Raw genomic sequence first — 144,179 nt, forward strand, 5'->3', positions numbered from 1 at the left:
AATCATTTCTGTGGAGTTCTGAGAACAGCCAAGCAAGTGTGGGAGTTGTAGTTTTACCACAGCTGGAGTGCCGAAGTCTAGCCATCACAGCTATATAATAATGCCACATAGTGCCCAAATAAATGGTGTCTCCTGATTCCTATTTAATCCACTATATAGTGCCCAAATAAAAGGTGCCAAGCAATTTCTATATAATACCACCATATAATGCCCAAATAAAAGGTAGCATGTGATTCCTATATAATACCACCATATCGTGCCCAAATAGAAGGTGTCACACAGTTCTTACATACAGTGATACCACCATATAGTGCCCAAATAAAAGGTGCCAAGCAATTCCTATATAATACCACCATATAATGCCCAAATACGGTGGATCTTACCCTACGGTGCGGAAGCAGCCGTGTTGTCTATTTCCATGACAATGGGCTGCGCCGGCATTTAAAAGGGAGAACGTGGAAGCACGCAATGACGCACAGCCCGAGGAAGAGCGTGTAGCGCGAAACGGCCGTCGCTGTTTAAGCGTGCTTCAGAATTGTCCGCCCCCTGCTACACTATATTCATGGAATAAACCGCAAATATTTGCAACACACTGGTGAGTGCCGCTGTCTACTTTCTCTTCTACACTGATACCACCATATAGTGCCCAAATAAAAGGTGCCAAGCAATTCCTATATAATACCACCATATAATGCCCAAATAAAAGGTAGCATGTGATTCCTATATAATACCACCATATCGTGCCCAAATAAAAGGTGTTACACAGTTCCTACTTAATACCGCTATACAGTGCCAAAATAAAAGGTGTCAAACAATTCCTACATAATACTACTATATAGTGCCAAAATATTGCCATGTGAATCCTATTTAATACCACCATATAGTGCCTAAATAAAATGTGTCACACAATTCCTACATACTACCACTATATAGTGCTCAAATAAAATGTGTCATGTGAACCTATATAATATAGCGGCCAAATAAAAGATGTCACACAGTTCCTATATAATACCACCATATAGTGCCCAAATATAAGGTGACACATGATTCCTACATAATACCACCATATAGTGCCCAAATATAAGGTGACACATGTTTATCGTATGATCCCACTATACAGTGCTGTGTAGCGTTTTGGCGGCATCTGTTGGGCTCCAAGGGCATTTTTGCTCTTGAACATGCATGGCGATGGGGAGGAGGTCCAATATTTACGATTTAGAATTAAAGGGGTTAACCAGGGTCAGAAAAAAAGTCTATTCTTTTCCAGAAACTGCACCACCCTTGTCCATGGGCTGCGTCTGGAAGTGCAGGTCAGTCCCATACACTTGAATAGAGGTAGGCTGGAATATTATAGCCAGCCTACAGTGTGGCACTGTTTTTGGAAAGGATCAGACCCTTTTTTTTCTAAATCCGGACAGTTACTTTAAAACCATGCCACTTCCTTGCAATACCATGCCTGACCATCGGGTGTGCTGTGAAGAGAATGATGATTTTTGCATGATTTTTAAAGGAGCTCCAAACACTTTCATTCAGGTGCATGATGTAATACAACACATCGCCACCTAGTGGCAGAAATTTTTACATTTTCAGCTACATAAAACATAGACACCCCTCATTATCATGTATATCCATATTAGACTTGGGAAAGAACTGATTATTTATAGCACTGAATGGGTGCCCCAAAACTTCTCAAGAATGCAAAACCTGGAAAAGGGACCACCATTAAGTGCTATTTATAATACTGGTGGCATCCGATGTGCCAGAGGGACCTATGATCTACAACAGCAACCAGGGCCTGTACCTCCTATAGCTCTGCCCACACATAGCAGGTATTATGGAGCAAGCAAGAAGATATAAAGAACTATACCAGAAGTACCATCAGATGCTGCACCTCTTTATTGACACCGTTGGTCTTCCTGATGAATAAGCATTCTTCTCAGGTGGTGGGAACATCTTGCATGTTGTCAGGTTCCCTCGTCATGAACTGACTTGCATGATGTGAGGTTTGTGCTGAGCCTTGGTCCTCACTAGCTGCTTTTTGTTATCAGTGGTCAGAGATATCTCGTACCATGAAGTCCTCAGGGTGTGGTGGAGAACAAAATAACCTCTATCAGCAAAATTGGGTGGAGGCCTCGACATTGTACTATGCGTACAGTGTAGAACCTGCCAGTGTCCCAAGTATGTTCCTGTGACATCTGTAGCAATGGGTGCTTAGTTGTTTCACTAAAGGGTGACTTCAGTGCGAGTACCTATGGGCCAATCCATAAAACACCTAATTTTACTTTTTGTATGAATGGTCTTCTTCAATCTATTCAAAAGAGGAATGAGTAGGTGGCAAGAGTCCGTTCCAGGTCTGGAGAAGGTTTTTGCAAACTTTTAAAGATCCAGGAATGTCTTGAGATGTTTTGGATGTTGTCAACATGGACTAAATGTTGGTTTCTTCAATAGTTCATGAGTTGAAGCCCCTCATGGATGATGTTCTATAAAGTATTTAAAAGAGTAATGAGTAGGAGTCGAGGGACGATTCCAGGTCTGGAGAAGGACTTTTAAAGATCTGGGAATGTTGTGTGTTGTCTTGGATGAAACAGACATGGGCTACATGGTAGTCTCTTCAACAGGCTCATGGGTTGGAGACACAACAGTCTCTCTTGTAGTGGATTGGTGGACACAATCAGGATGGTTCTCATGCCCCTCAAAACCAGAAGCATGAGTACTTGATTGTTTCCCCTAATCTACTGCATATGACCCTTGGATTCATTTCATTTCAGGTGTGTTTGTAGACTCTGAAGATACCTGGGGCACTGGTAGACATACATACAGTTTATTATATGGTGATAATTGGAACCAAGAGACCAGGTGCCCTTTGTGCCAATAGTTAGCAGTGCCTCTGATTAATTTCCTACACCCTAGTTTGCTTGCTCTTCACACCACTCTTTAAAGTATGGGATGCAGCCAGTGTGAGTTGTTCTGTCCATTTATGGGCTCCATATAATCCTAATGGGCATCCTCCATGGTATGTATGCCACTGGGTACTATGTTTATTCCATTTACCCCAGTAAATGGAATCAGTGGAGGTCCATAACAAGGTCCATGGTACTGCTTCCAGAGCACTGCTAGATGGCCATCTCAATTTTAGGTCTTAGACGGGAGTCCCTAATGCAATTAAAAAAAATTAGTTGTTGTGGACCAGACAATGGCTTTAATATCCATCTTCAATGGTCCAATCTTTAATTCAAATAAGACAAATATGGAATTCAAAAGTACGAGGGGGTGATATCGATAATGCAAAGGTTATGAAACCCCTCAAATTATACAGTGATAGAATAGAATATGTCCTTGCTGAAGTCAGATAACATCCTGGTACCATAGCTTGAGGGACCTGAATCCTAGTCAGTCCTTTGACGTGTACATATTGTGCCATGTTAACAAAACGAACGGGTTCAGCCTTGAAGGCAAACTGTCAAGTGTACATGGTTTAGGGTGTTTGTCTGAAAGCATAAGACACATCAGGCACCAAGCTGGAAAACAAGAACGCCTGACTTGCTGAATTCAGTAGCAACAACAAGTACAGTAAACAGATATATCAGTAAGTAACCGGTGGGTGTCCACAGAACCCAACAAAACTCTTGGCCACTGGTCCAAAATTTCCAGGGCTTTTTCAGAAAAATTCCATTAGCAACCTTACATTGGACCACACCATTGCCAGATAATAAAGTACCATCCAAGTTGAAAGCATTTTTTGGAGTGATTAAAGTATGAGACATGATGAAACTCAAAATCAAGGCAAACTTTTTGGAACTTGAGTTCTGGTCTTGAGTTCTATGTTGACCCAGCGTGTATGTGTACTCCGAACCTGCACTTCACAAACCCCAATCCTGGCCATTACCTCCCCCCTCCCGCCCCCCATAATCTTGATGATTGCTCTGGTTCTCTTCTTGATGGTGATGGCTATGGTTATTGTGGGCCTGTGTAGTACTTTTGGTCGCTATCTACACATGTATGGGGCAGGCATACACTCTGACTAATGTCGTCATATGGGCATCAGGGTTCAGGTTACAGGTTTTCGCCGCTAGTTACACCGGAATCCTGACTTTCTTGTAAGTCCTTACTCAAGATGTTTTTTTTCTACTTTGTTTTTGTTGCATTGAATAACTTGATGAGACTGATGGGCGTTCAGGAATTAAGACTGAGGACAATGAGCACAATGCTAACACAAGTCTTAACCATAATACAACTACAGAGGTGTCATTTTGTAAGACAACCTTTCGTTGAGTTAAAACCACCCAATGCTTTAATTGTACACAAAACCCCCTTGCCTCTGTCTGTAATGCAATCAACAAAATACAATGGGCATTGTCTTTGATGCAATCAACAAAATGCAATTACCAAAACACATTGGGCTCTGTCTGTGATACAATTACCAAACCTAATGGGCTAACTTATTCACTCACAGGCAGAAAACACACATTTTTCCAAAAACACAGAAAACACCTCAAAACCCCACATATCCCCATAATTTATACATCCTTGGATAGCTCTGATCTGGGTGAACAACATAACCAAAAATCACCCAGATCCGAGCAGGGGTTCCCGAATTCCATGGAAGTCACATTTGGCCGACCGCAAGCATGGCTTTCCTGCCCAAAACAGTTCCACAGATTTAAGCTGTCTGTCTTCTCCTTCAAAGTGAGTATATGGGCCATAATCCTGAGGCAAGAGGCTGGCAAACAGGCCTCTCCAAAACCCAGTGGCGAGGTTATTTTCGCAACACATCTCCCCCTCCCAGGAAAGACTAACCAGATACCTGACCTCACGCCGGTCGGTACCTGAGTTAGTCTGGCAGTCCACCCACAACCAAATACTGGACCTGTTAAATTTGGTAGCCTGTCTCTGTCCAGTGAGTCCACCAAGGTTATGTTGGTAACTGGTACTGCCGGGCTCTGTGTTGCTACCTGGCTTGGAGTGGAGGTTGCTTTGTGGGCAGGGATCAGCGGTACTCTGCCCTGGCTAGTCTGTGGGGAGTCAGGCTCTGGACAAGAGGATAGGGAAGGGCAGAGGCAGACTGCGCTCTGCCCAGATGCCAGCTCATCCGCTGGGATGGGGTCAGGGAATCCTACCCCCAGGACCTTGTTGCAGATCGGCTGTGGAGAGGAGGAATCGCTTACCTCCTCCTCCTGGCATTCCTGCGGGGTTGGTGGGGGATCTGTACCGGCTGTCCAGCATCCCGGTAGGCCTGGTGCAGAGACCGCGGTCCCATCTGCACCATCGGAGTTAGGGGTGCTGTCCCCCTGTGGTTGGGGAGAAAGACCAATTGTCTCTTCTCCCTTTACAACACACTGCTGCTGGGGAGTCAGACCAACTGTCTCGACTCTCGGTAACACTTCCTGGTGCTGGGTAGTGGGTACAACCATCTCCACTCCTAGTAATGCTGGTTTGCTGCAGGAACGGGGGACCGACAATCTCCTCTCCCTGTGATCCTGTCTGCCGCTGGGGAGAGAGACCGGTTGTCATCTCTCCCTGTAAGGTAAGCTGCCGATGGGGAGTCAGACTGACTGTCTGGACTCCGGGTAACACTGGCTGTAGTTGGGGATCTGGGCCAGCTGCCCGGCATCCCTGTAGGGCCGGTGGAGAGACTTCGGTCCCATCTCTACCTGCCGTCGGGAGGTCTTCCCAGAACCAGTCGATGAAGTTCCCTACTTTGGGCGTTGGTAGGGAAGCAGGGGGTATCGCCGCCCAGTCTTCCCAATTATAGGGGGGCAGATCTGGCTCTGCTTGTCGGGTAGGTTGGGGATAAACAGAGCTGAGCAGGTGTTGGTAGGTCTGCTCCAGCTCCCACTCCCTTGTTACCAGGTGGGTCATGTCTTTGCTCACCTCCCATCCGTCAGCATAAACATGCATGCCCATCCGGTAGTCATAGATGTCCCAAAACCTAGACTCCTCCGTGTTGCTGAGATCAATGTCCTCTTCCAAGGCCTCCCATAGTAACCCAGATCCATTATAATCCTTCCCTTCAGGTAAGTCGTGCTCGGCCGTCCAGGGGGAATGTCGAATGACATGCCACCTTAGGGCCCGGTAAGCGTCCTCTAGCCAAAGCTCCTTACATACCAGGCTCTGGAGCTCTGTTACCCACTCGTCCAGGGGCTGCTCTCCCAAGAGACCCACGCTTCTGTAGCCACTGCTCATAACTGGGGAGACTCTCACCTCGTCGCCGCTGGGCATTTTCCAGGGCATTATACCAGACTTACTTTCTGTCTGCATCCCTGTAGTCCGCGGCTGCCTCCTCCTCCTCATCATGGAACGCTGTCCGAAGACTAGTTGATTCAATCCTGCTGTATCCCGGGGAGCTGTACGGTGTCTCCGAGCTGCTTCTCCTAACACTAGGACGCCATCCCACTGCTGCCACCACTGTAACGGATCTCCTGGCACCCCAACTGGGTACCTCCATTGATGGATGCTCCTAGTGCTTCCCGAGGACTCCAAGTACTCCGCTCGACGCGGTAACCACCACAGGAACAAGGAACAGGAACAGCTCTTACAAGAGCTAGGGCTTATAGCCAGGGGAGTATACAGCGTATAGCAATCTCCACACACATGAGGCGAGGCTCTATGTTGATGTTAAACAGGAACCTTTTTAATGGGTTATTTTTCAGCCTTTCATGCAGGTCTCCTAGCAAGCCAATCACATGCATTTACAGTATTGAAACCTTCCCAGCAATTGTACACAAAACCCCCTTCCCTCTGTCTGAGACACAATCAACAAAATACAATGGGCATTGTCTTTGATGCAATCAACAAAATACAATTACCAAAACACATTGGGCTCTGCCTTTGATACAATTACCAAACATAATGGGCTAACTTAATCACTCACAGGCAGAAAACACACATTTTTCCCAAAACACAGAAAACCCCACAAAACCCCACATATCCCATAATTTATACATACATGGATAGCTCTGATCTGGGTGAACAACATATCCAAAAATCACCCAGATCTGAGCAGGGGTTCCCGAATTCCATGGAAGTCACATTTGGCCGACCGCAAGCATGGCTTTCCTGCCCAAAACAGTTCCACAGATTTAAGCTGTGCGGCCGGTCTGTCTTCTCCTTCAAAGTTAGTACATGGGCTATAATCCTGAGGCAAGAGGCTGGCAAACAGGCCCCTCCAAAACCCAGTGGCAAGGTTATTTTCGCCACAGAACTTATGAGAGGTGGCCATGGAGTAGCAGTCATAGCAGTGGGGGCTACTGGGCTCAGCTGTCAGATAATGCCAAAATGACACCTGAAGAAGCACAGATTTGGAGATTCTCGATTACGAAATTCCCCTTAAAGCCCCATGCATTTTAAGTTAATTCCACTTTATTATGTGAGAGTCTCTTTGAACCCTTAGACAAGATCCCAAACTCACTATAACAAGATAGCTTCAGTTAGCTTCATAGAAAAGTTCTTTAAAAACATTTCCAAAAATAGTTGGACATTCACGTTACCTTTTGTGATATTTGGGTTGTATGGAAACTATTGATCAAAAAGAGGGAAGTAGGTAACAATTTTATTGGTCAACACCTCAAGAGGTTACCCAAGTCTGTTTTGGGGATCTTAAGTATTATGGAAGAGTTAAAAAGAGAGGGACTTCTGTACAAACTTTAAGATGGAACCCTTCTCAGATTCCACCTTTCTAGACCTTCATGGGCTATCTGATCGTCATCGATAAAAATGCTAAAAGTTCATATACTCTTGCAATACACTTACCCTGGACCTTACTCATTCCTACATGAGAGGCCACCTTCCCAGAGACCCAACTGTATTATGACTCTCAGGAACATAAAATGTTATTCTGAAAAGTCATCATGCTTGCTCCCCCATCAGGTGTTCTTCTGGCGGTCCATTATTGGGACTAATTTTTCCTAATGCCAGACTATAAAGAAGTTTTTGATTTTGAAGACCACGTTTTTGGTTCTCTGATATAAACCTCTCATTAATAGAACAATAGGGCATGATGTGGACGCAGTGAGGAAATAAACCAGAAAGACCATACAAGATTGTCCACAGATCAGGCTCATTTATTCGGCAATACAGATTTCATTGCACTTCAGTCCAGTCTGGCTACAGATACATATAGATTCATTATCTACAGGAGTGACAGTAGTACAGTATTTAAAAAAAAATGACACAGACCCTCTACTATCCCCGCACCCTTCCCCCACCCCATGTTCTAGGTCATAACATTGCTCCTCATTATAACATTCATGTGTAAGACAATAACAAATAAAATCCAGTGTGGGAGAAAAAAAAATTAGGCGTTCAATATACAAAAAAATGTGAAAAGACACAAGAAGCAAAACCAGAGAGATAAAGCATTTAGGGAAGAGAGGCGATGAGACTTTGATTACCCACCACCATCTTAAACACTTAGCCACCATGATCATCAGTTTTGGCTTGCAGAATCCAGTAAGGCAAGTGATCTCTCTTTGAGATGCTCAGTGCCTCATGTGTCAAGATATATATATATCCTACAAGGAAGAACTAAGTCAGAATGCTCGGAAATGCTTCTCTGAACCCCTAACCTCTCCTATTAACACTACTGTAAACGCAGCTCTATGAAAGCTAGAACTCATTGAGGACCAGGCAATTCAAGATCAAAGAGACCCAACGGACATCCAGTCTTGTGTCCGATGGACTCCATGCTCCACATATGATGTCTTGATTCTTGTGACCCAAGAAGCATAGGTGGCCAGAATAAAACTGTGGTTCTAAGAAACTCAAGGTAAAGTTGGGAAAATATTTGGGGTGTATTATTGATGGAGGGAGATGCTAGGAACGTATTGGTACCAGGTCTCACTCATTCTAGATCTAGTTCTAGACTAATCATGGCCATAAACAAGATGTTGGTGGAGTCCACCATTTTCAGCAGGAACCATCAACCATCTAAGGCCACTGGTGACAAGGGTCCCACTGTATGGGGTTTTCTTTGGTTTACCCCAGAGATAAGTAGCACTAGATGCATCTGGCATCCGCTTATCCAATGTGACAACCATCTCTGGTTCATTCTATGGAATATTCCTGTACACCATAGATCCTATAGTGCAAATGAGATATAACCAAACGTGCAGTGGCCACATAGCAAATTGCTCTATTCTTAGGGATGTGTGACTAAAGACACCTGCTGTTGGTGGTCCAGGGTACCTCTGCCATTGACCATCCATCCAAGTCTGACAACTTCCCTTCTTGGTTGCCCTTTAACCATTTATTGTAAACCAATATTCTGACGTCCCTCAGTATGGTGGCAATGCCGAGCCTCAGCGCAATATTACTTTGGGTTGGTGTTTTTGTAGTAGTACCAGAGGCCTAGCTATGGGGGTACACATATGCCCTGTTGGTTGAGGGAGTTATATGCCCTTATGCCACATAAGGATACACCAGTATTATAAATGGCATATGGTAGGTGGGGCCCTTGTTACAGATTTTGCATTAGAGCCCAGAAGCTTCAAGCTAAGCCAGCCACAAGTTGCTTTCAGCCTCCACAAGCCATGTTGCGCCATCCATTCCATAGTGCTTAGTGGTATAGTCGTCTATGGTACCTTCTGGTCTTTGATGGAGATCCACAGATATATCCAGATTTACGAGGGTGTGCATATGTGTGTATGAGTGAACCCGACCGTGAACTAGGGCCAGTCAGAGCTTAACTTGTGGCTAAGAAACAATGTAACAAACCGGTTCATTAACAGACCTCATTACTCATGATCAAACAGGCGGTACCACATTTTTGGGACAATGTCCAACCCTCTAAATCTCCAAATGGAAAGTCCTCCAAATAGACGTTAAAACGTACGTCTACACATACTTACGTCTGATGCATATTGCCATGTGCCCATTTTACAGATTCACCTGGATCATTGCCAGGGCTACGATGTACGATCCCATGTACAATCCCAAAAATGCAGAAATTTAACCATCCCAGCTATTGTGGGATTATAATGGGATTGGTTGCCAAGATGTTCTTGTTTGCACATGAATGCAATAGTTCAGGGAGGGATAAAGGTTAATTGATGCAGAGCTTACCCAGACCACACTTAGGATTACTTTGCTAGACAAGCCCAGATTTCAATAGGGAGATGTTCTTCACTTGTATTGACCGACATGGTGATGCTTCAACTTGACCTTTAAAAACTCCCATAAAGAAGATATAATATGGCACCTGATGGTCTCTTGAGCCAGTATCACCACCATAGTCAAATGGGCATGTCTTAGTAAAGGTTGGAAGATGGTAACCATACCATCTGTGACCTTTTGGGTTGGAAATCCCATCATCTTTCTACTACACAGATAGGTCATGGGTATGGTATGGAGTGGAAATACCAATTGACACATGATTGAAAGGCTCTATGGTTCCAAACAGGTCATCCATTAGACCATTCACTCAACTGTAGGTGCTGTCTCGAGACTGGCTTCTGGAATCCCCTGGCCCTACAAGGATTATTCCATGTCGGCCACTGAAGTAAGTGACCGGCCATGGATGGGCCACACCGGGGGCCCTCTGCTATGGCTATTAGAGAGATTTCAATCCAAGTTCTTCAACCTGGTTGGTCAACCAAGAATCAGATCATGACAGGCAAAGCAACAGTTACAACCAAAGTGATTTAAAAAGAAGTTCCAGTTAATATCGATATTGGCATCAATGGAAGAGTAAAAACTTTCCAACTTAAATAGTACAAAAACTATAGCACAGATTTCATATTCTCATTGACCTGGGAGGATCTTTCTCCTGTTGCTCTTTGTCTCCCCCCTGCTGAGCAATGCATGAGAAGAGCCATTTTAGGTCACATTGGTAGGGGAGGATTTAAATCTGAGAGCAAGATACAATTTTAATTAGTGGAGTTATAATAATTACAAAAATGATGGAATTATAAAAAAATGTAATAACTGATCGACCCACAGAAAACTCTATACCCAGCCATCCCACCTGCTCAGTTAAAACACAAATTTTGCAGTCTGTCGCATATCTATCCCGTACAATGTTTCACAAAACCAAACAAAGAAAGGACTAAGCTACATTTTTTACAAAAATTGTCACGACTGTTTAAGAAACGCATTGACATACAGCCAAAAATCCGATATTGGCTTCATCAGCAGTCTGCTAAGTGCACGTTAGTACCACCCAGGCTGGTTACAAGGGGATGTAATTACCTACAGACTGACTGGAATGGCTGCTCCGAATAGAAATTTTGGGATTTGAGAGACCTCAGTTTGGAAAACAGGGCCATCTAAGCTTTAGGCCTCAAGTCAAAAGAGGAGGGCAGCATGAACGTCAAGATAATTCCTCCTCACCCATTTTATGAATAGGAGAAGACATCTGCAGTCTTACAATACCCATTAGGACAGTCAATGGGGTCAATCTGAGTTTAGGCCCTCTCTCCATTAGTTTCTACTATGGTACATATAGCCTTGAATGAATTTATAACCAGATCTGTACAATTACAACACATTCAGTCCATAAGGACAAAAGTGTCACACTATAGCCATGAAAAGGGACATTCTCTTCCCCAACGGAGAGGGTTGTGCCACCACCATCTCTGCTTCTTCTTGAACTGGTCTCAAGACCCTCACTGCTTAGTTGTCCACTGACATAGGTAGCAATACATATTACAAATCCAAATGAATAAGGAGAGCTCAAGGGTGAGTTAAAATGAGGGGGTAGGCAAAACATACAAGGATTAGTCTAGGGAATGGTTAGATGAGCCATAAACTGAACATCAACATCGAAGACAGTCAAACAAGTCCTGTCATGTGACTATATTTATAAATTTATCTTTCTATATTTACATTCATTTAAAAAAATCCCTAAAAAGTGGGGACATGGCATCTAGAGCAGACGGAGCACTCCCAAACGCACCATATATCTTTTGGGTGGTGGCATCTAAGGTGGCTTCCAAAACTCAACTGCCTTAGTTGGTCCCATCACACAAAACCTCTTTGTTCAATTAGTCTCTAAACTACTTCCACCTCAAGATAGCAAGGTTTTGGATCTGTGTCATGGCAATATGATCACCCAATAGATGGACACACACCCCATACACATATATATATAGATATATACACACAGAATGTAGTGGTACTTTTTTCAGTGGGAAACTGTCCTACTTCTCACATCTTATTTCCAGTCCTCAATCCCAGCTGGTTTCTCCCCTTCTGGGGAAGTGCAATGTTACATCTTCTACCCCCTCTGGAGTCAATTGTCTTGACATCTCAAGGGGCTTGGAACTTTTTTAGAGACTGAGGGTTCCGGTGGGGTCCCAGGAAGTCTACCAGCGCCTCAGGATAACATTATCTCTTGGTCCTTCTACAATCTACATCTAGATAACTAAAGGCCACGTCCAGTATAGCTCCAGATGAGTCGGTTACGACAAGAGCTTGCCTCTTCAGGGTCAAGTGTTTCTCGGAGTGTTCCTTGTACACAGATTACACAATGGAGTCCAGTTGTTCTATCAGGAATTGGTGGATGGTCTCAAACGTGGGTCGATCTTTGATGTCTCTGCTCCAGCATTTCATCATCAGGTCGAAGATAGGACTTGGGCAGAGAGGTGTCTGAGAGAGATAGATCTAAAAAAAACAGAGACAACAAATATCAACATGGAGACATCTCGGCCTAAGAGCTAATGATATTCATAGGTATAAATTATGGTGATATGGACCATGCTGGTATAACCTGGGTATCTCCTATATATAATTCTATATATACAGCTGGTATAAGTTATACATCTTCTGTATATAGTGATATGGACCATGCTGGTATAACCTGGGTATCTCCTGTATATAACTATATATGTACAGCTGGTATATGTTATACATCTTCTTGAATATAGTGATATGGACCATGTTGGTATAACCTGGGTATCTCCTTATCTAATTATATACCTATAGCTGGTATAAGTTAATCAGTTTAATATGGGTCATGTCATTACCTGACGTCCTTGGTCCCTGAAGAACTCCCCAGTATTTTCGATCACCTGCTCATCTGACAGGACGCTGTACGGTTGCTCCTTACAGAGGGTGAAGATCTCCCATAAGGTGATCCCGAACGCCCACACGTCACTGGAAGTGGTGAACTTTCCCTAAAAACACAACACAGATCAGGATTCAGAATGGAGGGCTCCCTCAGCGTATAAGACCTCAGTCCTGTGTCAGTCACTTACTAATAGGATACTCTCCCAGGCCATCCACCGGATCGGCAGCACCGCGCGCCCCTGGATACGGTAATAATCTCCGCTGTATAAATTCCGGCTCATTCCGAAATCTGCTATCTTAATCGTGTGACTGTTCCCCACCAGGCAGTTTCTCGTGGCCAAATCTCTGTGTACAAAGTTCAGGGAGGCCAAGTACTTCATTCCGGCAGCGATCTGCGTGCTCATGTACAGGAGGTTGTGGAGGCTGCGGGTGGAAGACACAGGGGGGCATTTACTCATGACCTGATTGGGGCAGTAGAAGTCCAATGCAAGACCCCAGTGCTGCAATGCAGGAGGCCTAACAGCTGAGCCCCTATGGCTGTAGCCCATTCTGATTCTTGCTTTGGGGCCCCTTGTAGGACCTTGCAGTTGGGCACCTACAGACGTGGACAAAATTGTTGGTACCCTTTGGTCAATGAAAGAAAAAGTCACAATGGTCACAGAAATAACTTTAATCTGACAAAAGTAATAATAAATTAAAATTCTATAAATGTTAACCAATGAAAGTCAGACATTGTTTTTCAACCATGCTTCAACAGAATTATGTAAAAAAATAAACTCATGAAACAGGCATGGACAAAAATGATGGTACCCCTAGAAAACACAGAACATAATGTGACCAAAGGGACATGTTAATTCAAGGTGTGTCCACTAATTAGCATCACAGGTGTCTACAACCTTGTAATCAGCCATTGGGCCTATATATATGGCTCCAGGTAATCACTGTGTTGTTTGGTGATATGGTGTGTACCACACTCGACATGGACCAGAGGAAGCAAAGGAAAGAGCTGTCTCAAGAGATCAGAAAGAAAATTATAGACAAGCATGTTAAAGGTAAAGGCTATAAGACCATCTCCAAGCAACTAGATGTTCCTGTGAGTACAGTTGCACATATTATTCATAAGTTTAAGATCCATGGGACTGTAGCCAACCTCCCTGGACGTGGCCGCAGGAGGAAAATTGATGACAAATCTAAGAGACGGATAATCCGAATGGTAACAAAAGAGCCTAGAAAGACTTCTAAAGAGATTCAAGGTGAACTTCATGCTCAAGGAACATCAGTGTCAGATCGCACCATCCGTCGTTGTTTGAGCCAAAGTGGACTACATGGGAGACGACCAAGGAGGACACCATTGTTGAAAACGAATCATAAAAAAGCAAGACTGGAATATGCCAAACTACATGTTGACAAGCCACAAAGCTTCTGGGAGAATGTCCTGTGGACAGATGAGACAAAAATCGAAGTTTTTGCCAAGGCACATCAGCTGTATGTTCACAGACGAAAAAATGAAGCATATCAAGAAAAGAACACTGTCCCTACTGTGAAACATGGAGGAGGCTCTGTTATGTTCTGGGGCTGCTTTGCTGCGTCTGGCACAGGGTGTCTTGAATCTGTGCAGGGTACAATGAAATCTCAAGACTATCAAGGAATTCTAGAGAGAAATGTACTAGCCAGTGTCAGAAAGCTTGGTCTCAGTCGCAGGTCATGGGTCTTGCAACAGGACAATGACCCAAAACACACCGCTAAAAACACCCAAGAATGGCTAAGAGGAAAAAATTGGACTATTCTAAAGTGGCCTTCTATGAGCCCTGACCTCAATCCTATTGAGCATCTTTGGAAGGAGCTGAAACATGCAGTCTGGAAAAGGCACCCTTCAAACCGGACACAACTGGAGCAGTTTGCTCATGAGGAGTGGGCCAAAATACCTGCTGAGAGGTGCAGATGTCTCATTGACAGTTACAGGAAGCGTTTGATTGCAGTGATTGCCTCAAAAGGTTGCGCAACAAAATATTAAGTTAGGGGTACCATCATTTTTGTCCATGCCTGTTTCATGAGTTTATTTTTTTACATAATTCTGTTGAAGCATGGTTGAAAAACAATGTCTGACTTTCATTGGTTAACATTTATAGAATTTTAATTTATTATTACTTTTGTCAGATTAAAGTTATTTCTGTGACCATTGTGACTTTTTCTTTCATTGACCAAAGGGTACCAACAATTTTGTCCACGTCTGTATAATGCAAATTTAGGACAGACAGAGGCCGGACATTTCCGTCCATGCCCATTCCTATGGACAGGCATCGCCATATTCATAAGCCCATCAACAAGCCAGGGGGAAATTACCAAAAGGTCACGATGCCCATTTCTGCAACACAAGGCGGGAAGCAGTGCAGGGATGGGCAATAATACATGGCATGAACCAACCAGGGGGGCCCCAGATAGGGCCCCTCCTTGCTGTACGTCTGCCCCTTGTCCCTTACCTTACAGACGGAATATTATTGGCAGTGGTGAACTGGCTGCGGATCTCCCTCTGGGACAGGAACTGGTTAAGATCTCCATTCTCCATGTATTCCGTTATCATACAGAGGGGGTCGTCCCGGACGCAGACGCCCAGCAGGCGGATGATATTCGGGTGCTTGAGCCTGGAGATGATCTTTATCTCTTTCAGAAAATCATTTCTGTTAAAGAAAAAACACAACAATTGGATTATTTTTTTACATCAAACCTGATTTTAAATATTTTAAAAATCCAGTTCTCTGGATGTAGCCTGCAGTGTAAAGTATGGTGTTTTTATTTTGATTGCCAAAGCTACATCCAGGGTCATGTCAAAAAACATACCGGTGTGACATGCCATTTGTAAAGCTGGCCATATAAATGAAACCTTCCAATGTCGGCGGGTTCAGACAACCTTCCAATGTGTATGGAGTCCTCCCAACTATAGTCCGACAGCTGATGTTGGGTGAGATTCATTCGTTCTCAAAGTGTCTTTCTTCCCGCTTCCTAATCACTACATATGCATGCTCGGCCTAGCCAATCATGCATATGTATGGGAGGATCGGGAGTGATAGCTGACAGTTATCTCATGTGTATGGTCATATCTCAGGATCTCATGGATGTTCTGCATAGTGCAGGGCCTAAGGTGAGGAGCATAACACACCAAAGAGATCATCCCTGTGTCATGCTCTGCCCCCGCAGAACCTGCAGAACCCACTGTATCCTTCTGCAGTGCTCCTTTAATGATGTACCTGGCGGTTTTGGTGACGTTGGCTCTCAGCATCTTCACCGCCACTAGAACTGGTTGGTTGCTGCAGTCACTTGAGGACATCTCCAGGAAGTCTTGAAGCCCTTCCACCTCACACAGATGAACCTGGAAGATGAGAGAATACAGCCCATATGTGGCATAAAGTTCATCAAGAACCACAACAACATCTTGTGACATGTGACAATCAGTTGGTTATCTCCCGATATGAACCAACAAAAAAAGTACATCATATCGCACATATCGGCTATAAATTATAAACGGTCTATATCTGCTTCCTGAAGCATTTCCTCCTCTGTCGTCAATAATATCTCAAAATCAAACTCCCCCCTCCCTCCGATGAAGCTAAACGGCAGTGTAAATGTCAATTAAATGTGAGGCAAGTATGGTATATAGCACTGATTTAGACTGCATTAGGCTCACAGACACACTATGATATATTTCTCTATTTCACCTACATTAACCTGGTTCTTCTAGTACAAGGAAGGTGTCCTGTACTCTCAGCAGCATAGGTGATTCTCCTGCAAAGGCTGCTAGAGAGAACTACACTGCAAATGCAGTTATATATTTCTCAAAAAGTGATCCTTAGAAGTGTGGGGAGTTTCATTGTTTTATAACTCAAGAAAACCTTCATCAGGGACACAATACACCTTAGCTCCAACAGTGCCATCTGTCGGCCAAACAATGCATTACACATCATTACAATGAAATAGTGTATTGTTGAATTCCACATGGAGTATGTATATAAGGGGGTCCTCTACCTCTCCAAACTGTCCTTCTCCCAGTTTTTCCTTGAGCCGTAGTTGGTTGCGTGGAAACTCTCCTACGCTGATGTCCTTCTTCGTGAGTGAGTCCACAGTAAGGGCTGGCACAGCGTACATATTATTCCCGGTCACTCCCTGAAGGTTAACGATGTCAGTTTCTGCATAATGAGGGACACTGTTCTGGAAGCCTTGATGTGGGGTGGACTTGGTCAGATCAGGTTCTGCATAGTCACCACTGCAGACTGCAAATAAATGTGACATCTCAATATTTAATGCTGAATCTACACAATTGTATACTTTATACCACTGATACTATTATAATAGTCATATTGTACATAGTAGCAGTATTATAGTAGTTATATTCCTGTACATAGGAGGCAGTATTATAGTAGTTATATTCTTGTACATAGGAGGCAGTATTATAGTAGTTATATTCCTGTACATAGGAGGCAGTATTATAGTAGTTATATTCTTGTACATAGGAGCAGTATTATAGTAGTTATTTTCTTGTACATAGGAGCAGTATTATAGTAGTTATATTCTTGTACCTAGGAGCAGTATTATAGTAGTTATATTCTTGTACATAGGAGGCAGTATTATAGTAGTTATATTCCTGTACATAGGAGGCAGTATTATAGTAGTTATATTCTTGTACATGGGAGGCAGTATTATAGTAGTTATATTCTTGTAGATAGGAGCAGTATTATAGTAGTTACACTCTTGTACATAGGAGCAGTATTATAGTAGTTATATTCTTGTATATAGGGGCAGTATTATAGTAGTTATATTCTTGTACATAGGAGGCAGTATTATAGTAGTTATATTCTTGTACATAGGGGCAGTATTATAGTAGTTATATACCTGTACATAGGAGGAGTATTATAGTAGTTATATTCTTGTACATAGGAGCAGTATTATAGTAGTTATATTCTTGTACATAGGGGCAGTATTATAGTAGATATATTCTTCTACATATGAGGCAGTATTATAGTAGTTATATTCTTGTACATAGGGGCAGTATTATAGTAGTTATATTCTTGTACATAGGAGGCAGTATTATAGTAGTTATATTCTTGTACATAGGGGCAGTATTATAGTAGTTATATACCTGTACATAGGAGGAGTATTATAGTAGTTATATTCTTGTACATAGGAGCAGTATTATAGTAGTTATATTCTTGTACATAGGGGCAGTATTATAGTAGATATATTCTTCTACATATGAGGCAGTATTATAGTAGTTATATTCTTGTATATAGGAGCAGTATTATATTAGTTATATTCTTGTACATAGGAGCAGTATTATAGTAGTTATATTCTTGTACATAGGAGCAGTATTATAGTAGTTATATTCTTTTACATGGGAGCAGTATTATAGTAGTTATATACCTGTACATAGGAGGAGTATTATAATAGTTATATTCTTGGACATAGGAGCAGTATTATAGTAGTTATATTCTTGTACATAGGAGCAGTATTATAGTAGTTATATTCTTGTACATAGGAGCAGTATTATAGTAGTTATATTCTTGTACATAGGAGCAGTATTATAGTAGTTATATTCTTTTACATGGGAGCAGTATTATAGTAGTTATATTCCTGGACAGTATTATAGTAGTTATATTCTGGTAGATAGGGGCAGTATTATAATAGTTACAGTACTGTACATAGAGGCAGTATTAGAGTTGTAGTTGGTACAGTCCTTTCCATCATTCTTTTGTTTATAAATAAACCACCATTGGTGTCCTGAAGATATATTCTACAGGAGGGAATCTCATGTTGTATATTACGCACCTGAATCCTCGGCACTCTGGGACAGTTCAGGTAGTTTGCGTAGTGGTTTGGTTGGCTGTTGATAGTCAAGATCAAGAGGGAAGATTCTCTCATAAGTGGGGTTGGACTGATGGATCTGTGTCTGGTTGTTGCCAATAGTATAACTGTAGAAGGACAATCGTACAGTGGCGTCTTCTTCCAAGATTCGACGTGGAGCCTAAAAAGTATGAACAGTATCATGTTATAATTAGAAAGAAATTCAGGAGCTCAAGGATCTTCTGATACTACTGTGGACCCCAAGGACTTTACCTTCTCTAGTCTCTTTTGTATATATTGTTTCCACAGGATTAGGACTATGATAATGAGCAGTAGAAGGATTATGGCCACCAAACAGCCAATCAGAACAGAGGTTTTTGGCTCGTTCGGTTTGTCCAGTGGTCTGCTGATGGTGAATGGGAAAGTAGTTTCTGGAAAAGGAAATGGACAGTTTGTGGTTAGTGGTGGTCATAGTCTGGTAGGTGGACTTTCCTAGGTCAAATTGCCTTGGTCAAATGCCTAGAATGTTAGTGTTGGTCATTCGCATTTATAAGTGGGCATGTTAACGTAATGTTGACGTCTTAATTAGATTACTGAAGGTTGGCCATGACGGAGGTTTGTGTTGATGGCTGAACAGCTAGTGGTTGGCATTGATAGAGGTTTGTGCTCATGGTTGGACAAGTTATTATTGGTCATGATGGAGGTTTATACTCATGGTTGTGCAACTAGTGGTTGGCCATGATAGAGGTTTGTGTTATGTTTGGACAAGTTGTAGCTGGCCATGATAGAGGTTTGTGCTCTTGGTTGGGTAAGTGGTAATTGGTCACAATGGAGGTTTTTGCTCATGGTTGGCCATGTTGGAGGTTTGTGTTAAAGGATGAACAACTGGTGGTTGGCTATGATAGAGGTTTGTGCTCATGACTGGATAACTGGTGGTTAGCTGTGGTAGAGGTTGGACAAGTGGCTGTTGGTCATGATGGGGATTTGTGTTCAGGGTTGGACAAGTGGTGGTTGGCCATGAGAAAGGTTTGTTCTTATGGTTGGAAAAGTGATGGTTGGTCATGATAGAGGTTTGTGCTCATGATTATATAAGTCATGGTTGACCATGAGAGAGGGTTGTTCTCATGGTTGGAAGAGTGGTGGTTGGTCATGACGGAGACTTGTATTCAAGGCTGTACAAGTGGCCATTGGCCATGAAGATTTGTGTTCATAGTTGGATATGTGGTCGTTGGCATACATAGGTTGGCAGGTAGAGTGCTTGAGTTCAGAGTTTCTAGTCAGAAAGTTTTCAGCGCACATAGTAAGCTAGCAATGAGTACGCAATGGAGGACAGTAAAGGTGGGAGCGGGTGCTAGAAAATTGTGGAAGTCATAATATGTGCTCAGTTATCAAGTACATATCACCCACCAGAGTTCCTCTCAGTAGCGTTCAGCATAGGGATCTCAGTGGTAGCAGCCTTGACAGTAGTTGGAGGAAGCGTAACAATGGCAGGCACTTCAAAATGCATGTCTGATGGGGAGAAGAATACGACAAGAATTAACATGTGAAATGTGAGCTCTTATACAAGAAGACATTTCATGACTATGTCCCCAAGACAACACTTCCTGCCCCTGTTCTCTGGCGGCTCAGTGCTATCATAGAAACACTGGTCCTCATGGCAACCAATCAGAATCCAGCTTTCATTTTTTCCAATGGACAGAGAAATAAAACGAGAAGAGGGCTGACTAGTTGTGAGGCCCAATATCTCTATGATAAGACTGTGCTGCTGGGAGAGAAGAGGGGTCGGAACACACTGCTGCATGGACACGTATGAAGAGATTTAAGTATAGTGATGAGGAAGTTTTCAAATGTAGCAGAGCTGAGTTTGGTCTTAACTTTTAGCTCTGCTACATCTGTATATCAGCACAGCTGCACTCAAAAAGACACAAGACACGGAACATGAAATGTCTCACTTGACTGGAAGGAGATTTCACTGAACATCATCCACGTGTCCGCAAAGTAGAACTTGCAGAGGATAAAGCTCCCGACTCTCTGTTGTAAAGGGATCATGACAAATCTAGAACTGGGGTTCTTGTCATCTAGAACAGTCACCACCCCCACTGAGTCCGGCTCCCAGTCAGACTGTTGTCGAGATTTAAAGAAGCACTCGGCCCTCTGGAAAATCTTCACCCCCTTGGTGAACATATTATTACAGTGGACCTGGAAAAGCAAGAGAAAACATACTGGTTCAGGAATGGAATACCAGAAGTGCAGTGAAGACTGACACTTACAGTTCCATGTTTTAACCTTTGTGTGCCATGGCTACCTGCTCTATAGTAAATCACCATGGCTTTTTCTCCCTACGTCCCTGCACTGCACTGTGCAAAGGAAACCTTACTTCCGAAAGACAGTCTGCAGAAATTAGGATAACCATAAGAGATAGTTTACAACTATGAGAGTGACCTGAGGAGACAGAGTACAGTACTGAGAATGACCACGGCATACAGTGTACAGTACTAAGATTGACTGAAGGAGGTGGTATAACGTAATGTGCATGACCTGAGGAGTAAGTTTACAGCAATACGAATAACTTCAAGAGACAGTTTACAGCATGCTCATGCTCTCAGTAGAGGGTTTACAGTATGAGAATGACCTTAGGAGACAGTTTACTTCTCTAAGTATGACCTGAGAAGTTCACAGTACTGCAGATTATTTCTTGAAACAGTTTCCAGCATGAGAATGAGTTTGGGAGACCTAGTTTAAAGTAATGAGAATGATCTGAGGAGACATGGCAGTGTATGGCAGTTGAAAAGACCCACAAGAGACACTTCACTCTAATATGACTGACAAGAGGAGACAGTCTACAGTAGTGAGGCAATGTACAACTATGCAAATGACCTTAGAAGAAGATTTCTAATTTTTACAATAACCTCATATGATAGTTTACAGCAAGTAAGTTACCCAAGTTTGAAGTAATAAGAGGAACATAAAGAGACAGTTCACTGTAGTAAGAATGACATTTTACAATAATGAGAATAACCTCTCATTCTGAGAATGACCCAAGGAGACTGTTTATACAGTATTGAGAATGACTTGAGAAGACAGGTTATACAATAGTAAGAAGAGACAGTTTACAGAATGTGGAATGACTTGAGGAGACAGTTTCTACACTAGTGAGAATGACCTGTCAAGATAGTTTACAGTAGTGAGAATGACCTCAAGAGACTGGTTATGTTAATAAGAATGTCCCCCACGGTTATTCTCATGATAGCAATGTACCAGTTAGTAGCAGCACATACATGAAGGTGTCTCATTTACCTTCATAAATGTAAAGTTTCTGGGTCCATCAAACTGGAACTCTATCTCCACATAACCGTCGCGTGTGCTTTCATTTTTCCAGCCAACGTAATCGTAACCAGGCCAAACACGATACTGGTGGCTCTGAGTAAAGTCGTCCAATCCAAGCACTCCATCTGTCAGTTGACCCAAACCATCAAACAGCCTCCTGCAGGTAGAGGGCAGAATTATATGAATGCAGGATAGTCTACATATCAGTGCACATGGGTGGCGGGAGAAGAAGATGCAGAGGAGTTCATTTAACAAAGTGAGGTTGTTTCCCCACAATTAGAGATGGCCTTGCGGTTTGCCCGGCGGTGGTTTCGCTGCGAACTTTGCTCGTTTGCGTTTCGCCGAACATGCAAACATATGGCAATATTCGCACGCGCCATATTTTTTTGCATAGCAGCAAACTTTGACCCATGACACATCCATCAGGTGGGACAGGACAGCCAATTGAGAAGTTTCAGCACATGGACTCACCTCCAACCCTATAACAGAACCCGATCTGGCAGCCATTTTACATTATGTGTTTTTGGAGCAGGGACAGTTAGGGACACCAAACACTAGCTAATAGGGCCACAAAAGTCCTTTTAAGGACTGGTATAGGTGTGCTATCGATAGGTGTGAAATACAGAGGGGTGTGATATTGTGCAGCAGTTGTGTGCGGTTCTGCTGCAATACCACTAGATAGAGGGACAAACGCTATTGGAGTAACTAATTGCAACAGGTGTGATATATCTGTTGCCCCCAAAAAACTGCTTGAGGGCTGAGATATACCTTCTTCCACAAAATCCTGATTGAGGGGTGCTATATACCTGTTTCTGCCAAATACTCATTGAGGGGTGCCATATACCTTCTTCCACAAAATACTGATTGAGGGCTGCGATACACCTGCTTCCACCAAATACTGATTGAGGGGTGCCATATGCCTCTTTTCGCCAAATACTGATTGAGGGGTGCTATATACCTTCTTCCACAAAATCCTGATTGAAGGGTGCTATATACCTGTTTACGCCAAACACTGATTGAGGGGTGCCATATACCTGTTTCCGCCAAATACTGATTGAGGGGTGCCATATACCTTCTTCCACAAAATACTGATTGAGGGGTGCCATATATCTTCTTCCACAAAATACTGATTGAGGGGTGCTATTGCTATATACCTTCTTCCACAAAATACTGATTGAGGGGTGCCATATATCTTCTTCCACAAAATACTGATTGAGGGGTGCTATTGCTATATACCTTCTTCCACAAAATACTGATTGAGGGGTGCCATATGCCTGTTTCTGCCAAATACTGATTGAGGGGTGCTATATACCTTCTTCCACAAAATTCTGATTGAAGGGTGCTATATACCTGTTTCCGCCAAATACTGATTGAGGGGTGCTATATACCTGTTTCCACCAAATACTGATTGAGGGGTGCCATATACCTGTTTCCGCCAAATACTGATTGAGGGGTGCTATATACCTTCTTCCACAAAATCTTGATTGAGGGGTGCTATATAGCTGTTTCCACCAAATCCTGATTGAGGGGTGCCATATACCTGCCATATACCTTCTTCCACAAAATACTGATTGAGGGGTGCTATTGCTATATACCTTCTTCCACAAAATACTGATTGAGGGCTGCGATACACCTGTTTCCACAAAATACTGATTGAGGGGTGCATTATGCCTGTTACTGCCAAATACTGATTGAGGGGTACTATATACCTTCTTCCACAAAAACCATGATTGAAGGGTGCTATATACCTGTTTCCGCCAAATACTGATTGAGGGGTGCATTATGCCTGTTACTGCCAAATACTGATTGAGGGGTACTATATACCTTCTTCCACAAAAACCATGATTGAAGGGTGCTATATACCTGTTTCCGCCAAATACTGATTGAGGGGTGCCATATACCTGTTTCCGCCAAATACTGATTGAGGGGTGCTATATACCTGTTTCTGCCAAATACTGATTGAGGGGTGCCATATACCTGTTTCTGCCAAATACTGATTGAGGGGTGCCATATACCTGTTTCCGCCAAATACTGATTGAGGGGTGCTATATACCTTCTTCCACAAAATCCTGATTGAGGGATGCTATATAGCTGTTTCCGCCAAATACTGATTAGGGGGTGCCATATACCTGTTTCTGCCAAATACTGATTGAGGGGTGCCATATACCTTCTTCCACAAAATACTGATTGAGGGGTGCTATTGCTATATACCTTCTTCCACAAAATCCTGATTGAGGGGTGCCATATACCTTCTTCCACAAAATCCTGATTGAGGGGTGCTATATACCTGTTTCTGCCAAATACTGATTGAGGGGTGCCATATACCTGTTTCTGCCAAATACTGATTGAGGGGTGCCATATACCTGTTTCCGCCAAATACTGATTGAGGGGTGCTATATACCTTCTTCCACAAAATCCTGATTGAGAGATGCTATATAGCTGTTTCCGCTAAATACTGATTGGGGGTGCTATATACCTGTTTCTGCCAAATACTGATTGAGGGGTGCCATATACCTTCTTCCACAAAATACTGATTGAGGGGTGCCATATATCTTCTTCCACAAAATACTGATATAGGGGTGCTATTGCTATATACCTTCTTCCACAAAATACTGATTGAGGGGTGCCATATGCCTGTTTCTGCCAAATACTGATTGAGGGGTGCTATGTACCTTCTTCCACAAAATTCTGATTGAAGGGTGCTATATACCTGTTTCCGCCAAATACTGATTGAGGGGTGCTATATACCTGTTCCCACCAAATACTGATTGAGGGGTGCCATATACCTGTTTCCGCCAAATACTGATTGAGGGGTGCCATATACTTGTTTCTGCCAAATACTGATTGAGGGGTGCCATATACCTGTTTCCGCCAAATACTGATTGAGGGGTGCTATATACCTTCTTCCACAAAATCCTGATTGAGGGGTGCTATATAGCTGTTTCCACCAAATCCTGATTGAGGGGTGCCATATACTTTCTTCCACAAAATCCTGATTGAGGGGTGCTATATACCTGTTTCCACCAAATACTGATTGAGGGGTGCCATATACCTGTTTCCACCAAATACTGATTGAGGGGTGCTATTGCTATATACCTTCTTCCCCGAAATACTGATTAAGGGCTACGATATACCTGCTTCCACTAAATACTGATTGAGGGGTGCTTTATACCTGTTTCCACCAAATAATGATTGAGGGGTGCCATATGCCTGTTTCTGCCAAATACTGATTGAGGGGTGCTATATACCTTCTTCCACAAAATTCTGATTGAAGGGTGCTATATACCTGTTTCCGCCAAATACTGATTGAGGGGTGCTATATACCTGTTTCCACCAAATACTGATTGAGGGGTGCCATATACCTGTTTCCGCCAAATACTGATTGAGGGGTGCTATATACCTTCTTCCACAAAATCCTGATTGAGGGGTGCAATATAGCTGTTTCCACCAAATCCTGATTGAGGGGTGCAATATAGCTGTTTCCACCAAATCCTGATTGAGGGGTGCCATATACCTTCTTCCACAAAATCCTAATTGAGGGGTGCTATATACCTGTTTCTGCCAAAGAGGAATTATTTTACCATCCATTCCCAGACCCTACCGATGCGCAGCCATTCTTGGCATCGGATGAGAAAGAGGAGGTAGCAACGGCTGCCACCCAGCGGTCTGACGACAGTACCTAGATCAGCTCAAGGAGGGTGGTCCCCACTGTTTCTGCCTACTCGGAGATCTCTAATGTCAGTAGTGGTGAAGGTGACTATGATGACTTGTCGATGGAAGTCAAGTGGGTGCCCACAAGAGAGAAAGAGGAGGGGAGTTTAGAGGGAGAGACGGAGCAGCAGAGAGGGAGGAGAAGGAGGAGAAGCAGGCAGAACTCGCAGTGGACAGGAGGCAAAAAGCAGACTGCTAATGTATCTGGAGCGAGCCATCCACCAGGCACGGTCACATCTTGCGCTCCCAGGACGCTGATTAAAATACATATTTTTTGTGTGAATTTTTGCCAATGATCCCCCTCTGTTATGTCCCGGTCCATGTTGTGGGACTATTTGTGCACTTCTAGTAAGTATTTGATGGCTGCAAATATGACCTGAAGGTTTTTCAGGTTCGCCTGCCATTAAAGTGAATCGGGCCCGCCGCAAACACGCAGTTCGCGAATCGTCCCGGCCGATGTTTGTCCATCACTACCCACAATATTGTTCTTTGTATCCTTACTTTTTCTTTTTTCTTTCTGTTTACGTTATACTTTTATAGACAATTCAGAGGAGCTCACCAGCAACCTACTGGAGCCCAGTCTTTCAGATACCAGCTGAAAGCCAAAAAATACTGAAACACAATTAGACTGGCTCACAGTATTTTTGCATTTATTACACTTAATAAAAAACACAATTATTTACTGTTGTAATTGTACAATGATAAAATTAATTGCCCACTAAATGTAAAACATATCCTAGTAATATATCAAAATAGCATAAATATGTGGGTATTTTGAATGCGGAGCTCACGCATATACCCAACTAACAGGAGTACTCCAAAGGGATAATAGGACCACTTGATTATACTGCGTGGTGTCAGTCAATAGCGCATTGAATCCGTACTTTGACAATGTTCAGATGGTTATAAAATAACTTGCCAAATGTTCAACATACCAATCGGTAAGAAGATATCCACCCTGCGGTCCACGGTATGTCTTTATAATGTCCGGAGGATACTTTGTACTTATTCTCGTAGCGGTATCTGCTAACTACCTCCTGCCACGAGGTAGTATCACCGCTTCTCCTTCTCGGCGTCTCACGTGACCTGACCTGTAGGTGGTTCACTTGGTTGGTGATGACATCCACCTGCGCCAGGTGATACTACCTCGTGGCAGGAGGTAGTTAGCAGATACCGCTACGAGAATAAGTACAAAGTATCCTCCGGACATTATAAAGACATACCGTGGACCGCAGGGTGGATATCTTCTTACCGATTGGTATGTTGAACATTTGGCAAGTTATTTTATAACCATCTGAACATTGTCAAAGTACGGATTCAATGCGCTATTGACTGACACCACGCAGTATAATCAAGTGGTCCTATTATCCCTTTGGAGTACTCCTGTTAGTTGGGTATATGCGTGAGCTCCGCATTCAAAATACCCACATATTTATGCTATTTTGATATATTACTAGGATATGTTTTACATTTAGTGGGCAATTAATTTTATTAATTTTATCATTGTACAATTACAACAGTAAATAATTGTGTTTTTTATTAAGTGTAATAAATGCAAAAATACTGTGAGCCAGTCTAATTGTGTTTCAGTACGTTATACTTTTGCTTTCTTTTTAGTCTTTCTTTTGTTCCTTTTTTCCCTCTTTACTTTTTCTTCCTCTTTCTTTCTTTCTTTCTTTCTTTTTTGCTTTCTTTAAGTTTTTATATACCTTTTTAGCTTTTCTTTTGTTCCATTTTTCCTTTCTTTAATGCTTTCTTTTTCTTCTTTCTCTTTCTTTAACTTTTTTCCTCTCTTTACTTCTCTTTCTATCTTTCATTTAACTTTTTTCTTTTGTGCTTTTCTTTTTAGTCTTTCTTTTGTTCCATATTTCTTTCTTTTTGTTTTTGGTTTTATTTTTCTTTCTCTTTCTTTCTTTTTTTCTTTTCTTTATGTTTAGCTTTTTCTTTCTCTGTCCTTTTGCTTTTTCTTTCTCTTTACTTTAACTTTTTTTTCTCTTTCCTTATTTGTTGGTTTCTTTTTTGCTCTTCCTTTCTCTTTTTTTATATTTTAATTTATTTATTTTTTCATTTAGATTATTGTTTCTTCCAATTTTTTTCTCTGTCTGTCTCTTAATTATTTTCTTTAATTTCTCCTTTTGTTTGTTTTGTTCCTTTCCTGATCTTTCTTTTCAACCACCTAATAGAAATGTGCTGAGAACCCCCAAAAACATTTACCTAGAGGTGCGTGACTGATATACTAAAGTAAGATACCTCTTCTCTAGGTAGCCGTCATAGGTGGAGTCATTCAGGTATGCGACGGGATGTCCGGGAGCCATAAAGGTCTCTCCTTCTGGAATGCTGTAGGATTTCAGACCATCTGGGACACAGATAATACAGGTTACTAAGGCTTCCCAACATGTTGTAAAACTACAACTCCCAATATGCACTACTGGAATAGAGCATCGGGTCATCAATGTTCTTACCTAGCCATGCACAGCCGTACAGCTCCACTCTCATACACACCGTCATGGGGACCTTAGTGACGGGGATGACTCGGATATGACTTGCAATAATTGGAGGTCTCAGGTCGGTCAGGACCACGTCAAACTCATCTATATTGCCTTTAATAACCTAAATATATAAAAATCAGAAACAGTATGATCAATCATTGAGCAAATATCTATCTATATCATATCTACCTATTTCTATCTACACTAACTATCGACCCATCCATCTAGCTTTCCTAGCCACCATTATTGTAGTATGGATTTAGTTGCTTTTATCTGTTTTTGTCTCTCCAGTCAATATGGAAAAGGGACAGGACCATGTGTGCAGTTAATCCACTCATCTGGTTCCTCGTGAATTTGCAAGGTCAGCGTTCGGGTATTTGTCAGGCTGGGTATTATCAGAAGTTATGTCAAGGATAGGCGGCCAGTCACTCGCCATTTCACCAGGCTGACGACGACTCAGGGCCAGTCTGCGGTTATACAGCCCCCGTGGGTGTCGTAGTTTGGGAGACATTATGTTGAATGAAGGGCTGCAAATTGTTTCTATTTTTTGTTGTTGACTTACGTGGTAGAGCAACTGACCGCGTCCTGGATTTCTCAGGGCAGGATGCGGTGTACCCACGGGAAGAAGACATCATGTCTGCACCGCTACTCCGGAAACCACATAGATGTCATGGATCTTGCTCAACTGGTAGGTCAAGCTTGACCTGCTTGTCCTGAGACAACCAATATGGCCACCACTGGGGGATAAACCTAGTTTTTTCTAGATAGGGAAGTATCGATCCCCAATAAATCACTTTGTTCTCCATTCATTTTCAAAGCAAAAGTAAGATAATACATCCAGGATACAAAATGACGAATAACCCATATGTGGTAGAGGGTTTCCTATAGATTACTTACCTGTTGCCCTTGGTGGTCCTTCCATGAAAGCCACCGCTCTCCGTTGCGGCTGTAGTCCACCCGGTAAGATCTGGCGAACTCCTTCCCCGTAGCTCGGGCATGACGACCTTGAGTTCCAATCAAGGTGATGAAGAAGAGTTTGTGTAGATGTATCTGTAAGTACTGCACGTCCTCAGGCTGCAGGAGCCCCGCCGGGCACCAGGCTCCGTCACCTTCTTCTCTTTGTAGTCTGGGAGAAGAGGTACAGAATATCACGACAACGTGCCTTTAAATTTACCATAGATCTGTGCATCCCTTTTATAATTTGCTATCCCCCCCCCCCCCTTCCACCAGCGAGGTCCTAACCTTGACAACCAGGGTGGATGCAGTGACCACTGACTACTAACATGGGTGTATATGGAAGATTATGTACAGTAAACAGTGTAGGGCACAGAAGGTCCTAACCACCCCCACCCAAAATCACTGACTCTATCTGCACCCCGGCACAGACTGATCCAGAGTATGCAGGAAAACGGAGAACTTTCAGAGCAGTGACATCATGCAGCCCCTTCCAAGGATTCACCGTTACATCATTGCTGGCAGCGCAGTCAGCATTGGCATGGTTAACCAGAATTAAAGGGAACCCCTCGCCAGGATTCCTAGAAAAAATGCCCCGTCAGAGAGCACTGAGCACTAGAGTGCAGACATAAAGAAACAGAGTGCTTTATACTGTATAGAGAGTGCTCCTGAGAGAATACAGAGTGCTAGAGACAGAATACAGAGTGCTAGAGACAGAATATAGAGTGCTAGAGAAAGACTATAGAGTGCTACAAACAGAATAGAGATTGTTATAGACAGAATGCTGCCTATAGTATATAGAGTGACAGATTAAATATAGAGTGCTACGCTCTTTCACACTTGCGTTGTCCGGATCCGTCGTGTACTCCACTTGCCGGAATTACACGCCGGATCCGGAAAAACGCAAGTGAACTGAAAGCATTTGAAGACGGATCCGTCTTCAAAATGCGTTCAGTGTTACTATGGCAGCCAGGACGCTATTAAAGTCCTGGTTGCCATAGTAGTAGTGGGGAGCGGGGGAGCGGTATACTTACAGTCTGCGCGGCTCCCGGGGCGCTCCAGAATGACATCAGAGGGCCCCAGGCACATGGATGACGTGTCCATGCGATCACGTCATCCATGCGCTTGGGGCGTCCTGACGTCACTCTGGAGCGCCCCGGGAGCCGCGCGGACGGTAAGTATGCTGCTCCCCCGCTCCCCACTGCACTTTACCATGGCAGACAGGACTTTAGCGTCCCGGCAGCCATGGTAACCATTCAGAAAAAGCTAAACGTCGGACCCGGTAATGCGCCGAAACGACGTTTAGCTTAAGGCCGGATCCGGATCAATGCCTTTCAATGGGCATTCATTCCGGATCCGGCCTTGCGGCAAGTCTTCAGGATTTTTGGCCGGAGCAAAAAGCGCAGCATGCTGCGGTATTCTCTCCGGCCAAAAAACGTTCCGGTCCGGAACTGAAGACATCCTGATGCATCCTGAACGGATTTCTCTCCATTCAGAATGCATTAGGATAAAACTGATCAGGATTCTTCCGGCATAGAGCCCCGACGACGGAACTCTATGCCGGAAGAAAAGAACGCAAGTGTGAAAGAGCCCTAAATGTAGAGGGCTATAGAGAGAATACAGAGTGCCACATATAGAAACAGAATGCTGCATGTAGTATATAGAGTGCTACAGACAGAATATAGAGTCTACACAGAATATACAGGGCCACATATAGAAACAAAATGCTGTGTGTATAGAGTGCTAGAGACAGAATATGGAGTGCCACATGCAGAATATAGGGTGGTCCAGATACAAAGGTTCTGCATGCAGAGAACAGTGCTACATCCAGAACATAGAGTGCAGCACACAGACTACAGAGAGCCCATAGGGCCGCGCACATAGTGCTGCATATACTGCACAGTAAAGCAGTGGCACAAGTAAACAGAATGCTACAAACAGAAAATGGAGCGCTATTTCTATAGTGTCACTTATAGACACGTCTTCACCACATAGAAAATGTGTGACATACAGAAAATGGAGTGCTTGATATAGAAATTAGAGTGCTGCACATAGAAAAGAGTGCTCTGTATCTGGCCAATTTAGCAGTGCTCCTATTGGCTAAAAAGTGATCTCGTCCTCCAAGGGTTCTGATTGGCTATAGCTCAGCCTATCTCTGTGCAAACACTGAAAGGTGATGATGATATACTTAGTCCATACCTTGCAAACTGGGGCCCCGTTGACTGATACCATTGGCTAGAAGCAGTGATGTCCTCATCACGTATCGTTCGGTCATGCATGCCCAGAGCATACCGACATATGGCTGCCAGGAGAACAAAAGAGACATAAATGGAGAGGGGGGTTCATTGAGGATTGTGTAAAATGGATACAATGGTAGCAAACCCTCCGTGTGAGCGATACAGTATTAGATCTGTACTGGTTTTCAGCCTCTGGATGTAATCAAGAATTTGTCTATTCAGTGACAGCAACCAGAGATGAGGCAAATAGCGAAGAATTGAGACACTAAATATATTGGAAAGATGCAGATGATGTCCTCACCAGGTATAACTTCTGAGGTGCAGCGTCCAGTCAGAAAAGCCAGCAGAAGAATACGGAGATACATTCTGCGGAGCGGAGACGCGTGCTGACCCCCGCTGGCTTTCCAGTTCTCTTGTCGACCGCCGACTTCACTCAGCTACATTTCTGTAAGAAGAGACGTAATCACACAAAGGGACTTGTGAGGGGATCCTCTGGATCAGGCATGCTCAACCTGCGGCCCTCCAGCTTTTGCAAAACTACAACTCCCAGCATGTATAAACAGCCTACAGCAGGGCATGGTGGGAGTTGTAGTTTTACAACAGCTGGAGGGTCGCAGGTTGAGCATCCCTGCTCTAGATGTAAGGAGGAGGGGGTGGCTTTAGAGGCCCCAATATTCAGGAGCACATAGAAAGCCGGTGAGGGGAATTTATGATGTTGCTCTTTCTTGAGTCTGTTTTTCCGTAATTTGCGCCAAAGTTTGTGAAAAGCAGACCAAGTTAAAGGGAATCTGACACCACAATTCTGGACTGTTATCTGCAGGGCTACATGAGTCCGGACTGCTGTGGTTACATAATGGAGAGGACTCCTATGCGCATGCACAGCGGTCCAGACAATGCACTTCAGCACAGCTCTGTGATCTGGACTGTTATCTGCAGGGCTACATGAGACCAGATCTCCACTGTAAGCTCTCAAAGCTGCACAGAAATCCGGACTGCTGTGGTTACATAATGGAGAGGACTCCTGTGCGCATGCGCAGCGGTCCTGACAATGCACTTCAGCGCAGCTCTGTGATCTGGACTGTTATCTGCAGGGCTACATGAGACCAGATCTCCACTGTCAGCTCTCAAAGCTGCACAGAAATCTGGACTGCTGTGGTTACATAATGGAGAGGACTCCTGTGCGCATGCGCAGCGGTCCTGACAATGCACTTCAGCACAGCTCTGTGATCTGGACTGTTATCTGCAGGGCTACATGAGACCAGATCTCCACTGTCCGCTCTCAAAGCTGCACAGAAATCCGGACTGCTGTGGTTACATAATGGAGAGGACTCCTGTGCGCATGCGCAGTGGTCCTGACAATGCACTTCAGCACAGCTCTGTGATCTGGACTGTTATCTGCAGAGCTACATGAGTCCAGATCTCCACTGTCAGCTCTCAAAGCTGCACAGAAATCCGGACTGCTGTGGTTACATAATGGAGAGGACTCCTACGCGCATGCGCAGCGGTCCTGACAATGCACTTTAGTGCAGCTCTGTGATCTGGACTGTTATCTGCAGGGCTACATGAGTCCAGATCTCCACTGTCAGCTCTCAAAGCTGCACAGAAATCCGGACTGCTGTGGTTACATAATGGAGAGGACTCCTACGCGCATGCGCAGCGGTCCTGACAATGCACTTTAGTGCAGCTCTGTGATCTGGACTGTTATCTGCAGGGCTACATGAGACCAGATCTCCACTGTCCGCTCTCAAAGCTGCACAGAAATCCGGACTGCTGTGGTTACATAATGGAGAGGACTCCTGTGCGCATGCGCAGCGGTCCTGACAATGCATTTCAGCACAGCTCTGAGCGCCGGCAGCGCTACGGGGAATATGAAGTAGTGATCTGGACTTCCTTATTACTACTCATGTAGCCCTGCAGGTAGTAGTCCAAGATTCCGGTGACAGGAAGGCGACATGGCCAACGACTATGCTACAGACTGATCACTGGCAAAAACACTGCAAATTGTAGAGCAAATCCGTAAATACATTTCATTTTCAGTTTGTTGTAATTTGACAAACTTCAGCCTTATTGGCTGTTCACACTGCAGGCTTCACCGAGAAATTTTGGCGCGGACAGCCCTTCCAAAATTTGGCCGAAAACCCACCAGCGGCCACGTCCTTTCTGCCTCCCACTTATCTCAATGGGAGGCAGCTCTGAAGACGGACATGTTCCTTCTCGGTGCGGCCGCAGCTCCGCGATCCTCATCGCTTCCTCCCACTGAAATGAATGGGATGCAGAAAGGAGCGGCCGCCGGTGGGTGTTCGGAGCAAACAAACCTGCAGTGTGAACAGCCCCTTAGGGTAACACTTAGGCTACTTTCACACTAGCGTTTTTGCTGTATCCGGCAGGGTTCACCAAAAGAAAACGGATCCGTCCCCATTGACTTGCATTGTGGGTCATGATGGATGCATCTTGCTCCGCATCCCAGGAAGGAAAGAAAACCGCGGTTTGCTCTCCGGTATGAGAACGGAACAGAATGCATTTTGGAGCGCTCCGTTCTGTTCAGTTACGTTTTGTCCACATTGACAATGAATGGGGACAAAACGGAAGCGGTTTTATCCAGTATTGAGACCCTATGACGGATCTCAATACCGGAAACTAGAAACGCTAGTGTGAAAGCAGCCTTAATTGCTGGGAAAAAAAACTGTTTTTATGTGTTTTTTCATCCTGCCAGTTTTGCTGGGAATTTTGGACATGGATTCCAAGAACAGACAGGTCACTTTTTTTCCCCGCGGTGCCGTTTTTTTAAGTGTACAGCCACACGGTCGGTATACCACGCAGTATTGGAAGCCGAAATCTGCAGAGGAAAGTACAAAGGACGATATCATCTCTTTTCTGAATTCACTCCTTGTTTTGGCCTCCAAAACTGTGTGTAGAAACCTGAACACGTGGCCATACCCTAAAACCACAAGCAGGAAGAAAAGCCCTGTATCAGTTCTCATGCAGATTCCCCTTTGAAATCAATGGATCTGCTCGCATTTGTGGCGTGTTTTTCCAGCACAGAATCGGCACCAAAATCTGCAACAACTAAAAAAATGTGTGAACAGATTACACAATAGATTATTATTCAGGATGTTTTACCAGTAGTTTTCCTTTGTGTGTGATTTTATCCTGTAATACCACTTCTGACCAGTAGATGGAAGCATTTATCTACATAGTTCTTGTTCATGCTCATCTGGATTATGGATTTTCTAGCAGCACAAAGTATTTCAGGGCAGAAGTAGGAGGAGGCAGTGACCAGTCCACTCCTATGAGGACAGGACTGCGGGTGATGGGGTATTAGTGTCATGGTGGGAGGAAGAGAGTAAGGACAAGTGGGTTGTGTAACAGTCATTGGAAGGAGCAGTGTTCTCAGCAGCACAGAGTATTTTAGAAGAGGAGTTCTCGACTCCTGCAGATCTTGACTACTGGGGCTAAACTTATTGCTCCATCAGGGGCGGTCAACTCAATGCAGTTTTCCAAGTTGCCTGAATGGCAAACGCCCAGCTCTGCCGAGATATAAGGGGGGGGGGGGGGTATAAGAACATCACTAAGAAGAGCTGTCAGGGGTCTGGGAAAGCTGGGTGTCAAGCCACCCCAAAAACAGAGCTAAATATGAAGTGGGAGATCGTGCTGAAAATGAGCTCCTCTTCAACTATTAAGAAACTACAACTCCCAGTATGACTGCAACTTGGGAGTGGTAGTTTCATGACAGCTGGCGAGTCTCTATACTAAGAAAGATGCTATACATCAGGCATCCTCAAACTGCGGCCCTCCAGCTGTTGCAAAACTACAACTCCCAGCATGCCCGAACAGCCTACAGGTATCAGCCTACAGCAGGGCATGGTGGGAGTTGTAGTTTTACAACAGCTGGAGGGCCGCAGTTTGAGGATGCCTGCTATACATAAAATGAATCATCCCATAGTGAGAAGTTCTGCAGCTTTCTAATAGACATTGCGTTTCATGTTCCGGAACCTTGCTTGCTGTCAGTGAATAATGGGAACATTTTTGTTGTCAAAATCCATCCTGACCTATTGCTTCTCAAAGCTGAGGGTTTGCTACAGTCGCGTCCAGTCTAGACGATCCTCTGTGAGGCGAACAACCTGGATTCTGGGCTGATACATTGTCACAAACCATCAGAGCAGGAGAGAGATAGGGCTGTATCCAGTCTAGACAATCCTCTGTGAGGGGAACTTCCGGGATGATACATTGTCACAAACCGTCAGCGCAGCAGAGACAAAGGCTTGTATCCAGTCTATTTTGTGACAATGTATCAGTCTGGAGTCCAGGATAAATGGACTAGATACAATTGTAGCAAACCCTCAGCTGTGAGAAGTATTGAGTCTACAAAGCTGATCAGGATGTAAACATGACTGCCCCCATTGACAGGCAGCAAGCAGAGGTCTTGAAAATAGTGAGACCTTGGAAAATGAAGTCTATTAGAAAGCTGCAGTCTATTGATGAGGCTTCGGTTCTGGAGACCCTCATTACCTGGTCCTGGACTTGCAGGTAACCCTCCTACCACGGTGCCTGGAGATGTCCCCTGTGCCCCTCTGTCCCTGTCATCGAGGAATCTGCGTCCTCTCCGCCTCCTTGTTTTTCTGCTTTTCTGGATGTTTTTTAGGGTTACAATTCCTGGAATCATCTCGTGAGTGGCCATAATTGATGCCATATGTCATTATCTGCACACAGGCCCACTGCCCGCTGCCCCTCCTCATGCTACCGCCATGTCCTCCCGTCTCTGCTCCTCGCCACCCATTTCCATACAGTCTGCAAAGTCTTCTTAGCGTTTTCCGTTCCTAGGAAAGCTGGGTGACAGCGGACATCACCCCCACAGTTATCACAGGGTTTGTCACCTTTCCTAGACTCCGTCCTGATATATAAAGTGCTACCTCCCCACGCCTGTACTGCTTAGGAGCTAGGCAAATGTGCCATCAGGAGTCTGGGAAGCCATACGTGTGAAGTGATGGGGCGGCATTATAAAACTAATATAAATATTTCTATGCAGATGTAGCAGAGCTGAGATTGTCAGGGCAGCATAGCAGATACAACTTTCCTATACCCATACCATACAGCATGGGGCGTATGAGAGCCACTTACATACAGTGCACAACAATGCTATACAGTGCCGCCACCATACACTGCAAAAATAATATGTGCCGCCACCATACACTGCAGTACAGTGCCACACAATGGGAACACTGTTGTACTCACATAATACCATTATAAAGTGCATACCTAATACTGACATATAGTATGCACATACCACCATACAGTGCATACATGATACTGACATACAGTACTTACTAATAGTGACATACAGCATTGACATAATACCACCATACAGTGCATACATGATACCGACATACAGCATTGACATAATACCACCATACAGTGCATACATGATACCGACATACAGCATTGACATAATACCAGCATACTTTCTCACATAATACTGCCACACAGTGCTCACCTAATGCGTGCATAGAGTGCATACGTAACACCACAATACAGTGCTTGCTTAATACCGCCATACAATGCTCATAAAATACCGCCATATGGTGCTCACTTAAAACCCCCATACGGCGCTCTGCTCACTTAATACAGGCATACTTCATTCACATAATACCACAATACTGTGCCCACAATAACACCCTGGAATAGTGAACTAATAGTTTTATACAAAGGATAAATAATACTGCTATACAGGTAATATAACATCGTGGTGTCAGGCCATTGGTGTGCCCTATGCAACTGCCCAGGTTGCACACTCCTCATCTAATTAACCATAGAGATGCCGATAACCCTAACATATCTTCTCACTGCAGAAAGCCATCACAAGAGGAAGTGGTAAAATCAGAGTTGCTACGTCTTTATATAGAGAGATGTAGCAGAGTTGAGTTTGTTACTTAAAGGGAATGTGTCATTGAAAAAAAAAGAAATTCTGCCAGATTAATACCAGATAGCAACATATTTTTTTTTTCTAATCTGTTTTTATTTTCTGATTGAAGATTTTTTTTTTTTGTATGTTATTTCCTGGACATGATTATGGGGGCGGCCATCTTGCCTGAGCCGTTCTTAGATGGCATTTAGAGAGTTGCTTTACGGCAGCCACATGGTCCATTGACATAAACTGGCCCGGGATAGAAGGGGTTAAATATAGATATTTACATGAAAAATTTAAACATTAATAACCTTTTAAAAATATGTTAAAGATAAAACCGTGATGTGAACAGCAGATGTCATGTTCTGATGACACGTTCCCTCCGGAGCAGATGTCATGGCAGGGCCTCTTCTCCAGGGACGTTATTAGGGAGGTGGCGGGGTCAGCGCAGGACGATAATCCAATAAGGATGTATAATTACATGTCTCGCTCCCCACCATCTCCTAAGAAAGTGAAAGTCCTTTAATCCACCATCTGATAATCCGGAAAATTCAGTAATCCGCTACTGCAATATAAGGTGGAATTGCCCAAGATGCTCTCGACCCTTACAAGTGAGTTTATCATACTTCCTATGACTGTTGATCTGATAATCCGGCAGACATGGATGGCAAAGTAAATGCTACTGTAAAAATATGTACCTTGAAGGGGTTGTCCTTTACTATTGATGGCCTTTTGTCAGGATAAGTCATTAATATTTGATCGACGGGGATCCGACACCCGGCACCCCCGCCTGTCTGTCGTTTCAGAGTTGCTCTGGCGAGGAACTACACAGCGCCTTCTGTTGCGCAGTGGACGGAGCTTGTAACTGCAGCACCAAGGCGGTGGCAGAGCCACTCTGAAACTGCTGATCGGCAGGGGTGTTGGACCTCGGCCGATCAAATATTGATGGATAGGCTATGAATAGTAGAGGAGTGGACAACCCCTTTAAGGCTGCTTGAAGTCATGCGACTGATGGAGATGACATTGCTATACATAAGTCGCTGTGACGTAAGCACTTAAATAATATACATATAATGCTCAAATAATACCAACATAAAACTCCCAAAAAACATCATATGCTTTCCAAATAATACCACAATACAGTGCCCAAATAATGCTATTATACAGTGCTCACCACCACACAGTGACTAAATAAATCCACCGTACGGTACTCAAATAATGCTATCATGCAATGCTCAAATAGGAACACCCCACAGTACCGAAATAAAACCACAATACAGTGTCTAAATAATTCCACCGTATAAGGCTCAATAATGCTATTATGCAATGTTCAAATAAGACCATCACACAGTACCTAAATAATTCCACCGTAAAGGGCTCAATAATGCTATCAGTACCTAAATAAAACCATAATACAGTGCCAAAATAAAGCTATAATGTAATGATTAACTAAGACTACCGCACAGGGCCTAAATAAATCCACCGTACGGTACTCAAATAATGCTATTATGCAATGTTCAAATAAGACCACCACACAGTACTTAAATAAAACCATAATACAGTGCTAAAATAAAGCTATAATGTAATGATTAACTAAGACCACCGCACAGGGCCTAAATAAATCCATCATAAAGAGCTTAAATAATGCTAGCATGCAACGCTCAAATAAGACCACCACACAGTACCCAAATAAAACCATTATGCAATACCTGAATAAAATCAGTATACAGTGACTAAATAAAACTACAATACAGAGCCCAAATAATGCTGTCATACAGAGGTCAGATAAGACCACTATTCAGTGCCTACATAAAACCATGATACAGTGCAGTAATAAATCTACCATACAGTGCTCAATTAATACTATCATAGAATGATCAACTAAGACCACCATACAGTGACTAAATAAACTTCTATCCAGTGCCTAAATAAATCCACCATAGAGTGCTCAAATAATACAATCATGCAATGCTCATATAATACCACCACACATACGCTTTCCAGATAAAACGACCACACCACATAATGCTTCCATACCGTGCCTAAATAAAAGCATTATATAGTGACTGAATAAAACCACAATACAGCATCCACATAATGCAATCCTACACTTTCTATATCATACCCCCATACGGTGCCAAAATAATGCTATAGTACAGTGCTCACATAAAACCGCCATACAGAACCCAAAGAAATCATCATAAGCATAAATTCCATATAGCTCGTGTAGTCACCCACAATGCTTCCCTCATAGCGTACCCACTGACTGGTGGTTCTTGGGAGTCCCTGTGCCCAGTTATATATGGCGGGCAGACACATGGACTTACCCAGGACTATTGGCATTGGGGGAACGAGCGGTTACACGCACAGGTTGTGCTTTGGCTCATGTCCCTCTCTTCCTCCTCCTATCACATGTAATTCATTAGGACGGGCCTGCACATGACGCAGATTGTTCCAGCGCGGTGCCATCTTGCATTTGGCATAAAGAAGAGGAAAATGACTGATCGGGAATGTGCCATAAACATGGGTGCGGGCAGAGATGATGTAAACCGCAACTGCAGAGCACAGCGTGACAATCAGGCGTCAGACATGCTGCACTGAAAGTGTTGCCAAATGTATACTGCAACCCCACTACATACAGAGTAAACCAGAGCGCCCCCAGTTATCCCAGGGCAAGTGTAACGGATTAGAGACATGGTACAGGGATACGCTTACAGTAGGGTTAGAAGAAAGTACAACAAACGCTATAGGATTAGCGGTTACTGTACAGTATACGGTATAGGATAAAGGGTTATAGGTATACGGTATAGGATTACAGTACAGTATACAGTATAAATTTAGGTGTTAGGGTACAGTATACCGTATAGAATTATGGTTCAGTTTGCAGTATACGGTATAGGAAAAGGGGTTAATGTACAGTGTACGGTCTAGCATTATAGGTTAGAGTACAGTAAATTGTATAGAATTTAGGGTACAGTATACGGTATAGGATTAGGGGGTTAGGGTATGGTATACGATTAGGGTTAACTATACAGTATTGGATTAGGGTTTGAGGTACAGTATACGGTATAGAATTACAGGTTAGGGTATAGTATTCGGTATAGGATTAGGGGAGGGTAAATTATACTGTATAGGATTACAGGTTAGGGTACAGTATACGGTATACGATTACAGGTTAGGGTACAGTATTCGGTATAGGATTAGGGGTATGGTACAGTATATGGTATAGGATTACAGGTTAGGGTACAGTATACGGTATAGGATTAGGGTAGGGTACATTATACAGTATAGGATTACAGGTTAGGGTACAGTATATGGTATAGGATTAGTGGTAGGGTACATTATACGGTATAGGATTACAGGTTAGGGTACATTATACGGTATAGGATTACAGGTTAGGGTACAGTATATGGTATAGGATTAGGGGTAGGGTACATTATACGGTATAGGATTACAGGTTGGAGTACAGTATATGGTATAGGATTAGGGGTAGGGTACATTATACGGTATAGGATTACAGGTTAGGATACAGTATTCGGTATAGGATTAGGGGTATGGTACAGTATATGGTATAGGATTACAGGTTAGGGTACATTATACGGTATAGGATTAGGGTAGGGTACATTATACAGTATAGGATTACAGGTTAGGGTACAGTATATGGTATAGGATTAGTGGTAGGGTACATTATACGGTATAGGATTACAGGTTAGGGTACATTATACGGTATAGGATTACAGGTTAGGGTACAGTATATGGTATAGGATTAGGGGTAGGGTACATTATACGGTATAGGATTACAGGTTAGAGTACAGTATACGTACGGTATAGGATTAGGGGTAGGGTACAATATATGGTATAGGATTACAGGTTAGAGTACAGTACATGGTATAGGATTAGGGGTAGGGTACATTATACAGTATAGGATTACAGGTTAGCATACAGTATTCGGTATAGGATTACAGGTTAGGGTACAGTATACGTACGTTATAGGATTAGGGGTAGGGTACAATATATGGTATAGGATTACAGGTTAGAGTACAGTATATGGCATAGGATTACAGGTTAGGGTACATTATACGGTATAGGATTACAGGTTAGGGTACAGTATATGGCATAGGATTAGGGGTAGGGTACATTATACGGTATAGGATTACAGGTTAGGGTACATTATACGGTATAGGATTAGGGGTAGGGTACATTATACGGTATAGGATTACAGGTTAGGGTACAGTATACGTACGGTATAGGATTAGGGGTAGGGTACATTATACGGTATAGGATTACAGGTTAGGGTATAGTATTCGGTATAGGATTAGGGGAGGGTAAATTATACGGTATAGGATTACAGGTTAGGGTACAGTATACGGTATAGGATTAGGGGTAGGTTACATTATACGGTATAGGATTAGGGGTAGGGTACATTATACGGTATAGGATTACAGGTTAGGGTACAGTATACGGTATAGGATTACAGGTTAGGGTATAGTACTTGGTATAGGATTAGGGTAGGGTAAATTATACGGTATAGGATTACAGGTTAGGGTACAGTATACGGTATAGAATTACAGGTTAGGGTACAGTATTCGGTATAGGATTAGGGGTATGGTACAGTATATGGTATAGGATTACAGGTTAGGGTACATTATACAGTATAGGATTACAGGTTAGGGTACAGTATATGGTATAGGATTAGTGGTAGGGTACATTATACGGTATAGGATTACAGGTTAGGGTACATTATACGGTATAGGATTACAGGTTAGGGTACAGTATATGGTATAGGATTAGGGGTAGGGTACATTATACGGTATAGGATTACAGGTTAGAGTACAGTTTATGGTATAGGATTAGGGGTAGGGTACATTAGTACGGTATAGGATTACAGGTTAGGGTACAGTATACGTACGGTATAGGATTAGGGGTAGGGTACATTATACGGTATAGGATTACAGGTTAGGGTACATTATACGGTATAGGATTAGGGGTAGGGTACAATATATGGTATAGGATTACAGGTTAGGGTACAGTATATGGCATAGGATTAGGGGTAGGGTACATTATACGGTATAGGATTACAGGTTAGGGTACATTATACGGTATACGATTAGGGGTAGGGTACATTATACGGTATAGGATTACAGGTTAGGGTACAGTATACGTACGGTATAGGATTAGGGGTAGGGTACATTATACGGTATAGGATTACAGGTTAGGGTACAGTATATGGTATAGGATTAGGGGTAGGGTACAGTATACGGTATAGGAATACAGGTTAGGGTACATTATACGGTATAGGATTACAGGTTAGGGTACATTATACGGTATAAGATTAGGGGTAGGGTACATTATACGGTATAGGATCACAGGTTAGGGTACAGTATACGGTATAGGATTACAGGTTAGGGTACAGTATACGTACCGTATAGGATTAGGGGTAGGGTACATTATACGGTATAGGATCACAGGTTAGGGTGCATTATACGGTATAGGATTACAGGTTAGGGTACAGTATACGGTATAGGATTACAGGTTAGGGTACGGTATAGGATTACAGGTTACGGTACATTATACGGTATAGGATTACCGGTTATGGTACATTATACGGTATAGGAATACAGGTTAGGGTACAGTATACGGTATAGGATTACAGGTTAGGGTACAGTATACGTACGGTATAGGATTAGGGGTAGGGTACATTATACGGTATAGGATTACAGGTTAGGGTACAGTATACGGTATAGGATTACAGGTTAGAGTACATTATACGGTATAGGATTACAGGTTAGGGTACAGTATACGGTATAGGATTACAGGTTAGAGTACATTATACGGTATAGGATTACAGGTTAGGGTACAGTATACGGTATAGGATCACAGGTTAAGGTACAGTATACGGTATAGGATTACAGGTTAGGGTACAGTATAGGATTACAGGTTAGAGTACATTATACGGTATAGGATTACAGGTTAGGGTACAGTATACGGTATAGGATTACAGGTTAGGGTACAGTATACGGTATAGGATTACAGGTTAGGGTACAGTATACCGTATAGGATTACAGGTTAGAGTACATTATACGGTATAGGATTACAGGTTAGGGTACAGTATACGGTATAGGATTACAGGTTAAGGTACAGTATACGGTATAGGATTACAGGTTAGGGTACAGTATAGGATTACAGGTTAGAGTACATTATACGGTATAGGATTACAGGTTAGGGTACAGTATACGGTATAGGATTACAGGTTAGGGTACAGTATACGTACGGTATAGGATTAGGGGTAGGGTACATTATACGGTTATTGTAAGGCTATAGGTTTACAGTATAAAGTATGGGATTACAGTTTCTCTATAGGATTAGAGGTTATGGCAAGGTATCAGGTTACGGTTCTCCCATCTGATAAGATTATGGTAATTGTTTGCGGTTATAAATATGGTGAACATAACGACCGCCATTTCCCCCCCATTTGCCCCATTGTTTCCACACTCGGGGGAGATGAACGTCTCTGACAAACGATAAAATAAAGTTTCTGCTGAGAAAACATCTGTTGTGTAACCCGACTCCTCAGCGGCTTCGGTTGCATAATCATGTGACAATCCTCGCCGCTCGCATTCTTCAGCCCCGAGTGCATTAAGAAAACATGGCTGCCAGGCGCTCAGAGATCTGCTGTGTGAACACTGGCGGTACATTTATGGGTGCAATATTCGCACCGGGATGATATTTAAAGGGCCGCATACACCTTAAACTTGCCGAAACGTGCACTTGGATTGGATTAGGATTGGTCCTCTACCCCCAGATGGAAGAGAGGAAAGCAAGCAGAGATCTTGAAAATTTAGCGGGGCAGATTTACGGCTAAAAACGCGTCAGAATTCTTGCGTTGATTCCTTGGATCACATTTATTGCCTTGTCCAAGGGGGCGTGGTTTAGCGGGAAGTTTCCTGGGGGGCGTGATGTGTGTTTGTCCAGCTTTATAACAACTTGGCCAGCACGGCACCGTGCTATACTTACCAACAGAGACAAATAAACCCTGCCCTCAGACCAGGTGGACCCTACTGTTTATGGGAGGGGCTTAAATAAACCACGCCCCTCAACGCCGAATGTGGCCCTCAGGGAAAGAAGGGTAGGGATCACTTGTCAAACTAATAAATCTTCCCCAATATATTTTGTGGAAATTTTTTATATACGTTGAAAAAAATGTTTTTTGCATTAAAATGGACAATCCCTTTAAGGTGTAGACCACGCCTTCCAATGGTCTGGCGAAACCAGGCCTTAAAGGGGGTTGAGCTTATGTAAATATTCCCCTAAAGTGCCTGGTCGACGGCCTATGCCATATAGATTTCCAAAGACAGTCGTGGAAAATGTATGCGGAAATGGGCAGAGCTTGTGTAGGCCCCACTCAGAATCGGGCGTGTCCTCGATTTAGTATCATGAATGTCGGTAACGATGCGTATTCAGCGCCCAGCGTTCTGCGGTCTGTGCAGTGAAGGGTTACCGTAGATGGCGGAACGCCTGCAGATTAGTACCAGCTGTCTACAGCAGACTCCACGAGGGGAATGTACACACAGAGCGTGAGAGAAAGTGCCGGGAAACAGTGTCAGGGGACGCAACGCATGAGAGCGCCATGATGCCATGTAGAACAATGATAGATGGATAGATAGATAGATAGATAGACAGATGGATAGATAATAGATAGATAGGAGCTCGATAGATAGATAGATAATAGATAGATGATTAGATCAACAATTGATAATGTTTAATAGATGATTGGTGAATAGCTAAATAGACAACAGATAAATACATTTATGATAGATAATAGATAGATAGATAGATAGATAGATAGATAGATAGATAGATAATAGATAGATAATAGATAGATAGATAGATAATAGATAATAGATAGATAGATAATAGATAGATAATAGATAGATAATAGATAGATAGATAGATAATAGATAATAGATAGATAGATAATAGATAGATAAGATAGATAGATAGATAATAGATAGATAATAGATAGATAGATAGATAATAGATAATAGATAGATAATAGATAGATAATAGATAGATAGATAATAGATAGATAGATAATAGATAGATAATAGATAGATAGATAGATAGATAGATAATAGATAGATAATAGATAATAGATAGATAGATAATAGATAGATAGATAGATAGATAGATAATAGATAGATAATAGATGATAGATAGATAGATAATAGATGATAGATAGATAGATAATAGATGATAGATAGATAGATAATAGATGATAGATAGATAATAGATAGATAATAGATGATAGATAGATAGATAATAGATGATAGATAGATAATAGATAGATAATAGATGATAGATGGATAATAGATAATAGATAGATAATAGCTCCTGCCATCTGCACTTGTTTCTGTGGGGAGTTCAGTGCAGGTGTCCTGTATGTGACCGGTGGAGACAGGACATGGAGGTGGTCGGTCACTCCACCCTCCATCAGAAGACCTCTATGTGGACAGCACAAAAATCTATGCACACAGGGGAGCATAGCTCTCATCAAATATTTAAAAAAAATGGAGCAGAATTTCCACAAAGGTATTTTTCATTATCAACCCTTGGTTTTCAATAATTTACTTCAGTTCAGTAGATCAAACAATCTTGTAAATTCCAGTAATTACACATCTGCCATCAATAATCCCCCACATCCACCAAAGTACATGATGTGATAGGGACTGTCTCAACTACTTATTAACTACCATGCTGGTACAACCTGGGTATACAATTATATATGTACAGCTGGTATAAGTTATACATCTCCTGCATATAGTGATATGGAGCATGCTGGTATAACCTGGGCATCTCCTGTATATAATTATATATGTACAGCTGGTATAACCTGGGCATCTCCTGTATATAATTATATATGTACAGCTGGTATAACCTGGGCATCTCCTGTATATAATTATATATGTACGGCTGATATAACCTGGGTATCTCCTGTATATAATTATATATGTACAGCTGGTATAAGTTATACATCTTCTTGTATATAGTGATATGGAGCATGCTGGTATAACCTGGGTATCTCCTGTATATAATTATATATGTACAGCTGGTATAACCTGGGCATCTCCTGTATATAATTATATATGTACGGCTGATATAACCTGGGTATCTCCTGTATATAATTATATATGTGCAGCTGGTATAACCTGGGCATCTCCTGTATATAATTATATATGTACAGCTGGTATAACCTGGGCATCTCCTGTATATAATTATATATGTACGGCTGATATAACCTGGGTATCTCCTGTATATAATTATATATGTGCAGCTGGTATAACCTGGGCATCTCCTGTATATAATTATATATGTACAGCTGGTATAACCTGGGAATCTCCTGTATATAATTATATATGTACGGCTGATATAACCTGGGTATCTCCTGTATATAATTATATATGTACAGCTGGTATAACCTGGGCATCTCCTGTATATAATTATATATGTACAGCTGGTATAAGTTATACATCTCCTGTATATAGTGATATGGACCATGCTGGTATAACCTGGGCATCTCCTGTATATAATTATATATGTACAGCTGGTATAACCTGGGCATCTCCTGTATATAATTATATATGTACAGCTGGTATAACCTGGGCATCTCCTGTATATAATTATATACGTACAGCTGGTATAACCTGGGCATCTCCTGTATATAATTATATATGTACAGCTGGTATAACCTGGGCATCTCCTGTATATAATTATATATGTACAGCTGGTATAACCTGGGCATCTTTATGTATATAACCACATATGTAATGATGGGATTATATTCTACCCCATTGCACCTGTCCTGCTTAACAGTTTAACAAGAGGTTATCCAATACTGGACAGCGCATATGTCATTCTATATTTAGGACCAGCTCCATGTGTCTGGCAATACTGAGCTGGTCCTAAACATCTAAGAGTAACATAACCTTCATGTGCACGCAGGGAAAGATGTACACACTGCTCCAGCAGAATAGTGAGTGCAGCTCTGGAGGATAATACAGGATGTAACTCAGGATCAGTACAGGATAAGTAATGTATGTACACAGTGACTGCACCAGCAGAATAGTGAGTGCAGCTCTGGAGTATAATACAGGATGTAACTCAGGATCAGTACAGGATAAGTAATGTATGTACACAGTGACTGCACCAGCAGAATAGTGAGTGCAGCTCTGGAAGTATAATACAGGATGTAACTCAGGATCAGTACAGGATAAGTAATGTATGTACACAGTGACTGCACCAGCAGAATAGTGAGTGCAGCTCTGGAGGATAATACAGGATGTAACTCAGGATCAGTACAGGATAAGTAATGTATGTACACAGTGACTGCACCAGCAGAATAGTGAGTGCAGCTCTGGAGTATAATACAGGATGTAACTCAGGATCAGTACAGGATAAGTAATGTATGTACACAGTGACTGCACCAGCAGAATAGTGAGTGCAGCTCTGGAGGATAATACAGGATGTAACTCAGGATCAGTACAGGATAAGTAATGTATGTACACAGTGACTGCACCAGCAGAATAGTGAGTGCAGCTCTGGAGGATAATACAGGATGTAACTCAGGATCAGTACAGGATAAGTAATGTATGTACACAGTGACTGCACCAGCAGAATAGTGAGTGCAGCTCTGGAGTATTATACAGGATGTAACTCAGGATCAGTACAGGATAAGTAATGTATGTACACAGTGACTGCACTAGCAGAATAGTGAGTGCAGCTCTGGAGTATAATACAGGATGTAACTCAGGATCAATACAGGATAAGTAATGTATATACACAGTGACTGCACCAGCAGAATAGTGAGTGCAGCTCTGGAGTATAATACAGGATGTAACTCAGGATCAGTACAGGATAAGTAATGTAATGTATGTACAGTGACTGCACCAGCAGAATAGTGAGTGCAGCTCTGAAGTATAATACAGGATGTAACTCAGGATTAGTACAGGATAAGTAATGTAATATATGTACACAGTGACTGCACCAGCAGAATAGTGAGTGCAGCTCTGGAGTATAATACAGGATGTAACTCAGGATCAGTACAGGATAAGTAATGTATGTACACAGTGACTGCACCAGCAGAATAGTGAGTGCAGCTCTGGAGTATAATACAGGATGTAACTCAGGATCAGTACAGGATAAGTAATGTATGTACACAGTGACTGCACCAGCAGAATAGTGAGTGCAGCTCTGAGTATAATACAGGATGTAACTCAGGATCAGTACAGGATAAGTAATGTATGTACACAGTGACTGCACCAGCAGAATAGTGAGTGCAGCTCTGGAGTATAATACAGGATGTAACTCAGGATCAGTACAGGATAAGTAATGTATGTACACAGTGACTGCACCAGCAGAATAGTGAGTGCAGCTCTGGAGTATAATACAGGATGTAACTCAGGATCAGTACAGGATAAGTAATGTATGTACACAGTGACTGCACCAGCAGAATAGTGAGTGCAGCTCTGGAGTATAATACAGGATGTAACTCAGGATCAGTACAGGATAAGTAATGTATGTACACAGTGACTGCACCAGCAGAATAGTGAGTGCAGCTCTGGAGTATAATACAGGATGTAACTCAGGATCAGTACAGGATAAGTAATGTATGTACACAGTGACTGCACCAGCAGAATAGTGAGTGCAGCTCTGGAGTATAATACAGGATGTAACTCAGGATCAGTACAGGATAAGTAATGTATGTACACAGTGACTGCACCAGCAGAATAGTGAGTGCAGCTCTGGAGTATAATACAGGATGTAACTCAGGATCAGTACAGGATAAGTAATGTATGTACACAGTGACTGCACCAGCAGAATAGTGAGTGCAGCTCTGGAGTATAATACAGGATGTAACTCAGGATCAGTACAGGATAAGTAATGTATGTACACAGTGACTGCACCAGCAGAATAGTGAGTGCAGCTCTGGAGTATAATACAGGATGTAACTCAGGATCAGTACAGGATAAGTAATGTATGTACACAGTGACTGCACCAGCAGAATAGTGAGTGCAGCTCTGGAGCATAATACAGGATGTAACTCAGTATCAGTACAGGATAAGTAATGGATGTACACAGTGACTCCACCAGCAAAATAGTGAGTACAGCTCTGGAGTATATACAGGATGTAACTCAGGATCAGTACAGGATAAGTAATGTTTGTTCACAGTGACTGCACCAGCAGAATAGTGAGTGCAGCTCTGGAGTATATACAGGATGTAACTCAGGATCAGTACAGGATAAGTAATGTAATGTATGTACACAGTGACTGCACCAGCAGAATAGTGAGTGGAGCTCTGGAGCATAATACAGTATGTAACTCAGGATCAGTACAGGATAAGTAATGTATGTACACAGTGACTGCACCAACAGAATAGTGAGTGCAGCTCTGGAGTATAATACAGGATGTAACTCAGGATCAGTACAGGATAAGTAATGTATGTACACAGTGACTGCACCAGCAGAATAGTGAGTGCAGCTCTGGAGTATAATACACAGACATTATGTAGTATCAGGTTCAGAGTTGGACTGAGTTTTAGCTTGAACTGAAAGATAATTTCCTCTCAGCCGCAATTCAACCTTAGACATTATAATCCTAAGCACATTAGAGGTGCCCGTGAACCCTTTTCTCTCCACTTATGACAACTTGCAGCAGAAAGTAATTTTGTTGCAGTGATGAAACAGCAGAAGACACATCTCATGAGTCCCACCAGTGTGAAAGTAGTCATAGAAGGGCATTTGGGGCAATTTACACCCGCCACACCCTATATTTACAGGCGGAGTAGCCCTTTAAATCTGAAGGTAAAGTTGTGATAGTGTTGGAGAGGTTAAACTCCCTCCTGCGTCACTGTGTTATTCTAACCTCCTCCCCCACTGCACTTAAACTTTTTTTTATTTTTTTCCGGAAACTTCTCTGGGCCAGATGAAATGCATGCTTGGCGGAGATCCCAGCTGGATTCATTCACTGCCAGTGAAAATTCCTGGAGTGGCTGATTACCACGCAACTTGGGGGCAGGGATCGGGGAGAAAGTCTCCTCTGCTCCATCCCTTGGACGCCCCGGGGCCTGGTTTGCGCCTGGATGGAAACTTTTGGGTTTGTCGCTGCTCCCTTAGTGCAGGAGGAGAACCTCCCTCATCCTTTATTCTTCTTCAGCCTCTTTTGTTCCAGTGTGTACAGTATGAGGCAGGAAGCCCATAGATCATGGACTATCACCCCCATTATGCACTGTGTCATGTGAAAAGCATGCAAATTAGCTCTCCTCTAGAAGGAAGAAAAGTGATGTAAAAAGCGACAACGCATCTAACTGCAGGATAGAGCTGCCTAGGCATGCTGGGACTTGTGGTGCAGCAACAATGGTGGTATTATAGCTGCCGTAAAGGGACAGTGCCATCACCAGCTGGTCTGTTAGGGCACCTGGACATCAGAGAAGTGCCAACATGGTGCCCTTTAATACTAGTCATCTTGGGGGGGTACAACCCTTGCAGACTTACCTCTATGACCACCATATGCTCTAGTAGGGCCGAGACTACCCTAGTTAAGGGATCAGCAACCTCCGGCACTCCAGCTGTTCGGAAACTACAACCCCCAGAATCCTCCTTTCACTTCTATGGGAAAAGCCGAATAGGTGTGCATGCTGGGAGTTGTAGTTTCACAGCAACTGGAGTGCCGACGGTTGCTGATCCCTTTAAATGGGTTTTCCAGCAAGGGCACTTCGCCCCCACACACACACTTTCTTAAAGGGGTTCTGTCATCTCATACCCTGGTGGCATATGATGCCAACGATGGCTAGGCCACCAGTGTCAGATGCAGGTCCCACCTATGGAATCTGCTGCTATCTTCACAATGGACTCCCCAAATCGAAGGAGAGTGCACTGTGCAAGCGCGTCCACCCTCCATTCACCTCTATTCACCACTTTGGGGAGTCCATTCCAGGGATAGGAGCAGGTCCCAGAGGTGGGGCCCGCAACGATCTGAAATTGGTAGCATATCGTAGCGATTAGTATGAGATGAGACAACCCCTTTAAAGTAGCTTTTTTGAATTATAATTTTTTTTTCTAATTTTCTTTTTTTCGCAGATAGCGCCACCCTTGTGCGCAGGCTGTGTCTGGTATTGCAGCCCGGCTCCATTCAAGTGTATGGCTTTTTCATTGGTAATAGGGCGGAGGGCGGGTGCTGGACATTCTGCAGACATAGAGCTGGCACCGGGCCCCGTTCCCACAAATATAAGACAATGCGCGGCAGACGTGTATTCATTGTTTAACCCTGATGTAAACATTTCGATGAAATCGCCATGAGCGCACACTTAGTCATCTATTCCCTGCCTGCAATCACTTATGTCTAATCATCGCCAAGTCTATTTCCTTATCAGCTCTAAGGAAAGAGCCAACAATTCAGTTTTCTAGCACTGCTCGTCCAGTTCTTCCTGGTTCATGAGTGGAATGCTGGAAAACAACAGTAATATTCTGACACACAAAAAGTGGTCACAGGAGTCAGGCACCATAAGATATGACTCTGTATAACAATACAAAGCTGGATGACGGCCCGTGTGTCGCAGCTATGGCTGTGTTAAAAATGAAAATCAGACATCATATAGTACATGGCAAAGTCTTTCTAACAAAGCTGGCAGCTCAGGGGGTGCATCCTTTATGTCCTTTCTGCTGCAGCTCTCTCCCTATTACAGCTCAGGGGAATGTTCTTTTTGCTGTAGCTCTCTCCCTATTACAGCTCAGGGGGGCATGTCCTTTCTGCTGCAGCTCTCTCCCTATCACAGCTCAGGGGAATGTTCTTTTTGCTGTAGCTCTCTCCCTATCACAGCTCAGGGGAATGTCCTTTCTGCTGTAGCTCTCTCCCTATCACAGCTCAGGGGAATGTCCTTTCTGCTGCAGCTCTCTCCCTATTCACAGCTCAGGGGAATGTCCTTTCTGCTGCAGCTCTCTCCCTATTCACAGCTCAGGGGAATGTCCTTTCTGCTGCAGCTCTTTCCCTATCACAGCTCAGGGGGCATGTCCTTTCTGCTGCAGCTCTCTCCCTATCACAGCTCAGGGGAATGTCCTTTCTGCTGTAGCTCTCTCCCTATTACAGCTCAGGGGGGCATGTCCTTTCTGCTGCAGCTCTCTCCCTATCACAGCTCAGGAGAATGTCCTTTTTGCTGTAGCTCTCTCCCTATCACAGCTCAGGGGAATGTCCTTTCTGCTGCAGCTCGCTCCCTATCACAGCTCAGGAGAATGTCCTTTTTGCTGTAGCTCTCTCCCTATCACAGCTCATGGGAATGTCCTTTCTGCTGCAGCTCTCTCCCTATCACAGCTCAGGGGAATGTCCTTTCTGCTGTAGCTCTCTCCCTATTACAGCTCAGGGGGCATGTCCTTTCTGCTGCAGCTCTCTCCCTATCACAGTTCAGGGGGCATGTCCTTTCTGCTGTAGCTCTCTCTCTATTACAGCTCAGGGGGGCATGTCCTTTCTGCTGCAGCTCTCTCCCTATCACAGCTCAAGGGGCATGTCCTTTCTGCTGCAGCTCTCTCCCTATCACAGCTCAGGGGAATGTCCTTTCTGCTGTAGCTCTCTCCCTATTACAGCTCAGGGGGGCATGTCCTTTCTGCTGCAGCTCTCTCCCTATCACAGCTCAGGGGGCATGTCCTTTCTGCTGCAGCTCTCTCCCTATCACAGCTCAGGGGAATGTCCTTTCTGCTGCAGCTCTTTCCCTATTACAGCTCAGGGGGCATGCCCTTTCTGCTGCAGCTCTCTCCCTATCACAGCTCAGGGGGCATGCCCTTTCTGCTACAGCTCTCTCCCTATCAAAGCTCGGGGGGGGGGGGGGGGGGGTGACCTTTCTGCTGCAGATATCTCCCTGTAACTGTCACAGCTTCTAATAGTATATATATATATATCTGGTGGTATTTAAAAGATGGAACTGAGCACGTGTGACCACCTCAGTGTTGACAGGTGGACAGAGAAATGAGGAAAATACCTAACAGCAGGTGGTGCTTTACAGATATATTTTACTGAGTTGTTACTCTTACCTAATTACATTTAGTTACAAAAGTATTCAGACCCAGGTGCTGGTCTGACAACTGTAAAGTATTTTAGGACAAGGCATCTCCAGTACATACCTTAAGTCTTGTCAGACCCTCATGTCCAGAATAAGGATGAGACTTCCTGGGTGGCCCTGGTACCGCTGAGACGTTCACTATATATCCGTTAGATGTCGGGATTCCTAATTAGAAAGAAATTAAAATAATATTATCCCAGGTTATAGATCAGCTCAGGACCTACAATATATGTGCCTAATAATAAGACTTTAGGGGTACCGGCCCTTTAAATCTTTGGTCACTGCACAGACCGTTCTAGATTTCCATGAATTCAGGACAGTCCGTATGGGAAGAGGAACTGGCGGAGGGGAATGTGCTGCGTTATCATCGCCCGGGGAGAGGGTGGACATCGGCTGGAGCTCCACATCAGGTCATTGCTGTATCAGGGCCCAGATGTGGGAAGCAGAAAGCAATGAAAGTAATATCAGCCTCCGTTCTTCATCCATTCTGCCCTCTGGACGTCATCATTCTATCAATTGGAATTACATTCTAGATGGCGGTTTTCAAAACGGCAGAGGGGTAGGTCACTATGCCATAGGTACACCCACAGGCGCGACTAAAAAATACCCCAATACCATATTGAAATATGAATCCTAAGGTATCTACGTCCAAATCACTATGGATGGACATAAGGGAATATCCCGGAGTGAGGCATGGACTCTATTGTCAAAAAAGGTCCAATCAAGCATCTTCACAAGCTGGTATTTCCTGAATTGTAGAAAGAAACTGCCGTTGCTACCTGGAGACAGTCAGCAAGATGCTGTTGACAGATCTATCAAAATGCTTCTGTAGCTTTCTTCAGTAAATAACATATTAATGCTAATATAGGTGGTTTCATGCATTAAAGGGGTTCTCCAGGACGTACATATTGAAATGTTTCGATCTCTGAGATCCCCACCAGTGGAACGCAGTCGCAGCTTTACACCTCATATGCCAACTTTTCCCCTCTGTCGTGATGAACAGCAGGTCCCAGAGGACCCCATTCGGGATCTAAAGTACCGTACCTCATGTACATTAAGATCCTGTTACCTGCTTGCTGATGGTTTCCACATTTTTACACATTTTATAGTATCCCTATGGAAAGCGGGCTTCCTAGGGGATTAGGGGGATCAGCTTGCTTTCAATTTAATATTTAGCTCGCTCGCTCTTTTTCAAGGTCGCTCATCTTGGCCCGCCTTCGCAGCACGCATTGAACGAAAATGCAATTGTGAGAGCGACGGCACCAACAAACGTGAAAAATCAGCAGCGACGCCAGAGAGTGACGCAGGTAGAAAGGTATTTCACTACATAACTGAGCACTGTAATCGCGGTCCTTGGTGATCGGACCCGACGAGTAAGCAGTGTCAGTCCAGAAATGTGATTTTAGGACACACAGGTAATCTTTTGGGTGTTTTTGGAGTTCCTCCACTTTTCCCAATAAATCTTTACATACCCGTCCATATACATATGGCGCCATGTGTATCTCAGTGAGTGACCTGACTACCATCCTTGACCCCAGTGGGTCTAGGGCCAATTTCACAAAAAGTTTAGCTGACCTCTCGGTATGATTTTAGCATGTGGGACATCTACAAGCACCATGCTGATGCTGCCCTGCCCTACTCAGATTCGAACCCAGAGCCCCTGGCTTTACATCACAGCAAGAGAATGGAGACACTGTCAAATAGTCCATGATTGGTAAGTGTTGCCCATCGACACCAAGATGGTGGAGGAAACAACAGATCAGGACACGGAAGGGACCACTGGACATCTCAGACTTGCATAGGGCACGTTACGGATAGATTGTCGGAGGCTGATGGATGAGTTAACCTTGGTTGGGTGAGGCTCTTCAGCAGCGGTTAATGAACTATTCGGTGGTCGGGTAGAAGTCCAACTGCTCATGGGGATTAGGCCAATGAGGTTCGGCTACTACAGGGCTTAAGAACTTCAAGGGGTCTAATTAAGGTTTGGTCTGTGGGTCTCGTCTTAGAACTAGACATTTGGGAAGTATAGGGTAGGTTGCCAACTGTCGGGATGAAGGCTGGGCCAACAGCTTTGTCAAACCCATCACTTTATAACATACAGGGTCAGATCCCCATGCAACGTCCTCCATGAGATCTGGAAATTTTTGGATGGGGAATGACGTCAGCCCTTTCAGCTGTCAAAATAGTTCTGAATGGGACAAAGTGTTATATTACAGTATTACATCAGTTTCCACTTAGCCGCAGAGCCGAATTGTAAGTGAAACTTTCGTCAGACTCGTGAATCTCTGAGGGACCTTCAACGAATGCTTCTTGGGTTATGGGATGGAATAAATTTGTGACAACACTTCAGACTAAACCCAATGCCGCCAAACTGTCCGCTAACAGAGTGGAAAATCACAGAGTATTTCACTGGTACCACCAGGCTACAAAACCCAAGAGAAGAAGAGTTTGAAGTTCATCCATAACTAATCCGTACTGATTTTTATAATTGTTTGATGCTGGTTACACCGAGGTGTGAGGTCAAGGTCAAAGCACAGAACAATTGAGTAATATCAGAAGGGCACCCATCATGGAAATCAAATGTGGCCAGTGGTTGATAGCAGGAAACTGGAAGTTATGACTTCAGAACTACTCTAGACCCATCCAAATGACATTTTGCACTGGGCAGCAAAGAGAGAGTCCAGTTCAGGACCATTTATGGATATTCAATTTTCTAAGTTAGATCTTCATGAACCACTGGAACACTTGAACTCTGAAGAAATCAGCTTCCAAAAGTTCAATCACCGGTGGCAACAATGGATTTAGAGGCCCTGGGAGGTGCCCAGACCAGTAGTTAGAAGATATTTTAATGAAGAACTCTTCAGTTCTAGAATATATCTAGAACAGTCAAAGCGTTTCAGGACCGAAGAGGTTGGAGCATTCAATGAATGACTTGATAGCAATAAAGGGTAGGTCACCAGTTGGGTCAGTACTAACATCTGGAGGATAATGTGTTATGTTACACAGATGTGCATCTCTTGATTCCTCCAAACCTATCTGAGAATGACTATGTTCAGTCCATGCATCTGCTGGAGATAATCAGCCCCAGGGAACCAAAACGAAATCTGGACATCACATTTTAATCATCGAGAGCTTTCCTTCATTATAATAAGAGACGTCATGAGAAAACCATCTGTTCTCAACATGCAGAAGTTCACAGCTATGATCTACTGGATATATTCCCAATAATTAGATGTATCTACTGAATATCTCTAAGATGTGTTTCTTCATACAATGGACATTACACGCAACTATAAAACATAATATAACCACAATAATACTGCTCCTATGTACAGGAATATTACTACTATAATACTGCTCCTATGTACAGGAATATAACTACTATAATACTGCTCCTATGTACAAGAATATAACTACTATAATACTGCTCCTATGTACAAGAATATAACTACTATAATACTGCTCCTATGTACAAGAATATAACTACTATAATACTGCTCATATGTACAAGAATATAACTACTATAATACTGCCCCTATGTACAAGAATATAACTACTATAATACTGCTCCTTTGTACAAGAATATAACTACTATAATACTGCTCCTATGTACAAGAATATAACTACTATAATACTGCTCCTATGTACAAGAATATAACTACTATAATACTGCTCCTATGTACAAGAATATAACTACTATAATACTGCTCCTATGTACAAGAATATAACTACTATAATACTGCTCCTATGTACAAGAATATAACGACTATAACACTGCTCCTATGTACAAGAATATAACTACTATAATACCGCTCCTATGTACAAGAATATAACGACTATAACACTGCTCCTATGTACAAGAATATAACTACTATAATACTGCTCCTATGTACAAGAATATAACTACTATAATACTGCTCCTATGTACAAGAATATAACTACTATAATACTGACTCCTATGTACAAGAATATAACTACTATAATACTGCCTCCTATGTACAGGAATATAACTACTATAATACTGCTCCTATGTACAAGAATATAACTACTATAATACTGCCTCCTATGTACAAGAATATAACTACTATAATACTGCCTCCTATGTACAAGAATATAACTACTATAATACTGCTCCTATGTACAAGAATATAACTACTATAATACTGCCTCCTATGTACAAGAATATAACTACTATAATACTGACTCCTATGTACAAGAATATAACTACTATAATACTGCTCCTATGTACAAGAATATAACTACTATAATACTGCTCCTATATACAAGAGTATAACTACTATAATACTGCTCCTATATACAAGAATATAACTACTATAATACTGACTCCTATGTACAAGAATATAACTACTATAATACTGCTCCTATGTACAAGAATATATCTACTATAATACTGCTCCTATGTACAAGAATATAACTACTATAATACTGCTCCTATGTACAAGAATATAACTACTATAATACTGCTCCTATATACAAGAATATAACTACTATAATACTGACTCCTATGTACAAGAATATAACTACTATAATACCGCTCCTATGTACAAGAATATAACTACTATAATACTGCTCCTATATACAAGAATATAACTACTATAATACTGCCTCCTATGTACAAGAATATAACTACTATAATACCGCTCCTATGTACATGAATATAACTACTATGTGGGATTTGCCAGAATGCAGTCTCCTCCCGTGCTGTACGGAGGATATACATGATGTGATGTGTACAGTATAGGAGGAAGTCAGATAGCCCCATAGAGACGTGATAATGCCTTCCAGACTTCATCCTGATCATTCATCAAACTGTAAGCGCATTCCAGAATCAGAGCTATAGCTGACAGGACACCCCCCACAGTCTCTATGGGGGAGGGGTGGGGGCACTTTCCTTGGCTCCTGATAACATATTATTAAGACCAGGGTTAATCACTGCCATCCAGAAGAATTAAATATTGTTTCCTTCAACAAGGTCTTGGGGCATTATACATGTGGAAGATGTTAGCCATACTGTAACTAAAATCCAGTACACCGCCTGAGCTTCCTGGGAATGAATGAAATAAATATCTACATATCTTATAATAAATATTTGACGTCATACTGTCATCAGATATTAGTAACACATGGTCACTGACTAGTGCTCACTAAATGACCATATAGCATGTCAGTGAGACCTCTTCAGAATAATTTGTCATAGTAGTTATATTCTTGTACATAGGAGCAGTATTATAGTAGTTATATACTTGTACACAGGAGGCAGTATTATAGTAGTTATATTCTTGTACATAGGAGCAGTATTATAGTAGTTATATTCTTGTACATAGGAGCAGTATTATAGTAGTTATAGTCTTGTACATAGGGGCAGTATTATAGTAGATATATTCTTGTACATAGGAGGCAGTATTATAGTAGTTATATTCTTGTACATAGGAGCAGTATTATAGTAGTTATATACTTGTACATAGGAGCAGTATTATAGTAGTTATATTCTTGTTCATAGGAGGCAGTATTATAGTAGTTATATACTTGTACATAGGAGCGGTATTATAGCAGTTATATTCTTGTACATAGGAGCAGTATTATAGTAGTTATATTCTTGTACATAGGAGGCAGTATTATAGTAGTTATATTCTTGTACATAGGAGCAGTATTATAGTAGTTATATTCTTGCACATAGGAGCAGTATTATAGTAGTTATATTCTTGTACATAGGAGCAGTATTATAGCAGTTATATTCTTGTACATAGGAGCAGTATTATAGTAGTTATATTCTTGTACATAGGAGCAGTATTATAGTAGTTATATTCTTGTACATAGGAGCAGTATTATAGTAGTTATATTCTTGTACATAGGAGCAGTATTATAGTAGTTGTATTCTTGTACATAGGAGTAGTATTATAGTAGTTATATTCTTGTACATAGGAGCAGTATTATAGTAGTTATATTCTGATACATAGGAGGCAGTATTATAGAACTTATACTCTTGTACATAGGAGCAGTATTATAGTAGGTATATTCTTGTATATAGGAGGCATTATTATAGTAGTTCTATTCTTGTATATAGGAGCAGTATTATAGTAGTTATATTCTTGTTCATAGGAGGCAGTATTATAGTAGTTATATTCTTGTATATAGGAGCAGTATTATAGTAGTTATATTCTTGTTCATAGGAGGCATTATTATAGAACTTATACTCTTGTACATAGGGGCAGTATTATAGTAGTTAAATTCTTGTACATAGGGACAGTATTATAGTAGTTATATTCTTGTACATAGGAGTAGTATTATAGTAGTTATATTCTTGTACATAGGAGCAGTATTATAGTAGTTATATTCTTGTACATAGGGGCAGTATTATAGTAGTTAAATTCTTGTACATAGGGGCAGTATTATAGTAGTTATATTCTTGTACATAGGAGGCAGTATTATAGTAGTTATATTCTTGTACATAGGAGCAGTATTATAGTAGTTATATTCTTGTACATAGGAGCAGTATTATAGTACTTATACTCTTGTACATAGGAGTAGTATTAAAGTAGGTATATTCCTGTACACGGGGATTCGTGCATTTTCTTTGTCCGTATGTATTTTTGTTATTTATTTTTCATGTTTTTTATACAGAGGCTAATCACCTAATGTCAAACAACTGGAGACCATGTGTAATTGATGATGATTGCATCATTGCCTAGAAACATTCCCAGTATGTCTCTGCCTGGATTAATAGCTGAAATACCAGAAGAATGTAGTAAACAAGATTAACCAGAAGCATAGAAACGTAGCTATTGATCACAAGACGTTGTTATCCTTTAAACCAGTATTCTCTAACCTATAGTTTTCTAGCTGTTGCGAAACTGTTACACCAAGCTTTTATTTGGCTGCCAGGACTTGCTAGGTTTTGTAGTTTCACAATAGCTGGAGAACCATAGTGCCTCTAGATGACATTGTGGCCCTTAGGCATCAGTTCAACGTTTATTGGCAGGCCCCCAGGATTTTTCTCATCCATGGTGACTGGCAGAAAATCAAAGATATGGAGATAACCATGGCTAGTGCTCTTAACTCTCATCATCCTTCCCTGGTCTCCATGCTCCGATATCAGGTCTGTGGCTGGAACGAGGCCTGGACTCAGCTGGGAGTCAGTCCATAAAAACAAAGAAAAGTAAGCTTGGATTCGACTGAGGGAAACCACAACATAGCGAAGCTCTTGACTAAAGGAAACGGGACTCTTGTAGGAGAGAAGCAGACGTGGGATGTGTTCCTCATCCGGAATTCATGTTCAGGGCTTTATCAAATGCAGAGGAGCTCTGCATGCCTTCATACATTCGACAAACCTCCAAAACGGTGACGGTTGATGGAGATGTGATGTTACAAGATGTGACCATCACCAAATTTCCATTTACTCGCACTTATGTAGAGAGTCCTGCTTCTCTATCAGTGTCTACAGCTGTCCAGTACACACATTCGTGTGGTCTCCTATCACCCTGGTACAAAGACTTACCATCCAACTGACACTGTTTACACCGTCTATGATGGGCATACGTTTTACCACCACCACTAGACTCATTTCATCACTTAATGGACAGAAGATCCTACAGCAGACATCAATTGACCTCATTGACTTGGTGGTTCTGTTCAGAGGGTTTCAAATGCTAAAAGATACCTCATTTGTCAAAATTGATGGTAAAGACCAGTACCACCCATGTGAACAAATGACCTATGTTGTCTTCCACCTATGTAGTATTTATAAGAACTCTGCTTCATTCCATTAGGTTCCAATGGGAACCTTTAAATTCGACATCCATGATCTGATGCAACCTTTAAGGTCCCTGACAGTTTATAGCACCTATAGGAAGCTTGAAGTTGGACACCCATGATCTGTTGGGATTTCTTGACAGTTCATAATTCCTATAGAAACTTTAAACTCAGTGGGCCATGATCTGATAGTCTGTAAGGTCATACACGGTTCATTGTTCCTATAGGAACCTTGAAGATGGACATCTGTGATTTGATGGGATCTTTCAGGTCCTAGATGTTTTGTGGTCCCTATAGAAACCTTGAAATTCAACATCCATAATATGTTGGTCCCAGACAGTTTGTAGTTCCTATATTAGCCTTGAGGGTGGTAAACCATGATCTGATGCTGTCTTTAAGAGCCCATAAACTTGAAGTCAGAAATCCATAATCTATTAGTCTGTTGAGATCTGTAAGTCCCAGGCAGTTTGCAGCTCCAAAATGAACCTTGAAGTTGGATGGCCATGATCTAAGATACTTCAGATACACCCAGGGCCTGGTTAGCAGGGGCCCCCTGCTTTAGTAGGGACTCCAGAGTGGGGAATTTTCCAGCTTAGGAGTCCCTGCTCTGACTCCATATATTGAGTTAGTGTTATGAACATGAAAGGGGTATTCCCAAGCATTGTCATTATGCTTAGGGACACCCTGTGTATATAAATCTAATTTAGACTCTATTTATGAAATGTCTCCGTGAGGATTTGAACTCACAACCTTCTACATTAAAGGCAAGAACCTTAACCACTGTGCTAAAGAGCTCAATGCTAAGTCAGTGCTGAAAAACCTCATAGAAGTTTCTCTTGTATAATACAAGAGAAACGTATATGCTGTTTTTAACAGAAGAGAAATATCTATGATGTTTTTTAGCACAGACATAGTATTGAGTACTATAGCCCAGTGGTTAATGCTCTTGCTTTTAATGTAGAAGGTTGTGGGTTCAAATCCTTACAGAAACTTTTTAAAAATAGAGGCTAAATAAAACTTATAATACACAGGGTGTTCCTAACAGTGAAAATTTTTATTTTATTGAGAAAAAAATGAAGCAAAACATAAAATGTGACCAAATAACACCCTTATTAGCCTATACCAGTGATGGCGAACCTATGGCACGGGTGCCAGAGGCGGCACTCAGAGCCCTCTCTGTGGGCACCCACACCCTGGAAAAAGTCTATGGTGTACCAATATGCCTTAGACTTTCCTGTCACTCATCAGCGCAGGGCGCACTATGACCAGCACAGGCAGCGCACTGAATGTAGGCAGGATATTGTAAATAAATAATAAAGTACATGGAAGATATTCTATATTGGACTGTAGTATTCAAGGTAAATTGCTGTGTTGGCACTTTGCGATAAATAAGTGGGTTTATGTTGCAGTTTGGGCACCACCACTGGCCTATACCAACCTTTTTAACTTGTGTACCCAGTATTTTTAATTTTTTTCTGTAGGGATTCAAACTCACAACCTTCTACATTACAGGCAAAAGTAACTTAACCACTGGACTATAGAGCTCAATGCTTAGTTACTGCTGAGCAGCCTCATAGAAGTTTCTCTTGTATAATACAAGAAAAACATCTATGTTGTTTTTACCAGAAGAGTAACTTCTATGAGGCTTTTCAGTACTGACTTAGCATTGAGCTCTATAGCCTAGTGGTTAAGGTTCTGGCGTTTAATGTAGAAGGTTGTGAGTTCACATCCCTACAGGAACTTTTTAAATAAAACTTAAATACACAGAGTGTTCCCAACAGTGAACAATTTGATTTTATTGAGAAAAAAATGGAGCAAAACGTAAAATATGATCAAATAACACCCATATTAACTCACACCAACCTTTTTAACTTTTGTAACCAGTATTTTTTGGGGGGAAAGGTGGCAACCCTAACAGCCCCCCCACTCTATAGGCCCGCTCACTGCAGCAAGCTAAGCTTTATCAGGACTCACTTTGTAAAAAAAAATTTTTTTCTTTTCATTGCAATATTCTGAACCATATAACTTTTTATAGTTATGTCCACGGAGATGTGTGGGGACTCATTTTTTGAGGGACAATCTGTCATTTTTGACAATACCCTTTGGGTTCTGTATGACTTGATCACTTTTTATTCAATTTTCTTGGGAGATAAAGTGATGAAAAAAACTCGAAACAGCCTTTAAAAAAAAATTCTTGTTACGCCATTCACCATATGGGCTAACTTTTTAGTATCGGCGCTTTCGCATTTGGCGATGCCCATAATTAAAAAAAAAATTTGTTTCTATTTCTGGGGGGGAATGTGGGTAATTAAAATTTTTATGTTTTTTTATATTTTAAAAACTTTTTTTTACATTTGTTTTAATTTTCGGAAGCCTAGTATAGGGCCGGAATCCACAGAATGTAACTGTGTTGTTAGTACATTATTACAAGATTTGGGGCCCCGCTTTTGATTTTGCCCAGGGCCACATTTTGTCTAAAACCGGCCATGGATACACCACAGTGATGTTCGTGACCATGGTCTTAAAGATTCCTATGTGTACTCATGTAGAACTAGAGATCTTTAGGGACCTAAAATATTTTTCCATACTGATCCCCCAGCCCAGCAGTACATAGCCCCGTTAATTATCTTGCTATTACAGTACAGGACACTGCTGGGCCTCAGAATTTACACAGTGATAATCTCACCGCTAATCCTGCAAGTAAATCTAGTCCGAGCAGATACTTTAAAATTAGACATCCCTCTAAGTCTGTCGTGGCATAGGTCCAGCTTCTTGTTACTGCCGGCTGGAGGGTGGCTGCCGGAGACGCAATTTCATTTTGGTTCGGTTTAGGAGCTAATCAGTGGCGTACATAGAGAAGTAAGGGCCCCATAGCAAGGATCAGACCAGGCCCCCCACACAGGACAGAAGGGTTTCCGCCTAAAACCCTTTCAATGACCCTTGGGCCATTTTTTTCCACTGCCTCGTTGTTTCTTTAAAGGGTAGAGTCCTGACCAAGTTTCCACCCCCAGTAAAAGAGGAGATGATCCCAACTGGGCCCCCTCTTGCCCTAGGCCCCATAGCAGTCGCATGGTCTGCCGCTATGGTAGTTATGCCCCTGGAGCTACGTCCAGTGTGATACTGGTGAGAAAGTAATGCCGGAATAAAGTGCAAACCTATTATAGAGGGGGGCTAAAAGTGAACTGACTGGGGGGGGGAAACATTTAAAGGGCACTGTATATAAAAATAATAAAACACATATATAGTCTAAATACCAGGCTCACATACCCTCATCACCCACATACTGTATACCCTTTGTGGGGTTGATAGGGTAACTCCAAACGTCAGTGTTTATTCACACTTGAGGCAATTGCACAGAACAGCACATACCGGTAACTTTGCAGTCTTGGTGTTAATTTACACAAAATGGAAAGTTCATATAACACAAGTCACCTTGCTGGCAGTTCTGCCTCCAGTAGTCCACAGCAGGCTTTAGGGGGCCCCAGCATGCGGCTCTCAGCCCTCCACCACGGCACAAAACCTCAGATCCCAAAACAGAGACCTCTCTGCTGAGCCCAGCTGCCTATTTAAGGACAGCCAGGTGCTGCCAAAACCCGGACCGGCACTTAAACTCCGGTCCGGTATTTGACCTCACCTGGCTGGAAACCAGCCCAGCCGCACATGCTGGGAGAAAAATACCTGCCTTGCCAGACACAACCCCTCACTGTGTCACACCTTATATGCCCTCATTACCCACATATACCCCCATGTACCCTGATTACTCACATACACCCTCACTACTCACATATACAGTGGCGGATTACAATAGGGACGTTCGAGTCGGCAGCCCGGGGCCCAGCACCGCTGGGGGGCCCAACGCCGACCTGAACGCCCACATACTGCGGCGGGACACGGGAGCGCATAGTTACCTGTATCGTCGCCAATCACCACCATAGGCTTCAGGCCTCGTAGGCCTGGGGCCTATGCGGTAGTGAAATCCCAGGGCAGGCGTGCGTGATGACATCATCGCGCGCCTGTGCCGGGACGCAGCACTGTGATGTGTGCACGCCTGCCTCATCCCGCCTTCCTCTACGAGCAAGCACCTGGCCCTGGACATAGGCGAGTATTTAGCTTTTAATTTAATTTTTATTTTTTTATTTCATGTGCCTACTTTGGGGGACATGTGGGGGGACACACACAGGAGGACATATTAGGGAAGAGACATCGAGTACATAGGGGGGGAATGTGGGGGCTGTGTGGGGCCAAATTATTATGGGAGGGACTACTATGTGGGGGCAAATTACTAAATGGGGCAGTGTGGGGGCAAATTACTATGTGGGGCAGTGTGGGGGCAAATTATTATGGGAGAGACTACTATGTGGGGGCAAATTAATATATGGGGCAGTGTGCCCTAGAGTGCTCTGAGGGTTCTGTATGACTTGATCACTTTTTATTCAATTTTCTTGGGTAATAAAGTGATGAAAAAAACTCGAAACAGGCTTTAAAAAAAATTATTGTTACGCCATTCACCATATGGGCTAACTTTTTAGTATCGGCGCTTTCGCATTTGGCGATGCCCATAATTTAAAAAAAATTACTGTGGGGGCAAATTATTGTGTGGGGGAAATTGCTATGTGGGGACAGTGTGGGGAAAACTATTGTGTGGAGGCAGTGGTGGGACAGTGTGGGGAAATTGCTATGTGGGGGCAAATTACTATGTGGGGGCAGTGTGGTGGAAATTACTATGTGGGGGCAGTGTGGGGAAAATTACTATGTAGGGGAAATTACTGTGTGGGGGCAAACTACAATATGGGGGCAGTTTGGGGGAAATTACTGTGTGGGGGCAAATTACTATGGGGGATTACTATGTGGGGCAGTGTGGTGGAAATTTCTATTTGGGGGTGTTGCTATTGGGGAGGCACTGTAGGGGCCAGTCTATTATTTCTGGGGACACTATACAGGGATTATTGCCTAGAGCACAATAGAGGGTGGTATTATTACTCGGGGTCTCTAGGGGACATTATAGCTGCTGTGGACACTATAGGAACATTTGGGGTAATTTATCAAACTGGTGTAAAGTAGAACTGAATTAGTTGCCCATAGCAGCCAATCAGATTCCACCTTTCATATTTGACAGCTCTTTTGGAAATCCAGTTCTACTTTACACCAGTTTGATAAATGACTCCAATTATGTCTAGTGGGGGTCACTATTTTTTCAGCAGTATAGTACCTGGGGCGTTGGGGGGAACAACGGGCAAAGTATTGGGGGTGGCAGCAGGATGACACTGTGGGGGCACCAGGATGAGGAGGTTGATGGAAAAATTGAGAAATCTAACGTGTCTGTGTTACAAACTGTAGAGACGAGATGTGGCTGAAAGAATTTGCCATGGTGGTCTGGGTCAAATGGAGGAGAAGAGGAAAGAGAAGGTCTACATGACAGGAGATGTCACTGGATGTAAGAGGTATGTGGTGCTGTATTCTCCTCCATGTCTTTTTTATTATAATTATATGTATTTTAAATTTGGTGACCAAATATTTAAGTTTAGGACCTAATTTGGGGGATTTTGTTTAGTCTGAAGATGTCATATGGCCTAGGAAGAGACTCTGGCGCTCATGAAGCACCGCAGCCTCTTCATACAAAAAAATAAATAAAATAAAATGGAGGGAGGGGACCAAGTTGGGGAGACAGCCCAGGGCCTATCATGCACTTAATCCGCCCCTGCACATATACCCTCATTACCAGGATATATCCTCATATACCATCATTATTCATATATACTCTCATTACTTACACATACCCTCATACAGCTTTGTATACACACATACAGCCTTACACACCATCATACCCCACATTCTCATATACCCTCATACATCTTCAGATATCCTATTATGTCTACTTATCATGAAGATGGTTCCAGCTGATCCCTTTATACCATGAAGGTAAGACATCCATACTTATCATAAAAGGTGGGACAAGCTGATCTCTACAATCATGAAGGTGGGACAAGCTGATCTCTACAATTATGAAGGTGGGACAAGCTGATCTCTACAATCATGAAGGTGGGACAAGCTGATCTCTACAATTATGAAGGTGGGACAAGCTGATCTCTACAATCATGAAGGTGGGACAAGCTGATCCATACTTATCATGAAGGTGGGACAAGCTGATCTTTACTTCTCATGAAGGTGGGACAAGCGTATCCATACATATCCTGAAGGTGGGACAAGCTGATCTCTACAATTATGAAGGTGGGACAAGCTGATCTCTACAATCATGAAGGTGGGACAAGCTGATCTCTACAATCATGAAGATGGGACAAGCTAATCTCTACAATCATGAAGATGGGACAAGCTGATCTCTACAATCATGAAGATGGGACAAGCTGATCTCTACAATCATGAAGGTGGGACAAGCTGATCTCTACAATCATGAAGATGGGACAAGCTGATCTCTACAATCATGAAGGTGGGACAAGCTGATCTCTACAATCATGAAGGTGGGACAAGCTGATCCATACTTATCATGAAGGTTGGACAAGCTGATCCTTACTTCTCATGAAGGTGGGACAAGCGTATCCATACATATCCTGAAGGTGGGACAAGGTGATTTCTACTTATCATGAAGGTGAGAGACGCTGATCCATACTTATCATGAAGTTGGTTCAAACGTATCTTTCTATATCATGACGGTACTTATCATGAAGGTGGGACAAGCTGATCCTTACTTCTCATGAAGGTGGGGCAAGTTAATCCCTACTTATCATGAAGATAGAACAAGCGTATCCATACATATCCTGAAGGTGGGACAAGCTGATTCCTACTTATCATGAAGGTAGGACAAGCGTATCCATACATATCCTGAAGGTGGGACAAGCTGATCTCTACAATCATGAAGGTGGGACAAGCTGATCCATACTTATCATGAAGGTGGGACAAGCTGATCCTTACTTCTCATGATGGTGGGGCAAGCTGATCCCTACTTATCATGAAGGTAGGACAAGCGTATCCATACATATCCTGAAGGTGGGACAAGGTGATTTCTACTTATCATGAAGGTGAGAGACGCTGATCCATACTTATCATAAAGTTGGTTCAAACTGATCTTTCTATATCATGAAGGTAAGACATCCCTACTTATCATGGAGGTGGGACAAGCTGATTCCTCCTTCTTACAAAGAAAGGACATGCTGATCCTTTATTATAATAAAGGTGGGTCCAGTTGATCCCTAGTTTTCATAAACATGGAAGCATCTGGGAGACGTTGACCATGAAGATAGGATTAATCCTAAAGTTGGAACAAACTGATCCCTACTTCTCCTGAACATAGGACCAGCTGATGCACAGTTCTCCCAAGCTTTTGTCTACTTTTCACGAAAGTGGATCCCTACATCTCATAACAATGGCACAAGTTGATCCCTCCTTGTCTCAAAAATAGTACAAATCAATCCCTACTTCTTATGAAATCAGGCACACAAAGTTGATTCCTACTTCCCATTATGAAGGACAAACTGATCATAAACTGATCTCATAAACTGCTGCTCATAAACGCGATAAAAACTGATCCTCACTTCTCACATTGGCGAAGAACTCTTAGGGGCACCTGAACCCATACGTTTACACATCAGAGAGCACATTCTGTATGACCCCACCACCACCACCACCAGTGATCTTGACAGTTTTCTAGCTGAGCTTTTACCATCTGCGCACGTTCCTGTGGTCTTTGCAGTTTCTCGGAGTGACCAGCGTTGGGTGTTCTGGCAGCGGCACCTCAACCCCGTCGCTGCATATCCTTCTATGGAGCTCGAGTGACTTTCTTCTGTGGATTTACATTACTGCGGGGTGAGCTCTTAGGACAATCTGCTCTTCCCGGCACATGATGGGCCGGAGTGGCTCTGATATCCCCTTCTGCTCTGTTTACAAGCGGAGGAGGCAGAAAACATTGATGCAGCGGTTCCAGGACGCCGCTCGTCTGTCAACAAATGAATGAGTTTATTCAGCTCGGGTAAACAGTGCGGCGGTTCTATGGTTGTCGTATAAAGGATTTCTATGGCCGCGGCTCCCTCCACAATATAGGATTGTATTCATTCTTGTGTGGTCCAGACGGAGACAAATACCCCCCTGTCACACCACATCCACTACTGTCAAGTGGAATCCGCCACTGTATGCATATTATAGTGTATATAAATCTTTACCCAGATAACGGTATTATACAAGAACTCCCCCCGGGGTATATCCTGCCTGCACACAATGTCTAAGGTGGCTGCAGCGGCCATGTTTAGATGCTATGGAGAGATACTATAGTCACAGAGTCTCCCAGCTTCATAGAGTCCCTAAGATGACCACGGGCATAGAAGAAAAGATCTCATATCTATCTATCTATCATAGACTTTCATTCTTTCTGCAGTTTAGGTCTTCAGTGCACCAAGGGTGGGACCAGCACTGGAAGGCTAAGGAGCTTCATTGCACTGATAGGTGAAGGCCCCACCCCCTGTGCACTGAAGTCCTCATCGGCATAAAGAATAAACGTCTTGTTTGTCAGGAACTCCAGAACCAATTTTCACAAAAGAGGTATCGTTTTATTCAGCAGGGTTGACTCTACCAGACAATATGTCTTAATGGGGTTGATCCTGCTGAAAGGTGCTCTTTAGGTTGCATTCCTAATTTTTTATCCTATCAGTAAAGACATACTCGGGAGCAGCATATCGTCACATTCCCAGCAGCCAACAGACTTGGAGTCCACTGGTTGAGATGATGGAGGAGTGAAGCAGGTGTTTGTTTGCAGAGAGACATAGGGGGCAATGGTGGGACTGGCACTGCTTATCCTGGCACCACAGCCAAGACAGTTCACTTCTGCCACCCCAAATACTAAAAATGCACTTACCCACAGCATCACCCCCACCATCATAAATCCCCAGTACTAAAGTCCGACATCACCCAGCGACCTATCAGACCTATCGTGTTCTCGACAGAGTAGTCATCAGGAATTTCCTGAGACAAATACACTCAGACCGCACATGAGCAGCAGTGACACAGACCAAGAGGGCCTCCTGGCATAGCGATATCTGCTGCCGGTGTATCTAAGCTGCCTGCAACACTAGGGTATCTAAGCCTATCATGCTTGATACAGTCTATCCTATCTATCTCATATCTATCTATCTATCTATCTATCTATCTCATATCTAATATCTATCTTTCTTATATCTATCTATATTTCTCATATCTATCTTTCTTTCTCATATCTAGCTATCTATCTAACTTCTATCTATCTCTTATCTATCTATCTAATATCTATCTCATATCTATCTATCTATCTATCTATCTAACATCTATCTATCTCATATCTATCTATCTATCTAACATCTATCTATCTCATATCTATCTATCTATCTATCTATCTAACATCTATCTATCTCATATCTAGCTATCTATCTAACTTCTATCTATCTCTTATCTATCTATCTAATATCTATCTCATATCTATCTATCTATCTATCTATCTAACATCTATCTATCTCATATCTATCTATCTATCTATCTAACATCTATCTATCTCATATCTATCTATCTATCTATCTATCTAACATCTATCTATCTCATATCTAGCTATCTATCTAACTTCTATCTATCTCTTATCTATCTATCTAATATCTATCTATCTATCTCATATCTATCTATCTCATATCTATCTATCTATCTATCTATTATCCATCTATCTATCTCTTATCTATCTCATATCTATCTATCTCTTATCTATCTATCTATCGCATATCTATCTACTGTATCTAAGTTTTTGTACAATTCAGGGGTAGATAGATCATTTAGAAAGTAAAATCAAGTCCAGAACTAGTCCGGTGTCTGCAGACAGGGATAGCGGTGGTAATAATAGACGTTATATGTGATGTTCAGCGTTACAGAGGTTCAGAGCAGGTCAGAAAAACCACATTTATAAGCGGAGGAAAATGAATACGGGGAATGGCGCCAAGAAATATTCTGTTACAAAGCAAGACCTCAGGAAGGAGATTTAAAGCCACACGTCTCCCGCTATTGTTTCATATTGGTGCATCCTTAGAGGGTGCGGTCGCCCCCTTGTACGGGAGTGATCTGTGCCCTAGCACCTCAGGGCTGACTGAAGGTACACCCACTGAAGTCATAGGAGGACAGAGCCTCCCGATACACCTTTTTAACATGGGAGTCTGAGGCCGACTTATAGCACTGTTAGCATCTACAATGGCATACATCAGGAAATCCTCCCATCATGTATCACCGAAAAACACATGCAGTGTAATAACACCGTTATCTATATTCTGTGCAGTGTTCCAGGTGGTTTGTGACATTTTCTCTGCATTGCTCCTTTCCTGGCAGGATCTTGCTCACATCCCAACCCTCAAACACATCAGACCTGTTCTCTTTTCCCAGAACCTTTTATAAGTTATCTGTTCAACCCTTCTATGTATCGCAATCAGAAGTACACAATGACTGTGAATGATCGCTGGCATGGCACAGGAAGAAAAGCAGCGCCAGATTACATTGAATCACTTCTATTAATTGCACCGTCTGCTGTCTGCAGGCTACACTACGGCCTAGAAGTACAGTACTCGTCTGGAAAAAGGCCAAGGCTATATATTATAGTACAATGCATAAAACAAGGATAGACCTGCGCCGCTAAACTATGTGAAATAAATTACAGGAGCATGCTATGAGCAGTATTATAGTAGTTATATTCTTGCACATAGAAGCAGTATTATAGTAGTTATATTCTTGTACATAGGAGCAGTATTATAGTAGTTATATTCTTGTACATAGGAGGCAGTATTATAGTAGTTATATTCTTGTACATGGGAGCAGTATTATAGTAGTTATATTCTTGTACATAGGAGCAGTATTATAGTAGTTATAGTCTTGTACATAGGAGCAGTATTATAGTAGTTATATTCTTGTACATAGGAGAAGTATTATAGTAGTTATATTCTTGTACACAGGAGCAGTATTATAGTAGTTATATTCTTGTACATAGGAGCAGTATTATAGTAGTTATATTCTTGTACATAGGAGGCAGTATTATAGTAGTTATATTCTTGTACATAGGAGCAGTATTATAGTAGTTATATTCTTGTACATAGGAGGCAGTATTATAGTAGTTATATTCTTGTACATAGGAGCAGTATTATAGTAGTTATATTCTTGTACATAGGAGGCAGTATTATAGTAGTTATATTCTTGTACATAGGAGCAGTATTATAGTAGTTATATTCTTGTACATAGGAGCAGTATTATAGTAGTTATATTCTTGTACATAGGAGCAGTATTATAGTAGTTATATTATTGTACATAGGAGCAGTATTATAGTAGTTATATTCTTGTACATAGGGGCAGTATTATAGTAGTTATATTCTTGTATATAGGGGCAGTATTATAGTAGTTATATTCTTGTACATATGAGCAGTATTATCGTAGTTATATTCTTGTACATAGGAGCAGTATTATAGTAGTTATATTCTTGTACATAGGGGCAGTATTATAGTAGTTATATTCTTGTACATAGGAGCAGTATTATAGTAGTTATATTCTTGTACATAGGAGGCAGTATTATAGTAGTTATATTCTTGTACATAGGAGCAGTATTATAGTAGTTATATTATTGTACATAGGAGCAGTATTATAGTAGTTATATTCTTGTACATAGGAGCAGTATTATAGTAGTTATATTCTTGTACATAGGAGCAGTATTATAGTAGTTATATTCTTGTACATAGGAGCAGTATTATAATAGTTATATTCTTGTACATAGGAGGCAGTATTATAGTAGTTATATTCTTGTACATAGGAGCAGTATTATAGTAGTTACATTATTGTACTTAGGGGGCAGTATTGTACTCATCATTATGAATGTAATGGACTACACTGTCTACACAGTCACGTGCCTCAGCCCTTGATATAAGGTAACAGAATTTCAGACCTGGGATTTGTATATTAATAAATCCAGGCTGCTCCTCAGGACCAGAAATATCATCAGGAAACTAAAATAGACATAAAGAGTTTTAAATTATTCCTGCGGTTTTCGAACACATGACTTCATTGCTCTGTGGGATCTTATTCAGCCAGATACATTTACGGAGAGGCAATGACCTGATGGAAAGTATGTTAATACCTAACCCCCCTCCCCCACTAGAAGCTAACAAAACAATGCTGTGTACCAGAACTACCTTCATCAGGAAATGGGTATTGGAGTTACAATTTGTAAATTGGGTTAGTTTTGGTGGGGTTTCCAGCCATTATGCACTGTCAAAATTCACCATGTTTCCCCACACACCTGGTGCAGGTCTATGAACTTCTCCCCAATCCATATTTTCCAGACCGACAGGTCTTGGAGGCCAGGTAAACGATTGTTGATGAAACCTGCCAGAGAAAGTATGTGACAACCAGAATTGAAGGCCTTATGAAAGAAGAGAATTTTGGAGTAATATTAGCATAATATAATAAATAATACTACCATATAGTACCGCTTGCCAAATTAGTCCACAAATACTCACACTTTACAGTTCCTGAATAGGACCACAATAAAGTCAACCCATGATGGACATGTAGGTGGAGGCCCCAAGGGGAGGAGACCACAGTTGCCCCTTTTCTCTGTGCTGTAGAACAGTCCAGGGAGTCCACCATTTTAACATCATGGGACCTCACTCTCGTGATCGGTGGTTGTCAAAGTGGTCAGCCCCCCCACCAAACTGATACTGATCACCTATCCAATGGTTCTTGTGGTGGGACAACCCCTCTAAGTACCACTTAGATATAATGCAGGACAGATTTACAAAACGGAGCCCCTCCCAAATTATAGTAAACTGATCCCACACCAGTAAGCTAGTCCTAGCAAACCAGTAAGAAATATATGAGCACTTCCAGGCTCACAAAGAATGGTTCGTATATAGGGTCAGACGCTCTTGGACCAACGTCAAGAACTGGTAACGTCCTGATCTGGTATGTGGAACTAGAGGTCTACTGGGAGGTTTTACATTGTTTAGGTTCTTAGTGTCCATTCTCTGTTTGGAAGAAGATGATGAAAGAGAGGATGGAGTAATCAGAATGGACTGTCTGGGGGGGCAGGGGGAGGTCTATGGAGTAAACATGGAGAACTTAAAGGGGAAGTCCACTTGAAATCAATGCAGCTCATTTATCACTAAAAGCATAGTTCTGTGGCCCCTTCTTTTTGGTAAGAGCCCGCCACCCACCCAATTTCATATTTTGACCGTTGACTTCTATATAGCTAGTGTTGAATCAAGGGAGGAGTCTCACTTTAAGACTTAAAGGAACAGTCCAGTCAAAGCTGATACAGGGCCTGAGGGTTCGGCATATGATTTGAGAGACAATTAGTGATTCACGCTCCACCCCCTGTACCAGGCCTAAACAGTGTATCAGTTATGACTGTAGCATTCCTTTAAGTCTTAAAGGGAAACTGCTCCTTTTATTAAACACCAGCTCTATAGAATATTTTCTCTAGCGTGTCCCTTTAAGTCTTGAAGTCGTAAACCTAGCACCTTTTATGCAGAAGCTTGTCGGCCATGATGGCTCGAGATTTTAAAACAAAAACAAGAAAAAAAAAACTAAATACCATATAAATCATTCGCTGCTGAGCAGAGTTACATTCTTTTGCTGGCTGTCTCTTACTGACTTGTGTACGTGTCACTATTTACTGCACTTCTGGCATTCTATTCATGACTTGGGGCTGCTCTGGATGGGCACAGCCTCATGGGATTGGGGGAGGACACAGGGTTACAGGTTAAAAAAAAAAGCCAAGAAGCCAAATTTGTGAAAAAGTTGAGGCCTCCTTTAACCATTTCAGTGCCAACTACTAGCTAGCATTCAAGATATCCTAAGAAACAGACACGGAGCGGAGATGGGTGAAGGAGGCCAGGCCTCTCCAAGAATTTTAAGAGATGGAGGACATCTGGAAGAAGGAGGCACATGTTTTCTCCATGCAGGACAGGGGGTGAGGCAAATACACAAGGACAGAGCGGAGGGATATGTTCCTCAGATGACCCCTTAACCACAGGAATCTCGCCCCCTGCCAGGCAACCTCTCCAAAACATGCAAACAAGGACAAGGGGGGGGGGATAGGACACACTGCAAGGCCATGGCGGAATAATGGCTGTCATTACACTGCCCATAAAGGTTGTCACCCAGCTTTCTAAGGATCCTCACTAAGTCATATAAGTCTTTACACCCTTTTCCTTATATGTCAGTCTTCACTGCTGTTCTGTAGTTCTGTTCACATCTGTCAGCAGTTTTGTACCTATGACACTGACCTGTTCCTATTACACCTAGAGGCTCTGCTCTCTCTGCAACAGCTGCCCCCTCTGTACTTTGATTATCAGTGAAAAGGTCAACATGTTTGGCCCTGTCAATTAAAGTGTAGAGGGCGCAGCAGCTGCAGAGAGAGCAGAGCCTCTAAGTGTAATGGTAACGCCCCTGTTGCTCCTAGAGACTTATTTGCATATATTTAAACATCATTTTTCTCAGCAATGCGGGCACATATGAACACGGGACCAACACAGATGCCTTCAGCTGCCAAGTGCCCATGTAACAGGTCAGCCAGTGTCAGATGACCCCAGCAATGGGCTATCGGGTCCTATAGTGTTCACGGCATGAACATCCACCACCAGGGGGCAGTCTTTTTGGAATATAAAAGTGACTTATTTCACTTATCATTCTCATAAATTCACCAAAGGCAAACTTCACGCCCGGCGCACCCAGGATCACAAGTATTGAGAGATGGGGCGACCCCCGCCCGGCCGCCTGATTTCCAAGATTATCTCATTCCTAGCAAGAAAAGCTAAGTGTCAGTCCTCTGGCACCACAGTCATTTTCTTTCCACATGGTTGAAGCAGCAGAGCAGTGTATGTAATCTGACCAGCTCTGCTTTCAATCATCCAGGACCTCTCACCCCCCACAATAATAACACCCCAGGGTGAGGGGCGCAGCCAAGGACAAAACAACATCCAGAGTGTAATAAGATGTTACAGTCTCCGCTCCTCCTGGTAATCAGGAGGGCGCTGCCAGCTGTCTGACTAGGCAAAGAACAGCCTGGTTCTCCGGCATAGCCAGATAGTGCCGCATGCACGCCAGACACCATTGACTCTAATGGGATCTGGACGCTCCCTGGAATACATGCCAGACAAAAATGGAGTCTGCCAGTGTGTGCCATCATCCGGCCATGCCAGATCCAGAGAATCGGCAAGCTGTTCTTTGCTGGAAGTTAGAAGCTTGTCTATCTGCCTACCTATCTCATATCTATCTATCTATCTATCTATCTATCTCTCTCATATCAAATCAAATCAGCTTTATTGGCAGGACTAAATACATTTTAGCATTGCCAAAGCAAGTAGGAAATAATTGGGTAGGGTTGGGGGATGGGGACACGTCCAGGGTGGGCATAAAGGAGTCCATGGTATATCAGGCTCCTCTCAGTCTATGGCAGGCAGTAATATATTGTGCTGCTATGGTCGTTGTGTTCTCCTCTTCCCCCAGCAGCATGGAGAGTCTCTCTTCCTCCTCCATGGAGATGAAGTCTAAGCAGAGATCAGACAGTCTCCTGAAGTCAGTCTCCCTCACTGCTGAGTATTTGGGGCCCCGCAGCAGGAAATTAGCCTCATCCTCCACGGCCTCCTGGTCGCACTGAGATCTATCTATCTGAGATATATCTATCTTCTATCTATCTCATATCTATCTACCTACCGATCTCATATCTATCTATCTATCTCCTATCTATCTATCTAAAGTCTATCTATTTCTCATATATCAATCTGTCTATATTTTTCTATTTATTTATTAATCTATCTCTGATAATAGATAGATAGATAGATAGATAGATAATAGAAGATAGATAGATAGATAATAGGAGATAGATAGATAGATAGATAGGACCCAGTCTTGAAGGGATTGATCATGTTGCTTGCTCTCATGTCCCCCATTACGTGATTGGGCTGTAGTAATATAATGCGGTTTGAGTGCAGAGAATTATCCGCAGAATGTTCTCTCTCTGTCCCGGGATGTACAGGAATATTTGGATGAGTCTCCGGATGACCTCATGTGCTTCAGGCTTATATAACAGTGCCCAGAGCTCAGCGAGGCCCCGCCCCCATCACCCTGCATACTCCTCTCTGCTTCACTGCGCCCCAACACAGCAGAGTGCATGATGGGAAGTGCTGTGGATGTACATGTCTCTGGGGGTCCTCAGCGCAGTGGTAGTTATCATGGGGGACAGCAAACAGTGGAATGGCTGATAGCAGTGAGCAATAGATTACAGGTCGAGGCGGATACACAAGAAAACATCTGATACAAGGAGTGGTGGTGTGCTGTGACATGTGGGGGTCCGGGCATTGAGACCCTCATTATCTACTCACATGGCAGCCATTTTGGTGGTCACCCTAAGATATTTAAAGGGCAAGTGCTCATGAACCCATGTATCAGGTTAATCACCAGGAAGTATTTAGTAAGCGGTGGCGGCTGGCAGATGCCTGAGACAATCCCGCGCTCATCGCCGGGCGAGACGGACCCTCTATCTCTACCACTTCATATTTGTGGCCTTGTTAAAATGCCTGAGCTAAGCAGCTGGCAGAGGGGAACAAGATTTCCATTTGCTCAAATTACAGCCCAGGACGGTTGTGGTGGCTGCAGCAAGTTCATGTGTCAGCACAGAGGAGCGCAGCAGAGAGGGGACGAATTCTGCCAGGTAGAAGGAGATATCGTTCATAGGAACAGCACGGAATGTTCCAAGCCGGCCAATAAGCCGGGGATCATAGCCTTGCTATATAAAACGTATGGACGTCCATCACCGGGCACCATGGGATTTACTAAAGTCCAAAGAAAAAATTTAATTTAAGTGACGTAAAAATGTAAACTAAATAAATGAATAAAACTTGGTTAAAAAAACAAACAAATAAAGGTAGAATGCTAAATAATTGAATGAATAAAAAAAAAGAACACTGAGAAAAATGCAATTAATGAAAATTGAACCAAATTAAAATAAAATAAAATTAATACCCAAAAAATTATGAAAATACAATGAAATAAAAAAAAATTAAACGTTAAGAAAAAATAAAGGAAATTAAAAATGAAGGAAAATGCAACAAAAAAGGAAATTAAAAAATAATAAAGAAAGTTGGACCTTAGGACCTTAAGGCCAGGTATACACGACGACATTTGTATACACGACGACATTTGTCGCACGACAATATTTATAATGATAGTCTATGGTGTCGCACTGCGACATGCGACATGCTGCGACTGCGACACGAGAGTCACAAAAAATCCATTTGAAATGCAGTGTGGTTGTGCCCTATGTGTCGCGCGACAAATGTCGCCGTGTAGACCTAGCCTAAAGGGCTTTACCGATCCCTAGAAAAGAGTCCCACTAAATGTCCAATATACCTTACCGCCGCTCCCTGTCGTCAGTGATCACATGATCTACGGAGCCTTGTGACCTCAGCAGCCGATTGGTGCAGTGACAATGACTGCGCTACACGACCCGAAGTGAGGAGATGCCAACTTAGAGACCATTTTTAAGAGTCATTAAACCTCTGCCTCAGCTTATTAGCGCTCTGTCAGTAAATGCGTTAGTCCTTGCTGAAGTTTTGGAATTTAGTTCATGAATCAGAAGGCTCAGGATGAGCAAAGCATAGATCTGTGGAAGGATTAGCTACAAGGGGAGAAGAATATACTGTATAAATTCAGAACTGGTCTTAGATTGAATGATGCCCAATGTGTGGAACCATCTGATCATAAATGTCCACACCATACATAATCTAAATGTGCACGGTGCCATACAGGACCCACATAACAGCTCCATACAGGACCCAAATAACAGCTCCATACAGGACCCAAATAACAGCTCCATACAGGACCCACATAACAGCTCCATACAGGACCCACATACAGCTCATACAGGACCCAATAACAGCTCCATACAGACCCAAATAACATCTCCATACAGGACCCAAATAACACTCCATACAGGACCCAAATAACATCTCCATACAGACCCACATAACAGCTCCATACAGGACCCAAATAACATCTCCATACAGGACCCAAATAACATCTCATACAGGACCCAAATAACAGCTCCATACAGGACCCATAACATCTCCATACAGGACCCACATAACATCTCCATACAGGACACATCCTCCATACAGGACCCAAATAACAGCTCCATACAGGACCCAAATAACAGCTCCATACAGGACCCAAATAACAGCTCCTACAGGACCCACATAACAGCTCCATACAGGACCCACATAACATCTCCATACAGGACCCACATAACAGCTCCATACAGGACCCAAATAACAGCTCCATACAGGACCCACATAACAGCTCCATACAGGCCCAATAACAGCTCCATACAGGACCCACATAACAGCTCCATACAGGACCCAAATAACAGCTCCATACAGGACCCACATAACAGCTCCATACAAGGAACCCACATAACAGCTCCATACAGGACCCACATAACAGCTCCATACAGGGACCCACATAACAGCTCCATACAGACCCACATAACAGCTCCATACAGGACCCACATAACAGCTCCATACAGGACCCAAATAACATCTCCATACAGGACCCCATACACTCCATACAGGACCAAATACAGTCATACAGGACCCAAATAACAGCTCCATACAGGACCCAAATAACAGCTCCATACAGGACCCAAATAAAAGCTCCATACAGGACCCAAATAACAGCTCCATACAGGACCCAATAACAGCTCCATACAGGACCCAAATAACAGCTCCATACAGGACCCAAATAACAGCTCCATACAGGACCCAAATAACAGCTCCATACAGGACCCAAATAACAGCTCCATACAGGCCCAAATAACAGCTCCATACAGGACCCACATAACAGCTCCATACAGGACCCAAATAACAGCTCCATACAGGACCCACAAACAGCTCCATACAGGACCCAAATAACAGCTCCATACAGGACCCAAATAACAGCTCCATACAGGACCCAAATAACAGCTCCATACAGGACCCACATAACAGCTCCATACAGGACCCAAATAACAGCTCCATACAGGACCAAATAACAGCTCCATACAGGACCCAAATAACAGCTCCATACAGGACCCACATAACAGCTCCATACAGGACCCAAATAACAGCTCCATACAGGACCCAAATAACAGCTCCATACAGGACCCAAATAACATCTCCATACAGGACCCAAATAACACCTCCATACAGGACCCACATAACAGCTCCATACAGGACCCAAATAACAGCTCCATACAGGACCCACATAACAGCTCCATACAGGACCCAAATAACAGCTCCATACAGGACCCAAATAACAGCTCCATACAGGACCCAAATAACAGCTCCATACAGGACCCAAATAACATCTCCATACAGGACCCAAATAACAGCTCCATACAGGACCCAAATAACAGCTCCATACAGGACCCACATAACAGCTCCATACAGGACCCAATAACAGCTCCATACAGGACCCAAATAACAGCTCCATACAGGACCCAAATAACAGCTCCATACAGGACCCAAATAACACCTCCATACAGGACCCACATAACAGCTCCATACAGGACCCAAATAACAGCTCCATACAGGACCCATAACAGCTCCATACAGGACCCAATAACAGCTCCATACAGGACCCACATAACAGCTCCATACAGGACCCACATAACAGCTCCATACAGGACCCAAATAACAGCTCCATACAGGACCCAAATAACAGCTCCATACAGGACCCAAATAACAGCTCCATACAGGACCCAAATAACAGCTCCATACAGGACCCAAATAACAGCTCCATACAGGACCCACATAACAGCTCCATACAGGAATCCCATAACATCTCCATACAGGACCCACATAACAGCTCCATACAGGACCCACATAACAGCTCCATACAGGACCCAAATAACAGCTCCATACAGGACCCAAATAACAGCTCCATACAGGACCCAAATAACAGCTCCATACAGGACCCAAAATAACAGCTCCATACAGGACCCAAATAACAGCTCCATACAGGACCCAAATAACAGCTCCATACAGACCCAATACAGCTCCATACAGGACCCAAATAACAGCTCCATACAGGACCCAAATAACAGCTCCATACAGGACCCAAATAACAGCTCCATACAGGACCCAAATAACAGCTCCATAACAGGACCCAAATAACATCTCCATACAAGGACCCACATAACAGCTCCATACAGGACCCAATAACAGCTCCATACAGACCCAAATAACAGCTCCATACAGGACCCAATAACAGCTCCATACAGGACCCAAATAACAGCTCCATACAGGACCACAATAACACTCCATACAGGACCCAAATAACAGCTCCATACAGGACCCAAATAACAGCTCCATACAGGACCCACATAACACTCCATACAGGACCCAAATAACAGCTCCATACAGGACCCCAATAACACTCAGACAGGACCCAAATAACAGCTCCATACAGGACCCAAATAACAGCTCCATACAGGAACCAAATAACAGCTCCATACAGGACCCAAATAACAGCTCCATACAGGACCCAAATAACAGCTCCATACAGGACCCAAATAACAGCTCCATACAGGACCCAAATAACAGCCCATACAGGACCCAAATAACAGCTCCATACAGGACCCAAATAACAGCTCCATACAGGACCCAAATAACAGCTCCATACAGGGCCCAAATAACAGCTCCATACAGGACCCACATAACATCTCCATACAGGACCCAAATAACAGCTCCATACAGGACCCACATAACAGCTCCATACAGGACCCACATAACAGCTCCATACAGGACCCAAATAACATCTCCATACAGGACCCACATAACAGCTCCATACAGGACCCACATAACAGCTCCATACAGGACCCAAATAACAGCTCCATACAGGACCCAAATAACAGCTCCATACAGGACCCAAATAACATCTCCATACAGGACCCAAATAACAGCTCCATACAGGACCCAAATAACAGCTCCATACAGGACCCAAATAACAGCTACATACAGGACCCAAATAACAGCTCCATACAGGACCCAAATAACACCTCCATACAGGACCCAAATAACATCTCCATACAGGACCCAAATAACAGCTCCATACAGGACCCAAATAACAGCTCCATACAGGACCCACATAACAGCTCCATACAGGACCCAAATAACAGCTCCATACAGGACCCAAATAACAGCTCCATACAGGACCCACATAACAGCTCCATACAGGACCCAAATAACAGCTCCATACAGGACCCAATAACAGCTCCATACAGGACCCAAATAACAGCTCCATACAGGACCCAAATAACAGCTCCATACAGGACCCAAATAACCCTCCATACAGGACCACATAACACTCCATACAGGACCCAAATAACAGCTCCATACAGGACCCAAATAACAGCTCCATACAGGACCCAAATAACAGCTCCATACAGGACCCAAATAACAGCTCCATACAGGACCCAAATAACATCTCCATACAGGACCCACATAACAGCTCCATACAGGACCCAAAAACAGCTCCATAAGGACCCAAATAACACCTCCATACAGGACCCACATAACAGCTCCATACAGGACCCAAATAACATCTCCATACAGGACCCACATACAGCATCTCCATACAGGACCCAAATAACAGCTCCATACAGGACCCACATAACAGCTCCATACAGACCCACATAACAGCTCCATACAGGACCCAAATAACAGCTCCATACAAGGACCCAAATAACAGCTCCATACAGGACCCAAATAACAGCTCCATACAGGGACCCACATAACAGCTCCATACAGGGACCCAAATACAGCTCCATACAGGACCCACATAACAGCTCCATACAGGACCCAAATAACAGCTCCAGACAGGACCCAAATAACAGCTCCATACAGACCCAAATAACACTCCATACAGGACCCAAGATACAGCTCCATACAGACCCAAATAACAGCTCCATACAGGACCCAAATAACGCTCCATACAGGACCCAAATACCAGCTCCATACAGGACCCAAATACAGCTCCATACAGGACCCAAATAACAGCTCCATACAGGACCCAATAACAGCTCCATACAGGATCCCAAATAACAGCTCCATACAGGACCCAAATACAGCTCCATACAGGACCCAAATAACAGCTCCATACAGGACCCACATAACAGCTCCATACAGGACCCAATAACAGCTCCATACAGGACCCAATAACAGCTCCATACAGGACCCACATAACAGCTCCATACAGGACCCACATAACAGCTCCATACAGGACCCAAATAACAGCTCCATACAGGACCCATAACAGCTCCATACAGGACCCAAATAACAGCTCCATACAGGACCCAAATAACAGCTCCATACAGGACCCAAATAACATCTCCATACAGGACCCACATAACAGCTCCATACAGGACCCAAATAACAGCTCCATACAGGACCCAAATAACATCTCCATACAGGACCCAAATAACATCTCCATACAGGACCCAAATAACAGCTCCATACAGGACCCAAATAACAGCTCCATACAGGACCCCATAACAGCTCCATACAGGACCCAAATAACAGCTCCATACAGGACCCAAATAACAGCTCCATACAGGACCCAAATAACAGCTCCATACAGGACCCAAATAACAGCTCCATACAGGACCCACATAACAGCTCCATACAGGACCCAAATAACAGCTCCATACAGGACCCAAATAACAGCTCCATAGCCCACATAACCCAGACAGACCCACATAACAGCTCCATACAGGACCCACATAACAAGCTCCATACAGGACCCAAATAACATCTCCATACAGGACCCACATAACAGCTCCATAACAGGACCCAAATAACATCTCCATACAGGACCCACATAACAGCTCCATACAGGAACCCAAATACATCTCCATACAGGACCCAATAACAGCTCCATACAGAGCCCAAAAACAGCTCCATACAGGACCCACATAACATCTCCATACAGGACACACATAACAGCTCCATCAGGACCCAATAACGCCATACAGGACCCAAATAACAGCTCCATACAGGACCCCACATAACAGCTCATACAGGACCCACATAACAGCTCCATACAGGACCCAATAACAGCTCCATACAGGACCCAAATAACAGCTCCATAGGACCCAAATAACAGCTCCATACAGGACCCAAATAACAGCTCCATACAGGACCCACAAACAGCTCCATACAGGACCCACATAACAGCTCCATACAGGACCCAAATCAGCTCCATACAGGACCCAAATAACAGCTCCATACAGGACCCAAATAACAGCTCCATACAGGACCCAAATAACACTCCATACAGGACCCACATAACAGCTCCATACAGGACCCACATAACAGCTCCATACAGGACCCACATAACATCTCCATACAGGACCCACATAACATCTCCATACAGGACCCACATAACAGCTCCATACAGGACCCACATAACAGCTCCATACAGGATCCAAATAACAGCTCCATACAGGACCCAAATAACAGCTCCATACAGGACCCAAATAACAGCTCCATACAGGACCCATAACAGCTCCATACAGGACCCAAATAACAGCTCCATACAGGACCCAAATAACAGCTCCATACAGGACCCACATAACAGCTCCATACAGGACCCAAATAACAGCTCCAGACAGGACCCAAATAACATCTCCATACAGGACCCAAATAACAGCTCCATACAGGACCCAAATAACATCTCCATACAGGACCCAAATAACAGCTCCATACAGACCCAAAAACAGCTCCATACAGGACCCAAATAACGCTCCATACAGGACCCAAATAACAGCTCCATACAGGACCCAAATAACAGCTCCATACAGGACCCAAATAACAGCTCCATACAGGACCCAAATAACAGCTCCATACAGGACCCAAATAACATCTCCATACAGGACCCAAATAACATCTCCATACAGGACCCAAATAACAGCTCCATACAGGACCCACATAACAGCTCCATACAGGACCCAAATAACAGCTCCATACAGACCCAAATAAAAAGCTCCATACAGGAACCCAAATAACAGCTCCATACAGGACGCAAATAACAGCTCCATACAGGACCCAAATAACAGCTCCATACAGGACCCACATAACAGCTCCATACAGGACCCAAATAACAGCTCCATACAGGACCCAAATAACAGCTCCATACAGGACCCACATAACAGCTCCATACAGGACCCAAATAATAGCTCCATACAGGACCCAAATAACAGCTCCATACAGGACCCACATAACAGCTCATACAGGACCCAAATAACAGCTCCATACAGGACCCAAATAACAGCTCCATACAGGATGCAAATAACACCTCCATACAGGACCCAAATAACATCTCCATACAGGACCCACATAACAGCTCATACAGGACCCACATAACAGCTCCATACAGGACCCACATAACAGCTCCATACAGGACCCACATAACAGCTCCATACAGGACCCACATAAACAGCTCCATACAGGACCCAATAACATCTCCATACAGGACCCACATAACAGCTCCATACAGGACCCACATAACAGCTCCATACAGGACCCACATAACAGCTCCATACAGGACCCAAATAACATCTCCATACAGGACCCACATAACAGCTCCATACAGGACCCAAATAACAGCTCCATACAGGACCCACATAACAGCTCCATACAGGACCCAAATAACAGCTCCATACAGGACCACCATAACAGCTCCATACGGACCCAAATAACAGCTCCATACAGGACCCAAATAACATCTCATACAGGACCCACATAACATCTCCATACAGGACCCACATAACAGCTCCATACAGGACCCAAATAACAGCTCCATACAGGACCCAAATACAGCTCCATACAGGACCCACATAACAGCTCCATACAGGACCCAATAACAGCTCCATACAGGACCCAAATAACAGCTCCATACAGGACCCAAATAACAGCTCCATACAGGACCCAAATACACACCTCCATACAGGACCCAAATAACACTCCATACAGGACCCAAATAACAGCTCCATACAGGACCCACATAACAGCTCCATACAGGACCCAAATAACAGCTCCATACAGGACCCAAATAACACCTCCATACAGGACCCAAATAACAGCTCCATACAGGACCCAAATAACAGCTCCATACAGGACCCACATAACAGCTCCATACAGGACCCAATAACAGCTCCATACAGGACCCAAATAACAGCTCCATACAGGACCCAAATAACAGCTCCATACAGGACCCACATAACAGCTCCATACAGGACCCACATAACAGCTCCATACAGGACCCAAATAACAGCTCCATACAGGACCCACATAACAGCTCCATACAGGACCCAAATAACAGCTCCATACAGGACCCAAATAACAGCTCCATACAGGACCCAAATAACAGCTCCATACAGGACCCACATAACAGCTCCATACAGGACCCACATAACAGCTCCATACAGGACCCACATAACATCTCCATACAGGACCCAAATAACAGCTCCATACAGGACCCACATAACAGCTCCATACAGGACCCCAATAACATCTCCATACAGGACCCAAATACAGCTCCATACAGGACCCACCATAACAGCTCCATACAGGACCCACATAACCAGCTCCATACAGGACCCACATAACAGCTCCATACAGGACCCAAATAACAGCTCCATACAGGACCCACATAACAGCTCCATACAGGACCCACATAACAGCTCCATACAGGACCCAAATACAGCTCCATACAGGACCCAAATAACAGCTCCATACAGGACCCAAATACAGCTCCATACAGGACCCAAATAACAGCTCCATACAGGACCCACATAAACAGCTCCATACAGGACCCACATAACAGCTCCATACAGGACCCAAATACCAGCTCCATACAGGACCCAATAACATCTCCATACAGGACCCACATAACAGCTCCATACAGGACCCAAATAACAGCTCCATACAGGACCCACATACCAGCTCCATACAGGACCAAATACAGCTCCATACAGGACCCACATAACAGCTCCATACAGACCCAAATAACAGCTCCATACAGACCCCAATACCAGCTCCATACAGGACCCAAATAACATCTCCATACAGGACCCAAATAACAGCTCCATACAGGACCCAAATAACAGCTCCATACAGGACCCAAATAACCGCTCCATACAGGACCCAAATAACAGCTCCATACAGGACCCAATAACAGCTCCATACAGGACCCCAATAACAGCTCCATACAGGACCCAAATAACAGCTCCATACAGGACCAAATAACAGCTCCATACAGGACCCAAATAACAGCTCCATACAGGACCCAAATAACAGCTCCATACAGGACCCAAATAACAGCTCCATACAGGACCCAATAACAGCTCCATACAGGACCCAATAACAGCTCCATACAGGACCCAAATAACAGCTCCATACAGGACCCAAATAACAGCTCCATACAGGACCACATAACATCTCCATACAGGACCCAAATAACAGCTCCATACAGGACCCAAATAACAGCTCCATACAGGACCCAAATACAGCTCCATACAGGACCCAAATAACAGCTCCATACAGGACCCAAATAACAGCTCCATACGGGACCCAAATAACAGCTCCATACGGGACCCAAATAACAGCTCCATACGGGACCCAAATAACAGCTCCATACAGGACGCAAATAACAGCTCCATACAGGACCCAAATAACAGCTCCATACAGGACCCAAATAACAGCTCCATACAGGACCCAAATAACAGCTCCATACAGGACCCACATAACAGCTCCATACAGGACCCAAATAACAGCTCCATACAGGACCCACATAACAGCTCCATACAGGACCCACATAACAGCTCCATACGGGACCCACATAACAGCTCCATACAGGACCCAAATAACAGCTCCATGCAGGACCCAATAACAGCTCCATACAGGACCCACATAACATCTCCATACAGGACCCACATAACAGCTCCATACAGGACCCAAATAACAGCTCCATACAGGACCCACATAACAGCTCCATACAGGACCCACATAACAGCTCCATACAGGACCCAAAAACAGCTCCATACAGGACCCAAATAACAGCTCCATACAGGACCCACATAATAGCTCCATACAGGACCCAAATAACATCTCCATACAGGATCCAAATAACAGCTCCATACAGGACCCAAATAACAGCTCCATACAGGACCCAAATAACAGCTCCATACAGGACCTAAATAACAGCTCCATACAGGACCCAAATAACAGCTCCATACAGGACCCAAATAACATCTCCATAGAGGACCCACATAACAGCTCCATACAGGACGCAAATAACAGCTCCATACAGGACCCAAATAACAGCTCCATACAGGACCCACATAACAGCTCCATACAGGACCCAAATAACAGCTCCATACAGGACCCACATAACAGCTCCATACAGGACCCAAATAACAGCTCCATACAGGACCCACATAACATCTCCATACAGGACCCACATAACAGCTCCATACAGGACCCACATAACAGCTCCATACAGGACCCACATAACAGCTCCATACAGGACCCAAATAACAGCTCCATACAGGACCCACATAACAGCTCCATACAGGACCCACATAACAGCTCCATACAGGACCCACATAACATCTCCATACAGGACCCAAATAACAGCTCCATACAGGACCCAAATAACTAGCTCCATACAGGACCCAAATAACATCTCCATACAGGACCCAAATAACAGCTCCATACAGGACCCAAATAACAGCTCCATACAGGACCCAAATAACAGCTCCATACAGGACCCACATAACAGCTCCATACAGGACCCAAATAACAGCTCCATACAGGACCCACATAACAGCTCCATACAGGACCCAAATAACAGCTCCATACAGGACCCACATAACAGCTTCATACAGGACCCAAATAACAGCTCCATACAGGACCAATAACAGCTCCATACAGGACCCACATAACAGCTCCATACAGGACCCAAATAACAGCTCCATACAGGACCCACATAACAGCTCCATACAGGACCCAAATAACAGCTCCATACAGGACCCAAATAACAGCTCCATACAGGACCCAAATACAGCTCCATACAGGACCCAAATAACAGCTCCATACCGGACCCAAATAACAGCTCCATACAGGACCCAAATAACAGCTCCATACAGGACCCACATAACAGCTCCATACAGGACCCAAATAACAGCTCCATACAGGACCCAAATAACAGCTCCATACAGGACCCACATAACAGCTCCATACAGGACCCAAATAACAGCTCCATACAGGACCCAAATACAGCTCCATACAGGACCCACATAACAGCTCCATACAGGACCCAAATAACAGCTCCATACAGGACCCACATAACAGCTCCATACAGGACCCACATAACAGCTCCATACAGGACCCACATAACAGCTCCATACAGGACCCACATAACAGCTCCATACAGGACCCACATAACAGCTCCATACAGGACCCACATAACATCTCCATACAGGACCCACATAACATCTCCATACAGGACCCACATAACAGCTCCATACAGGACCCACATAACAGCTCCATACAGGACCCAAATAACAGCTCCATACAGGACCCAAATAACAGCTCCATACAGGACCCACATAACAGCTCCATACAGGACCCAAATAACAGCTCCATACAGGACCCACATAACAGCTCCATACAGGACCCACATAACAGCTCCATACAGGACCCAAATAACAGCTCCATACAGGACGCAAATAACAGCTCCATACAGGACCCAAATAACAGCTCCATACAGGACCCAAATAACAGCTCCATACAGGACCCAAATAACAGCTCCATACAGGACGCAAATAACAGCTCCATACAGGACCCAAATAACATCTCCATACAGGACCCACATAACAGCTCCATACAGGACCCAAATAACAGCTCCATACGGGACCCAAATAACAGCTCCATACGGGACCCAAATAACAGCTCCATACAGGACCCAAATAACACCTCCATACAGGACCCACATAACAGCTCCATACAGGACCCACATAACAGCTTCATACAGGACCCAAATAACAGCTCCATACAGGACCCACATAACAGCTCCATACAGGACCCAAAAAACAGCTCCATACAGGACCCAAATAACAGCTCCATACAGGACCCATAACAGCTCCATACAGGACCTAAATAACAGCTCCATACAGGACCCACATAACAGCTCCATACAGGACGCAAATAACAGCTCCATACGGGACCCAAATAACAGCTCCATACGGGACCCAAATAACAGCTCCATACAGGACCCACATAACAGCTCCATACAGGACCCAAATAACAGCTCCATACAGGACCTAAATAACAGCTCCATACAGGACCCACATAACATCTCCATACAGGACCCAAATAACAGCTCCATACAGGACCCAAATAACAGCTCCATACAGGACCCAAATAACAGCTCCATACAGGACCCACATAACAGCTCCATACAGGACCCACATAACAGCTCCATACAGGACCCACATAACAGCTCCATACAGGACCCAAATAACAGCTCCATACAGGACCCAAATAACACCTCCATACAGGACCCAATAACAGCTCCATACAGGCCCAAATAACAGCTCCATACAGGACCCACATAACAGCTCCATACAGGACCCAAATAACAGCTCCATACAGGACCCACATAACAGCTCCATACAGGACCCAATAACAGCTCCATACAGGACCCAAATAACAGCTCCATACAGGACCCAAATAACAGCTCCATACAGGACCCACATACAGCTCCATACAGGACCCACATAACAGCTCCATACAGGACCCAAATAACAGCTCCATACAGGACCCAAATAACAGCTCCATACAGGACCCAAATAACAGCTCCATACAGGACCCACATAACAGCTCCATACAGGACCCACAAAACAGCTCCATACAGGACCCACATAACAGCTCCATACAGGACCCAAATAACAGCTCCATACAGGACCCACAACAGCTCCATACAGGACCCACATAACAGCTCCATACAGGACCCAAATAACAGCTCCATACAGGACCCAAATAACAGCTCCATACAGGACCCAAATACAGCTCCATACAGGACCATACAGGACCACTAAAGCTCCATACAGGACCCACATAATAGCTCCATACAGGACCCACATAATAGCTCCATACAGGACCCAAATAACCTCCATACAGGACCCAAATAACAGCTCCATACAGGACCCAAATAACAGCTCCATACAGGACCCAAAATAACAGCTCCATACAGGACCCAAATAACAGCTCCATACAGGACCCACATAACAGCTCCATACAGGACCCACATAACAGCTCCATACAGGACCCAAATAACAGCTCCATACAGGACCCACATAACAGCTCCATACAGGACCCCACATAACAGCTCTATACAGGACCCAAATAACAGCTCCATACAGGACCCACATAACAGCTCCATACAGGACCCAAATAACAGCTCCATACAGGACCCAAATAACAGCTCCATACAGGACCCAAATAACAGCTCCATACAGGACCCAAATAACAGCTCCATACAGGACCCACATAATAGCTCCATACAGGACCCACATAATAGCTCCATACAGGACCCAAATAACATCTCCATACAGGACCCAAATAACAGCTCCATACAGGACCCAAATAACAGCTCCATACAGGACCCAATAACAGCTCCATACAGGACCCACATAACAGCTCCATACAGGACCCACATAACAGCTCCATACAGGACCCACATAACAGCTCCATACAGGACCCAAATAACAGCTCCATACAGGACCCAAATAACAGCTCCATACAGGACCCAAATAACAGCTCCATACAGGACCCAAATAACATCTCCATACAGGACCCACATAACAGCTCCATACAGGACCCAAATAACAGCTCCATACAGGACCCAAATAACAGCTCCATACAGTCGCCTAATAAAAGTGACATACAAGGCCCAAATAACAGTACTATACCTACTCAAATAACAGCATCATATAGTGCCAAAATAACAGTGCTATACAGAGCCCAAAAAACAGTACCATACAGTGCCCTAAATAAAAAGTGTCATACAATGCCCAAATAACACGCTATGGAGGGCCCAATTAACAGCACTATACAGTGCACCAGTAAAAGTGCCATACAGTGTCCAAAGAACACTACCATACCTACTCAAATAACAGAATCATGTAGGGCCCAAATAAAAGTGTCATGCAGGGCCCAAATAACAGTACCATACCTACTTAAATAACAGCATCATATAGGGCCAAAATAACAGTGCCATACAGTGCCCCAAATAAAAAGCACCATGCAATGCCCACATAACAAAGCCATACAGGGCCCAAATAACAGCTCCATACAGAGCCCACATAACAGTACCATACCTACTCAAATAACAGCTTCATACAGTGCCCCAAATAAAAAGTGCCATACAGTGTCCAAATAATAGCTCCATACAGTGTCCAAATAATAGCTCCATACAGTGCCCCAAATAATAGCTCCATACAGTGCCCCAAATAATAGCTCCATACAGTGCCCCAAATAATAGCTCCATACAGGGCCCCAAATAATAGCTCCATACAGTGCCCCAAATAATAGCTCCATACAGTGCCCGTAATCCCTACAGTGTCCAAATAATAGCTCCATACAGTGCCCCAAATAATAGCTCCATACAGTTGCCCCAAATAATAACTCCATACAGTGCCCCAAATAATAGCTCCATACAGTGTCCCAAATAATAGCTCCATACAGTGTCCAAATAATAGCTCCATACAGTGCCCCAAATAATAGCTCCATACAGTGTCCCAAATAATAGCTCATACAGTGTCCAAATAATAGCTCCATACAGGGCCCCAAATAATAGCTCCATACAGTGCCCCAAATAATAGCTCCATACAGGGCCCCAAATAATAGCTCCATACAGGGCCCCAAATAATAGCTCCATACAGGGCCCCAAATAATAGCTCCATACAGGGCCCCAAATTATAGTTCCATACAGTGCCCCAAATAATAGCTCCATACAGGGCCCCAAATAATAGCTCCATACAGTGCCCCAAATAATAGCTCCATACAGTGCCCCAAATAATAGCTCCATACAGTGCCCCAAATAACAGTTCCATACAGGGCCTAAATAACAGGACCATACATAATCAAATAGCAGCGCCATACAGTTGCATAAATAACCCAATTATCCAACGTCTAGACAATAACAGGATATTGCCTGTGCACCCGTTACCCTAGGAACTCGCTTGTTGCTATGGAAAGTGAGTCATAACAATGAAGCGGTTACCGCGGAATAGCTGAGCGATTCTGTCAGGATTTCTTAATGACTTGAAAAATATCATGTAAAAAGTAATTAGGAAAACATTTTCAAGGACTGGAAACTCAGTACGAGTGAAATTCGACAATTCCCAAACGGTGTAAGTTTTTCCCTAAATCTCTTAAAGTGACACAGCAGAAATATAAGCCCCTCCCCATGAATGTCAGGTGACAGATGCTGAGTGACAGCCGCTAGAGATGAGCGAATTTATGAAAAGTATAATCCGGCTGATTCGCTGAATTTCACAAAAAAATCACTTTGTGACAAATTACTTGGTGGGTGGTGGGTGCAATGACAGGGAGCAGCGATAGCGCCGCCTCCTCCCGTTATTGTACGGGATCGCGGCATCTTTGAGTGTAAAAACTGTGTGAAATTAACATAATTTTTTTTTCTAAATAAAACTTAGCGCCTCCATATGCTCGTGACGGGCCGGCCGCCGCCATCTTGCTGGAGCGAAATCTCGCGCAGTGCGAAATCATGTCATCACTTTGGCCGAGATCTTCAATGGTCTCTACAGGACCCAGAGATCTTCGATGGAGGCTGGCGGCCCGTTGTCAGCAAATGGAGGAGGTAAGTATGTATTTTTTTTTTTGTTTTTTACACTATTTTATGTTAAATCGATTCGCTGACATGAAGCACGAGGAAATTCGGCTTTGAGGCGAATCAAATTTATCCTGAAATTCGGATCAAATTCCACTTCGTGGGATTCGATTGGCTCATCTCTAATGGCCGCCATTACAGCGCCAACAGCGGTACACAGACCCCCAAATGACACAAAATAAAATCTATGCTGCTATGCACTGCCATATACTTTCCATCCTCTGTCTTACTGTTTGTCAGTCCATACTGTCATTTTGACATTCTATTCACTTACCAAGAACAGGATTGACAATCTTGCAGAAGTTCGTGGAATTGTGTGCGTTATATAAAGTTAGGACTTCTAGTGAGCGATATTAGAGTCCAGGCCGGCTGTGGTACAGGAAGTCAGACGTGCATCGTAAATATTGTCCCTTTACTAAATGAATTAAATATTACATCAGAATTTTATATCCCGCACCAGTTGCGGTCTGTAGCCTGTGTTCACATCAAGCCCTATCCACATCATCAGCAGGTTCAGGCCTCCTGCATACGAACGTGTGCGCTCCGTAGCACGAACACCGACCGTGGGGCAGCCGCAGCGCATCACGGACCCATTCACTTTAATGGGTCCGCGATCCGACCGTTTCGCTAAAAAGATAGGACACGTTCTATCTTTTTGCGGAACGGAAGTACGGGATGAAACCCCACGGAAGCACTCCGTAGTGCTTCCGTAGGGTTCAGTGCTTCCGTTGCACACCATTCCGCATCGCCGGATTTGCGGACCCATTGAAATGAATGGGTCCGCATCTGTGATGCGGAATGCGCACGGAACGATGCCCGTGTATTGCGGATCCGAAAATGCGGTCCGCAATACGGCAACGGGACAACTACGGTTGTGTGCAGGAGGCCTAAAAGAAAACTGGAAAATGCATAAAAATTCTACATTTTTCAATTCAAAATTCTCAAAAAGTTTTAGATATTTTTTTTTTAAGTTCCAATTTTCTTCATGTTCTTCAAGACCCCACCCCCAATCTAAATGCACATTCTCCCACAATTCTAATGTATTCGAAAATTAAAAAAAAAAAAAATTCTCTTTTTTGGATTTTTTTTTTTTAAATTCCCTAAAATTCTGCTGTCTGACAACTTTCTGAGCTCGCCGCCCTCACCATTGTTCCTGCTAACATCTCGCTGTTTGTCATTCCGACCTCACAATCCCAGCAGCCAAAAAGTTTCCAACTGACCTGTGTATGGAGGGTAGATGTCCGGGGGGGTTCTCCACGGCCCCCTCTTTATGGATAGTCCTCCAGCACCCCTTTCTTTTTTGTGCGGGGGTTTGTTAAGTTCTTGTTCTGTAATAATCACCAGAGATCTTCCAAAAGTTTGACTGTGATTTTACATCACATCCCCCTTCCGGCTGGAGACAAGGAGAGGAGGAGGAGGAGGAGGATGGAAGGAGGGGAGAGGGGGGCTACTGCATCTGCTTTGCCTTTTAAAGGCGCAGGACACTGGAAAAAGTCTGGATACCGTTCTTTTCGAGCACCGAGGATGCAGGATGACGCGCCGGGGGAGGGGGTTAAAACTTTGTAATTTGGGATACGGATGCAAAGATAGAATTTTTTGTCGGAATGTGTGTGTAATGACGATTCTTTTTATTCCTCCTTGCATTTAATATTGTCAAAATTTCAATTTTTTTTAATTAATTCGTACATATCTGATGAGCTAAGCCCCAAATCCGATTTCAGGATCCACTGGAGGACTGAACAACCTATTGATTTGAATGAGCAGCATGCACTACTTAATTTTCCCTGTGGGGGCACTGCAGGGAAACTGAACTGTTACTGATGCCTTCCCTGCAGATTACAGCTGTTCACTGGGGATTCCAGCAGTCCTGCGGCTCCTTCACAATCTTTTCCAGCACAGTGGCATTGGCATTTCTAGGGGCCCCAACAAAGTTATGCCTGGGGGTCTCCATGGCATAGCTAAGCTCCACCCTGTCAGCCCTGTCCCGCCTCAATGCAATGTATCATCTGTGGTACCATCACACAGGAGGACAGGGGCCGCTTCAGCTTCCCCGATCCCCGCCAGGGGAGCCGGAGCACACCTGGATGACCACAGCATGTTAAGGGTTAAAAATCAGCGACCGGCATTACCGCCGGTCGTGGACATTACTGCCGGGTGTCTGCTCTTTAAGACAGTCGGTCATGGCGCCCGCTGCACGCACTAGCGGGCGCCATTTTTGAATGCTCGGCTGTCTACGTAAATTTACTGTGGGCGGTCAGGAAAGGGTTAACGTCCAAGCCTTCACACGGAGATTGGGCCACCAAGTGGGAAGAATATGATTAGGCGGAGTAAGCTAGGTGTACCTGATTTATCGCGTAACCAATCGAATTTCTTGGCGAACTTCGGCGAAGCTGCTGAATCAAAATTTTTCAAAACTTCTCTTGACTCCTGTGCACTTCTGAGGACCCCTGGCTCCTGGGCAGCTAACCCACTATGTCTGCCCCTTTAATTAGCCACCTGCTTGTGGCCAGCAGTGGGCCCTCTGATTTCTGGGGCCCCAAGCCAATGCCTGGTTTGTGTGGCGATCAAGTCTACCACCGAGTAAGGTATTCAAGAGAATGAAACCGTCTGCAATATCCTAGCAATATGCTATCACTTCATGACATGGTAATAATATCCCTTTAATAGGATGGTGTGTTAAAGGGGTTGTCCCATCAAAGACAACCTCTTTTAGAATGCAGGCCCTGGAAAGATCAGCTGATTGCCAAGGGAAGCCACTGCCAGCTAGGCATTTGTCCTACAGCGGCCACTGCAGGGGAAACGTAGTATTACATCCAAAGGAATAGCTGGAGGACCGCCCTCTATGACGTCCATATGCCCTAATAGGCCAAACAAACAGGGATTTTCTTCATAAGACAACCCCTTTAAGGACACTATAACGTCCCTATAGTATTTCCCCCTAAAAGGTGACTTCCGTTTTATACTATTCATACATTATATAGTACACGGACATTTAAAAAAGGAGGAAGATCAGAAGGAAATATCCAAAGTTATGCAGAAAAACTTTAAATCTTTTAATATCTGCTGACATTTTGTTATGTTTTTGTTAGTGCTTTACCTCTGTGTCAGTCTTTACTGCCCTGGCATGCTATTCATGAACCAGAAAGCTCACGATGAGCAGTGTTACAGGTCCTATTCACTCCCAAGGACTATTTTGCAGAGAAGAGCACCCCATACACCCCCTTTTTTGACTGTTTTAATCTTTCTCTTTATTTCAATAAGGCCCCCTGCACACGAACTTGTGCGCCCCGTGGCCGTATTGCGGACCGGATTTGAGGATCTGCCAATACACGGGCACTGTTCCGTGTGCATTCCGCATCACGGATGCGGACCCATTCACTTCAATGGGTCCGCAAATCCGGAGATCGGAACGGAAGCATTGAACGGAACACAACGGAAGCACTACGGAGTGCTTCCGTGGGGTTTCGTCCCATACTTCCGTTCCGCAAAAACATAGAACATGTCCTATCTTTTTGCGGAACGGCTGGATCGCAGACCCATTAAAGCGAATGTGTCCGCGATCCGCTGCGGCTGCCCCACAGTAGGTGTTTGTGCATTGCGGCCCGCAATTTGCGGTCCTCAGCACACGTTCGTGCGCAAGAGGCCTAAGGATAAGCGCGCCATAAATTACTAACAACGCTTATCTCAGTGGGAAGCAGAGAACTGAACATGTGGGAGCCCAGTCCAGCCGCTCTTATACTTATTAGATCAAGGAAAAGGGAAGCGTGTAGAGGGACAGCGATTCAGCAGCACAGAGTATTTCAGCCGAGGTCTGATCTTGCGTGAAGCAGTGACCTGTAGGCCCCATGCACACGGCCGTTGTTCACGGCCGTGTGCGGGCCGTGGAACCGCGGCCTGGATCCCTCCTGAGAGCAGGAGCGCACGGCGTCACTGGTTGCTATGACGCCGTGCGCTCCCTGCTGCCGGCACAGTACAGTAATACACTGGTATAGATCATACCAGTGTATTACTGTATTGCGGCGGCAGCAGGGAGCGCACAGCGTCATAGCAACCAGTGACGCCGTGCGCTCCTGTACTCAGGAGGGATCCAGGCCGCGGTTCCACGGCCCGCACACGGCCGTGAACAACGGCCGTGTGCATGGGGCCTTACACTAATGTGGTGTGGAATACAGCCCGCCGGCAGCACAGAGTATTTCAGAAGAGCTCTGACCCTGTCCAAGCAGTGACTCTGCTGCTGTCCGAGTCATCATATGAGGAGTGTGTGTGGGGGGTAGGGGTCAATGGTTGATCAAGGTCCCACAGCAGCGCAGATTATTTCAGGAGACGACTATGCTGATCTTCTTGATGGCAGGGTCCATTCCTCTCCTATTAGGGCAGGACTTAAAGTGACAGCAGCAATATCGTGATGCAGGAAGTCACAGATTGAACTTACAGGGGTCACAGCAGCACAGAGCATTTCAGGAGAGTACTGGAACTGAATTATCCGCCCTGTAGGAAACAAGTAGACACATGATATATAATCTGCGGCCACATATAGTATTTTTGGAGCCAGTCTTAGGATTCGGATCTCAGCTGGGAGCGGAGCCTTCATGGCTCTGGACGGATCTGATGCTGATCAGCCATTGGCTCTGATGTCCTGCCATCAGCCTTGGTCGTAGGACACTGAGGTGACATCATATAATCAGCGCTGTTCTCCCGCTATCATCTCCTATAAGGCCTCGTAGCCTAGAGCTGAAGCATCCTCCTCATAGAAACCTATAAAAACCCATCTCCCTCCAAATGAAATCTGCAGACATCAATAAAAGTTAATGGGGGAAATGCTTGGACTGAATGTTCATGGCATTTGGGAATTCCGTGTTGAAATGGCGCTCCCTGCTGGATTTAAAGCTAAATTTCACAAAAAAACTGTAAAAAAAGCTCTGAAGTTGGATCAGCAGAAAAAAAGTTTGGACGCACCGCTATTGACGTTAGCGAACATTTACTTTAAATTTTTAGGGTGGGATATATAGAATATATTTTTTTCCTTTCTGAGCTTTTTAATAAAAATAAATAAATAAAATGGCTCAGAGATTATTCAGTGCGGAGCAGGCATAGGAATTTCTCTGCTCTGAAAACTCTGAATCCGACTCCGCTTCAGAGGCGTAAATATTTTCCGATAGCGGGGACTCTAGTTCCGTTTCCATCCACAGACCCCATAGCCCTATGGTGGTAGAAGTCGCCACCTCATCGCAGTCACTACCCAGCGTTCCCGTCCCTTCTACTATGTGGGTTCCTGCTTCATCATCTCCCCCCCAAGTACCCCGATTTTTATCTACTCCCCAAATGAATGTGGACGTCACCAGTTTTACCTCCTTATGATTTTGTTTCATTTATTTGTGGATGATAAAGTCCTGGAATTAATTGTGCAGCCGACTCATCTGTACGTCACGCAGTCCATCTATATAAACCGCCTAAATAAATGGAGACCCCTCATTTCCCTCCTTAGGGATTTATTCTTAAAAATGATTTAAAAAAATCTGTCCGTTGATGAATTAATGCCTTTTTAGTTTTGAAGGCCGCCTTTCCTTCAGTTTATTCCCTCCAAGCGTGCCAGATATGGGGTGCGAGAGCGAACCAGCTACACCTGCAGCCTGTCTGTATATGAGGGCAGAGACTCCCAACTTAACCCCCCAGGCCGCCCCGAAAATATTGGGACATTGGTAAAAATTGTGTGGGATCTATTGGCACCATTCCTACACAAAGGGTACCACGCGTACACTGATAATTTTAATACCAGTATACCCCTTTATAAATCCCTTCATGCTACAAACACAGGGGCTTGTGGGACGGTCCGTAGAAATAGAGTGGGATACCCACAACCGCCTGTGTCCAAGCGTTTGGAGAGAGGAACATCCTTCGCCCTCGCAAGCTGACCAGCTGCTTGCAGTGAAGTGGAAGGACAGAGAGGATGTCCACATGCTGGCCACCGGGCACGCAGGCACCACAGTGGCAGTTAGGGAGAGGGGGGCTACTGCGGACAAACACAACCCGGTCTGTGCGACAGATTATAATAAATTTTTGGGAGGTGTAGATGTCTCGGACCAGGCGCTTCAAACCTACCTGGTGGAGCCGAAAAAACAGGGCCAGCTCCAGGAGAAGCTGGTTGAGAGTCTCCTGTTTGAGTCCCCCGCACCTGGGCAAGCCGTTGAATCTCGCTGCCGTTCAGTATTCGGCGCATACGCGGTGAGGAAGCTGGCAGCCTGCGAGCGTCTTTCCCTCACCGCGCCTGCGCCGAATGCTGAGCGCCTGCGCCGAATCCAGAGCACGGGGCTGGCAGACAGATGCGAGCGCTGCCTGGCCCTGTCAATCAGGACTTGGAGGGAGGCGACAAAGGTGGGAGAACGGAGCTACTAGGACAGACATCCTCAAAAAAACTACAACTCCCACAATGCCCTGCTGTAGGCTGATACCTGTAGGCTGTTCGGGCATGATGGGTGTTGTCGTTTTTCAACAGCTGGAGGACCACAGTTTGAGGATGCCTGCTCTAGGAGCAGGAACAACGCCCCCCCCCTGCTCCTAGAGGCTAATTAGTATAATATAAAAGTTAGATTTCTGGCGCAACGGGGGCAAAGATAAAAGTAGGAATAGGCTAGGCACATCGCTAATGTCAGCTACCTTAATAGGGTTAAATCTGGTAACAGAAACCCTTTAATGTTAAAACGGTAAGTCTCCTAAATAAAAATAAAAAAGTAAAAGTTTTTTGTAAGTGCAGCCAAAATAAAGTAAAGATGTGGAAATATATTTCTGATAAAAATATTGAATAATATTTATATATGTATGTGACATTTTGCAGCTTAAAATAGGAAAATATACATTTTTTACAAATTTTCCTAGATTTTTTTTTTTTTTTATAAAGATACGCATATTTTATCGGTAACATTTTGCCACCTAAGTCAAGAACAATATGTGACGAGAAAACCAATGTCAGATTTACTTTGATGAGCGAAACCTTTACAAAGTTATTCTCTGCTAAAAGTGACACATGTCAGATTTCCAAAATCTGGCTTGGTCACTAAGGAGTTAAAGGAAATGTCCAGGATAAAAAAAAAAAAGAAAGAAAACCAAGGAATTTACCAAAACAGAAAAATAACCAATACTCACAAGTTGAATCCTCCACCGCTCCAGCTCCCCCCCCCCCCCATGCCACCAATGATGATGTCATGCACATCCATGTGATTGCTACAGCCAATCACAGGCCTCAGCAGTCCCCACTGAAGTCAGGCATTGGCTGCAGCAAAGTAAACAAATACTGTAACATCGGAGGGGCTGTGCTGGAGCACTGAGGGATTTATCAGGTGAATATCTTTTTGTTTTTATTTGTTTTGGTTTGATCAAATTCCTCATTTTTTTTGTCTTTAAAAAAAAAAAAAATCTTGGACAGCCCCTTTAAAGGTGTTTTCCGGGACCCAGTTAGTGCCACAAACCCTTAAAGGGGTTGTGCCATGAAAAATATCCTACATTTTTTAAACCAGCAGTTGGATCTCAATACCTTTGTAATGGCATGTCGTTAAAAGCCACTGAGCTATTCAAAAAAATCTATCTGTATAGCACCACCTGCTGTTTCTCTTTTTTTTTTCTTATTTCCTGTCCACCTCACTGAGGTGGTCGCACATGCCCAGTTTAAATCTTTAACTGCCACAAGTTATATCTTCTGTTAGAAGCTGTGGCAGTTACAGGGAAAGAGCTACAACAGAAAGGACACGACCCCTGAGAAAGGACACGCTCCCTGGCCTGCCAGCCTGAAATAAATCTAGCAGAACAATTGGACTGGATTTAGCTTTTTTTAGAAAGAGATTGTTATGTACTAATAGATGTCTGATTTTCAACTATTACATCAATCATGGCAGAGCCCCTTTAATTACTCATATCTTGACTTTAGGAGAAAGTTTGTTATATTCTTACCATTTCGAAGTCACATAGATCGGCCTCTCGTGACGCTCTTCTTCTGAAAATCGGGCTTCTGTCAATGTCACATCCCTTTACCAGGTTTCCGGCCTGGGCTGTGGACAAGGCCCCTTTCCGTAGCCCAGGCCGGAAACCTGGTAAAGGACATGACATTGACAGAAGCTGGATTTTCAGAAGAGGAGCGTTATGTGCACAGGGTCCAGGGAGGAAAATCCACATAACTTCAGTATTCCAAACTGTGTAAATCAGGTGGATTTTAAGGATCTACTGGGTCCTGGAAAACCTCTTTAAATCTGACAACCAATATGGCTGCACTTCCTGTTGTCACTTTTGCAAAAATTGCTGCCAAAATCATTAGTCAATAGACTACAAGTCCTCCAGAAAGATTGATTTTAAAGGGGTTATCCGCTCCCGACGCCCCTTCTGGTCCCCGCTCCGCCGCTGATTCTCCCTGTGGGGACAAGCCTCCCTAGCATCGCGGGTGACGCTAGGGAGGCTTGTCCCCATCTGCCATTGGCTGCTCCCCCCCCCCCCCCGATTCATCCGTGTACAGGGAGAAGCAGCAGCGGCGGTGCGAGGACCAGGACCGGCGCAGGGATTAGGGTAAGCATATTACCTGCGAGGGGCCCGGCACATGGGGGGCTGTTTAAAAAATTGCATAACCCCGCTCCTGGCAAAGGTGTTGGCGAACAGGTTGTCCAGGGTGATTCTGACCATTGTACACCCAGATCAGACGGGATGATTTATGCCAGGGAGGTCGACTGCTATAAATATCCGCAGATTATATGCCAGTTTGAATATTCCGGCGGATAATTGTGGGGACAGGGCCTTGCTTACTCTTGATGCCGCCAAGGCGTTTGATAGTGTAGAGTGGAATTATTTGTGGGGGATCTTAAGAGCCATGGGCTTGGGTGTGCGGTTTATTCAGTGGGTTCAGGTGTTGTACTCGAGTCCCAGGGCGAGAATTAGAGCTAATGGGGGGTTGTCGGATCACTTTGCTTTGGCTAGAGGTACTAGACAGGGATGCCCACTATCGCCCTTGTTGTTTGCTCTAGCAATTGAGCCACTAGCAGCCCTAATTCGCCTCATATTGTGAGGTTTAGATACGGTGCGGTGCAGAACAAAGTGGCTATGTACGCTGACGACACCTTGTTATTCCTGGGCGATACTGGGACATCTCTGGATGCGGCCATGGCGCTAATAGATAGATTCAGGAGCTTCTCTGGACTTCAGATAAATTGGCAGAAATCTGCTTTGATGCCGGTAGATGGACAGGCCCTGCCAGTTGGGCGAGTTAATAGTACGGTACCCTGGGTAGATAAGTTCAAATATTTAGGGTTGTACATAACACCTAGACTGTTGGATTTTGAAGAATTGAATCTGACCCGTTGCTTGCTACTTTTAGGCTAAAGGTAAGGACTTGGTGTAGGCTCTTTTTGTCGGTAGTGGGTAGAGTGAACCTTTTAAAGATGGTAATGATGCCCCAGCTGCTTTATGTATTAAATAATGCCCCCGTGTGGATTCCTTTGGATAGGTTTAGGAAAATACATTCTATGTTCAAGGATCTTATTTGGAAATATGGCCAAGCAAGGAACAAGCTGGAGACGTTGCAATACCCTAAGACAGAAGGAGGTTTGGCTGTTCCGAATGCCTGGATCTATTTCTTGGCCTCCCAGTGTCAGCACTTTAAGGGCTGGATTAACTTCCAGTTGCCGGATGTGACGGGAAGGATACTTCAGCACTGGTTGGGTAGTCGTGACCTTATGTGTATACTGGAGGGGTCGGGAATGCATGTGGGGAGAGAGAAGGTCCTTGATTATCGAACTTATGAAGAAGGTGTGGGCGAAGGTGAAACAGCTTCGAGGTGTGGGTGGAGTTGGAGAGCTTTGCCCAATATGGAACAACAACTTATTGCCAGAATTCTCGTCTTTATCAGGATTTCGGAACTGGGAATCTCAGTGAGGTAATGAGGATAGGTCAACTCATGGAGGGTAATGTGTTCAAATCATTTCAGGGTCTGCAGCAAGAATTCAATGTCCCCAGGGTCTGGTTCTATCAGTATCTACAATTGAGGCATGCCTATGATGTCACGATAAGGAAAGGTTGTATTATAGCTAAAGTGGAGGTGGTACATAAACTTGTTCTCCCGATAGGGGGGAAGAGAGGATTCATATCGCAGGTGTATACTCTTTTACTGGACAAATTTCTAGAAGGGTTCCCTCTGACACGGATGATGAAATAGGAGGGTGATCTGGGGGACATTTCTAAAGATCAGTGAGAAGATATACTGGAGGGAGGATGGGGGGGGGTAGGACTATGCTATGTTTTGTGCATATAATGTGCAATATTTGCTCTCGTTAGAGTACATTGTATACTGCTATGAGGGGATTTTCTCCTGTTATTGTCATATGATATTGCTTTATTCTAATCTCTGCATTGAAGAGACAATGTACTGTCAGTAAATAAATTTACTATGCTTGATCAATAAAAATTATTTGATTATAAAAAAAAAAAAAAAAAAAAAAATTGCATAACCCCTTTAAGTAATAAAGAAAGACATGTCAGGTAAGGATATTGGGGGCTCGTCCGGGATCTTATACACCTGCAGAGCCCTGATCGAAGGAAAGAGGCAGATACAGCATATGTGCAGCCTGAGCAGCTACACAGGGGCCCTGTAGGCATTAGGGCCCACCACTAACAGAGCTCCAAATCTCTGCAGACATTTCTAGAGGGAATACACTACAGCCAGATCCTTACAAGTGAAGGAGCCATGTTTCTTGAGTCCTCTCCTGCATAATGGAAACGGGACTGATCCGTTTTGCCGCCCATGGACTTCTATTATAACGGAATGAATAAAGGCATTCCGTCATAGAATTGCGTTATGGTCCGTGGTAACAGGAATCCATAACGCAATTCTGCTTTTACCACCAAACGAAGCGTGAACGAATTTCAAAAACTGAAATTCGCTCATTTCTAACCTTCACAAAGGTGAATTCAATAAATATTCCGCTTTTACTGTAAAGAACCCTTTTCTCCAGCTTCTCACTTGCATACAGGCCTGTGTACAGTAGGACGAGTATATCACCAGCTGCCAATTACCTCACATGTAAGAAACTCCAAGTTCTCGAAACTGTCATGACTATAACACCCACCTCCTCCGCTCCCAATCCGCCCTGCCCGGTCTTTATCTGATACAGGTTGTTGTAAATCCTTTTATAATTGCATCAAATTAGCAATGTGTCAAAACAGATTAATTAGGATGTAAGGGATGAGTCACATGGAGTCTGATGTAAGAATGTCAGGGCTACGAGATTCTGCTGCCGAGAGAAATATCACAGTGAGAAGAGGGGGAGAGAGGTGTCTAACATCAAGATGTCACCCCACTTCTGCTACTTGAATGGGCCCTAGGACACAGTGGAGTGAGGGCCACATCATTACAGAAAAGCAAGAAGTGGGGGCTCTCCACAAGCCTTGAGGCAGATGAATTGGCTGTGCGGCAGTGAAGCTGCTTTGAGAGCCATTAAAATGGTGTATCTCACCCAGAGGGAGCTGAGCGAGAACAGGAAAGACCTATATAAAAAAAAGGCTGAATAGACATCGTAGTAATATCAGTCTAGGAAAATCCGAAAACCCGATCACAGCGTTTCTCACCATTTGTCTAGGAATTGCTTTACAGGAAAGTGTACTGAATATTTAGAATGCGCACTCTTGGACCAGAGGGGTTAAATGAGGCCAATGAGAGGGTCCAACGTTAATATATGTATTTTTTTATTTCATTATTATGTCTCCAATTTTATTGTATTTTTTTAATAATTATTTTTATTTTATTTATAACCACATATTAATTCACATGTATTCCATTTCATGTTTTTGGTTTGACCTCATGAGATTTTGCTTTTGTTATATCTGAGGAAGAAGACACCGGCCCATCCACCCTCCCTCCGAAACGCGTTACTCTGTGTCCACCTTATTTTAATAAATCTTCTCCATGGACTCCTGCAACCATCTGAGCCCTACCTACCTGTTACTCTCCAAGTGTCAGCGTCATTATCCTGTACCCCAAGTGTCAGTGTCATTATCCTGTACCCCATGTGTCAGTGTCATTATCCTGTACCCCGAGTGTCAGTGTCATTATCCTGTACCCCGAGTGTCAGTGTCATTATCCTGTACCCCGAGTGTCAGTGTCATTATCCTGTACCCCGAGTGTCAGTGTCATTATCCTGTACCCCGAGTGTCAGCGTCATTATCCTGTACCCCAAGTGTCAGCGTCATTATCCTGTACCCCATGTGTCAGTGTCCTCTAACCCCTGTCCCCCTGCTGCTCTGCTCCTATATGTAGGATCTCTTCATTCCTGTTTCTACCCTGCTGTAGGAGGCTCTTTTCCCTGTAGCAGTCACTGCTGTATTTTCACATATGACCACTAGATGTCACTAACAGGCTACAGTGTGTCTCCAGATCCATGGGTTCATTCTGAGGTCTCCAGGAACCTGAGAGGCTGGACGACCCTGCAATGAGGCCATGGTGCCGATGCCTAAGGATAGTATAGGGGCCCCTCCCTACAACAGAACAGGGTTAGGCTATCTATGGGAGCTACAAGTGCGGCATGCTGGGTAATGTAGTCCCCCACTTAGCATAAAGCCACTCATATTAAATACAAAAAAAGACTACTGAGGTATGTTCAAATATCACCAACTAATGGTCGGATTTTTATGTAATTGTTCTACTTCTCCATGGACCAAAATCTGTAGTTTTTATTTCCTGGAGGTATTTTTGAGACAATGTTTTTCCCATTAAAGATTCAAGACGTACTTTCATTTATTACATTTTCCATCCAGTAACTTCGCCCAAACGTTTTCACGCCCTTTGATCTTGAGTTTTATATGTAGAGAAGAATTCAGTGAAAATCTGAAATTCTGGAAGTGGCTGCGACCTCAGAGGAGGCAGATGTCTTATGTGGAGACTTTCTCTTCATTCTTCTGAAGAGCCACAAGAATCACATATAGACTTCCTTGTATTTAAGGGGCCAGTACACCTCCCGCCCCTGGAGGGTTCTGAGCCCTAACGATATATGACAAAAAGTACTGATGAGCCGAGGAACACCAGAACCCCCCTCTCCCTATCCTGAAATCACAGAGAACAGTCGCGTATTCTGAGAAAAAAGACAGAGGAGGAGGAGGATAGTCCGCAGGTCAGAAAGGGGGTCGGTATACAGTGCCTTGCAAAAGTATTCACCCCCTTGACTTTTTTTCGTGTTTTGTTACATTACAGCCTTAAGTTCAATGTTTTGTTGATCAGAATTTTATGTGATGATCAGAACACAATAGTCGGTGAAGTGAAATGAGAAAAATATATAAATAAAACTATTGTTTAGAAATAGAAAACAGAAAATTGCCCTGTGCGTATGTATTCACCTCCTTTGTTAGGAAGCCCATAAAAAGCTCTGGTGCAACCAATTACCTTCAGAAGTCACATAATTAGTGAAATGATGTCACCTGTGTGCAATCTAAGTGTCACATGACCTGTCATTACATATACACACACCAGAGGCTGCAACACCGAAGCAAGAGGCATCACTAACTAAACACTGCCATGAAGACCAAGGAACTCTCCAAACAAGTAAGGGACAATGTTGTTGAGAAGTACAAGTCAGGGTTAGGTTATAAAAAAATTACCAAATCTTTGATGATCCCCAGGAGCGCCATCAAATCTATTATAACCAAATGGAAAGAACATGGCACAACAGCAAACCTGCCAAGAGACGGCGCCCACCAAAACTCACGGACCGGGCAAGGAGGGCATTAATCAGAGAGGCAGCACAGAGACCTAAGGTAACCCTGGAGGAGCTGCAGAGTTGAACAGCAGAGACTGGAGGATCTGTACAGAGGACAACAATTAGCCGCTCCATGGAGTTGGGCTTTATGGCAGAGTGGCCAGAAGAAAGTCATTACTTTCAGCTAAAAACAAAAAGGCACGTTGTGAGTTTGCGAAAAGGCAAGTGGGAGACTCCCAAAATGTATGGAGGACGGGGCTCTGGTCTGAGGAGACCAAAATTGAACTTTTCAGCCATCAAAGAAAACACAATGTCTGGCGCAAACCCTAGACATCATATCACCCAAAGAAGACCAACCCTACAGTGAGACCTGGTGGTGGCAGCATCATGCTGTGGGGACTTTGAAACTGGTCAGAGCTGAGGGAAATGCAGCGTCCAACATTTGTGTGAAAGGGACACTTTAAATCTCTGTATTAATCTAATGTATGGTATTTCCTGTTATCAGGCTGGCATTGTCTTTTCACCCATTTGCCCCTAGGTGGTGCTGGCACCACATAATATATATATATAGTTGGGGTGTGTCTAGTTTAGAGAAGGCATCAGAGAGTAGAGTCAGAGTTAAAGGGTGAGGAAGCAAGTTCATGGAGGAGAGAAACAGGCCCAAATCAACATGTAGCTGTTTTCCTTTCCTCTGGGCCCTGATCAAGCCTGGAGAAGACAAACACAGCAACCAAGCACCAGACAGTGAGTCTATGTCTAAATATGAAGCAAGCCTAGTGAGGGTTACAGCTGCATCTAGCTTATGGACCTCACCAGCCCTAGTGCCTGAGAGCAACTTTCCAAGTGCCGGGGCACAAATGAATAATTAGTGCGCAGAATTGTCCCTATCCACTACACAAGCCTTCCAGGACATAGTGGAAAACCTAAACCCTTTTAGGAGAGCATCCTGCAAATAATGAAGCAGAGAGTTTGCCTGCCCACGAGGGAGATCGCCCTTATAGGATAGCTCGAGATAAGTAGAAACCAGCAAATTTAGTACCAGAGTGCTAGAGATTGAACTTAGAACTATTACAAGAAATCTTGCCTGTGAAGTGTTAACCCTTAAAGAGAACTCCTCAATTGACAATTGCCTAAACCTGATATAAGGATTACCTCTGTATCATTACAGAGTCATCACCTATACCATACAGATGCACTTTATTAATGAACTTAACCAGCTGTACTAAGACAATTGATTTAGTGAAGTTCAACTTGTTTTATAACAACCGACTCCTTCATCATACTACTACTACTCTCAACATTTGCACCTAACGGTGCTGACGTCACGAACACTGGGGCCCAGCCACCAAAGCACCCTAAACACCTACACCATCAAGGGCACCTCAACTTCCATCTGGTGGGTGTTCCCTGCAATAGAGAGTGCCCCGGAGGATTTAGTGCCGTCTTCCCATCCACTGCACTGCCGACCCAGGGAGGCTCTGCTAACCGTGAGTGCAAACCACTACTATCCCCATCGGCCAACTGTGAGCCTCACGTGTTTTCCCCTGCGGTTCCGGTCGCTGCAGAAAGATGGATGGTGCTAAATACAGGGATATTCTTGAGCAAAACCTGTCCCACCCTGTGTGTGACCTGAAGCTAGGACGGAGGCTCACCTTCCAGCAGGACAATGACCCCAAACACACGGCTAAAGCACACCTGAGTGGTTTAAGGGTAAACATGTAAATGTGTTGGAATGGCCGAGTCATAGCCCAGATCTCAATCCAATAGAAGATCTGTGGTCAGACTTAAAGATTGCTGTTCACAAGTGCAAACATCCGACCTGAAGGAGCCGGAGCCGTTCTGCAAGGAGGAATGGGCAAAAATCCCAGCGGTGAGATGTGGTAACTGCTCATAGAGACTTATCCACAGCGACCTGGAGCAGTGATTGCCGCAAAAGGTGCCTCTACAAAGTATTGACTTTAGGGGGGGGGGGGGGTGAATAGTTCTGCACATTGACTTTTTCTGTTATTTTGTCCTATTTGTTGTTTGCTTCACAATAAAAAAAAATAAAAAATCTTCAAAGTTGTCGGCATGTTCTGTAAATTACATGATGCTAATCCTCAAACAATCCATGATAATTTCAGGTTGTCAGGCACCAAAACACGAGAAAAGTCAAGGGGGGTTAATACTTTTGCAAGGCACTGTAAATGGCTCTGGTTCTGAAATACAGTAAGTGACAGATGAGTGAGGTCTTTACATAGAGCAGAATGATACAATGTATCATCCCCAACTGTCAGTGTCATTATCCTGTACCCCAAGTGTCAGGGTGTCATTATCCTGTACCCCGAGTGTCAGCGTCATCATCCTGTACCCCATCTGTCAGTGTCATTATCCTGTACCCCAACTGTCAGTGTCATTATCCTGTACCCCAAGTGTCAGCGTCATTATCCTGTACCCCAAGTGTCAGCGTCATTATCCTGTACCCCGAGTGTCAGCGTCATTATCCTGTACCCCAAGTGTCAGTGTCATTATCCTGTACCCCGAGTGTCAGTGTCATTATCCTGTACCCCGAGTGTCAGTGTCATTATCCTGTACCCCGAGTGTCAGTGTCATTATCCTGTACCCCGAGTGTCAGTGTCATTATCCTGTACCCCGAGTGTCAGTGTCATTATCCTGTACCCCGAGTGTCAGCGTCATTATCCTGTACCCCAAGTGTCAGTGTCATTATCCTGTACCCCAAGTGTCAGTGTCATTATCCTGTACCCCGAGTGTCAGTGTCATTATCCTGTACCCCGAGTGTCAGTGTCATTATCCTGTACCCCAAGTGTCAGTGTCATTATCCTGTATCCCAAGTGTCAGTGTCATTATCCTGTACCCCAAGTGTCAGTTTCATAATCCTGTTCTCCGAGTGTCAGCGTCATTATCCTGTACCCCGAGTGTCAGTGTCATTATCCTGTACCCCGAGTGTCAGTGTCATTATGCTGTACCCCGAGTGTCAGCGTCATTATCCTGTACCCCGAGTGTCAGTGTCATTATCCTGTACCCCGAGTGTCAGTGTCATTATCCTGTACCCCGAGTGTCAGTGTCATTATCCTGTACCCCGAGTGTCAGTGTCATTATCCTGTACCCCGAGTGTCAGTGTCATTATCCTGTACCCCGAGTGTCAGTGTCATTATCCTGTATCCCAAGTGTCAGTGTCATTATCCTGTACCCCAAGTGTCAGTGTCATTATCCTGTACCCCGAGTGTCAGTGTCATTATCCTGTACCCCAAGTGTCAGTTTCATAATCCTGTACCCCGAGGGTCAGGGTCATTATGCTGTACCCCGAGTGTCAGCGTCATTATGCTGTACCCCGAGTGTCAGCGTCATTATCCTGTACCCCGAGTGTCAGTGTCATTATCCTGTACCCCGAGTGTCAGTGTCATTATCCTGTACCCCGAGTGTCAGTGTCATTATCCTGTACCCCGAGTGTCAGTGTCATTATCCTGTACCCCGAGTGTCAGTGTCATTATCCTGTACCCCGAGTGTCAGTGTCATTATCCTGTATCCCAAGTGTCAGTGTCATTATCCTGTACCCCAAGTGTCAGTGTCATTATCCTGTACCCCGAGTGTCAGTGTCATTATCCTGTACCCCAAGTGTCAGTTTCATAATCCTGTACCCCGAGTGTCAGCGTCATTATGCTGTACCCCGAGTGTCAGCGTCATTATGCTGTACCCCGAGTGTCAGCGTCATTATCCTGTACCCCGAGTGTCAGTGTCATTATCCTGTACCCCAAGTGTCAGTGTCATTATCCTGTACCCCAAGTGTCAGTGTCATTATCCTGTACCCCAAGTGTCAGTGTCATTATCCTGTACCCCAAGTGTCAGTGTCATTATCCTGTACCCCGAGTGTCAGTGTCATTACCCTGTGACCCGAGTGTCAGTGTCATTATCCTGTACCCCGAGTGTCAGTGTGTCATTATCCTGTACCCCAAGTGTCAGTGTGTCATTATGCTGTACCCCAAGTGTCAGGGTGTCATTATCCTGTACCCCGAGTGTCAGATCAGCGTAATTATCCTGTACCCCAAGTAGGCAACATTTGTATCGGCCGAAGTCTTGCGAGACTTCGGTGAATTAATTCCATATTCCTATCTGCGTCTTTAAAAACATTTTAAATTAGGAATCCGAAGTCAGGTTTGGTACTGAGGTACAAGCTGGTACCAAACCCAACTTCGGCCAATACGAATCTTTCCTATGCGTAGCCCATACATTTTGATGCTGTACGGAGAAAGTTTTTGAATGAATAGACTTTGGATCTATGATCCGAAGCTCGATTCACTCAAGACTAGTTGGTAGGTGGTGACTAAGTGCAACTTTTGGCCATGGATCAAGATTAAAGCGCCCAATTTCATTGCTCTACAGTGAGGGAAATGTGTTTCCATGTAACGAAAGGGAAAGCTCTTCCTTTTTATTCGCTTTGCATATCAAGGTGACTCTACATCCTCTTCCGACTTGAGCCAAGGCAATGTTCTCATAAGCTTGTTCTTGACCTGTAGAAGAGCTTCAAGTCCTTACGGGTTTTCCACTTCTCTGCTCGATGTCGACACGATGGGCATTAATTAGTGGTGGCATGGACCAACCAGCTTCCTGTTAAAAGTGGATGAAATATTTCAATCTTTCCTTCTTTAATCATAAGGGGAAACATTTTGACACAAAAAGGACTTAACTCATTATCTGGGTGAACCTTTGCCAACTTATGATCTCATTATACTTATATATTCAAATTTCAAATTGCAATCATATGAGTTCTGTCACTGAGGCTAGGCTGTTATTTAGGGTTAATTTTGAGGGAGAATAAAGAATCTGACATTTTCTTAAGCGTCAGGTTTATGTAGTATATGATCCGTCTTGCACTGCTGTCCATATGTCTGGAGGGGTGGTGTAAGACCCCATGGCGGGACCTTTAGCTCTGCCTTAGGGTGGGTTCACATCTGCGTTATGGATTCCGTTATGGATTTCCGTTATAACATAGTTTATATATATAACGGAAAATATAATGGAATCCATAAGACGGACGTCAAAACGGAAGCCTTTAAGAGGCATTCGGTTTTGATCCGTCATAATACAAGTCTATGGGAATCATAACGGATCAGTCTGATTCCCGTTATGCAGGACTGGACTGCATAATGGAAACAAGACGGATCCGTTCTGCTGCCCATAGACTTGTATAATGAAGGATAAAAACTGAATGCCTCTGAAAGGCTCCTGTTTGACGTCCGTCTTTAGGATTCCGTTATTTTCCGTTAAAACCATGTTATAATGGAAAGATATAACGGAATCCATAACGCAGATGTGAACCCACCCTTAGTTATTCAACCCTCCTGGTGCCTCCAGTTTTTTGGCCTACTAATAACTGGAAAACCATCAAACCTCCAACATTTTGGCCTGTATACAAGTGGATTTTAGCAGAAACCTGGGCAAATTTGGAATTATGCTCCTAACAGATAATTTCCACACAGGACTATGCACACTTAAAATTCAGTGCCACCACGAACATCCAACAATGCCAATGGGGATTGGTCAATGATCTAGAGTACATGGGGGACACAGGCCCTTATGGAATGAAACAATGGACTTCTCCTGCTCGGCTTTGGGTGGAGCGAGGTCCTCTCCTCTGGACTTCCTCCTAGGAGCCAAAGTGGACAACTGCTGAACTCAACGTCATCACCAGAATAATTGTAGAAACTGTAGGATGAGGTCGCAGTCATGATATAGCTGCACATTCCCTTTAAGTTTACTGATTTTAGCTAAAAGTTTACTGGAAGGCATTATAGGAGGCATCAGTGGCTGGTAATATGTGGGGGGCTATAGCAGGGTCTGTAGAGGGTACTGTGACAGTTTCTATGGACAGCTGGTGGAAAAATGGGCATTCAATGAGGTTGGCAAACATGGGCAGATTTGGAACGTAAAGTGGCCCTGGCAAAAACCTAAATTGGCCCTATGTCCACATTGACCAAAGATGGGCCAACACAAGTAGGCAAGGCCTGCAGTACTGCAGCGCAGCATAAAATACCTCACCATCAGAACCAAATAGCATAATGCAGCACAAAGTACTGCCTCAGCAGATGTAAATACCACAGTACAGCATAAAATACTACTGGTTTCGCCAGAGTATTCAACAGTATCACTATCCTGAGGACAAGCAATACAGTTGAGTTCAGGAGGCCAGGTGCACAAGTACCTGATGCTCCCATCATTAATTAATGCTTTAGATCATTATGTACATGGCCAGCAGGCTTTGAGGAGGACCTGGGTGGCCCCCTGGGCATCGACCCACCATTAAATTTACCTGTAGTATCTATGGCCAATCCGCTGATGTTGGCAGTTTCTTTACCAAATGTGTTACCAGTGTGCAGCGGCACGGTATGGTCATCGGTTAGCAGTAATATGTGACAACTTGCTGTAATAGGATCTTTCATTCAAATTCCTCTTTCGTGTTAAAACTAAAAATAGACCGCACAATAGTGCACAATCTGCGAGCATAATACGTGCAGAATTCACGTTCATGGCATAGACCTCTTTATGACGATCTCCTGGTCTGGGCCAAGCCAACTGACCACATACTATGGGAGACCATACAACTGCTATAGGACCCTTGGAGAGAGGGGGCTCAGGTTGATCCCATCTTCTAGGCTAGTGGGTTGTGGAACCAGTGGAGGATTTTTTGTGGCATGCAAAGTACGGGGTATCTTTAGCAGGCATTGTGTACGGGGCACATGTGGAAGGCCCTATATGCATAGGGGTGGCACATACTGTAAAAAAAAAACTTTTGGGAGCTGAAGAAAGCAGCAGGCGCTGTATGAATATTATAACGGCTTCTCCTTCGCTTCACTATAACCAATTAATTATAATAGTCAAGCAGTAATGAGGATGCACAGGCCAGAAACTCATCGGCACGCACTGAGGAAATCTTGGGCATATCAGATGAAATATTCCCAAGGACTAAGGGGCATTGAAGCAAGAACCTTCCTGGTAATCTTCTATCTATAATTCCCGACACACAAGTTTGGAAAGATCCGAATCTCCGTCTAATGACTGCTCTAAAAGGAGCCTCGTTATCTGTTAATGATAAGAAAGGTCGTTGTTTCACTAATTAATAAATGGTCTGTGGTAACTCTGGAATTCCAGTCCGTATTCATCAGTGTCCGACACGAGAGCAGAGCAAAAATTACCGAAAAGCCGTTGACCCGCAGAGTGTTTTTGGAAGGGGTCCACAGGCTGAGCCTTTCCTGAGTTGGTGCATTTATACCCTCGTTTCTAACTTGTTTACAAATATGAAACAATGTATTTTATTTCTCTATATAACACAATGAAGCATGTTTGTAAACAGTTTGGATTATAGGTATCCCATATCTATGTGTCTAAGGCCTCGGTCCACTTTCAATCTGCATTTTTAGTGGATGGAATGTGGACCCATTCATTTCTATGCAGAAGCACGCGGATGTCATTAGAGTGCTGTCCGCATCCATGTGGCCGTGCTGCAAATGATAGAACAGGTCTCATTCTTCTCAGTTTTGCAGGACAAGAATAGGAATTTCCACAATGGGGCCCACAAAAAAGTGCAGGGTGCACACGGGCCGCATCTGTATTCTGCGGATCCACTATTTACAGGACCACAAAACGGATACGGTTGTGAGTAGGAGGTCTTAATGTTATGCCTCACCTAAACCTGTAACCCCCTAACTACATGGAATAGCTCTCCTCACCTTGCATTTCTGCTTTATGTACTTTTTATTTTTTATTGTTTTTGTAGTTTTTATTCTTTGGTGCTTTCCATAGTTCTTCCACGGTAGAGGCAGAGGTAACCAGGGCCGGTGCTATAATAAGGCAGACCAAGCGGCTGCCTTAGGCCGCAGAGACGGGGTCCTGGTCCTCTGCTCGGCTGTCATGGGAGGACACGATGGCTGACATGCGGGCATGATGGCTGACATGGGGGCATGATGGCTGACATGGGGGCATGGTGGCTGACATGGGGGCATGGTGGCTGACATGGGGGGCATGGTGGCTGACATGGGGGGCATGGTGGCTGACATGGGGGGCATGATGGCTGACATGGGGGGCATGATGGCTGTCATGGGAGGGCATGATGGCTGACATGCGGGCATGATGGCTGACATGGGGGCATGATGGCTGACATGGGGGCATGATGGCTGACATGGGGGGCATGGTGGCTGACATGGGGGGCACGGTGGCTGACATGGGGGGCATGGTGGCTGACATGGGGGGCATAATGGCTGACATGGGGGCATTATGGCAGACATGGGGGCATGATGGCTGACATGGGGGCATGATGGCTGAAATGGGGGGCTGACGGATGGGGGATGATGGCTGACATGGGGGGCTGACGGATGGGGGATGATGGCTGACATGGGGGGCTGATCTGAGGCATTGGGGGTCTGATCTGAGGTCTGATTAACATTGGGGTCTGATTGCTGGTCTGACCTGAGGTGCAATGGAAAATATTTTTTTCTTATTATCCTCCTCTAAATCCTAGGTGCGTCTTATGGGCCGATGCATCTTAGAGGGTGAAAAATACGATCCTTAAACCAGCGATTGTCTGATACCAGGACCACACAGAGGAGAAGCCAGCTGATGCAGACAGGAGCAGGGCCAGGTGAGCTGCGGGGTGGGGGGGGGGGGGCTCACAAAAATGTAGCTTTGCTTGTGTTGCCAAAAATACTTGCACCTGCCCTGGACGTAACCTACTTGCACATGTGCCCACCAAGGCCAGTGATTGTCCATAGTAGTCACATCTGGTCCAGCAGGACGCAAAGTGGCCTGAGAAGGGAGCCGCAGCACTGGAACGGCCGGACTGTGGACAGGTAAGTGCATTTTCTTTTATTTTCGGCACTGTGACTACAGGGGTTAAGTCGGCTGCTAGGTCGGACCACCCGCGCTGAGGAAATCCTAAGCTTACCAGTGTGTGATGGGAAATATTCCTGAGGACTAGGGGGCATCGGTGATACCCTGACAGTAATTTTTCATCTAAAGTTCCCCGCACACAAGTGTTGAAAGATCTGAATCTCCCAGATTAAGTCTTATTTTATACAGGTATGTTTAAAGAAATGTGAAAACATTGCAGGGAGTGAATATTTTTGCAAACAATCTCTGATTGCTTCCATGCATTCAAATGTCTTGCCCAAAAATATTCCACCGTTTTGCATATACAGCTTCTATGTACATCTATGTGTCTCTACGACATATACCAGGGGTGCTCAACCTGTGGCTCGCCAGCTGTTGCAAAACTACAACTCCCAGCATACCCTAATAACTGTTGGCTGTCCAGGCATACTGGGAGTTGTAGTTGTGCCACAGCTGGAAGGCCGCAGGTTGGGCATCCCTGATATATATCACTACTTGCACCCTCTATTACTCCTGCTAGAAGTTATGAATGAATTACTAGCAGTTTGCAGTAAAGGTCCAGCTGGGTGTTACCGGTTCAGGGGGGGGGGTCAGTACACAATCTGACACTGGCAGCACTGACTGGATAGTGTCCAGCTGCAGACTGCAATTCATAAATTCTAGCAGGAATAATAAAGGAATGGCACATCATAAAGTCATGAGAATCGATCTTAAGGCTGGTTTCACACTAGCAGCAAGGAACTCCGGCCGATAAACAGCCTGTCGGATCCGTGCTGCCGCTAGTGCACGCGTGCCCCCCGACTACCGCTCCAGCCCCTTTGACGATAACAAACATGCCGAGAGGCAGCCGGAATAAAAGTACAACATGTTTGCCATGCTGCCGCCGGAACTCCGGCCCGCCCCCATTATAGTCAATGGGGCCGGAGCGGTAGTCCGGGGGCACGCGTGCACTAGCGGCAGCACGGATCCGACAGGCTGTTCGCCCGCCGGCGTTCCTTGCTGCTAGTGTGAAACTAGCCTAACTTCCCGCTCTCCATCTCGCATAGACCACGACTTGCATCCCTCGGTCCCCTCATAGCAGCTTCTACCCTGGTCTTAAGGGACGTTTGCCCGCAGTTCACACTTGTCCAGATTGACTACAGTTTCCGTGAGCATGAGAAGTGACCGGGGCATGGACCCTCGCACTGCTGACTAACACTTTCCCATCCTCCTCACATCCCGCCTGCTATTTCTAGCTCTTATTGAGTAAGCGCCGAGTTTTTCTCTTGGACGGAAGCCAAACAGGATCCTCACATCCGGCGGAGATTTCATAGATCTCTCCAAAAATATCTCTAATTGATGACTTAAAAAAAAAAATGACAAAAATGTATATGTGATCATAACGAGGCCTGGATTCTAGCGCTCTCCGCTGCGGTGTGACATCACGGAGCTCTCAGACTACTACGACCGGACGGAATAATTCCTCGTAAATGTCAAGATATCCTGGCTACGTCTCCAGACGATTGGAATTCTAGATAACAACCTCAGGCCTCTATTTTTCCCAGTTTACATTCCGTTTTTTTGCGTTCTGTATACGGTCCGTATATGGAACCATTCATTTCAATGGATCCGCAAAAAAAACGGAAGGTACTCCGTATGCGTTTTGTTTCCGTATTTCCATTTTTCCGTTCCGTTCAAAGATAGAACATGTCCTATTAAGGTCCATTCACACGTCCTCCGGCAATGTGCGTTCCGCATTTTTCGGACCGCACATCGCCAGCACTCTCATAGAAAATGCCTTTTCTTGTCCGCAATTGCGGACAAGAATAGGACATGCTCTATTGTTTTGTATTGTTTTGAACGGAAGCGCGGATCCGCAAATGCGGATGCGGACAGCACATTCCTGCCCCATTGAAAATAAATGTGTCCGCACATGTTCCGTAAAATTGCGAAATGGATGCGGACCCATTTTGCGGATAGTGTGAATGGACCCTTATTGTCCACATTACGGACAAGGATAGTACTGTTCTATCAGTTACCAGCTGTTCCGTTCCGCAAAAAACAGAATGCACACGAACGTCATCCGTATTTTTTGCGGATCCGTTTTTTGCGGACCGGCAAAATACGGAAAAAGCCATACGGTCGTGTGCAAAAGGCCTAAGAGTCCAACGGTGGATATTGGGAAATGCTTTGTCTCCCTAAGGGCTCATGCACACAAACGTATTTTCTTTCCGCTTCCATTTCCGGTTTTTTTTGCAGACCGTATGCGGAACCATTCACTTCAATAGGGTCCGCAAAGACAACGGAAGTTACTCGGTGTGCATTCCGTTTCCTGTATTTCCGTTTCGCAAAAAAGTAGTGCATGTCCTATTATTGTCCGCAAATCAGGGTCCGAGGCCCCATTCAAGTCAATAGGTCCTCAAAAAAATACGGAACGCACACTGGAACACATCGTATGTCATCCATACTGTAGAAATGCTATGCCCAGCCCATATTGCTCATGTGTTTGGTGATTAATAAGTTACTATTTCCGTTTCTGATCCGCAAAAAACGGATCAAATACAGAAACCATACGGATATGTAGTGCAATAACGTAACGGAAGAAGACTTAAGGGTCCATTCACACGTCCGCAGTGTATTACAGATCCGCAATACACCGGGCCAGCACCCCTATAGAAATCCCTATTCTTGTCCGCTATTGCGGACAAGAATAGGACATTCTATTTTTTTCGGGAGCCGCGGACCGGAAATGCGGATGCTGATAGCACAATCTTTTCTGTCCCCATTGAGAATGAATGGGTCCGCACCCGTTCCGCAGAATTGAAAAAAAAAACTCAGATAGTGAACAACAGATCCGTGAAAAATGGACCGCAAAACAACAACGGTCATGTTGCGAAATTCCAAAATGCCGGATTATTAAAGAGACGACCTTCAGTGGGTCCATATGTAGACTGCGGCAGGTAATCATAGGCAGTATGGATATTAGAGCCCCATATTGGCCCATTATTACTCGCCGTCTGTCTATTCTGTGTATCGGGTTTCCATGGACGTTACGCCGGCGGATCATTTAAGCCTGCCTCCGACAGAGGGAGTCGTCTGATTATTCGGTATCCATGCTTCCTACTCTGTCACTACATCAGTTCTGCTACATTCAAGTCAATCACATTCGACTTGCTACTGTTACCACTCTGCTACATTACATTTGCCACTAATACCACACTACTACATTGGACTTCCCACTATTACAGCTCTGCTGCTTCGGACTAGCCACTGCTACGACTCAGCTACATCAGCCTAGCTACCATGATAACTCCATTCTGTTGGACTTGCCGCTGCTATCACTCTGTTACATCAGACTTGCCACTTTTACAGCTCAAATACATCCAACTCTGCAACATTGGACCTGCCACTGCGACCACGCACTACATTCGATTCTCCACCAATACCCCTCAGCTACATTGGACTTTCTACTATTACAGCTCTGCCACTGCTACCTCTCTCTACATCAGTTTGACGGGACTTGTCGCTGCTTCCACACTGCCACTATTACAACACTGCTACATTGGACCCACCAATGCTTCTTCTCAAGTACACTCTGCTTCATGGCTGCACATCCACATCTCTGCATTGTGCAACACTTCCTCAACTCTACTACACCAAGTGTGTCTGTCTTTGCTTCATCAGTGAACATCCACAGCTCTGCTCAACCACACCAAATGTGTCCGTCGTGCCCAGACACATCTACAGCTCCACTACATCTACAGTCCAACTATATCTCCACCTCTGCTACATCTGTGCTCCTGCCCTGCAGCACTAGTGCCAACTGTCTGTGCTACAAAAGATCTGCTGATCCGGACCAGTGGCCTAACACATCCACCTATAACACCTATAACCATGTGGCCTGGTACATTGCTATGCCAGCGTCGGCAGCATGGTGGCGCCAACATCAAGGTTGAGCTGTGATAATCCCTAGTAGTAGAGTCAGTCCCAGCATGTGCTTTATGGAGCGTTGCCAACAGTCCTGAACTTGTCCCTGATTATCAGAGACAGCCGGCAACTCGGTGCTCCCAAGCAGGTTTGGGGTGATCTCGGGGTGGATGCCCCAAATTCACAAACCCAAATGTTGCTAAATACGCTTATGTATCATCAATGTTTACATGACATCAACCATGAAGTGACTCTTAAAGGAGCTGCCTCTGACCCTACTGAGACTGCCGCCCCTGGGAGGATATCCGGTATCTATGCATATATATCAAACCGCCGATCATCTGGGATTTTGGTAGACTGAAATTCCTAAATAAAAAACAAATACCGTTACTTTTTTTATTTTTATTGCTCAAATCTTTTATAAAAAAGTTTCAAACTGAAAATACATTTCAAACTTGAAAGATGTTTAAAATTCCCAAACTATTTACAATTTAAGCTTTTGCTACTAGATTATTATGCTAAATTTTTGCTATATATTTTTTTACATTTTCTTATACATTTGTTTACTATTGTTTTTACTTGTTTTCTTTTCTTTTACTTTATTATATCATATAGATCAGGGATGGCCAACCTCAGGCTCTCCAGCTGTTGTAAAAAAAAAAAAAACTACAACTCCCAGCATGCCCAGGGTATGGTGGGAGTTGTAGCTGTACAACAGCTGGAGGGCCGCAGGTTGGCCATGCCTGATCTAGATGTTGATACGGTACATGGACCAGCAGTTTAAGCCACATCCAACCAACTCAGCGGAATGGCGCCTCTTCCACTCTGTCGCTGTGTGAGGCGTGACGTACGTGACAGATGACGGCGATGATGTCAGAGGTGACATCATCAATAACCCCTTTTGTCATGGTATCAATTTTGCCACTTTCTTGCCGTTTTCACGGGCTCTGCTTGCTGTCAGTGAGCAGCAACGCTCTCGTTTACTTCCAGAAGCTTATTTGACTGCTTCTATATCCTCAGGCGGCCATCGCATTAGGTAACGCGTTTCAGCAGTTTCACCATTGATAGGAGGCACTCAGCACTTTGCACACAGGTCTTGCAGCCCCGTGTTCAGATGGTTTCATCACCAGCCATCAAACGTTTGCATAACTGGAAGTTGTGGGCGTTCCTTCCTAAATATTTCTCTATTGGCAGAAGAGAGAGCTTCGGCTGGGCCCAGAGCCGACTCCTCGTCATCATCGGCAAGTGGAAAATATAACATCTGAATCGAATAGAGGTGACCCCTCCGTGGAAAGATAAACAGGAAATAATATACCACGACAATAAATCGGGGCTTGTGCGGCTCCTTACTGACACCTTCCACAGGACTCTCGATAACATATTGTCGATGGTTTATAGATACATGGTTCTAGTGGGCTGAGATTTATCTACAATCCTCCTAATTATCATCGGAGGAAGGAAATGTGGTCACCGGAGGCGACAGATTGGTCATGGAAGGAGGGGAAGCTGAAAACGGTTAATAACAATGACCAGGCGAATTCTGCTGCCTGATATTATGAAATATACGGAGAAATAAAATCTCTCTGGTGACAGCGGCTATATATAGTCACGGATGAAGGAAATAGGTCGTAATAGTGGAAATTAACTTTAAAGTCATCGAATGGGACAATTTAGCTCGGTGACCTGACCGAATCACATTTGACCTTAAAAGGGTTTTCTAGGCATGCACAATCAATGACCTATTCTTAGGATGTTTGATCGATGGGGATCTGATCCCAGAAAACACCACAATCAGCAGAATGAAGGGGCCTCAGCGGTATTTTTATTAGTACATGGCGCTGGGTAATACACGCCAAGAAGACACAGGTGACAACTGCGAGGTCATTAGAAGATGTCACCAAAACATCAATTTAGGGTTTCAAGCGAGTGTGTCACCAGGAAATCCGCTGGTTAACCAGGCCATGTGCCCTTTAGGTCCAGCTCAGTTGAATGTAATGATACCTTTCGGTTAGCGATCCATTGCTGCTCCATTCTGGATATAAATTACACTTTTTCCATATGCAAATGAGCAGTTAAAGGCTAGGTACATCTTTGGGGGCAATTTTTTTTATTATTGCATTGTACTTATTTTGAGCTAAAAATAGATTTTTCAATTGGTCTTTTTTAAAAAAATATGGCGTCCTTTTGTCTGTACAGAGCTGAGATGCTCTAGTACCACCCTTTGAATTTTCTGTCTTTTCCATCAGACCAGGAGCTGACGGCTCCTTATCTCTGACATTATAGCTCAGTTCTTATCTAAATTATAAAAAAGCTGACATGCTGTAGTAGACCCCCTTAGATTTTCTGTCTTTTCCATCAGACCAGGAGCTGACGGGCTCCTTATCTCTGCTCTCTGACATTATAAACACTCACTATAGATCAGTCCTTCTTACTGATAAGAGTGTGGCTTAAGTAAGTGTTTATGACCTCGCAGCAGTTTAGAGTTAAGGTTTATTAGGCTACTTTCACAGTAGCGTTAATATTTTCCGGTATTGAGATCCGTCATAGGGTCTCAATATTGAAAAAAAATGATTCCGTTTTGTCCTCATTCATTGTCAATGGGGACAAAACGTAACTGAACAGAACAGAGCGCTCCAAAATGCATTCCGTTCTCATACCAGAGAGCAGCATGCTGCGGTTTGCTTTCCTTCCTGAGATGCAGAGCAAGACGGATCATGACCCACAATGCAAGTCAATGGGGACGGATGCATTTCTCTGACACAATCTTGGCAATGTTAAAGATAATACAACCGGATCCGTTCCTAACGGATGCAGACGGTTGTATTGTCAGTAACGGAAGCGTTTTTGCTGAACCCTGCCGTATCCAGCAAAAATGCTAGTGTAAAAGTAGCCTTAGATGACTGAAACAAACTGAAAGTGAGAGTACCATTCACAGATAAAAACAGTTAACTCTTTGTGACAGAATGGCTCAATATTTTTAACCATCCCAGGACCGCCGACGGCACACAGGAGCGGGCGTTCACAGGAACCAAAGGTAAACCAGTGGATCTACAGCCTGCCCGCGATTTTTAACCCCTGAAATGTATATCAGACGCTGTTTTGATAACAGCGTCTGATATACCTGCTACCTGGTCCTCTGGTGGTCCCTTTTGCTTGGATCGACCACCAGAGGACACAGGCAGCTCTGTAATAAGCACCACACTACACTACACCCCCCCCCCTGTCACTTAGTAACCCCTTACTAACCCTGATCACCCCCCTGTCATTGATCACCCCCCTGTAAGGCTCTATTCAGACGTCCGTATGTGTTTTGCGGATCCGCAAAACACAGACACCGCGGATCTGCAAAACACGGACACCGGCAATGGGCTTTCCGCATTTTGCGGATCCGCACATTGCCAGAACTATATAGAAAATGCCTTTTCTTGTCCGCAATTGCGGACAAGAATAGGACATGTTCTATAGGCTCTACAAAAAACGCAGTGTTCGCCTGATCAGGCCTGATCTTGTGCGCACACTTGCGTTCAGTCCGCCCCACCGCAGTGACAGAATATATTTTTTTCTGATCACTGCAAAAACATCGTAAAATCGCTGCGGTGCTATAAAAAGATCACTTTTGAGGGGCATGGCGAGTTCATAGAAGATTTATTTTTTGGGCACAAGTTAGCGGAAAATGTTTTTTGTTTTTTCTTACAAAGTCTCATATTCCGCTAACTTGTGGCAAAAAATAAAATCTCACACATGGACGCACCATACCCCTCACGGAATCCAAATGTGTAAATATTTTTTGACGTTTATATTCCAGACTTCTTCTCACGCTTTAGGGCCCCTAAAATGCCAGGGCAGTATAAATACCCCACAAGTGACCCCATTTTGGAAAGAAGACACCCCAAGGTATTCCGTGAGGGGCATAGCGAGTTCCTAGAATATTTTTGGCACAAGTTAGCGGAAAATGTTTTTTTTATCTCTTACAAATTATTTTCCGCTAACTTGTGTCCCAAAAAAAAATATTCTAGGCAACAACCTCCCCCCTGTAAAACAGAATTAAATAGTGGAGTAAGTACCGGTGTGATCCCTTCCCCTAGAGCTTTATAGAACTCAGCAGGATATCCATCAGGACCCGGTGCTTTTCCATTTGGAAGGATTTTTATCGTGGATTTTACCGTTCTCGGTGATCTCGGCATTTAGAATGTTTAAGGAATCTTGTGATAATCGTAGAAGATTGACTTTTTGCAACAGATCCTTAGCACGATCTTCATCATAGGGGTCTTGGGTGTATAGGGATGCAAAATACTTTCCCAATATATCTACCACCTTTTTCGGGTGGGTTTGCAAATTTCCCATTCCATCTTTCAGAGGATATATTTGTATCTGCCTGGAACAGGGTCGCGATAAGTTAGCCAGCATCTTACCTGCCTTATTTCCATACCTGAACAACTCTGCTTTTTTACGATCCGCAAACCATTCAGTTTTGCCTTCTACATAATAGTCAAAAGTATAGCTTAGCTGTTACCGATCGTACTTTACGTATTTCTGTTGGATCATTTATATATGTTTTATACGCTTCTGCATCTCAGATTTTAAATCTATTTAACATTTTGAAACTATTTACAATTTTTTTTTAGAAGAGTACTATTTCCTTTAGTATTTTAGATATTTTTTTATATTTTTTCAGTTTTTTTATAGTTTTTATATTTCTTTTTTATATTTATTATTCATTATATTTTTTTTCTTAGCACTTCTGTTGGTATTGTTGACTGACAACACAAGCCCGGGCAAGTACAAAGCAGTTAACGTACTGATATTTCTGTGGCACAGCTGAGCTATGTGGAAGACAGAAGAACTGTGACGGGTTTGTAGAACTTGGATCTGGGCCCAGGTTATTCATCACTTGCGTGAGAAGCAGATGGTTGACCCAGCATATCATAGGGCATGTCACTTATCCCGTCTTGCTCAATGTATTCAGCTCATCATAAGCATGGCAAGTGACACAGCTCCCACATGAAAGGGAAGAAGTAGCTTCGAAGCCTCTCCCCCAAGCACAAATCGAGCGATTACCCTAAGACTTTCATCAAAAATAATCAAAAACTTCCTTTCTGGCTCCTTTCCAAAAATCGTGCTAAGAAAAAATTGCTTCACCAGACTTCCTACATGTTTCATGAAGACCAAAAAGAAGAATTAGAGGAGAAGGGGGGGGGGGGGCAGGAAACCCAGAATAGACAATAGGCAATAAAGGAACCATAATGAAGAGGTGGATGGCCATATTGGTGAGATGGGTGAAGGGAGACATAGAATATGGAGTTGAGGGAGAAGGTGACCCAGAATGTGAAGCTGGGGATCAAAGGACCCAGAGTATTGAACACGGAGTCTACATTGGTGAGATGGGTAAAAGAAGAGTTGGACTGTGAAGTTGGGAACCCAGATTGGAGATTACAGACCCAAAGTGTTTAGATGGGTTTAAGGGAAATCTAAATCCAAGGTAGGGGTGAAAGGGCAACCTAGTATAGACAGTATGGAGTCCAAAATAATAAAGGGGTCAAAAGGGGATTCAGAATGCAGAGTCAAGGCAATAAGGGAACCATAATGAAGAGATGTTGGGGGTTTATTGACGGGATGGGTGAAAGGAGATCCAGAATGTGGAACAAAGGATCCAGAGAGCACAGGGTCTATGTTGGTAAGATGGAAAGGTAAAAGAAGAGTTGGACTGTGAATTTGGTGCCCCCGAATGGACATTGCAGATCTAAAAAGTTGTTATGGGTTAACAGGAAATTTGGGATGAATGAGACACCCAAAATAGGCAGTACAGAGTCCAAAATAGTAAGGGGGTCAAATGGGAATTTAGAATGGAGACTCAAGGACATAAGGGAGCCATAATGATGAGATGGGGAGCTAAGGAGTCAGAGGACCCAGAATAGAGAACACTGGGTCTACGTTGGTGAGGTGGGTTAAAGTTGGAATGTGAAGTTGTGAACCCAGAAAGGAGATTACAGGTCTAAATTGAAAGTTGGGTTAATGGGAGAATCACAATGGATAGAGCAGGGTCCAAAGTGTTAAGATGGGCAAAAGGGGACACAGAGTGGAAAATTAGGGGAGTAGTGAACCCATAATGACAAGATGGAAGACAGATGGTGTCACAAATATAGGGAAGAGGAGGGACACCAGAAAGACAACAGAAGGGGAGAGGACAAACAACTAGGCCCTGACTCCTGTAAGTATATATAGACCCTGAAGGTGGGAAAATACATACGCCGGAAACCTAAACACCCTAGGAGCCCTGATATGCCCTAGAGGTAGTGAAAGGGAAGGAGACTACCTGGTAAATGAACCAGCATCTCCCTGAGGCCTAGTAAAGACAAGCACAAAGGAACAACCAAATACAAACGCGACACTTAACTTCAGTAGTGATGTATGAGTAGGAACACCAGAAACGACCTCACACCAGCTCTGCCAAACCCAAAAGAAGCTAACTACCGCATAGTCAGAAAGGTTGGGTCAGACTATAAAGGGTAGAAGTGATGACCACTGAGCAACAGCTGAGACAAGGTAAGTGGTCATTAACCCTATCAATACTGAATCAAGAGAAATCAAGGAGGCAGTTATATTCCTCCACGCTTAGACAATCTCCTTGATCTCCTGACATTAGTCACCTGAGGGACCATGACAGATGGAGGTCACATCTCTAGAACGTTGAGGTAGATAAAAGGCAATGCTGAATGGTGAATTTGGGGATCAGGAGACACTGATTAAAGAGCAGATGGGAATTGGGAACCCTGGAATGACTGTTACGAATAAGAACCTTTCGAAACGCGTCAACAGCCTACACCAGAGAGAATTGAGCCTTGTATTATCTGTGCACTTTTGATAAATAAAGCCGGAGAACTTGACACTTCAAGAAAAAGTGAGTGCTGGAGTCTGAATTTCTTTACTATTTTCATGTACCTGCAAAGGAGTTTTGGAAAAAAACTAAGACACCGAGCACGCGGATATATATACTATTTACAGAATAATGAGCCGGTATTTCTATCTACATGTCTAACCCTGGAATACAAAGCTGGTTGGAGGAAGGATGTTGAAATTGAGAGCCTTAGGACCTCAAAAACAAAAGTGTTTTTAGCTATGAGGAAGTCTTCTAGAAGGTTGATGTTTAGTCTTCATAGAAGGGCACCTAGGGGTGACATATGTCAAACTCAGCAAGATCCATTCCCAGAATTTTCTATATATAGTTATGCTGGTACCTATGAAGAACATACAGAGATCTATATATAGTGTGACCCGTATTTACACCAATAACTTCTCAGTACAAAAGATTTACGACAACGAAACATTTGTAAAGCGCTTTTCTCCCGTAGGACTCATTTAGACCCTGTTTTTTGTTTTTATAAACTGATAACATAATTGGGCCAACAGCATGATGAACCCTGGACCTTCTAAAGAAGGGGTGACAATTCTCATACCTTCGTGATGGCCATACTGCAATGGTGACTTGTCCAGTGGGCAGATCTAGTCCGGATGAGCAATATTCAACCTTTTGGCAAACCAATGACCAGCAGTGAGACGTTCAAATTATATAAGATGCCTAAAGATCATCCTTGGCATGTGCCAAGGATATATGTACCACAGAGGCAACCCTTCCAGCTATGGCCAACAACAAGAAGTTGCCAAATTCAGGATTGCCCTATTTCATTTCTTATGGGTTGTGTAAAGTTAACCTCTTCAATATCATAGGACTTTTATCTAACAAACGAGGAGTAAATGCCCAATGGGCCATGTAGTCTCATTATTTTAGAAGGAAAGCAAAAGTAGTCGAACAAACCCTGGCCTTTGATATCCAGGAATGGTGGGGTGGGTTGGTATGAACTAGTGACCTTAAGGATAGGGGCCATTTTAATTTTGACAAATCCCCTATGGTTCATCAAAGGGATCTTCACCTAAATCTGATTAATAAGGCAGATTTTATATAGGGAATCACATGGAGTCTGAGGTAGCTTCAGGTGGTGCGGTTGGTCCTGGCCCCTCTGCCTCATAAGACACCAGTACAATAAATGATACACAGTAGGTGGGAGAGATTTTACACTGGGGCCCAAGATCTTCACCTACATTTATAGAAATCTGATTAATAATGCAGGTTTTCTATAGAGAATCACATGGGGTCTTTGAGGTAGCTATAGTGGGTTGGTCCTGGCCTCTCTGTCCCATAAGACACCAGTACAGTAAATGGCACATGGGAGGTGCGACAGATTTTGAATTGGGGTCCGGTATTTTCACCTACATTTATAGAAATCTGATTAATAATGCAGGTTTTCTGTAGGGAATCACATGGAGTCTGTAAGGTAGCTGTAATGGGTGCAGTCGGCCCTGGCCCATAAGACACCAGTACAGTAAATGGCACCTCGCAGGTGCAACAGATTTTGCATTGAGGCCCAGGATCTTCACCTACATTTATAAAAATCTGATTAATAATGCAGGTTTTCTGTAAGGAATCATATGGAGTCTGTAAGGTAGCTATAGTGGGTGCAGTTGGTCCTCGCCCATAAGACACCAGTAAAGTAAATGGCACGTGCAACAGATTTTGCATTGAGGCCCAGGATCTTCACCTACATTTATAAAAATCTGATTAATAATGCAGGTTTTCTGTAGGGAATCCCATGGGGTCTCTGAGGTAGCTATAGTGGGTGCAGTTGGTTCTGGCCTCTCTGGCCCATAAGACACCAGTACAGTAAATGGCACATGGTGGGTGCGACAGATTTTGCATCGGGGCCCAGGACCTCCACCTTACGCCTCTGGGGACAGGTAATTGATCTGTAAATGACCTGTTAGGTTGCTTTGAATACTGCTCCACATGCCCGCCCTGCAGACTCTCCTTGGTGTGGGTGTACTATGTGGGTGGTGAAACCAAAAAGATTAATTATACTGCAGAAAGTAAAAAAAATCTTCAAGAAATTCATGGAGAGGTGAAAGGGAAATGCTGAAGTATGAGGAAGCGACTTTTATTAGAGAATGAGACGTGATATTTTTATTGAACGATGTTTATTGTTTTATATTACAGCACGTAGACAGAGCACCTGCACAGACACTGTACCTGGTGTATCTAAGCCTGCCAGGTGTGATACTGTCTGCTAAGTGAATGCATCTACTGTAAGTCTGTGGCAGTGTCTAATGAGTCAGTGTATCTAAGACTATCATGTGTGATACTAAGTGAATGTATTTAGGTCTATCATATGTGGTAGTGCAGCGGGCCGCCCCCTGGGGTCCTAAAGGATGCGACAGTGCCAAGTACCCAGGTGTAGGAATGGCAGAGTGGTGTAGGGTGGCCTAAAATGTCTCTTTATGTTTGTGTCGCGGTGCTCCTACCTGGATACGGCTGGAACCCCAGGCGTTGGCTCTAAAGCAGACAAATAGGGGGTAGTAATTGAGGGATGAAAGAAGTAACTCAAGTCCAGACCTTGTATGACCTTCAATAGCAGTTTTACGCCTCGTGCACACGACCGTTGTTTTGGTCGCAGTATTTGCAGCTTGGATACGGACCCATTCACTTTAATGGGGCCGCAAAAGATGCGGACAGCACTCTGTGTGCTTTCTGCATCCGTTGCTCCGTTCCGCGGCCCCGCAAAAAAAATATAACCTGTCCCATTCTTGTCCGTTTTGTGGTAGTATCTAATGAGTTGGTGTATCTAATCCTATCCTGTGTGATACTGTCTGCTGAGCTGTGTATCTAATCCTATCATGTGTGATACTGTCTGCTGAGCCATGTATCCAATCCTACCATGTGTAATACTGTCTACTGAGCTGATGTATCTAAGCCTCTTATGTGGTATTGTCTGCTTAGCTGGTGTATCTAAGCCTTTCATTTGTTAAACTGTCTGCTGAGCTTCTGTATCTAAGCCTATTGTGTGATACTGTCTGCTTAGCTGCCCTATCTAAGCCTATAATTTCTGACACTGGGCTGCTGTACCTAATCCTATCATGTGTGATACTGTCTGCTGTGCTGCTGTATCTAATCCTATCATGTGTGATACCATCTGCTGAGCTGTGTATCTAATCCTATCCTGTGTGATACTGTCTGCTGAGCTGTGTATCTAATCCTATCCTGTGTGATACTGTCTGCTGAGCTGTGTATCTAATCCTATCCTGTGTGATACTGTCTGCTGAGCTGTGTATCTAATCCTATCCTGTGTGATACTGTCTGCTTAACTCCTGTATCTAATCCTATCCTGTGTGATACTGCCTTCTGAGCTGTGTATCTAATCCTATCCTGTGTGATACTGTCTGCTGAGCTGTGTATCTAATCCTATCCTGTGTGATACTGTCTGCTGAGCTGTGTATCTAATCCTATCCTGTGTGATACTGCCTTCTGAGCTGTGTATCTAATCCTATCCTGTGTGATACTGTCTGCTGAGCTGTGTATCTAATCCTATCCTGTGTGATACTGTCTGCTGAGCTGTGTATCTAATCCTGTCCTGTGTGATACTGTCTGCTGAGCTGTGTATCTAATACTATCCTGTGTGATACTGTCTGCTGAGCTGTGTATCTAATCCTATCGTGTGTGATACTGTCTGCTGAGCTGTGTATCTAATCCTATCCTGTGTGATACTGTCTGCTGAGCTGTGTATCTAATCCTATCATGTGTGATACTGTCTGCTGAGCTGTGTATCTAATCCTATCCTGTGTGATACTGTCTGCTGAGCTGAGTATCTAATCCTATCCTGTGTGATACTGTCTGCTGAGCTGTGTATCTAATCCTATCCTATGTGATACTGTCTGCTGAGCTGTGTATCTAATCCTATCCTGTGTGATACTGTCTGCTGAGCTGTGTATCTAATCCTGTCCTGTGTGATACTGTCTGCTGAGCTGTGTATCTAATACTATCCTGTGTGATACTGTCTGCTGAGCTGTGTATCTAATCCTATCGTGTGTGATACTGTCTGCTGAGCTGTGTATCTAATCCTATCCTGTGTGATACTGTCTGCTGAGCTGTGTATCTAATCCTATCCTATGTGATACTGTCTGCTGAGCTGTGTATCTAATCCTATCCTGTGTGATACTGTCTGCTGAGCTGTGTATCTAATCCTGTCCTGTGTGATACTGTCTGCTGAGCTGTGTATCTAATACTATCCTGTGTGATACTGTCTGCTGAGCTGTGTATCTAATCCTATCCTGTGTGATACTGTCTGCTGAGCTGTGTATCTAATCCTATCCTGTGTGATACTGTCTGCTGAGCTGTGTATCTAATCCTATCATGTGTGATACTGTCTGCTGAGCTGTGTATCTAATCCTATCATGTGTGATACTGTCTGCTGAGCTGTGTATCTAATCCTATCCTGTGTGATACTGTCTGCTGAGCTGAGTATCTAATCCTATCCTGTGTGATACTGTCTGCTGAGCTGTGTATCTAATCCTATCATGTGTGATACTGTCTGCTGAGCTGTGTATCTAATCCTATCCTGTGTGATACTGTCTGCTGAGCTGAGTATCTAATCCTATCCTGTGTGATACTGTCTGCTGAGCTGTGTATCTAATCCTATCCTGTGTGATACTGTCTGCTGAGCTGTGTATCTAATCCTATCATGTGTGATACTCTCTGCTGAGCTGTGTATCTAATCCTATCATGTGTGATACACAGTGATGATTTTATGGGGTGACAAACTGGTAAATTGCCCAGGGAGCCCATTTTGTACGCTGCATCCCAGTAGTGTTATGTGGGCAGTATATGGTGGTATCACTTGGGGAATGAACGGCTGTATTGGATGGGCACTCTATATGGCAGTAGTATTTGACATGGTAGTACGGTATTTGGGTAGAGAGCCCATTTAATCCAGGATAATATAAAATTACATCATCAGCGAGCTCATGGTCATGTACATTCCTCCGCCAAAAAGGGCAAATATTTCAAATACTTATCTTTTACAATCGCGAAGGAATGCCATCCGTCTGGCGGTGTTACGATCCGATATAATGGGCTCTATGTGCGGTCATCTCGCCAGGTATGTAAAAAGGAAGATGATCTGACGTGTCTGTGAAAGCAGATTTTATAACATAAAAAAAAAAAAAATCACAAAGAGATTAAAATAACAACTAAAAGAAGTTTCAAAATGTAAAAAAAAAAGATAAATAAAACAAAAAATTAAAAAACGGAAAAAAAGAAGTTCACATGTTGCAGTTTAAAATGCCGCAGTGGGGGATGATTTCCATGCAGAGTTCATATCTACAGCGCAGACGCCCTGTGCACCCTAACAGGGGAGCAGCGCACCTGAACACCTCGGGCACCCTAACAGGGGAGCAGCGCACCTGAACACCTCGAGCACCCTAACAGGGGAGCAGCGCACCTGAACACCTCGAGCACCCTAACATGGGAGCAGCACACCTGAACACCCCGGGTCCTTCCCTCTTGGGGGTTCCAGGGGTCAGACCCCTCTTATCGTACAGTATATACTGTATATCCATCCAGCACTCCCTTCCCCCACTATAATATTTCTTTATCCTGGCATGACATGGATGGTGCCGGATTATCAAATATTCTTGATTATAGGATGGTAAATTTTACTGACAAAGGTAGAGAAGACCCCCCCTCCCCCAAACTGTCAGTAGGTGGCGACCTACCCCAGACGTTGTGTCATCACAAGCTACTAGCCCAGAACATGCCTTGTATACAGGGAATATAGAAAGCTGTAGGGGCCTGTTCAGACTCATCCCGTTCCACCCACGCAGCAGCCTCTCCTGTGTTGATTACCTCGCAGTCACGCCTGGGCTGTCACGTGTGCGGCCACAGCTCAGCAAACCCAAAATCGGATGCAGGAGATTATGAAAGGCGCCATGAAACCGTGAGAAAAGTGAGGATTGCGCGGATGGTCACAATGTATCAGGCGGCAATGTATTGTAAGATTGTACAATGTAGCAGTATGACATCCACATAGGTGCAAGGTGGGCAAATGCTCCCGGTATAGGGGCTTACGTTGAGAAGGCTATAAATTAAAGGGGTTGGCTCCTTCGACTCGGCGGAGTGGGTAAGTATGCTTCCCTTTTGCAGGTCTGGCCATCCCCTTTAGTCCATATGCCGGCCTTCCATGCATCTATGCACGCAACCAGCCTGATGAAGGGCATGTGTTTTGCCCGAAACGTGCCACAGTTCCAAAAAGGACCTTTATGTCCGGCAAATAAAAAGCATTAATCGTATACTGGAGCGCTGTCTAAATTATTCAAATCCCCTTTAGTCCGAGCGTGACGGATTGGCTCCGGATGCGTTCAGGATGCGTTCAGTGAAACTCACACCATTTTGCAAGCAAGTGCAGTCAGTTGAGGGTTTTTTTAATGCGTTTTTAACGCGCGTGATAAAAAAACTGAAGGTTTACAAACATCTCTTAGCAACCATCAGTGAAAAACGCAGCATGTTCTATATTCAGCATTTTTCACGCAGCCCCATTCACTTCTATGGCCTCTTTCACACAGGCGTCGTGTTTTTTGCCTGGATAAGATGCGGGTGCGTTGCGGGAAAATGCGCAATTTTTCTGCGCGAGTGCAAAACATTGTCATGCGTTTTGCACGCGTGTGAGAGAAATCGGCATGTTTGGTACCCAAACCCGAACTTCTTCACGGAAGTTTGGGCTTGGGATCGGTGTTGTGTAGATTGTATTATTTTCCCTTATAACATGGTTATAAGGGAAAATAATAGCATTCTGAATACAGAATGCATAGTACAATAGCGCTGGAGGGGTTAAAAAAATAATAATAATAATTTAACTCACCTTAATCCACTTGATCGCGCAGCCGGCATCTCTTCTGTCTTCTTCTTTGCTGTGCACAGGAATAGGACCTTTGATGATGTCACTGTGCTTATCACATGGTCCAATCACCATGTGATTGGATCATGTGATGTGACGTCACCACAGGTCCTTAGCCGGCAGCTCAACATTACAGAAGAAGACAGAGATCCGCAACTACGCGATCAATTGGACTCATTGAGTTATTTTATTTTTAACCCCTCCATCACTATTTTACTTTGCATTCTGTATTCAGAATGCTATTATTTTCCCTTATAACCATGTTATAAGGGAAAATAATACAGATCGGGTCCCCGTCCCGATCATCGCCTAGCAACCATGCGTGAAAATCGCACTTGCTTGCGGATGCATGCGATTTTCACGCAGTCCCATTGTAAAGGGGGAATATTAATCACCAATATTATGCGAATATTGATAATTAATATTCCTAAATAGGAGGAGCCGTCTAGTGATGACTCCGCCTATTTATACCTTTATATAATAATAATACAATACTTTCGCTATGCTTTACACTAATCGCTACGCTAACTGCATGCGCCTTACTAACTCACTACCGCTAACAAGTACACGCTACACAAAGGGTACAAATATTACGGTATTTATTATCACCTGATGCACACGATATACAGTAAATACACAGCACTACACCTATAATCCTAAACTACACTACACGTTCCCAATTCCACCCATAAACTATCTATACAATTCACACATACAAGTATATAACAATAACCCACCCGTCTGTCTACTCACTGTCCCTACGGGGTTACAAGAGGGTTAAAGACAACAATGGCTCTGCAGGGGTTAATACCTGCAGGCCATTAAATACAGGGTTATAAGGATTGTTTGCAGAGCAGAGGCATGCTCTACAGCAGCAGCAGCGCAGGGGTTAACCAGGGGACCAGGGTGCACAGTAGGTTGCAGTCAGGGCACACAGGGACCAGGGTCCATAAGCTAGGGTAATGGCAGGGAAGGGGTTATAAGTTTTATGGGGTCAGGGAGCAGTAGGGGGTCACAAGGGTTAACCAGGGGTGTAGGAGAAGGGTTAGGTGAGGGGGAATCGTTGGTGGGATAGGGGTTAATAGGGGGAGATACTTAGGGTTCTGCTCGTTCTTCTAGGGTGATCCTCGCCAGCCAGGGGGCCGCTCTGTACAGATCGCCGATCGCGCTCTCCTCTGGGGGGGGGGGGGGGCGGCAGGGGTCCGGTAGGGGTCTTCTCCTGAGCGCAGGATGCGCTCTCCTAGCAGTTGGGGGTCCGGTCGGGCGCTCTGCTCTGAGCGCAGGACGCGCTCTCCTCCATGTGGGGGCCCAGACCCTCACTCCTGAGTGCCGTCGCCGCCGGATATTTATCCCCGGCGGCCCGCACTCCCACGCCGCGCGCCCCGATCATCCATGTGGGCCGGCACAGTGATATGACATTACTGCGCCGGCCAGCACACCGGGGACGCGCTGCAGACAGGCGGGAGACGCCTTAGATCTCCCGTCTGCAGCACCTAGCATTTAGGACAGTGCGAAAGTAATCGTATTGTCCGAATGCGCATAATAGGAGGAGGGGAGGCTTCTCCTCTTCTTCTATCATGCGTAATTATCTCCAGCAGAGCTAAAGATAATTACAACAAAGGGCTCAGATTCGGTTGAATCTGAGCCCTTTGTATCCATCAGGACGACCGAACCCTTGTCCGGTCATTCTGATGCAATTAGCCAGATTGCATTGGTGTGAATGCTTGGGGCACATTCACACCGATGCACCTGGTTTCAGGTGTAGGAGGGGGGAATATGTATATAATATACATGTGTATTGATGCTTGGGGCACATGTATACATTAATCATACATTCTAAGGGGGATTATAGATAAGGGGACGCAGTAATATATATAAGGGGGCACAGATAAGGGGGCACAAGCCCCTACATTATAAGGGGGCACAAGCCCCTACATTATAAGGGGGCACAAGCCCCTACATTATAAGGGGGCACAAGCCCCTACATATATTAAAAGGGATCACATATATCCCACAGGGGCCTACATGAGCCCCTGTGGGCCCCTAAGGGCAGATGTGCGCAGATGCTGAGAACATCTGCGCACATCCTCCTATAACGTGATTAATGCATGCATATATATCATACATGCACGCACATGTTTGCATGCATGTATGTATATATATGCATGCGTCTCAACCCTTCCTCAACACCCATTCACTTGTATGGGCCTGCGTTGCGTAAAAAAACCACACAAAATAGAGCTTGCTGCGATTTTCACGCAAAGTGATGCGTGAAAATCACCGCTCACCTGCACAGCCCCATAGAAATGAATGGGTCCGGATTCAGTGCAGGGGCTATGCGTTCGCGTCACGCATTGCACCCGCGCAGAAAACTCGCTCGTATGAAAGAGGCCTTAAAGCTCCTGGGCCCCGATGCAAAGTCAGTGTTACAGGGCCCCACATTTACCATGTACCATTTGGAACAGAAGAGGAGGGAGGAGATTGCAGGGACTGTGCATTTCTATGGGGACTGGGGGACTAAACGAGAGCCCCGTGGCTGCTCAAAAGTGGCTGACATAAGAAGAAAATAGCACACGGTGCAACAAGGTTGTCAGGAATCTGGCTGGCACCTCTGGGAAACGCTTGGCCAATGTTTTTATTAACTCCAGATCAGCGCAGCGCCATGCGGGGGTATAGCCACGAATCCAGGCCGGGTGCCAGTTCCTGGATAGGGGAGAAGAAGGGGGGGGGGGGGCTCCTCTGTATCAGTGACATATCCCAAATAACAGGAGCGTCCTTCAGATGTCGCAGCAGAACTGTCAGAGGTTATATCTGTGCCTGGGAAAGCTGGGTGAAAAGCAATATGGCGGAATGTAGAGTCCCGATAAGTTTCTCTGCCTCCTGGGCGTCTACCTAGTGATACATACTGTATACTATAGGATTGCATAACGAGCCATGCAGGAGTCTGGGAAAGCTGGGTGACAGCCAACATGGACGCTAGATATCATATTCAGGAGCTCGGGAAAGCTGGGTGACGACCAATACTACACTAACAGCTGCATGTGCGGTTACAGCCCAAGGGTATATTCACACGTCGCAGTAGAATAGACATAACTATAAAAAAAAAAAGTTGCGGGGGTCAGAATATGGCCATGTAAAAAAAAAAATCTATACGCAAAAAAAAAAATACTATACATCTGTGGTATGGCTGGATTCATCCTGACCCGGAGAATGAAGAGCACAAGTCAGTTTTACTGCAGAGTGAACACTATAAAAAACAACAACATAGGGCCTCATGCACACGACCGTTCCGTGCATTGGGGACCGCAACTTGAATGGGTCCGTGAACCGTCCGCACTGCCAAAAAAATAGAACAAGTTCTATTTGGTGCGGAGGCACGGACAGAAACACCAGGGAAGCACTCAAGTGAATAGGTCCACATCCGTAATGCGGGGGGGGGGCTGTTTGCGGGCTGCAATACGGCCACGGCCGGGCAATGGCCACGTGCATGAGGCCTAAAACTGTGGCTGAATTGCGTTTGTTTTTTATAATTCCACCACATTTAGAATTTTTTTCTCGCTTCCCACTACATCCTATGCAACAATAAATGGTGGCATTAGAAAGTACAGGTGCCAGTGGCGTCGCTAGGGCTGGTGTCACCCGCTGCGGTAGAAAATGGTGTCACCCCCCCCCCAAAGCAATCATTTTTTAGCCATATATGAGGGCTATGGGGGTGCTACTGCCGTAGGGGGGCATCCGTTAGCTCAGAAGACCCCCCTAGATCGCCGATGGGGGGGAAGCTGTGCTAGCAGTTAGATCACTTACCCGGCAGTGGCGGATCCAGAGCCTGGTCTCGGGAGGGGCACTTCCAGATTATTTTCTGTCCGCCGCCACAGAACAAGGGTGCTTATAGAACAGACTACACAGTGTAGAGGTATACTGTATATTGTGGGCACAGTGTAGCGGTATACTGTATATTGTGGGGCACAGTGTAGAGGTATACTGTATATTGTGTGGCACAGTGTAGCGGTATACTGTATATTGTGTGGCACAGTATAGAGGTATACTGTATATTGTGTGGCACAGTGTAGCGGTATACTGTATATTGTGTGGCACAGTGTAGAGGTATACTGTATATTGTGGGCACAGTGTAGCGGTATACTGTATATTGTGGGCACAGTGTAGCGGTATATTGTTGGGCACAGTGTAGAGGTATACTGTATATTGTGGGGCACAGTGTAGAGGTATACTGTATATTGTGTGGCACAGTGTAGCGGTATACTGTATATTGTGTGGCACAGTGTAGCGGTATACTGTACATTGTGGGGCACAGTGTAGAGGTATACTGTATATTGTGTGGCACAGTGTAGCGGTATACTGTATATTGTGTGGCACAGTGTAGAGGTATACTGTATATTGTGTGGCACAGTGTAGAGGTATACTGTATATTGTGTGGCACAGTGTAGAGGTATACTGTATATTGTGTGGCACAGTGTAGAGGTATACTGTATATTGTGGGGCACAGTGTAGAGGTATACTGTATATTGTGGGGCACAGTGTAGAGGTATACTGTATATTGTGTGGCACAGTGTAGCGGTATACTGTATATTGTGTGGCACAGTGTAGAGGTATACTGTATATTGTGTGGCACAGTGTAGAGGTATACTGTATATTGTGGGGCACAGTGTAGAGGTATACTGTATATTGTGGGGCACAGTGTAGAGGTATACTGTATATTGTGTGGCACAGTGTAGCGGTATACTGTATATTGTGTGGCACAGTGTAGCGGTATACTGTATATTGTGTGGCACAGTGTAGCGGTATACTGTATATTGTGGGGCACAGTGTAGCGGTATACTGTATATTGTGGGGCACAGTGTAGAGGTATACTGTATATTGTGTGGCACAGTGTAGCGGTATACTGTATACTGTGTGGCACAGTGTAGAGGTATACTGTATATTGTGGGGCACAGTGTAGAGGTATACTGTATATTGTGTGGCACAGTGTAGAGGTATACTGTATATTGTGGGGCACAGTGTAGAGGTATACTGTAGATTGTGTGGCACAGTGTAGCGGTATACTGTATATTGTGGGGCACAGTGTAGCGGTATACTGTATATTGTGGGGCACAGTGTAGCGGTATACTGTATATTGTGTGGCACAGTGTAGCGGTATACTGTATATTGTGGGGCACAGTGTAGCGGTATACTGTATATTGTGGGGCACAGTGTAGCGGTATACTGTATATTGTGTGGCACAGTTTAGAGGGGATCTCGGACGCCACTTCCACACTTTGGCCGGGGGCTCGGCGGAGCTGATGTGTTTTATCCTAATGAGAAAGATTTCATAATAAGGATTTGGAGAAGGGGCAGAGGGAGAGCAGAGCAGGGAGAGGCTGGTGCTGCTACTAGGGGGTCATACCATGGGGGAGTAATAAAGCCCACCATAATGCCCCCCTAGTAGAAATAATTCTCCTTATAATGTGCAAAACATACCCCCTTGTAATGCCCCCAGTTGAGCTAATGTCCCCATAATGTGTCAGTATAAAATACCCCTATATAGTGCCCCCCAGTAAATGCCCCCATAGTGCTCCTCTCCCCCTCCATCCTAGTGCCCACCATAATGTACTAGTATAAAATGCCCCATATATCGTGCCCCAGTAGCTGCCCTCAGTGTCCACCATCATTTGCAAGTATAAAATACCCCTTCTTAGTGCCCCCGTAGATGATCCTATAGTACTCCTCTACCCCACAGTACCCACCATAATGTGTCCCAGTATAAAATGCTACTGTACAGAGCCCCCCAATTTTATAGAGGTTTATAGAGGCAGCAATTGGTTTTAGTGTGTATATGACCATGTGCTTGTCGGCCATCTTGACCATGTGCTTGTCGGACATCTTGACCATGTGCTTGTCGGACATCTTGACCATGTGCTTGTCGGCCATCTTTACCATGTGCTTGTCGGCCAGTGTAGAAAGGTTCTGTGTCAAAAGTATTGGGACAACCCCTAGAAATTGGTTTCTAGTGTGTTGTATTTTGTAGCAACCATTGTGGTGTTTGCTTTCTGGTGCAATGGAAAGTATTTTTAAGGGCTCTTTCACACTTGCGTTCTTTTCTTCCGGCATAGAGTTCCGTCGTCGGGGCTCTATGCTGGAAGAATCCTGATCAGTTTTATCCTAATGCATTCTGAATGGAGTGAAATCCGTTCAGGATGCATCAGGATGTCTTCAGTTCCGGACCGGAACGTTTTTTGGCCGGAGAAAATACTGCAGCATGCTGCGCTTTTTGCTCCGGCCAAAAAAACTGAAGACTTGCCGCAAGGCTGGATCCGGAATTAATGCCCATTGAAAGGCATTGATCCGGATCCGGCCTTAAGCTAAACGTCGTTTCGGCGCATTGCCGGATACGACATTTGGCTTTTTTAGAGTGGTTACCATGGCTGCCGGGACGCTAAAGTCCCGGCAGCCATGGTAAAGTGTAGTGGGGAGCGGGGGAGAGGCATACTTACCGTCCGTGCGGCTCCCGGGGCGCTCCAGAGTGACGTCAGGGCGCCCCACGCACATGGATGACGTGATCGCATGGCACGTCATCCATGCGCATGGGGCGCTCTGACGTCATTCTGGAGCGCCCCGGGAGCCGCACGGACGGTAAGTATGCCGCTCCCCCGCTCCTACTATGGCAACCAGGACTTTAATAGCGTCCTGGGTGCCATAGTAACACTGAACGCATTTTGAAGACGGATCCGTCTTCAAATGCTTTCAGTACACTTGCGTTTTTCCGGATCCGGCGTGTAATTCGGGCAAGTGGAGTACACGCCGGATCCGGACAACGCAAGTGTGAAAGAGGCCTTAAGAAGTAACAAAGTTGAAGGACACGGCGGCCATTCTTCAGGCTATGCAGGGATCTACTGATCCATGGCTGCAGGCCCAGAATTGTGTAGGAAACCTGATCAGTACAAAAAAATGGCGCAAAAGGAAAGGCAAGTATGCTCTGATATTTGCTGCTGGGTGGATAGCGGATGAATATCAGGAGTCTTGTAGGCTGAAGCTGAGTTTGGAAGGAGAAGTAGAGGATTTAAAAGTGGCAATTGGTAAATTGAGATCTCTTGTCCAGCAGGCAGCTGAAGCTAGCCCTGAGTATGAATGTACTGCGAGGTGTAATACTGCGCTGTGCAAGGAGAATGAATGGCTATCTGAAAGCCCGACGCATGCACAGGGTGCTGTAAGGGAATTGCCAGAGTTATTGAAACAACCGTTGGAGAGTAACGTGTCTGGGATTAGAGGCAATGTATGGGCTGTGGGCACGGAGAAGTCCGAGGACTGTGGTTCAGATCGTGGAACCGATTCAGGGATGGAGATGGACAATGTGTCTGACCCTGGAGTTGGAAGTGTTAACACAATGCCAGAAGATTCCTCAGATGAGTCCGTGGTAAGTGGACTCAATACAGATCGTAATGTGGGAGCTACTCATGCTAGGATGGTTAATGTTGTGCGCCAATTCAAATCGCCATGTGCAAGTTATTGTGGAGGGAGGCGAGCTATCCTTTGTTTCGCATGCAGGGGATACAGTCACATTGCACGATATTGTGACGTTGCTAATGGCAACAGACACAGGTTTGTTAAAGTACCCCAGAACCACACCAAGAAGTAAAGTGGCTTATTCGGCGAGATGGGGTAATGGTCCCAGATATGCTTCTTTGCAAAGGCAGAGAACCCAGGGACAGCCAAGGTCTTGGATCAATGAAGCAGATTTTAAATCACAATATAAACAGTTAAAATGTGAAAGAAACCGGTTTTGGGACCTTGTGATGTTAAATCCTGCTTCTCTGGTCAAATGAATCTGAAGCTGTTTGGGGCTGGGCAAATTAACATTTCAATTACTGGGTGGGTAGGAATTTCTCCTGTACGGTTTCAGGTGAACCCTCCAGGACATTGATGTGTTAATTCAGTCCTATACAATTGTATGTGTTCCTAAGGGCTTAGGTTTTGTATTTGAGTGTTGGGTTTTATGTTACAATTAACTTTTTACTGACGCTCAATGTATGTAATCAAGTGTTTTTTTCCTTTTTTATTTTACAGTAATTTTTGTCTATTTTTGTTTGGGTATTTCTTTGATTAATTTACATTGACATTTTTCTGCAGTTCTCTAGTCAATCTTACCATACTTTTTTCCTTCCATTACTCTTTTCCAAGTGACGGTTCTCCACTCCAGGACTCTTCTCTCTTTAACAACCAGAGGGTAACCCCGTATTTATTTTTACTTTATCAGCAGGAGATTGACTGGAGGAGCCACATTGAGCTGGAGTAAAGCGGGTCTCAATTATTGGCTTGTCGTACTGGCCGAACGCAGGCGTAGCTCAGCTGTGTGCATAGCCCTTTAGGAGGCATACTGGGAATCCAGCAAAAGGAGCTTTGGCTTAAATTCCCTGTGGGAGTGGAAATAGCATTGAGAGTAGCAATAGGCCGCCCTCAGTGCAGGAGATTTCTAGCTGTCCGACATGGACTGTGTAAAAGTCGGGATCGGGCAGACGTACCGGAAGAATGAGCCGGGCGTTACCCTCCATGTACGGTCAAAAGCGTGTCCCTGGACGCAGGCAACACTGGTAAGGCTTGGTTAACCAAGGATGGGTTGTGGTAGATCCATTTTCGGGGGGGGGGGGGGGGGGAAACATAGTTCCCCTCGTGGGGTCAGACGGCTGCTCAGTACATGAGATCTAGTTATGGGGTGAAGGCCACAAAGCCCCTTAAATAATGGAGTAGGTGGTCCAAGGGAATTGGAGTATCCCTCTGGACGTTAGGTAGCGCAATTGTGGCTGCAAAAGTCAATCATGGTAATTAAGCAGGGCGTACAGAACCCAGTTTTAATCCGGAAGAACCGAGTGATGTACGGCCTGGCCTGAGGGGTAAACTGAGTTTAGGGATCCGATGCAGGAAGCAGAGGAGGCTCTATCTGGGCTGACTTTGCTGAAACAGGCCGGATCCACTAAACCCGGGCCTACTGAAACAACCAGTACCCAGTAAGGATGATGAGAAGGGGGGGAAAGTGGTGCAGAAAACAACGATCTTCAAACTTTCTAACCTCTCAAATGTCAATCAATTTCTAAACCATCACAACTGCCTTTTCTTTGCTGGTACTTGGGTCAGATTTTTGCAAAGAAGGTAAAAATCATGGCCGATCCATGGCCTGAATGTTTAGCTGTGACCCTTTATTCCATCAGGTATGCCCACAGGCAGCCCCACGGGTTATCACCCGATGTCCACCACCGGGTTCGGGACTCTATCCCGGACCCAGACTCAATAACCAGTGTTTATTTTTAGTCAACCAGGTGATTGGGTCGTGCTAAAGAAACATCCGAGGACGGGACTAGAGCAGAAATATCTTGGGCCATTCCAGGTGCTGCTGATGACGACAACCTCTCTGAAGTTCGAGGGACGAGACAACTGGATCCACACCGGTCACTGCAAGAAGCTGCTCAACTAAGTCAAAGAATGCAGAGTATCACTTTTGTTTATTTGTTTAGTTTAATGCACTGGTTTTAGATTCCTTTAGGGCAATATCAGCTATAGGTTTAATAATAGCTCTGGCTCCTG

General features: G+C 44.1%; 1 protein-coding gene across 2 annotated transcripts; it reads right to left on the reverse strand.

Annotated features, from left to right (window-relative positions):
- Positions 1-8,024: 8,024 nt before the first annotated feature.
- On the reverse strand, positions 8,025-95,709 carry LOC122946216 (discoidin domain-containing receptor 2-like). Of its 2 annotated transcripts, XM_044305661.1 has the most exons (19): positions 95,554-95,709; positions 73,617-73,702; positions 53,619-53,722; positions 31,854-31,997; positions 31,515-31,617; positions 29,259-29,487; positions 28,335-28,482; positions 28,123-28,228; positions 22,132-22,318; positions 20,787-21,033; positions 20,242-20,343; positions 19,108-19,265; positions 18,820-19,015; positions 17,023-17,267; positions 16,248-16,369; positions 15,483-15,680; positions 13,191-13,425; positions 12,960-13,109; positions 8,025-12,597 (listed from the first exon to the last, which is right to left on the reverse strand). In XM_044305661.1, exons 4-19 carry the CDS (start codon positions 31,915-31,917, stop codon positions 12,457-12,459), a joined length of 2,631 nt encoding a protein of 876 aa, XP_044161596.1. In that variant the 5' UTR covers positions 31,918-31,997; positions 53,619-53,722; positions 73,617-73,702; positions 95,554-95,709; the 3' UTR covers positions 8,025-12,456. The 2 variants fall into 2 exon arrangements, with proteins under 2 accessions (XP_044161596.1, XP_044161595.1); XM_044305660.1 differs by lacking the exon at positions 73,617-73,702.
- Positions 95,710-144,179: the final 48,470 nt, after the last annotated feature.

Source organism: Bufo gargarizans, chromosome 9, assembly GCF_014858855.1.
Source record: "Bufo gargarizans isolate SCDJY-AF-19 chromosome 9, ASM1485885v1, whole genome shotgun sequence".
Taxonomy (NCBI): domain Eukaryota; kingdom Metazoa; phylum Chordata; class Amphibia; order Anura; family Bufonidae; genus Bufo; species Bufo gargarizans.

Excerpts from the sequence above, each read along its gene's own strand:
- LOC122946216 (XM_044305660.1), bottom strand. The coding sequence starts at position 31,917 with ATGTATCTCCGTATTCTTCTGCTGGCTTTTCTGACTGGACGCTGCACC. Across the intron at positions 28,229-28,334 it reads GTACGGCTGTGCATGGCTAG|ATGGTCTGAAATCCTACAGC; the intron begins GTAAGAACATTG and ends TCTGTGTCCCAG. Across the intron at positions 15,681-16,247 it reads AACGTCACCAAAACCGCCAG|AAATGATTTTCTGAAAGAGA; the intron begins GTACATCATTAA and ends TTTCTTTAACAG.